Source organism: Pinus tabuliformis, chromosome 9 (genome assembly GCF_031772625.1).
Source record: "Pinus tabuliformis cultivar Carrire ecotype Pingquan chromosome 9, CPIR1, whole genome shotgun sequence".
In the NCBI taxonomy this organism is placed as follows: domain Eukaryota; kingdom Viridiplantae; phylum Streptophyta; class Pinopsida; order Pinales; family Pinaceae; genus Pinus; species Pinus tabuliformis.
Genome location: NC_142307.1, coordinates 722,401,348 through 722,545,526, shown reverse-complemented (window position 1 = coordinate 722,545,526; position 144,179 = coordinate 722,401,348). Strand labels below are relative to the sequence as shown.

Here is a 144,179-nt window from a genome sequence, read left to right as displayed (position 1 = left end):
TTTCAAAATATGCCAGACCAATATGGAGATGCTAGCCTGATCTAGGAAGACATGCTTTTGCGTGATCCTGTGAAATTCAAAAATAGAAGATAGCATTTGATCAACTTAAAAATTGAAGTGAACTTGTAGTTTCTGAATTATATTAAAAGACACCTACATAATGTTTGAAAGCTCGTTGCAGCAAATTATATAAGCTCTAACCAACAATCTAATCACATTCTACACAAATTTTGAAGTTTCCAACTACAGATTCCATGTGAACTACCTAAAATGCAAATATTACGAGGACACTCCAAGAAGTTTAACAAGGGAGTGACTGTCGTAGCAGTAGTCCCTGCCGAGGCATGGCAGATGGCACACATGCAAGAGCTGCTATGGGACACGATTTAACATTAACATGAAACTTGGGCCTAAATTTCTTTTGCTTACTTTAATATGAATTAATATCGAAGACTGTATATAACACATCTTTCTAGAAATTGATAAAAAGAAACGCAGTGTACTATAGTTCTTGACTCCTTACGATGCAAGTTACGGTTGTTTCAACTAAGAAAATTGGTTTTGATGGCTTGATTTGTCTGAGTTCTGATCTCCATTTTAATGACATCTTATCGTAGCTTCCATTAACCATTAATGGAGGCTTTCTATTCATTTTAGGTTGAGTTATTAAAAAATACCAGACATGCCTTTTAAAATAGTAGCCTAAACTTGTACATTATCGAGCTAAACCTACTTACTCTCTATCTTTATCTTTGACTGCCCAACCACACTGCTCAGCTTATATAGCATTGCTGTCTCTTTTTCATTAATTGAAATGCCACACTCATTCTCAGATTCAACAATAGTTCCGACATGAGAAGTTCCAGAAGAAATTTAGTTATCCGACTTTTCTGCACTTCTTGAAGGATTTCTAACATAAGTTTACAGGGGCATCATTTGTAGAGGTACAACTAGAGGTTCATGTAGATGGTTTTTATGGCACTAGCCCTCTCATGAACCACCAGTATAGAGGTAACGTCCAGAGCACTATTAAATGCACTGTTATATATATAAGTTTTATTTTGGGAATTTATTTGTATATATAAATATATTATTTTGGGTGCCTATGAATAACATTTTAATTATTTACATATTATAATTGTTTTTTTCGGGGATTTGAATATATATTTGGTTAAGTTATTAAAAACAGAGATAATCAATCTGATGTTGAAGAGTGTAAACATAACATATAGTTTCCCTGAATTCCATACCATTCATCTTTCTATTTCGTCGACAGTTGGAAAGTTGCATGCAACTCGTCGTGCAGGCATGGCAGGGGGAATGTTTTAGGCATGTCAACCTGTTTAATTGCTTGCACCAGAGATCAGGACAGTAAAACAGTTAGGCGACGTACTAGAATGATGCAAGAACTTGGAAAAATCCACCAGAGGCTTGGGAAGGCTCAGAGTAAGTGGGCGTAGCCTTGTTCTAAAACCGTCCATAAGGATTAAGGCCTTCATGATATCTACTCGATTACAGTAACCCTCTGCAACTTATTGGAAAATATTGAAATTGGTCGGTTCTGAGTTAAATATGTTTATGCAAGAGGAATAGAGACATAGAGAGCCTAGTGCAGATGGGTTCTGATATGCCGAGATGGGAGACACAGAGGGTATGGTGTAGATGGGTTCTAGTATGCCCCGATGGTAGAAAACACAAAAATGGATGCTCATATGCCCATCAATGGACTTTCTTAATACACAGGGTGCTATAGTTGATGTGAATCCTATTGCGTAAAGTAAATTTATTTGCCATAAACTATAAGAGAGGCTCAAGGAGTTTCAATTTCTTGTTGATTCTGAAGTCGTTGCGTGCTTTTGAAACAAGGGCTTCATAGTCAATTGGGATCCTGTGATGGCACCACTCGCAGATGAAGCTAGAGCTGTCGCGAAAGAGTGATCAATATATCAGAATCAAATGTCTTGATTTTTTAGAAGACTTTGAAGAAAATTCAGACAGTGAATCTTACACGACTCTTTTGCTAAGAAATCCTCCATACTCATTCTCCAGAGCTTGTGGCGAGTCCCAGTTGAACAGTGTAATAAAAGGCTCTATACCTGCATCAAAACTCAGATCGATGTATAAAGTAGGAGACATATGTGATGGGAAGAATCAACACAGGAAAGCCAGTGCGGTTTTTTGTATGTGATTTTATGCCAGGTAAAGGTATTATAAGCATAATTCCCTTTCAAATAGCATTCATAATTTCCTTTCAAATAGAATTCTTTTGCATCTACTTAATCAATATGCTACAAGAACAACATAATGGCTTGCCTGCACAACATACTTTCCCTGACTATGCGTGTGTTTGCCAGTGTGTGGTTCACAATTTCTAGCATCTTGTTCTACATGTGCATCAGGGAGTTTCAATTTCTTGTCGATTCTCAGGATGTTGCATTGGAGCTATCGAGAAAGAGTAAGCATACACCATACAAGCTTGAGAGAAACATTTTAATGAACTATTAACTATATTTTTGCAATTATTTTGGTTAAAGCAGAGTAGAATCTAACTTACTGTTGATGTTGGCCCAACAATGGAAGTGCATCAGGCAGTTTCAATTTCTTGTTGATTCTCACGCCGTTGGATGCTTCTGAAACAAGGGCCTCATACTCAAACAGGATCCTAGAGGTGGAGCTATCGAGAAAGAGTAAGCATACGCTGTCAAGAAAGAGTAAGCATACACCATACAAGCTTGACAAAAACGTTTTAATGAACTATTAACTGTATTTTTGCAATTATTTTGGTTAAAATAGATTAGAATCTAACTTAATTTGCTTCAAGTTTCATTTTATGGCTACAACCAGCTTCACAAAGGGAGATCAGTACTTAGCTCTGCAATTTGGCCACAATCTGGCCACAAAAAAGTAGTATTGTGTCCAGCATGAAGGAGGTGATGACATGTAGCATGCCACAAGGCTATGGACTACATGTGATATGGAATATGTAGTACAAGTTAGCATTATATTAACATTTGTGTAAATCCATACTTTATTCCCATGCGCTCTACCACGAGCCATCCAGACTTTGGTTAAAACCTTTTTTCGAATCTGCATATTCAACAACCCGGCATCCAGACTTTGGTTAAAACCTTTTTTCGGATTTGCATATTCAACAACCTGGCAATAAGACCTCCAATATAAAACTTTGGATAAAAGAAAAAAAACATCAAAGCTCGAAAATAAAAGTTTGGATAAAAGCGAAAAACATCAGTTAAATGCTCTGGTCAACTCGAATTAATAGGGAGTCAACGCCGATGTGAACGTTGTAGTCCCTATTATGCCGGAGGCAAGGACAAATAAAGGAACCCTTACTCCAATTTTGAAGTAGTTATCGAAAACAAAATATTCTTTGAACAAACTGAATAAATGAACCCATCCTCTTATTCCAAAATAGCTAATCTAAAACAAAATAGCTTTACATGTTTTCTACCAATAGAAGCATACAAATCAGCAGTAGCTAAGGTGTCAAAATGAATTATTTTGAAGCGAAATTATAAACATGGAGATACTTTTCCTAAATTCTTATGTATGATGAATTTTTATTGTGATAGCCAAACAAGCAGAAAGGAAAGTAGCCAATAACAACATACACTTACACTTCCATTTGTTATAGATAATGTTCTCGCCTTTATTATGTATTTAATATTTAAACATTGGTACACTAGATCTCTCTGGTAAGAGCCATAGTGAACCAAAAAAAGAAGAAGATGTGAGCTCTATAACCTTGAATAAGCCCCTAAAATTTCCCATGTTCCTAGTATATGATGAAAATTTATGGCAATAGAAATACAAGCATTGGAAAGGTAGCCAATAACAAAATACCATTACACTTCCATCTGTGACAGATAATGTTCTCACCTTTATACTGTATACTGTAGTTATAATGTTTAAACATTGCTCCACTAGAAATCTCACTAGTAAGAGCCATAATGAATAACAAAAGTGAAATTTATAACATTGAATAAGTAGAACACGGTCCAAAAATTAACAATGCTGATGGCCATAAGTTATAAATAATACACAAGCAAAACCTTATGTTCCCAACCAATTGCAAAGGTCCCAGCTCTATTGGTGTCCCAAGTTTTTTTGACCCTTTGTAATTCAACCATATTACAAAGTCTGTTTTCTGTCAACAAAGCAGTCCGCAATAGTGATTCTGGTTCTTCCATTCTGCAGTGATATACTGCGATCTATATGGGTTCTTCCATTCTTCTACGAGATCTATATGGGTTCTTGCTATGTAATGTTTGTCTAACCTTGTCTATCTCCTGATCATCTTCCATCTCGAAAACAAATACGTACTCCAAGTGCTGAAATGCAGTTCAGCGAGGGCGATCTACTGCCATGAGATCAACGCAAAAGCCTGCTGCATTGTTCTCACCTTGAAGAACTCCCGAAATCTAACATTTCCTCTCTGACTGTTCGAAACTGCCGGTGGTTTCTGGAAGCCCATACAATCAGTGCTTGGCGATTCTTTGGATGAAAAAACATGAGATGTTAATATAGAAAAAGGAGCCATTACTCAGAAGTCGACGGAATACTGCCATGAAGGCAATCTATTGCCGCAAGGGTGAACTGTTGGGCGATCTACACATCCTTCAATTCCACAACTGATATTACTCTCAACTACGATCTACTACTACGAGGGTGATCTACTGTACTGTTGCGAGGGTTATCCTTTTCAAGGTTATTTTTCCCATCTATCTCTTGCCACGAGGATGATCTGCTAGGTTGGGCGATCTACTGCCATGAGATCTATAAGAGGAAGCGTTGCTGTTGGGCGATCTACAGTTAGATCCGGGGCTTTGTATTAGATTTGACTACTTGAGCATAATGGTGATTTGAACCATTGCAAGCATGAAAATCTTCGGTGAAGTCTTCCACCCTTGATGCTTGGCGTTGATATTATTATTGGCACTGTTCTCACCATGATATCCTAAGCTCTCTGCGTGGCGATCTAGACTTCATTAAATGACAAAGGGACAACATTGTAAGAAACTCTTTGACTCTGATTCCACATGGCTTCTAGTTTCATGAAGATAGTTGTTGGCTCAGCTCTATCCAACTCTTGGGGGCAAGCTCTTGCCCATATCGTCATCGAAGCCCCAACTCCCATTATCCAGGTGGTCCAAGCCTCACTCGATGAGGCTTTAAAGTTTTCTCAAAATGCCCTAATCTTCTTGTTCAATGGTCTTTTACCATGGAGAGCATCTCAGAGGCATGGAAGCCTATCATTTCTGATGAGATTAATATCTACCCCTATGCTAGGGGTTTCTTTATAGTCGATTTTGAAAACCCTGAAAGTAGACAATGTATTCTAGATTTCGGCCCTTGGTTTTGGAAAAACTAAGGCCTATTCATGAAGCTATGGAACCCATCATTCGATCCCTCAGCAACAATCATAACCTCAGCACCAGTGTGGGTGAGATTTCCAAACCTACCCTTGCATCTCTAGAATTTCTCCTACCCTTGCATCTCTAGAATTGCTCCTTGCTAAAAGCCATTGGAAATGCAATTGGGAAATTTTACTGCAGGTGTCTAGGAATATGCCAAAACCACCTATGCACACATCTGTGTGGCACCAGATTCCCAGCTAAAATAAACCTAACAAGTAAAGACTATGTGTGGAACAAGAAACTAGATTATGAAACTGTCCTCTTTAGATGTCGATCTTGCTTTGAGACAGACCATCTAGCCAAAAATTCCCCAAAAACCTCCAAGAAAAATTATGCTAGAAAGAATCGCCACAAATCTACATGGTGGGAAGGAGCACAAAAATAACATTACACTGTCATCAAGGAAGAACACTCTCCAAAACATTCTGAATCATAGGAAATCGGGCAAGCAAGAAACAACTCTCAAGACAAGCATAGGGAAAGCCCCACCCAACAACAAAAAAGGTGAATTTGACAACCCCTCAAGCATCAACATTTATGAGGATTCGAATATTGTACAAAATAAATCTTCATTTAACAGCAAAGAAGATCTCTAAACCAAACGTCTTCTTCGAATATCTTCAAAAGGAGGAACACAATAGATCGCGAAACTAAGACACCAATGTCCCAAGAACGAGAAGAGATGAAGGAGATGCAAGATAAAGGAAGGAAGTTGAAAGACCGTAGAGAAAAAAAAAAGCTACAACGCCAATCTCACCAAGAATGACGAAAAGCCAAACAATTAAGAACTAAGAAAATTATAGGTCTGATAGACCAATTTGGTCTTAGTGGATGTTAACCACCACCACCACCAATTTATTGACAAAACCAGCCCTCATTGGAGTCCATCCTTAACCATGTAATTTATTGACAAAACCAGCCCTCATTGGAGTCCATCCTTAACCATGTTAAACGTGAACCTTTGACAACTGCAGCGGAATAGTTGAGATAACCGGACCGTAATTCTGCAAGAAGGTAATGTGGCATTAGTATATGCATTACGAACTAAAGGGCAGAAAATGTAAGCTTTAGATGGCCAACTTGCAAGTATCCCAATTTTGTTTAATTCCAGAACAATGAAGACACTGTAAGAATTGTAGACCTTGTAAGCATTCATATTTGGGCACCGATTATGACCAAGCGATGTACCTGCACATTATCGTTGAACAGAGACAGTGGATTCAGATTTCTGGGGACTGCAAAATATTCTTTTTCCGGTAGATGAACAAGGAAAAGCTTCTTGCATTCCTGCAGGAAAGGTGATTCAACAAATTTGGCATGAACGCTGTAAAGTGCAAGGCAGTAGTGAAGGAGATAATAATTCACTTGAAACGTTTCCTTACCTTTGGTTTTCTAATGTGCGGTGGACAATAAGGATACATCACTGTCTCAAAATTAGGTTTCCACCATACACCAACACACGGTCCAATCTGTCATGAAAATAATTCGTTCTTGACTTGTCCTCTCTAGATAAGGAAGAGGTAGAAAAATTGCTGATATGAATGAAATAATAAACAAAACCACCACCCATGCATAGTGCAAATGGTGCATAGAAATGATTCCATCACTAAACAAAAAAAAGGTCAAGAGTAACTGAAAAAAAGGAAAGACCATAAATAATTTCAAGAATTATTTCAACCTCACATAATAAACATATAATTACTACACAACAACCATACACATTTTCCTCTCTAATACAGCTGATTTCCCACAGCCGAGACCAGCCCCCGGCTCCCCAAATATATAAATAAATAAACAAACCTCCAGGAAAAGCAGAAGGTCTCTGACATTTGTGGATAACGTCCCTATTAAATCAAAGGTCTCTCACATGTGTGGATAACGTCCCTATTAAATCAGTAAGTTTAGACTAGTATACTTAACTCAAGAAGATTTGAAGGATACAATGGTAGATGAGCCATTGTTTGGTTCGACTTAGAAAGAACATATTGCTAGGTTTAACATCTCCAACTTATAGCAAGACTATTCTTATAATACCTATGTCCATATAAAACTCTATTGCAATATTTATAGGCATTGCTTTTACATTTTATTCATACCAGGTATTTGATAATGTTGCACGAGCATCCAAATTTATCATGCGATAAACATAGAAGTCACCCATGTTTCGTTCGACTTAGGAAGAACGTATTACTAAGTTTTCATGTTCAATGCATGGAAAAAATAAATCACCTGCTCATAAATTGCATTCGAAGGAAAATGTAAGCATCCTTCGGAAATGAGAAACCTAAACTGCACCACGTAAGAAACTGGCACAAACTTTGTAAGTTCATATCATACCTGCCACTCTTGTTGAAGAGTACTTGAATCTACAGAAAGTTTGCTCGACAGTTTGCGCTTCAAGCCTTCAATTTCTGAAGAATTCCGAACAGACCATCTCAACTCAATGATGAGATGAAAAAATTCAAAACTTAGATTTTAGAGTTTGTTTAGAAACGGAAAGCATGTTTGGTTCACAATTTCATTTCAATTACTTATTCCAAAAACAATAAGTCCGTTAGCTAAGGCTCCTACCATTTTCACCAGGCTTTAAGCGTCCTGCAGGAAGCTTATAGAAGGTTCCTATTTTCAGTAATAGTATATAGGAAGCTTATAGAAGGTGCCTGCTTTCCTTAAAATCAGAATAAATCACAAGTAGTAAAATCCGTACAGACAAAACCTCATAAATATTGGCATCACCTAATTTCATATGGTCGATTGATTCCATTACAAAATCTGGACCATATAGTTAGTGATAAGATTGATGCTAATTACGTGCAATCAAGACACAGAAATGATCACTTACCCAAGACCACTTCTATGAAGGACACAATTTTGTTTCATCTATTTAGAGTATAAGTCTCACATCTAATATTGACATTTTTACTGGAGGGTCCATAGTGTAGAAAGATGAAAGCTATAAGAAAAAAATCCCATCACGAACTCAGTTTTCTAAAATTTTGGTGTTTGAAATCTATTTACAAAAATCTCACCCGTGTTCTTTCTTTTAAATCAGTATGCATCCTTATTTGATAACAATAAGACCCAACCAAACCCAAACCTAAACCTAAACCTAAACTTGCTGATAGTGAAGATGGACCAAAACGCTATTCTTATGCTTTCAATGGCCTTTCAATAAACATTAAAAAGGGAGCAAAAAATTGTTGAGATTTTCTGTTTTAGTCAAATAGTCAAAAATCTCTGAAGGATAACAACAATAGGGATTCAGTTCCTAGATTAGCTCCAGGTTGTTGGGAGGGAGTTAATGCCTCCTATATTTGATGTGAGGGAGTTATGAGGCTGTTAGATTCTCTATGCTATATAACAGGCAGTCATTCGGATGATTTGCTAAGAGAGTGTAAGGATTTCTTGATGTAATCTCCAAATTTGATTAATATATTCCTGATGCCTATGTTTGGTGGACGTAGCCCAGATTGGTTGGGTAAACCACGTTAAATACTGTGTCATATGTGCTTGATATTCTCCTGTGTTAATTCTGTGTTTATTTATGTTGGTCGCTGTGCACCTGATCCAACAAAAATCACGTAAAGCACGAGAGAGCACCTCTTCGACATCCCAAAGCTGAATGATAAATTAAAAAGAAACAAGAATAATAAACCGGGACAACTTTTATAACGTAGAAAGAGGGATGACTCAGCTAGTTATTCTACGTCAACGATGCCAATGCTAATCCAATTCAACTGCAATTACAAAACAACGAAAAAAATATGCAAGGATTTAATAATGGACAACATTAACAACTAACCACAAGGATAGCTTCCACGCTTGTCCGCATGCCTTCTTTCATATAACTGGAGAAAAAGCCAACAAGTCAATTATTATTGTGAGAACAAAATCGATCAAATATAATATGTTTTAACAAGTAAAACGGTTCGTGCTTCTTGTCTGTTTGTCAATCCAAGAACCGCCCGAACATTATGTTATTCAACAATTCAATGTGATAATACAAATCCCTGAGTTACAAGGTTACTGTTTTAACTTTTACTAGAAGTCTATAGTGGCAGTTGCTAATGAATAATGCAGTTTGAACATAACCAGAATTACAAATCACTAATGTCAGTAGGGGTGACTTCGAATTATATTGATTGAATATCGATGTAAATATCTTGTTTTTCCGGGTCAACTAACCAAAAGGTAACTTGGCATCAACAAGTGTTATGATTACTCAATGTTTAGTAAATAAAACATAATAAAGAGAAATTACAAAAAAAATATAAAACACTATATAAACTACGAGATCTTTAAACTAGAAGGAAATAAAATACAATGATGTCCAAATTGCAAAATAAGAGCCAGTGTGACTACAAATTACATTGCCTGCAACATGTCAGGAAAATGCCTGCTGATCACAAATATTAAAGAAAAAGAAAAGGCAAATGACGGAGGTGGCTCTGCAACAAATCGGACAGAACCATCCATGGCCCAGCGTGTGAAGGTTGTGTTGTAGTAAATACCTACGGTGTCGGAGGAATGGAGCAATGAGTGAGAAGGCAGACATCCTAATAAGTATTAGTAATAAAAATAATAATAACCAATCATTAATGAAGAGACATCTGAATGAAAATAGTGTCTTTTTGCGAGAAGGCACATGACAAAAAGGCACATGCTTAGATATTTATTTCGCACCTCATTGCAATTCTATTATCTTCTATAATCTTTCATATATTTCAGTCAATATAATATTGTAATCTAGATAGATTCTTTAATGTTTTTTTCCAAGAAAGAAAAAACAACTTTCTACTGATATAAAAAGATGTTTACATAATCATGAATATAGCATATGTGCTTGAATAACTTTGAAAATACATGTGACTTACCTTAAAATACAGGGCACACATGTCATTCAAAGAAAACACATATGGATAACCAGATATAGCTAACCACTTAGTAAACTAACAATGGTGAAAGTACTTTAACTTATCTGAATTGGATCATTATATTGTTTGTCATCCATCTCGATGCATTTGGAGGGAAAAAGTGGATGAATCAGCTCACGGGACTGTTTTTACTGGTAGGACCCAGTTTGCCAAAACGAGGCCTGAATCATTCCAGGAGCATTTTGAGGCATCAAACAACATTCTTTGGGTAAAGATTTTCTACCAAAGTGCGGAACCTTTTCATGCTATTCAACACACAAATATCTTTCCAATGGCACAAGAATCGTGTCAATCAGAGTCCGTATGCAAAAAAATATGCCACTGAGAAGTTGACCTTCATGTTTCCACACCTATATGCCAAGAGGATGTCATGTTAGCTACCATTATTCATGGAAAAGGGGCTAGCTATGTGTTTGTGATATAAAATACCCTAGAAGTGTCTATATTGTGATTCTAGTTAAGAGTTGATGTAGTCAAACGTAACCACTAGTAGGCTATTGGGTTGTGTTATAACCGGGCCACTTGGAGGAAGAGGCATTTATTCTTTTGAGAGTATTTTCTATAGTTGAGAAAAGTTAGCTAAGAGAGATAGGAGGTAGAGCACACAGAGAGGATTTGTGGACTCTAGCAGCCCACGGGCCACAAACATTACTTCTTTATATTTGCAGCCATATTTCTAGATATAGAAAGAGAGCGAAGCGACCTCACCTTTCTATTGAATTTTCTCCCGAAAGGGTTTCCTAGTGATCATATCTTCTGTATTATGGGTGTGTGATATTATTTTTTCATTTTCTACTTTTCTTCTTGATTTACTTTTAAATGTATGCGCTCATTACAATTAATTTTATAGATCTAGAAATTAAATAGAATTGTAATGGTGTAGAATCTCATATTTTTAATATAATATTATCAGATCTATTGTTATGAATTGTCGAGTAGAATATCCACGACAGTTTACAGATCACTAACCAATAAGTTGACATGCTGGAAGATACTCTAACCAACTATAAAAAAAAAAAAAAACTCTAGAAGATATGATGACCAACAAAAACATATAATCACTCAAAGATGCTCTAGTTGGCAGTCAAATCTTGGAGATGCTTTGATAAACTCATAAAAAAACCAAGCACACAAGCCTACATAAAACAACCCTTAGATACCACAAACAGGGCATCTGTCGAAAGCCCAAAAAAAGCATCACAACATTACAAAATGGGTAAAAACCATAGCATATAAACTTAAGAAAATCGCATAAGGCCACCAACAGAACAACCATGGAAGCATAGCCCAAAGTGGATCTGATAACCAAAATGGCCATGAAGCCACATCAATAAAAACCAATGACCCCTCTGAAGCCAGTGAAAAACACACACTGATGACAAGAGAGACCGACAAGAAGGGAGAAAAAGGGCCACAAGATGCATAGAAACCATGACATCCTTCATGTTGATGAACCCGAACACCAACAACCTCCATCATGTTCACTAACACCTAAAACCTCACATGGTAGCCCATTCTATGTGGAATTTCTCCCAACAGCAAGGATGAGATATTTTGATTGCCATTGGTGTCAATTCGCTTAAACAAAATCTCTAATGCCCTTGTGTCATGCAGAGTTCCCTCTATTGAAGAGGTGTCTGGTTTACTCCTCAATATAGAATTGTTTTTGTTGTTATCATTTCTTGTTTCGCTTCTTCGTATAGACACTTCTTTTACCAAGTGGCTAATTTTTTACATAGGCATCATTTTCCTTCTTCATGTTTGGGCTCCTCATCGGCGACCACAATGGACCTTTCAACCTCTGAAACCATAGCCTTGACCAAAACTACATCCGAATCAACCTCCCTTATCTGTTGTGCATTTGGAAGCACCTCCTTGTGCCGCCATTTTGATAAATATGTCAAACCATAGAATCCTTTGACCCTCATAGGAAACTCTCCCACTTCACCCAACATCTTAATTACTTTAAGCCCAAATTTCCTAAATTTTTGCATCAATGAAAACATGATATATTTTAGCTGGGAATTTACTTGGTTTAACAACAATAGCTGCACTTGCTCCTTTATGGATTCTTTAATGTGATACCATCTATTATTAATATTTGTGATATGAACTAGATTGATCCTTTTCATTTGGTATAAAATTTATCCTAATCCAACTTTTGGTAGCATAAATTTTCAGGGTTTCTATGATTTAGGTGTTTAACCTTACATTGGCTTTTGGCCATCTAAGTTTAAATTTTCATTAATAGAAATTATATGAGGAATTATTTGTGTTTCCCAATATTAAAAAAAATTATTTGAAAAACAAATAAAGTGAACCTAGTGAACTACTAATGCAAAAAAATTAAATAGATCCATTGCCAAAAAACAATAGTGAAATTAAATATTCATATTTGGAGGCAATAAAATCATAAAGGGAAATGTTTCAAGTTGCCTCATCCAGCTGCCAATTATTTTTTCGTCTCTCAGTTGGAAAGTACTTTTTCTATCTTTTGTGGAGTTAGAATCAAAAAACAAACCACCTAAAAATAGATACCTATAGTTTCTAATTATCAAATCTTAAGTTGACACAAAAATTAAATTGTGATGGTAGTTCAAGGTGGAAAAGGGTTGCATCTACAAGGAAAATACCATTGATCAACTTGCACCTAATAGGGGAAATATTAGAAATCAAGTTTCAAGATTCAGAGTCAATCAAAATTCAATTAGCATTTGGAAATTCCAACATAGAAACTGGTCTTGTCAAATCAACCAAAAACACTTCAAATAAAAAATAATGGGAATGTTCAAAATTCAAACGTAGTAGTTGTTTATTTCCCAATATTGATATTTTCTCAAGAATATCTACATCAAGGCTCATAGTGAAATAGTTTTATGTTGAATATGATAAAACTAATTTCATAAAATTATCCAGACTTGTGATTGAAGGAGGGGGGAATGTTAAACTGAAAGTCCATAGACAATCACCAAATATAAGCTTGCATAGATATGAGTTGTAAACCTTATTTATTATCAGGTTTTTTCATCATCCACTGATGCATTGTTAGTGACATAAAGATATAAAATTGTTCAATTGATGTACTATCAATTTAGATCCTAAGATCAATACAATGTAAGATGATATAAAGCCCTTTGCTTCATTTTCTTGCCTTGTCTTGCTCATATTAATTCTTAACAACATGCCTAAGGTTCAAACCTAAGTATATCTTCTATGTTTTCATTTTGTTACTATCATGGTGGTCCTTGGAAGGTGATGTGACTTATTTCCATAACACAACACTTATTGGTGTTAAGAAATCAAAGGTATTTCTAAATATGGTTTGATAAATTTTAATTTAATAATTGCTTGTGAGATTTGTTTGTGTTTAATTATTTTTCTATATCTTCTTCATCAAGCTATTATCAAAACCATAACGTGTATGAAGATCACAAAAAAAGGATCAAAATTTATAGGCCCAAAGCTCCTCCAAGGGGAAAACTCAAAAAAATTATTCTCTTCTTATACAATCAATTAAAAGTGAGACATTTAAGACCCAAAGACTAAGATCAAGACCTCCTCATGGAGCAAGTCAACCCTCCCAAAAAACCCTTCATAAAATGAGTCAAAGCTCTCAATATCAATAGCTTCAAATGAGCCCAGCTTCAAAAATTTCATCCTTTTAGCTTCACAAAATTTTTGGCCCTACAACTTCAGATGATTTCCGCCCAATAACTTATACATATGACATGGAATCTCACATATGTGACGAAAATATGCCAAAAATAATAAAAATTACTCTTCTCACTTTCCTTTCTCTTATTCTCCTTGAACTCTAAATTCCATTTTACCTCTCTTTCTTAGAGGTCTAACTTTTTATTGTGTGTCCAAATGAGGTCAAACTCTCTTCTTTATATAGCCTTCCATGTCGTTGAATTATGCCTCCTTTAAGCCAACTTCACTTTGGTAGGGCTCACTTGGTCTTGGGTTGAAATAGAATTTTCTAGACTTAAAAATAATATTTCTTTTGATTACAAAGTTCCCTAAAGGTATCTTGACTCATGAAAAAATTCCTTCATTCAAGATATTTGACTCAAGAGAGCCTATAAGCACGAATAACATGTTTATCTAGAATAATAATAATAACAATAATAATAATTTTTGTTTCTCTTTTCTTTTCTTTCTCATAGAATTTACATTGATAAAATTACAAATACAATTTTCAAATCTGAACCTATTTACATTTTTCTAAAACTCCCTCTTAACTAGCAAGGTATTCATAATTCCACAACAAGGTACATGAATTCTCAAATTGAAAATTTCTCATAAGAAGAGTTGGATTGATAACCCATATCCTTAAGAATAAATACCATAACTAGCATTGTCAAATATAAACATAGAGCACAATGTGGGGAGGCACAAACATATGGACACCTCAACCTCTCAATGAACATACCCCATTCATATGTTCACAAGGTATGTCCTTTTTAGACTATTCTAATATTATGATTCCCAAAATCCTTAAAGAATCATAGTCCTCTTTCACTACTCTTCTGTTCAACACCCTATGTGGTGCCAATTTCACCCCAATTAGATCTTGTCTCATTTTGTTAACTTTTCCCCGTGCCTCCCCTGAGATAAAAATTGCTCCTTAGAATCATCACATTTGCTTGATTCTTTATCCCAGGAGCTTAATATGCAAAGATTTTCCCTCTTGTTTCAAATTAACAGTTGATACATGGCACTAGGACAAACATGCTCAATAGGTAAGTAGCTCATTCCTCCCCCCCCCCCCCCCCCCATAAGTTGTATCTATTATATTTTTTCTCATCTGATGGATCTCATTCCCATTGAGTAGGAAGGAGCAAGGTCAAAACGAGAAATTGAAAAAGGGTTTCGCCCTCACCCATGCAACCCTTTTTCTATTTTGTCTCGCCTAGTTCAAGTCCGTAAGATACAAAATATAAATTAACACAATTTATTAGAACAAACCTAAGTAGGGTTAATAGCTAAGAAATGTTAAAGAAATGCCACAATATAAATATGCATATGAAACACTTTATTATGATTTTAATTCTATAAGTCACATATAAATTCAAAATACAGATAATTAAAAGATTAAATATCACTAACTATTTTATGTGACTAAACATAATTGAGATATTATTACTATTACTAAGAAATCCTAAAAATATAATGTCCATTAAAAGGGCAAAACGGATATATTAGTAAGATTTAAAATTTTATGTTTTGATGATTAAGGGAGTTGACTTCTTAAATAGATATGCATATATCTTTGTGAAATACATATTAGAAAGATAATTTTACAAATGTTACCACACGTAAATTATGACGTAAAGCATGAAAGTTGAGAAAGGAAATTTAAAACTTTTGATGAAACAAATGCTGATGAAATATTAGGGTAATCTATGAAAATCATTAATTACTAAACAACATATGCTCTATACTTTATTTTCCAAATATAGACCTTATAACATTGCATCAAAATTATTTATGCAAAACCTTATATGTCAAAATTATTTTCATGTTACGTTAGAAATACACCGGACCATTCAAGTCAGCCTCAAACAACTGTTAATTCGACCTCTTTGAAGGGTCATGTCCTCACATAAGAAGAATGTGTGTGTGTGTGTGCATGTTTGAGTGTTTAGCACAAACATTAAGGGTGCTTAATCATTATTATTTTTCTTAGATCATCATCCTATTATCCAAGCACATCTCATCAAAGCCTCTCTTCTTTAACTTCTTTAGCAACAACAAATCCAACCTCAACACTTCTCAACACAACCAAGTATTTGATTGCAAATTCCTGAATCAAGAACATCCATTTGTATTGTTTTATCCACTCTTCAATCTACTTCTATATTCAAGGTGTTTACTATAGTTTCCACATTATGACCTCCTTCTTAACTGGGGAAGGACACACCTTTATCTAGGCTTATTATCTACTAGGAGACATCTCTATCAACAACTAAGTCACACAAGATTTTTCTTTCACATCGTCATATCATCATTGAACTACAACCTTCAGAACATCATTTGTTTTATTCTTATACCAAGATCCCTATAACTCCCTATTTTCATCATGTACAACATTATCATCAAGTCATCATCAAGTATGAATTAGACAAACATCTTCACCATATTGAAGACCATATACCTACATTCCTTCATAATAAGTACAACCAAGCACAAATATATTTATATAAGAGAATAAAGTCATCTATAGGGTTAAAATTTCATTATAATTGAAGCCTCTAAGGTTATGACAAATAATTGAACTTTAGATATCCAAACCCTAAACTTAATCAGCAATCATTTAGGGTTTTAGTTTTAGTCCTTAGATTCTTACAAAATTTTTCTAGGGTTTTGTTACAAAACCCAAGATAATTTCAATGAGACTCAAATCCTCCTATATCAGTAACTAAGTGGAGTTAGCAATGGAAAAACCATTTTACCTATAGGGTCTTCATATGATGCCCTAGAATTTCATCTAAAACTCTACTATGGCTTTTTTCATAGACCCTAGATACATACATCAAGACTTCAACAACATTGACCAAGATATGGTTTCAATCTTATAGAAGCACATACACCCAGGGTTTCATTCATAGGATCTTATTTTAACTATTAAAAAAGGGGTTTTATTCATAAACCCTAAAATCTAGGGTTTCACCATATACCCTAAACATTGACAAGAATACGTAGAAGAATATGGTTTTACCATAACATTACCAAAATCATAAACATCAAGAGAGTAGGATATCAATATGTGTTTTAGATTTTATCAACAAACCCTAAATAGACTAGGGTTTCATCATTGTTGTCAGCATATCATAGGCATCAAAAGGTTAGAATTTTATAGTGAACCCTAAATGTTAGGGTTTTACAAAAATGAACAAAAATGATGTGACAAGGGTAGATTCAACATCGAAATTAATCAACCTAACAAAGATATTTATCATTCAAATCCCTATACTCAATGGAGTTAGTAATACAAATTAAGTTAGAAATTGAATTTACCTTATAAAGAAGAAGATTAGCTACAAATCTTGTGGTCTTAAGCATAACTAGAATTCCTCCTTTTACACACCTAGCATGATTTCCTAAGTATTCACCTTGAAGTGTCCCTGTGAATATATTTGCAATCTTTCATATTTGGAAGCTTAGTCGTTATAGAATATACCTGCAAAATTTTCTTGACAAGCACCTCAAAAGTAAGCAAGAACAAGGATATAATCTATTGTTTCCAATCAAGTTTAGAAGATGAATTCATAAGATTTTGAATATAGAAGCTAGAAATTAGTTAATTCCATTCTTATTCAAGGATTGACGTATATCTCTAATTTTTTACACACTCTAGATATTTGCGAGATGAGTGAATGAGCATAAGTCTTTCATATGTGCTATCTGGGGACGTATATCTCTAATATTTTGCACACTCTAGACATTTTCTAGATGAGTGAATGAGCATAAGTCTTTCATATGTGCTATCTAGGGTTTATAAATATTAGTCATTACCAATCATTAATGAGGACTTGTTAATCTTAGGAACAAACAATAAACTAACCTTAAGACATCAAATTATTAACCAATGAACAAGCTATACATACCTCGAAGCTTACATACCTTTTGTATTTGATGATTGAAGGATCAACATACCTTAAATCTTCTGGCCTTTTCTTACAATTTGACTACATATTGTTAGATGGCTTTAAAACCAAATGATAACTATCAATACTTACTTGAGTTAGATGGGGAATTTAGGTTTGATGCTCTCTCTTGATTATAGTTAGGATGAGTTTGCTACATGTTTTCAAATACACTTCATATTGACTTCTTTCTTGAAGACATCCTCCAAAGAGACTTAAAATAGAAATGATTTAATTTCTCTTGATTAATGCATTACCAAACTACTCATATAGCTTTTCGAAATAAGATCAATATGAATTTATTGACAATGTCTGTCTTTTTCTAGAATGTTAGCTATGTTGGTGACTAAACTTCCTTTTATGTGACTATTGATGCCCATACCTTTTACATATATGTGCATAGATTCTTGACCTTTCTCAATTGAAGTTTCAATACCTTTTCCCAAGTAACTGTAGCTTCAAATTTTTGCCTTCTAGTTAGGATAATAAGGTTTTCAATAAATTCAGTCTTGACTTAGTCAACAAGTAAACTTTATGTAGGCTTGAGAAGGCTTCATCTAGTTCATGATTAGACACTTTACTTGTTGAATTGATTATCTGCTATGATGATCAGATTTGAGATTTTTTTCGTATCTCTGAGATAATACAAAGTCCATATTTTCATGTTCATTTCATATCTTAATATTTATTCCCAAAATTTTGTTCTTTATTTCAAAGGACTCGACTTTGGTGAGTCTAGCAGTCTAGTCATTTAAATTCCTAGATGAGGCAATTTGGTTCTTCAGTCATTAAGTCAGGATTTGTAGCCCTAATTGGAGAGGTATGTGCCCAAAAAAGTGTATCTTGTAATTTGTTCCTCCTAATCAACTCGTACTTTAAAAGCAAGCTAGAAACCCTCATCTTTTGCACATAAAAAAGGTCTTTAGTTTCCTTATTCACTGACATTAGCTCTGATACCATGTTGAGAAGTCCATTAGGGAAACATTAGGGAAATTTTATTTTGATTTCTCTTTCATAAAATTTGCTTGTAATATTATATCTATATCATTTTGATTATATTAGTGTTTTTTATTATCAAATAAATACCAAAAACATGAAGAACACAAAATAGGACACAAGATGTAGGAACTCAGCTAGGGACCCCTATGAATGGGAATACCCATTAAAACTCTTCCACTAGTAGATTCAAGTAAAATTGAGACAAACAAGACCATATGTATTTTGCATCCACCAAGTGAACCTCCATGTAGCCTAGTCAACAATCTATCCTTCAATTTTCTTCACAAGGCAACAAAGGTTTTTTTTCCTAAATAAGTCGACAAGAATACTGGTATGATCTGTACTTATCAAGCTTAATATGTACCTTCGACCTTTTAGTTTCATTATTCCATTTGCATTCGAGAAAAAATTTAAACTTCAATAACCTATCCTTCATTCAATGTGATAATTATTTCATAAATATGACAAAATAATACTATTTAGACACCTTCACACAACTTCTTTCTTGATGTACGAATTCCAGATCAATGATATTCATTGCTCAATAGATCAAATAGAACTAGTGTATATATATATTATTCTTGTGTGAGGATGTGGCCTTTCAAATAGGTCCACTTAATATTTGTTTGAGTCCAACATGAAAGATGTGGAGTTTGGCATGATGGAGGAGCATAGGAAATAGAAACAACTTTCTTTTCCCAAGAAGATTCTAATACATTTTCAGTTTTTGACTCAAGATAGAAACCTAGAAGCCTTCAATGGAGGCAAGAACTATTGACCAATAAACCAAGCATGAAACACATGCCTTAATAAGTCTATTATCTTTTAAAATAAAAATTTATTTTTCTTTCTTTTTCCGAATACAATTATGAAGACCGACACTAGTTACATTCTTCAACATAATGCCAACACATTTCAATTGGGTTGGAGATTAAAAGATATATTTAGAGAAACATTTATTTAGAAAGCAGTCGGATGTTGCGCCCAAAAATTGTGCAATCCCCTTGGGCACTCAACACAATTTACAATCAAGAATGCGCATATTTCAAAGCAGTTGAGAACTGGCATGCATGGACAGTCCAATTGACCAGTTCTACATGGGACCAAGGAAACATGACTTACATGAACGAATGACATGATATTCCTGGAAAAGCAAGAGGCAACATGCAAAAGGAATCCCATGATTCATGGAGATATTTTTAGCAGACGGGGGTTAAATGCAATGTTTCTTTAGAAGTTTCCCTCCAAGTGTCATTTCTTCCTAGATTTGTGGCATGCCCATCTTGAGACAAAACTTAGTTATTCCATGCATCAGATTTCATTCATTCACATCGATCTTGGAGCTCTAACATCCCACAACACATCGAAGACTCTTCAACACATCCGGATCAACTATTCATGGGTAAGTGGCCTTAACTTTTCTTTTTCATCATTTCTGTCGCTTTTTGTGTATTCTCTTGTTTGAGTGTTGTTTGATTGATTTATTTGAATGCCTGTTGTCATTTACATATGTTCTAGCATGTCCTAGCTCTATTTCAATTTACATTGCTATCTCACTTTTTTCACATGCATGAAACTATTTTTCATGGATGTTTGCCCAACCGGCAAACTGCCTCACCCACATGCATGTTGATCTATTTGCTCAATCCTCCATTCATGATTTGCATGCACTATTTATCACTACTGCTATCACTTCATGTTTCCATACATTTCATTGAATTACTTGCTTTCATTTTCTCGTCGATGAGTTGGGCCAATCTTGGCCTGGTCTCTACCTTCACCAAGGCTACATTGCACAATCTAGATAAGGAAGACTAACAACTTTGTGCAAATATGTCCCTAGGCCAGTAGTTTTTCCCAACTGGAATCATGCATTTTACAATCCCATCATCCAACTACCCAACTGGATTGCACATTTTTCAGTTTCAACATTTAGTTAGTCTACCAGTAGCCTGGAGTGTGCCTTATGCAATCTTGGCAGTGGGTCTCCCGACCTTCCGGCCGAAATTACGCAACCTTCATGATCATTCACCCAAGGTATGTTGCAAGTCATTACTCATGTTCATTTTGGTTTTCAACTGATAAATTTCTTGCTATGAGTGTTTCCATGTCTCCAGGTCTCACAGGTGTTCATCTGCCTCTCAACAGTAAACATACAATGGTTTCCAAGAGAGTAGAGTAGAAGACATTGTTCAGAGCATGCTTGAGGATGTAGTCGATCAAGTGTCCATGAGCTTACTTACTCATGAAGACATCAAGTTTTTCATCATCCGGGACATCAAGAAGCACCATCATAGTGAGCAACATCATGAAAAGCAATTGAAGAGAACATATTGAATTTAGCGAATGCAAGAGGAAGGTTGTTGACAACATAGAGGCACAGAAAAGTTGCAAGATTAAGCAGATCCACTGATAATGAAAGAAACTTTGGAGACTCGGGCTATGAAGTGATGACGTGACATTAAGATCGCAGGAAGGTAGAAGATGGAACAAAGAAGGAGTTGCATGTGCTGAAGAAGCAACTTAGGAAGAACATGAAGCTGCACAGATAATCCAATGAATTGCAGTATGAACAGGAACAACAATTGGCACAAAATGCACTTACGGATGAAACTACATCAATACAAGTTAAGGATCCATCCCACCAGCTGAAATAGAGTAAACATGGTGAATATTTTTGTTGATCGCATGCAAAGGATCCAACAACATGCATTTCGTTGAGGACACACATGCAATCCCACCGATTCAACACACTCACCAAGGTGGAGAGAAGAAGCAAGTCCAATTGGGGCTGAACATGTACTTCAACAAGTTGATGTGCATGATCACCAGTACACACTTGGAGATCAACATAGGAACTATGCATCAATGTGTTATCGGTTCAGCTGTACCCAAGAAGACCATGCGCATGTCAGTAGATGAGTGGGATGAAGGGTTCGAACCAATGCCCAGTTGCAACGGAGGAAAGAGTTCGCTTCAGCAAGATGTCAACATGAAATACATGAACACCATCATGGATGACCAAGTTTGGCATCAACTCACCAGCTTCACCATCACAAGCATGCCAAAGAGTTGGTCTCACCAAAGCAAACCAAGTGCCAGTGGTGTCTTGCAAGGCTTGCTCAAGCCATGTCGTCTCACATGAGAACATGTTCATTGTAATGTTGAGTCATGTCAAGCGTAAGTGGAGTGTCAATAGTTGAATGTAATAGTCATAGAGTAGGTGAAGAGTCATGAGGGTAGTTGAACCGTCACAAAAGGGAATGTCAAGGGTCACCCCACCCTTTGCTACAAATAGTCCATCATAACTCATTGTATAGTCTTTTGGTCAACTAAGCTTCTACTACGACTATCTTGAAGAAGGATTGGACAGTATTGTAACGCGCCTTGGCTTCTCCATTGCCCAGAGCTAGTACATCTCTTTGTACGAGAAGGAAGATGTGGTTGTAACGTTCTACTAATAGGGCTAGTAGGTTTACATGGTGTATTGTATGATTATGACTTACACTTCTTTAAATAATGAAAGCCAACACATTTTTATGAATATGTTGTCATTGTAAATGGGCTACTCCGGTTTCCTTAATGATATATCTTATTTAACTTATGCACTTGTATATGAATGGATTCACATGCAATTATATGAATCTCGTTGCTAATGTGTTTCATATGTTGTTAATGTTGTCACTATCCATGTTGACTTCTCTATCGGACACCTGACAAACGTTTCTCTGAAACTTATTATATCAACTGTCACACTCATGTCAGGCTGATCTGTGAGTGTCATTCCTATTATCTTACATTGTATGTTTAGACTATCACATTCGTGTCGATTGTTATGCCCGAACCTATGCATGTCCTTTGTGTTGTGTGTTCCTAGCCAAGCTAGCACTGATCCCCTTCAACCTGGAACTCACTTTCACCTTCCTCCCCTTTTAAAGTGTCAGAACTTCTCATACTCATTCCTTGACTCACTGCATCAGTCACACCCTTGCTACTGACATAGTTATCTTACTTGCCTCTATGTGACATCGCAGCTAAGGCATTACCTTATGACCCACTACTGGGAGCTTTACACCAAATAGTCTGAGGTCTAATTGGGAGTTCTTACCCAGTAGATACCCTTGTCATGTTGGCAGGTCCAACACCATCAACGTTTCTAGTGCTACAAGGAGGGCCTGAGGACAAGCAGTGTCCTCTCATCCAGTTTTCAACCTTTGCATATACTTCATGGAATCTTGCATTCTTCTTCCCCTGAGGTGTTTTTCGAATTGTGAAGATATATCCATCTCAGGGTTGCTTTTCAATCTCTTGCCCACTCACATGCATGATGGTGAAGGCGAAGTGGCCTAGGTTGAGTAGTTACATAACTTCCTTTCCATGATTTATGAGGAAGATGAGTTTACTAACGAACAAGCTGGTCTATTGCATGCATTCACACTTCGTGAATCGACATTTCATTAGGTGCTCAAACTATCGGCTGACACCGTGCAATCACGTAAGCACTTCTATGATCTTATTGAAGACACATTCCATTATTTTGATCCAGACCATCTTGAGCAGAAACTATTATAGCAACCAAGGGCCCCACATGAATTCATTATTGATTTCTGGCAGCGTTTCCGTAACTTACAGTTTCAAAATCCGAAGAGCTTGATGAAGTTTGCTTATTATCTCTGGGACTAGTTCGAGGAATGTCTTCAGAAATTTTCCCGTCCCAAGAGAAAGCTTGATGTCAAGCCTCACTCAACCTTCTTCCTTGATGGAACTGTACAATCCTATGTGGGAGTAAGCATTGTCTCAATGGATTTTTTGCCTCCCTTTCATTCAACACTTCCACCATCGGTCCATGATGATGACAATCATGTTCCCACATATGTTCATTCTTCACATCCTCCCGACACCACTCCACTTAATTTTCATGAGTTGATTGTGAGTCCTTTGAGTTCCCATATGCATTCTTTTCTTCGACCTTCGTCTTTGCACTCAGGTGCTCCTCTGGATGATGTTGTCTTTTGTTCGTCCATTCCAGACTCTTCACTTGTTGTGAATGAGGAACAACCCACTAATGGAGTTGGTGTTGCACAACCAACATGCACTATCATTCATGAAGAGTATGAGTGGGAGCTTGAACATCAACACTCGACGAAGGATGCCTCCCTTCTGTCCGAGCCCCCTCTGTTCCTTCCTAGCTTCTTTGGTGAACTTACCATCAATGATTTTGTATGTGTGTCTTCATCTACAGATGCACCCATTGTTTATCGCTCGTACGACTCATTGGATGCTAGTCCATCATTCGACAACGAAGAGGATAAGTTATTCTTTGAAGATCCACTTGATCCTTCATTTGTATTTTCTGGAAACATAGATGATGATTTCAGTTGCTTTTCATCTACCCTTATGTTTGATTCATCTGATCATGTGAATGCTAAAGAATTCATCGATTTTTCTGATCATGGCAATCGTTATCCATTTGCTTCCGTTTTTTATCACGATCATGAATCAGTTGTATTTGATCTTTCGAAGCTGTCATCTTATGATGATCTAACCAATGATGAAGTTGAGACACCCAAGACTGTCGAGGCACTTTAGCACGAGCTGATGGTTATGTCAAGTCCTCACTTTCTTATATTTAGTCTCACTTTCAATCACGAAACTATTCAAACACCCAAGGCTCCTCTGCACTCATCTGTATGCATTGATGATCCACATGATTTGGAGTTAGCAATGATCATACATGTATTAAAGATGTGGAGGCATTATCTTCTTGAAAGGAGGTTTGTACTGATGAGTGATCACATTCTATTGAGGTACTTCTTTGACCTACCGAATCTAAACGCAAGGAAGGCTAGATGGTTTTCCATGATGAGTGAGTTTGAATTTCTTGATGATATGCATCAAAGATAAAAGAGAACAAGGTGGAAAATCCTCTCAGCAGGCGGATACAGGTGAATCACTTAGCAACTGTGAGATCCTATGGGATAGACTTACAAGATAGGATCTTGCATGCAGGCCAGGAGGATGTCAGGTATATGGAGCTTATGCATAGGTTGTAGCAGAGTACAAGTACAAATACATGTGGTGATACAGGTACAAGTAGCAGTACAAGTACATGTAGTAGTACAGGTACACGTAGTATTACAAGTACAACTACAACTATAGGTGCAGAAGATGTGTATTGTTGTCTTACAGTTGATGGATTGGTTAGATGAATAGATAGGATATATGTGCGAGATAGCAGTGAGCTCACGAAGGTCATGTTGAGAGAGTTCCACTCAAAACCATATTTAGGTAATCTAGGTTATCAAAGGACATTGACTGCAGTAAATAAGTTTTATTATTGGCCAAATCTCAAGAAGGATTTAGCAGCGTTTGTGGCTAGGTGTTTTGATTATCAGCATGTAAAGGCAAAGTGTAAGCATACAGGTGGTCTCCTACAGTTGATTGTGATTCGAGAGTGGAAATGGGAGGTCATTTCCATGGACTTCATCACATGTTTATCGAGGACAATGATACAACATGATTCTGTCATGGTAGTGGTGGACATGTTGACAAAGGTTGCACACTTCAATCCAGTGAAGTCTACCTTCTTAGCTAGTGATGTGGCATACATATTCATTAGAGATGTGTTCAAATTTCATGGTGTTCCAAAGAATATTATGTTAGATGCAATGTTCACTTCCAAGTTTTTGAAGGATTTGTTCATAGGTTTGGGCATAGAGTTGGCATTCAATATAGCTTATCATTCATAGATAGATTGACAGATGGAGAGGGTCAACAAGATAGTGGAGGAGAGGTTGAGGATGTACGTGATGCATCAATAGTGAAAGTGGGAAGATTATCTCTGAATGGTAGACTTCGCTTACAATAATGGCTTTCAGGAATATTTGAGGATGAGTCCATTTGAGGCATTATATGGGCAGAGTTGCAATACTCCCATGAGTTGGAGTGTTGATGTTAATAGGGTGTTCATTTCACCAGAAATGTTGGCAGACATGGAACATGAAATTTAGGTTATAGAAAAGAATCTAAATGCCACACAAGATATATAGAAGAGATATCCATATCAATAGAGGTTTTTAAGGGAGTTCCAGGTTGGGAAAAATCTTTACTTGTGCATCAAAACAAAGAAGAGATATTTATAGATTGGAGCATGTGCCAAGATGGCTCCACATTTTTTTGACCCTTCAGTATCATTGAGAGGATTGGGCCAGTAGCCTATCAACATGTACTTCCTTCGACAATGAAATTCCATGATGTTTTCCATGTATCATTTCTTAAGAAGTATGTTAAAGATGTTGATGAGGTGATTGATTGGTTTGTATTGCAGGTGGAACTAGATGGAGAACTCTAGCCGGAGCCTCAGTGTATATTGTAGAAAAAGGTGCTCATGCTCGGGGACCGAGAAATCGAGCAAATTAAATTGCAAGGGAAGCACTTTGGGCTTGATGAAGCTACATGGGAGATGGAGACTTAGATGTGGGCTATGTATCCTTCCTTGTTTGTCAATTGAGTCAAAGCAGATATGGTATGGTGTTTTGGTACATGGTTGATGATGTTTTGGTATATTTAGATATATATGGATGTAAATACCTCCATGAGTTATGTTATAAAGCTCCAAGAAAGGGTATGGGTTTCATTTCGTTATGATGTTATGCTTGTTATGTTGTCATGTTGGTTTTCTTTTTAACAGAGTGATCATTGTAAATACTGCATTGAGTTATGTTATAAAGCTCCATGGGAAGTATGTTTGTTTTTCAAGGGTTTTTCTGAGGTATAAGTGTGGTTGAACACCAAGGATGGTTCCCCCTAAGGTGGGAGGATTTTTTAACAATCCTAGTGAAAATTCCATGTAATAAAGGTTAATAAAGGAAAAAAAAATAACCACAATTGATGGGACACTAATTCCAAATTGAATGTTGGGAAAGACATCCTACTGTAGGTGCTCATCAATTTATTATGGCTAAGTAAATTGGTAGAGGCAATAACTAAGGCTTTGGAAAGGCAAAACGGATTTTTTAGCAAATTTATTTATGAAAATAATGGAAATTAGGAGAAAATGGACGTGAAAGGTCATAGGTTTCATGCGAGGAGGAATTTGAAGGAAAATAAAAAAGATTGAAGAAAATAGAGGCCTAATTGATAAAAAGGCTTTTGAGGAATAGTTGGTAACCAATTTTTCAGTTCAGTTTTGGAGTTCTCTCATTACTCTCTCTCTCTTCCCCACTCTTTGACACTTATAGTTTTCTTGGAGCATTTTGGCATTAGACTAAGAAAGGGAAAGAAGGCAAGAGGAAGCAGAGATCAAGCATAGAAGCATAGGATCAAGCAACTACAACATGATTATTTGTAGGTATCGATTTGCATGCGTTTTTTCCTTACTATAGTTGGAATGTATGGTATTGCGTGTGGTTATTTTGTTGTTATGGCATGGATTTTTCCAGGTGTAATAGTGTTTTAAGCCTAGCTTGCCATTTCCTGTTAGCCATAGTGTAATGGGGTTCTCATGTTTTGGTTGAGTTGGATTTTCAAATGGATTAGAAGTTGAGTGAGGTGGATATTTGAATGATAGAGAACATGTCCTAGTCGTCCCTAAATTGGACTATGTATCATGGTAAAACCATTGGCTTAGTGACCCTTGAACAAGATTGTGTCTTGTAGTAAAACTAGGATTGTGTTTCCTTGGTGGGCCTAGGTATCCTTTCCAGTGAATGGCAGGATATGTAGTAAATCAAAGAGAAGGTGTTCTCTTTTTTGGGCCTAGAAATACAAGATTGGGGATATGCAGTAAATCCTAGTGAGTGGGTCTCAGTTTAAGGCCTAGTGATCTAGGTTTCGACTGTAGTAAAGCTTGAGAGACTAGGAGATAGGAAAATTCCTCATAATGTAGGTGGATAAATCTAGTGGCATCCATGCCTGTTTGGCCTAGTGATCGGGTGAATATCATGGCAAATCTTGTTATGACATGTTTATTGTCTTGGCCTAGTCATCTGAAATTGATTACAGTGCCCAGTTTAGCATCAGTATGCCCTGGTTGGTTCTTTTGGTTTGAGTCCCACATTCATGCTTGGAATATGGCATGAGAGTGAACGACTGAAGAGATATTTGGCTTAACCATTCTATGGTTGGATGGGACTTGGTAGTCCCATCTCGGGTTTGGATTTTGCATCATTAATGAAATGTTATTTCTTCTTGTATTTCAATGAGTATTATATTGGTTTATATGTTGATCATATGGTTGTGATTTCATTGGTATTTCTTCTACTATTTTGTTTTTTATGTATGTGCTTTATGATAGTGGCTATGCATGGCTCTCATCATGTTTTTACTTGTAAATGAATGGGAAATGTATTTATGACCTAATAGATGATAATGCAACCAATGATATGAGGGAACAATGGTTCCTAGTGTTTCTCAAATAAGTATGAGATCTCTATGATTAAATATGTTGTTTACACCTGTAGATTACACATTTGTGATAATTTTGATGAAATTCCTATTACGGCAAGTAGGGTTTCGACTAAGGTCTTGTTAAAATATTTACATTTTCATCATTGTTTCCATATCACTTTGCTATTCTGGAGATGTCAATCCATTCTCGGCTGTGACTTAGGCTTTGGGCCTGAAAAAGTGGCTTAAATTCCAAGGACACTAGCACATAATTGGAGAAAATTTTCCCTGGATGCTAGCAGGACTATATCATGAGAGCGTCTAGAGCCTTCTGGATGCTAGCATGCCTATACTATGAGAGCATCTAGAGATCAAGTGATCAAAAACTTCAGTGGAACTCAGGGGCTAGCTGCTTAAAGTGTTCGGATGGTTCTCAAGGGTCTTGTAGCTCATGTGGAAGGTCTTTTTGTTGTGTTTCTGGTGATTCATTTTCCTGAAAGGTCACATAGGAGGTTGAATCTAATCATAGTATCCTATTGTCGCATGTTTACATTGGTTAGCTGGTTACTTGGGTAGATGTGGGAGGAAGAAGTTACAGACAGGTGGTGTTTCTATTAAGCAATGTTCAACACACAAAATGGTTGTATATCGACAGAATTGGATTAATAGATATCATAAGGGTTTCTTTTTAACAACCGGTGGGCAATGTTGCCAGATCATTTAAATTCGAGGACAATTTTATATGTCAGAATAGTTCCATCCAAATGGCTCATCTGGTGGTAAAAATAAGTTCATTGTTATATAAAAATATAGGCAAGTGGGTTTTAAACCTGCCACCCATTAGAGAACAAACAAACTATTTAAATCATGCCAATCATTATGCCATCGGGGTGGGCCTTGTAAATAATGTCGAACCTATGATATTATAAAGGAATGCCTTATATTCAACCAATGACACGTAGAGGCCGAAGGAGCATGAAATGTAAAAGGAATGAAAAGTTGACAAAACAACGAAACCCAATGTTGAGGGAACCTTGAACACGAAACCTTCACAGTCGTGTTCCAAAGGTAGAATATGTTGTGAGAATACTCCATTTTCATTATGTGAGGAATCTAAACTATTGCCTCATGTGAACGAATTTGCACTCATTTCAACTAGAATTCTGTAAGGATTGTAATGGTGCAGTATTATTTTTGCATCTAAGCAACAAATTTTAGGGGTCATGGTAGAAACCTTCCTTTTCCATTAATTGTTCATCACAAAGTTCAAGACAAAAATGCACCTTTTAGAAGTGGGTCATGTTTACAGTCAAAATTTCTAGGAGGAGGAGATGGATCTATTGGTGATGTGATTACAGTGATTTAAGTTATCAAATTTCAAGTCACTCCAAGGAATAGAGATATAATGATGTATTTTTTCATGCACTTCCGTTTCTTTTTTCATGCACTTCTGTTTCTTTTTTAATGCAACAGGGACAAGAGTTGCATTTATAAAATTCCAAAGGTACAAGATCGAGAGAGAGTTGAATTCTTATCTTGTTGAGAGGGAGTGTTGAAAATAGCAACAAGAAATATTAAAAATAGCTTCTAGAAATTCCAATTTTGATTTTTCCTTGAATTATATTGAGAATTAAGTTGTAATTCTATTTTCATAGTAACTTGTAATATTTAATTAATTTAAATTAACTTAATTGAATTTGGAAATTTGAGTTGGAATTCTATCTAGAGTCATGTAGAGTGATACAAAAATTTTAGGGGCCCAGGTTCAGTTATTATTGAGTTGTAATTATTTAATTCAATTTAACTAAGTTAAATTCAGTTAAATTAGTTCTAATTGTTGGAGGAAGTAGTGACTAATCAAGTGAATTAAATTGTAATTAATTCAAATGCAGTGATCAACAAAATAACTAATAAATCACTAAAAATAACTCACAGATTTCAGTTTAGAGGAAGACCCAATTGAGATTAGAGTTCAGGGACAGTCTACTATCAATTGTATATTTTTTCGAGTTGTACAGATGGTGCATGAAATCAGAAGAAAGCCTAAAATAGATCTTTCCTTAAATAGAGAAATTTCCTTTAAAACGAGGAATGAAGGCACACATTTAATCATTGTTTTGGTGAGCACAAGTTGGTTAGACCAAGTAATCAGGAGCACAAGTTTGTGCATGGAGATTGTGTCCTCAAGGCAAGTAGGGGCTTAGAAGGCTAGTGAATTGGCTAAGTGTTGGAAAAACTCAACATAGGAAGTAGAGAGATAGATTGTACTTGCACAGGAATTGTTTGGGTTGAAAAAACATTTTATTTTCTTTTCATATATTCTGGTTAATGAAATAGAGATAGTCAAGGTTTTTAACACTCGCTTTCCCCATAGAAATATTGTGTTATGTGCGATTGATATTCTTCCTTCTCTTATTATTTTTATCATCGATCAATTTTGGTTTCCGCAGAAGAGTAGAGTAGATTATTTTCTTATGTTTTAGCATATCACGTAAGCTATTGAATCTATAGCTAAAAATCTTCACTAATGTCATGATAAATGACAACTTCCTATTGAAGTTTGTTTGTGGGTGTTGGTAACCTTGTGGGTAAAGGTTAACTGCTGGTGAAGGATATCGTAGATGATATGGATCAAATAAGCCACTAGTATTTACATTCCATCGGGGTAAGAGGAGTTTGAAAAGTAGGATAGCCCATACTAGGTGGCGCAGTTGTAGGAAAAAATTGATAAGGTTGGAAAGGTTTAATTTGGATTTACTAACCTTGGTAAGATGTTTATGGTATGGTTGTTGTTTAGCCAACATAGATTTATGCTATACCTTGTAAAGGTTGTCCAAATTCAATTTGCATCATTGCTAGATTGGGCTACTAGTTTGTACTTGTGGGATATCTTGAACAAGTTGGCCAACGTGTACATGTTGTATAGTCTGACCAAGTGGGTTAAGTAAGGTTTGTAATACACCCTGGACACATTGGGTTGAAATTATTTGAAAAGTCACTTTCGCTATTTGACTAATTTGTATTTGAGATATAGCTTGAATAGGTTGAATTGTTTGAAATGTAGATTGGACAAGCTGACAAGTAGGAACTTGAGGCATAGCCTAGATAGGTTGAGAGGTTGGCACTTAAGTTAGGACATAACTAGGTTGACTAGACACAAGAACGTTAGAATTCCAAGGAGTGGTATTGATTCCTAGAAATAGAGTGAGAGTAGGAAGAGGACTTGTGACAGGAATAACACCAACTTATAACATATAATCAACTGGTGGGGAAATTCCATCAACATATTTCCCCCCAACTCAAGGATAAGGATTGAAAGTAGACTACTAGCCCCCAATAATAGGGTATCTAATATAAGGTGGGGTGGCTTGTTTTGGGCGTCCTAATACAATAAGAAACACACCATAATATTGATCCAAAGTATTTTAGGGTGAAATGGGTAGAATAGGTTGTGGGGTGATCAGTAAAGATAAAAGAGATGGTATTCCAAATGATGAAGGTAAAGGAGAATTCCAAGGACTAGTAGACACAATAGAAAAGGTTCCTAACATCATCTAGTATCTAGGTGGCACTGATGGACCACTATATAGGTGACTTTCTAGTGAATTGATAAACATTGAAATCACTGCAACTTCAGTAGATTCACTCATAATGGAAGATATAGGCTGGGTGATTGTCATTGATTCTGTCACAGCTAGAATTCGAATGCATTGATGAGTTTGTCAAGGGGAGTTAATAAATAAATTAAATCAAAGAGTTTTATGTAAAGGAGCATGTATTTGAGTATCAGGGTTAACCAAAATAAAATATTGATAGAGAGGGATTACTATAATGTGAACATGAGTTTGAGGTCGAGAAGGCTATTCCTCAATAATTTCATCTATACTTATGTTGACGGTGTTGGACACACCAAAATGTCAGGAATTCTCCCCAATAAGAAGTCCCAACTAGACCTTAGACCATTTGGTGTAGGATTCCCAATAGTGTGTCATACAATATCACCTTGACAACAATTTCATGCAAAGGCAAGTAAGATGTCCCGGTTGGTAACAAGGGTGTGACATATGCAGCAAGTCAAGGAAGGTGCATGAGTGGTTCTAACACATGGAGGGTGAGGTGAGTGCACCCCTTGGAAACCTATGAAATAATGGAGTTAAGAAGGGAACACACGAGAAAAGATACATCACAACATGCAAGCAAAGTAATATAGCAATCCAAAGTGATGTTTAAGCCAACTTCACATTTTAGTAAGATTCATACATACATATACAAACAATAGCTACACATGCATGCATAAGCAAACAAATACATATATCATTTAGAGTAAACAAGATAGCTGAAATACAATATGACATATGCATGAAATGTGTTGGCTCTATTATGTTAGGAAGTGTAAGTTCCAGTCATACAATACAACCATTGTTACACAGCAATTTGTCACTGTCTCCCTGTCAGTCACCCTATTGTGTCAGGAGTTCACAATAATCAAGTTCATGCCTTCTGAACTGGCCAAAAACCCACTTTTCCAAAGTTTTCCTCATCAGCGCATCTGTTTCTAAAATATCCGCGATGACTGGTGCTTCATAACAGACCACGCGCGCTGCCAGCGCGGAAGCACACGAATTTTCCGCGCTGATCGAATTTCATGACCAGCGCAGCCTCTGTTTGTACTCACCCGCGCTGACATGGCTCTTTCCATTATGTCTTTGCGATGTCAGCGCGCCAGACCAGTTATGCACCCGCGCTGATCCAGTTTTGGCGAATTTGTTCCAACAGCCAGCCTTCCAGATAACTCCAGACTTGGTTGTTGGCCTTGTGAGTATCGACTCCCTTCTAGGGCATGTCTGTTCGACCCTTTGCAACTGCTTCCCTTGAAGATAAGCTCATCCTTCCACCCTTTTAGGAGGCTCCTTCTCCTATATAAACTTCCACCATTACCATGAGCAGCTAGTTTGGAATAGCTTCGATTGTGCAGAGCTTATAGTGCTCAGATTGCTGCTACTATAGGTAGTTGGTGTGATAAGTGTGGAAGTGCTTGATAGCTTAGGGAAGGTTTTTTTGTGTTGCTTGTGTGAGAGAGAGAGTTTCTTGTCTTGGGAGAATCGTTTCCAAAGGTGAATGCTTGAGACACTTGCTGACAGGCCCCTCCTGAGAAGGATACCGACGTCAGAACATTTGGTTGTACTCTTCTCTGCTTGATTAATAATAGATGACTGCTATTATTGTTCCATTCTCATTTGTCTATGCAATGGTTAAATGTGAATTACATCCTTTCTGACTGATGTATGGTTGCTTTTATTAGATTTCACGCTTGTGTTTGTTTTCTCTTCGTGTGTGCAGGTGTCTATTCGCGGAGATCGCGGAGGATCGTGACCAGCCAGAGCGAAGGAGTGAAGGTGGCATCTCTTCATCAAACAACAGCGATGGAATCAAAGTAGGTGCTCTTTGCCTCTTGTTTAATTGCAATTAGGAACTTGCATAGTAGCATTGACTGATTATTGCTAGACCCGTTCTGGGCTAGTAGGGATCGCCTCTATCCGTAGAGGGGATTTACCTCTCCAACAATTTGGCGACTCCGCTGGGGATCAGCCTTTTGTCTCTTGTGTCCATTCTTGTGTTTGAATTTGATTGCTCTCTCTTTTCAAGATTTGGGGTTTGATTCTCTGCTTGTAGACTTCCTGGGTCCATCTGGGAAGTGTCTTAATTGGTTAAAGGATTTCTACCTTTGGTTTGGGAGTTTTTGCTTTGATTCTACTCGTTTTTTACCCTCAGCGCGGTTTAATTCAAAACAGACGCGCTGACGTCGCATACCTGCTTCTCTGTTTTCCCTGTCATCGCTCCTGTACGACTAACAGTCGCGCTGACCTCGTTTTTGAGACAGCGCGCTTAGTCCATGTTCTTCCGCGCTGACAGCGCAAAGTTGCTACAGGCCTTCTCTTGTCAGCGCCGAGTTGCTCAAGGCCACCCGCGCTGATCCTGTAGAATTCATTTTTGTCCAAATTAGCCTCCTGAACCTATTGCTTGGACTTTCCCCTATTCTCTCCACTTGGTCTATGACTTGTTTTTCATTGCCTGAACTCTGAAGTGCTTGTTTGCGAAGTCTTGTTCCATAGGGTTTTGTTTTTGCTCAGTTTTCGGTTTTGCAAATACCTTCCTCTTTGCTTTCGCTGCTTGGTTTGTATTTCGGCCATCACGTTTACAGTTGCTGGATTGTGTTGAATCTCTAATTTACTGGTTGGGACTCTTATCCTCCGGGTGTTTGCTTTTCTCCATTGATTTCGCACTTTAGCCCTAGGGCATCTAGTGGCCGTGTGTGTGTCAAGCCTTCCGTAGGGATCTTGTTCTCTTGTTTGACCAGCCAACTTCAGATTTGTTTTTTACACTTGTTCAGTGATTGTTGAAGTGTTTTTGGTTGTGTTTCCGAGCGGTTTTTGCTGCTTCCTTGCTTGAATTCTTGTTTGTCTTGCCGAGCTTAGATCACATAGCTCGTGCGGAACTTGGTTTTTCCTTTTGATTTGGAAATCCTTGTTGGATGTTTTGGGAACTTTGTGTGCTTTCATTAAGTGATTTGCTTGGTGTTCCTGTTCCTCAAAATTCATTTGGATGCTTTGTGCCATTGAAAGAAAATCAAACCAGTAGCTTTGCTTTCGAGAATTGAAAAGGAAAAGAACATTTCGTTGATTCGCATTTTCAAAAAGAAAAGTTTCCTTTCCTTGCTTTTAGCTGCATTAGGCTGTTTGATTGCTCGTGTTCGTTTTGTTTGATAAAAAATTCTTTACCTTCTCATAGCTAGAATTCATCGAACAAAATGGTATTCTTTGGCATGTAGTTTGCATCTAGGTAATTGTGAGAGAACACACGATAGGACCTGAAATCGAGACTTAATTCAAGATCAAACATAAAATGAACTGAATTAATCTAAAAATGCATTGGAACTAAATGCAAATATCTAGAGGTCTAGGCTAGAGACGTGTTCCGGCGTCTTTAAACATAGTCACTATTGTTTCACATTATGGTTGGGTGATTCCTCCTTCTGTGACTCGATAGTGGTCTAACACGGACTGTGCTCCCACGTACCGTCGCGTATATAGGGAGACCCCACTAGGCTCTTATCCTTGATCCATAGGAAGCCGAGTCTGCCGCCTTGCGAACCGTAACGCACCGAACACAGCATTCGGGAAGATTGACTGCAGTACGTAAAGTCCTTGGTTCTCATATGATTGCCAAGGTGTATAAGCGGTTTTAAGGATTGCTTGGTAAACCTTTGGCCTAGAAGTCTCCAGAGTAGTCACTTTTGATCCTTTTCGGACTCCCTAAATGAAAAGGTGCCTGTGAGCGTCTTGTCACTTCGTGCTCATTAAACATTCGAAGGAGATTGGAGTCATCTTTTCGTCCTTTTCTCGACTCTTGAAACATGAAAAGGTCAAGTTTGGTTCCTGTGTCTTAAAAATTTATTCAGCCAGGATAACATCACCTGGTTAGATCTCATGTGCGTTAGCTTGAGTAGGTTTCGTTTTCGTTTGCTATGGCAACTTTTCCGGGATTCACTAACCCAGGTTCCCCCTCTGATGGGAATCCAGGTCAATTCCCTCCTCTTGGGAATGTTGGTGCTCCATATATGGCGACATTGTCCCTACCAGGGTTAACTGTCAGGTTGCCTGTGTGATTGTTTTCAACTTCTTTGGTCCCTACCGTATCGGCTGTTAGTCCATCAGTCACTCCACCTGAACAACGTCATGTTGATCCTAAGGTGGATCTCTCCCCTTCGATGCCTACTTCTACGTCTTCCTCTTGTACTTCGCCTGGTGAAACTCTCGATGCGGGTAACCAGGTGGCTAAGAAGAAGAAGAAGAAGACCAAGAAGAAGAAGTCCCCTAAGGGAGAGCTTACACACACAATCCCCCCCTCAAGTCCAGCTATCCACTCCAGTATACCTGACGTCGGGTCACCTTCTGCTCCTCCGCGGAAGGTTAAGTTTCCTTGCCGATTATGCAAGGAAGACCATCTGCTTCGTGATTGCCCTGGCATTCCCAGGGTATTAGAAGTTTGGTCTCACGATCCGACCCACCCTTCATCGTCCACTAACGATCTTGGCGATGCTACCTCATCAATTGGGAATGGTAAAGACAAAGGGAAACTTCGAGTCCCTTGTAGACTTTGTGAAGGCAATCATCCCCTTCACCTTTGTCCACTCATGGATAAAGCCTCTGCTGTGTTGGCAAGTCTTGCTGCTCCTCCGAATCCATTTCCCGCTGGTTATCAACGTCTTTCTGCGACTGCAGATCGCGTCCCTGCTGACCAAGAGATTGCTTCAGATTCTTCTCTTGTCCAGCCCCCTCTTCCCGAACCCGGCTGTTCCCAGCCTCTCCCAGACCAGTCATCGGTCGGACAGAGTGTTGACTCGAGTTCGCCGCTCACTCACTCTATTCCGGAAGAGCAAAATTCCCATGTTCTTCTCGTCTCCTCAGATTCTCCTGAGCTTGATAATGGTTCTCCTATTGCAACCTCTCCGGAGAATTCAGATTCTGTTCTTCCCGAGCAGGGGGGCAACCATATGGTTCCCCCACCAAGTAGTTCGGTCATCTCCTTTGATTGGAGTCGTTTGACTGCCCCTCCCCTCCCATCCCATGTGCCTTTCTGGGTCACCGCCTATGCCTGCAATAAGGCGCTGCCCGGCGCTGTGTTAGACGAAGGAGCATCGGTTAGTCTTATGCCCGTTACTACTTGGCAAGCTTTGGGTTCCCCATCGCTTGTACCTATCGCACCGCATCTCACCGCGTTTGACGGAGGAACGAGTCAGCCATTAGGGATCCTTCCAAAGTTTCCTATTACTTTGGGGGGCAAGACTGTCTATATAGACATCTCAGTTACCCAAGGTTCTTTAGACTTCAATCTTCTCCTTGGTCGTGATTATGTGTATGCCATGGGGACCCTTGTTTCTTCACTTTTCCGTGTGGTTTTTTTTCCACACGATGGAAGAATCGTGACGTTCGATCAATTATCGTTCGTTCGTCCACAAGCCCCTCCGACGCACTCGTCCTTCCCTCCTGGCTTTCATCCACAAGTTGCATCTGCCTCGCCGCAAATCAACTACGTGGCCACCTACCCCGTGCCCGTACCCAGTGATGACACCATCGTGCATAGTGTCCTGGGGGCATTAGATCCTGATTTCCAAGATGTTGCCTTTCCCTCCGGGTTGGCACTCTTGGGAACCTCCGCTTCCCATTCATTATGATGAAGCCTGCATGGAGCACAGTTCCCTGCCCTGTGTCAAGCTCGCTAAAAAATGAAACAAGGCATCTCGAGGATAGTTTTGCTAATGTCTCAACCTCGTTAAAACAATGAAACAACTTTGTATCCGGAGCATAGTTCCTTGTCTTGTGTCAAGCTCGTTAAAATCATGAAATAAGGGTTATGAGGATAGTTCTTTTACTGTGTCAACCTCATTAAAAAATGAAACAACCCCCTTTCCAAATCGAGTCTTTTGATTAAGATCTCGTAAGATACAAGTCGAGTCTTTCCTAGATCTCAAGAGTGAACCTTCATTCCATCCACTTTGTTGAATGCAATGAAGCTTGGGGGGTATGTACCTCGATTTGCATTATTCTGCTAGGGGCATGCGAACTTATAACAAGCATAGTTTCTCGTTTCAAGCTTGTGTAAACATGAAACCGAATCCAAGCAAAGTTCTCCACGGTCCAAGCTTGTGTAAAAATGAACCCATACCCGATTTACATCTCGTGATTGCCATTTTTATCCGCTGAATTCTGCTAGATGAGCCTTGGTTGTTTCATTCCATTGCTACCATCTCTTTGGCTGATCATATGCTCTCACTTGGTTGTTTTTCCTTTCCTAGGAACCGCAGCGATGAGTGGTTTTATTAGCCAGCCTCTTGACCATTACATGTTTTGAGCAGTTCCACCATTTCCGAAACCAGTTGCTACCTTTTATACCACTCGTTCCTCTAGGACGAGTCAACTTTAAGCTCTTTTCTCACTCGTAAAATGTGAAAAGATTGTCGAGTATTTTTCCCTTTTTGACTCGTTAAAGAGAATAAAAATGGAGGTCTGCTTTCAGCTCTTTTCCGACCGTTTAAAGATGAAAAGATTTCCGAGTTTCCCCTTAACTCATTAAAAGGAATGAGAGGCGGTCGCCTTTAAAGCTCTTTTTTTCGACCGTTTAAACTAAAAAGATTGCCGGGTTTTTGTCGTTTCGAACTCGTTATTGGCTCCAAAACGACGTGCTTCTGACCGCTTTTTTACTTTTTCGGGTCGAAGTCACTATTTACGAAAAGTACTCCTCGATCATTTTGGTCGGGCGGTTCTTTTGAGTATTGTTTTATACTTTTTCGGGCTCGAGAGACACAACTTTACGAAAAAGGACCCCCCTGGAGTTTTCTTTTCTACTGTCTTTTCAGACTCTCTAAACAGGAAAAGACGCCGAGTTCTTCCTTTGTCAGACTCGTTAAAACTTAAATGACATCGGGTATCGTCACAATGACACTTTTTCAAGCATATGCTACCCCCGTCAAGCTTGTCATCCAAAAATAATTGGGGTACCTGCCAGAAATGGTGGGGAAAATGGAACTGTAATCATAGTCGTGTCGGCAGTCTGTCGCTCTTGAACATGGCACTCCTCTGCTTCGTGTCTGGGTGGGACCATCTCATCTTGTTTTTCACTGGCCTCCGTGGGTTTGGGTTATCCTATTTTACCTCTCATCTGCTCATTGCCTTGTCACCATGACCCCTGCTCATTTGATGTCAAATACTGCCAAGTCCGCTATCGTGCCGCCGATATGTTCAAGAGAAGTTGACCTCTGCAGAGTTACAACCTACCCTTGACGCCTCACATACTTCTGATTCATCACACTAATCTTCCTTTGTCTCGTGTCGATGATGTGGGAAACATTATGGCCCACCTTCGATCAAGGTTACCTCCTGTCGACTTCAGCTCATTATCTAGGACGGTGACTTAGAGACCCCTTCCAGGTGCCTTAGAGCTTGCATGCCTCAATGGCAGGTTCTTCGTGTTCGACGCGAGGTTTTCATAATTGGCCTCCGATCGAATGATTCCGTGGGTGTTCGAAGCCAGCTCATTGATTCGCATGCCGTGGATTGTACCTATAGTACCTTGAGGACCATTGTCATTATTGGTGGCCCCTCTCGCGTCTGTTAACAGTTTTCATCATTGACTGGTAATCAGACGATGTTCATGCATGTTCGACTTCAACTCATGTATTCACGTGCTTGAACTTGTACTTTGCTCGGATTGGGATGGAGCGCAAGACCCTGGTTCTAGTCTGTTGTGAGCCAGGCTGCGATTTTTGTGGATTGATATTACATGACTCATTGATGGATGGCTGCGACCATACCTTGTTATCATCACGGTCTCTTCAGCTGGGTGGCTACGTCCATACCACAGACCTTTCTTCATATGTCTTTTGGATGGCTGCGCCCATGCCTAGACTACATGTAATCAAGCTATCATTTGTACATACGTGCAGGTCCTTCCTGGTGGTGTTCCAGTTCGGCAGTTTTGTAAAGCATTTCACCCCTCCCACTCTCTCGGGCTTCATGCTTTAGGGGGCATCTGTTACACAGTAATTTGTCACTGTCTCCCTGTCAGTCACCCTATTATGTCAGGAGTTCACAATAATCAAGTTCATGCCTTCTGAACTGGCCAAAAACCCACTTTTCCAAAGTTTTCCTCATCAGCGCGTCTGTTTCTAAAATATCCGCGATGACTGGCGCTTCATAACAGACCACACGCGCTGCCAGCGCGGAAGCACACGACTTTTCCGCGCTGATCGAATTTCATGACCAGCGCAGCCTCTGTTTGTACTCACCCGCGCTGACATGGCTCTTTCCATTATGTCTTTGCGACGTCAGTGCGCTAGACCAGTTATGCACCCGCGCTGATCCAATTTTGGCGAATTTGTTCCAACAGCCAGCCTTCCAGATAACTCCAGACTTGGTTGTTGGCCTTGTGAGTATCGACTCCCTTCTATGGCATGTTTGTTCGACCCTTTGCAACTGCTTCCCTTGAAGATAAGTTCATCCTTCCACCCTTTTAGGAGGCTCCTTCTCCTATATAAACTTCCACCATTACCATGAGCAGCTAGTTTGGAATAGCTTGGATTGTGCAGAGCTTATAGTGCTCAGATTGCTGCTACTATAGGTAGTTGGTGTGATAAGTGTGGAAGTGCTTGATAGCTTAGGGAAGGTTGTTTTGTGTTGTTTGTGTGAGAGAGAGAGTTTCTTGTCTTGGGAGAATCGTTTCCAAAGGTGAATGCTTGAGACACTTGCTGACTAGCCCCTCCTGAGAAGGATACCGACGTCAAAACATTTGGTTGTACTCTTCTCTGCTTGATTAATAATAGATGACTGCTATTATTGTTCCATTCTCATTTGTCTATGCAATGGTTAAATGTGAATTACATCCTTTCTGACTGATGTATGGTTGCTTTTATTAGATTTCACGCTTGTGTTTGTTTTCTCTTTGTGTGTGCAGGTGTCTATTTGCGGAGATTGCGGAGGATCGTGACCAGCCAGAGCGAAGGAGTGAAGGTGGCATCTCTTCATCAAACAACAGCGCTGGAATCCAAGTAGGTGCTCTTTGCCTCTTGTTTAATTACAATTAGGAACTTGGATAGTAGCATTGACTGATTGTTGCTAGACCCATTCTGGGCTAGTAGGGATCGCCTCTATCCGTAGAGGGGATTTACCTCTCCAACAACCATGACCAACCACTAGTTCCAACAGTGGAACGTTAGAGTAACTTCCGCCTGCTTGTCCATAGAGATATAGTAGCTTTGTACAATTGAGAAGCCAAGGCTCGTTACAATACTCTCCAAGCTTTCTCTAACATACTCCTATTGGAAGCTTGGCTAACCAAAAGTCTCTACAATGAGTTATGAGGGATTATATATATCAAAGGTTGGGGTGGCCCTTGACATTCCCCCTTGTCAAAGTTCATATACCCTCATCACTCTTCATCTAGGATTTAACTGTTACATCCAACTATCAACACTTGAGCTTCCACTTGACAAGGCATTACATACAATTTGCAGATGTACCCATCTGAGAAAAAATAGGCTTGAGGAAACCATGAAAGACATCACTATGAATCAGACAACTGTGGGAAGACTAGCTCTTCAATATCCTCATGGTGGTTGATAATAGCGAATTGATGCCAAGATCGTTAGTCCGTGATGGTGTCTGTGTACTCTTAGGTGATACCTTTCTGGAAATGAACTATTTCCTCCATAACATCTGGGTACACAGATCGAGCTCCTCTGTCCAACTCGTCCGATAACGTTCACGTCATTTTCTTGATTGCAGCAGGACCATCGACATACTGATGCATGGTTTCTACACTAATCACCAGGTCTGGGGTGGTGTCTATACAAAATAACTCATCAAAGTACAAGTCAAGCTCAAGTCAAACGTGTGCCTTTGTCTTTGCTTAGGTGAGTTTCCTAATAGATGGGATCATGTGTCTTCATAGAACAACATCCATACTCCTAAATACTTGTGCATGGGAAGCCTATAGACTAGTGATGAGCTATGGGAGGTCTTCATAGTTCTAGATCTAACTCTGGATACGTGCCTTCACCTCGATCACTCTAGGCTTCATCATGTTGGTATAGTGTAATGGGGCTCCCTTGTATCTCATTTTCCATGTTTGCATGTAGTCAATAGCAGCTTGGACATTTGAAAAGATATGTGCTCTCCTAGCACATCATTGCTGCCAAACATTGAGATAGAAAACTTCCTTATGCATGGTGCCAAACATGGAATACAATGCCCGCATGACTACTTCAAGGGAAAATACTTCATCCAATATTGCATTCTTTAACTCTAGTTGGGTGGATGTTGTAACAAGTTCTCCTCCTTGCTTGGTTGTTTGTATCTCCTTATCCATTCACTCGTTCTCAGCTATCAAGAAGCGAACACTAGAGCTAGTGGCTTTGACATATGTTCTAGTAGCATCGGCCAATGTTGTTGCATGCTTGCACACGTCAAATATGATCACTCGTTGCTCAAACTATGCGGGAGATGTGTGATCATCCGGAGTACACACTCTATGGGATTTCACAACTCTATGCTATGAGTTGTTGAATGAGATGTTTTTTTTTTTTTTTTGGAAAAATCATAATTTTATTCGTAAGGAAAAATTACAATTTGTAGATGCTGAAGAGCATATGCATATGACTTGTTCCTATTTTCACAGGAAGCAAGACATACATGAACAAAAAATAAAAAAATACAAATATTGTTCTTTTCTGCCTTTCATTTTTTTCACCTTTCGCCAACCTCCAGTGTTGGGAGTGGCCGTTACAATGGAAAGCTAATTTTCACTTGCATGAGTGGGAGTGTCTTTTTCAGAATTAGATCCTTCTGATCCATGAGTTCGTTTAATTCTTGTTATTTCCATTCCTGTTAGTTGATATGTCTGGTGCTGCATAGGGTTGTTGGGGACTTCCTCCTCCTTTTGTGTGCTATTCTGGTCCTTTTGATCCTTCATTTCTACTTTGTATGTTGATGACTTTGTTTTTTCTACTTCTTCCTCCAAGGAGGTTGTATATTTCCATCTTTTGGTTGTTTCTATTACTTCTTGTTCCATTTGGGAGTTTTTTTTAATTTAGGACAGGCACTGTGGAGGTGTCATGTTTATAGACATCCACGGCATCAGAAGGATATATTTTCGTAGTCTAGTGGTTGTGTCCACTATTTATTATCGATCTTTAGGAATTTTCCCAATACATTCCCTATGGTGATTAATACATTGTGATGCCAGAAGTGTAATGGGAGGTTGTGCAACCTGACCCATACTAGCATCTTTTATACCACCATTGTGTTGGCATCAAATTCTGGAAACCAAAGGGTCATAAATAGTTCTGCATTGCCCCATAACCATGGTCCCTTATTGAGGATATGTTCCCTTTCTTGTACTGTTATGAATCTGAATATGAAAAAGCCTTTGGGGCATAAGTGTATTTCACAGTCTCGTGACCAGGCATCATAAACCCTTTGGTGCAAGACATCAAATTTAGGCCAAAACCCATTAAATATGCATATAATTGGTTTGGTATAAAGATCTTTTTACAGGTCTTTTACCCCAGGCATTGCGATGGCAATAATAGGATTTTCAGATATTTCTTCTACAATGTAGGGCCCTAGAAACTTAGGTAGTGTTGCAGATTTGGTTTGTGCCTTTTCCTTACCTTTGACTGCTTCCTTGAATGATCCTGTGCATTTTCCTTACCTTTGACTACTTCCTTGAATGATCCTATGCTTTTTGAGCTGGTTCCAACACATCCACCCCTGAGACACAGGTTAATTATGATGGTCGAGTCTATGGTGATGCCATAATCCTGGAGTGTGAGGTTGTCCTGTAAATTGTGACCTGAGGTGGTTCTGTATTTTGTTTCTTAGCTCCTGAATCTTCCTCCTTTTCTAGATCCTCCAGCAAATAGTCTTGCCTTCCAGTGTTTTAATGAAGATTTGAATCAGATCCTCCACATTTGAGTGTGGGTCTATCTAAGGAGGGGCTCAATCTATTGCCCATGTGTCTAGATCTAATAGATTTAAGCATATCGATGCTCTGTCTACTTCTGTCTTTGTCAGATCCTATTCTTGATGTGGCAGTAGGTCTGTATAAGGCACGTCTAGATAGGTGCCCCATACCTTCCTTTGCATTGTCATGATCGTCGTAGAGGGTTCACCTTTTCCTCTTATCACGAGGTCTGCTAGCTGGTGGTAGACAGGGGAGATTGGTCTATAGATGGCTAGATATGGCCAGTGTATGAACTAATCTGCCTTCAGGCTTCCCACTCCATTTTTCCTTTGGCTTGATATGTAGGGTGCATCGCTAATCCGATGGGGGGAAGTCCTCCATGACCATTGTAGAGGTCTTTCTACCACTAGGTTTACATACACTATTTTCTGGTTTCGGCAAGTGATTGCCTGCTTTCCTGCAAGGTTGTACACAACTACCCATACGCCCTTGATGCCTAGGTCAGTAGATTGGAAATCATCCTCAGCTGATGCTATTGGAAAATACGTAACCACAGATATCAAACCCTATGTTTTCCATGATGTAGTCTTGTCCTGATAGAGAGGGTCGATTAACTCCTCTAGCCCTCTACCATTCTTAGTCTTTTTTGCAGGCTTAGGGTTGTCCTTCAACAGTTTCCAAAGGGAGGCCCAGATGTGTGATCCCTTGTAATCCACTAAGCTCAACGTGACTGAGTCTATGCCAAAACCTAGGATGCATTGTGTTGTGGTAGCCAAGTCTTCCAAATTGTCGGCGGCTAGTTGCGTTTTTGAGGACTAGTAAAACCTAGCTTTGAGCTTCTCTACAAGAGTGAGTAGCTAATCATGGAGCTTGCAAAGGACAATTTGTCTATCAAATTGCAGGCAGCCAATGTCCCTCAACTGTGGTCTCTCCAACACAAGGGCCCTAAGATTCTCCGGCAAGTCAAGGTCAAAAAGAATTGAGGAAGCTTCAACCTCTACTATGGATAAGAATTCTGGAGCTATGACTTTTCCATCTGGATGGCACGCTTCAATCCTTCACTCAAGATTTGGTAGCACATTTCAGATATGCGATCCACTCCAACACCAAAATGTCTCCATCCTCTATTTGAAGAAAGGAACTCATGTGCACCTTTTCTCCTCTCGGCGAATGAGATGTTGTGCATCTATCCTTCTGGATTGTCTCCAAGGATCTTAGTGTCTCCTTGGTTTCTTAGGACTTGCTCCGCTTCCAAATCAAGTGAAGTTGGTAAGTCGACCTCCTGGTGGTAATGCATGAGGTCGATGTATTGCTCTAACTCCTCTTGCTCCATATCCATATCCATATGCTCAAGTGTTTGTTCAATCTCTTGAGCAAAGTCCCGCTCCTACGATTGCTCACCCTATTTGCTTGGTGCAATTTGTTCAGATGAGTTGACTACCTGTACGGGTGAAGTTTCATCTATCAGTACATGTTTCATCCCCTATTGTATATGTTCCTACTGCGCTTCCTTCTCCTGTCTGCACATCTCCTTTTCCTTTCGGAGTTACTCCTTCAACTCATGCAACTCCTTCTCTGTTTTGTCCATTCTCCATTTTTCTCTCTGCCTTTGCACATTCCTCTTGTCACATTGTTGTCTCTTCACCTCTATTGTGAAATCTTCTTTCTGCACAAGTGGGTCCGCTCTGAAATTGAAGCTTTGTTCTACCTCTGCGTTATCGACAATCTTCCTCTTACATTTTTCATGCACCGGTATGTTTACCTCTGCTGCTGTTGGTGCTCTCTTGGATGCTACATCACACTGCATCACTAACCATTCCATAATGATGTCAATCGGTTCATTGGGCTTGGAGAAGTTGTAACAGTATCTCCATGGGTCTTCCTCCGCTTAATGACATGCCTCATGGATCCATTGGAACTGTGCTCTTGCACAGTGATCTTTTACAAAATAATGCGGGTCATATGAATTGTAGCTTCGGGCATCAAAAGGATATTTCCTGATCTCCTCTACTTCGACATCCACATTCTTGAAATTTTGTATCTCGTATAACTTGATCCACAATAGAAGAGTGGGCCAGGGTGCATTCTTCTTCCAGTGTAGCTTGGTTGACAGTCTTGCCGAGATGTGGTATGATACTTCTTCCATGACGAGCTTGTCAATGGAAAACTTTGGCAAAAAATGTGGAGGCTTCTTCGTGTTGTACATCTGTATGAATATGTTGAATGGTGAGGCATACCAATCGACAATATCAATCAGTTTAACCATTTCTTCCTTCGACATACAAGGTGGATCCTTCTCAAGTATCATCTTGAACACCAAGGTGACAAATGATCTGATAGTTGTGTGATAACTCCTCTGAAGCTGTATTCAGACAACATTATGCAATAAGTATCCACAGAGGTTTCCACCAATTTCCATGACCACTTCAAGCCCGAGAACTCCTGACGTGCAAAGATTGCATCCAAGATGTAAGTGGACATGTAGATTTTTGATTGTTGACCTTTGGGTGGCTAGCAAGCTCTTGCTACCTATTTCTTCATCCTGTGAGCCAACATGTCATACCAGTTGCATGATTTTCCTTCATTGGCCAGTTGGTCCAATGTGATCACCCAACTCTGTGGGAAGGTTTCCTTGGTCTCTTGGCCATACAAGAAATATGCAAAGATGACCAATTATTGATACTCCTTCCACAGTATCTTTCTCTTGTAAACCTGGAAGGGTGTCATCCTAAATTTGGCCAGCTCCTTTACCTAGTTCTTCAAGATATCCCTGGAGTTGGCATTACTACTGAGTATGCTGGAGGGTGTCTCCATGGTGATCACTAAATTTTACATATGGTACATCTGTTCATAATCCTCTGATATGAAGGTAGAAATATCCATCCCACTTACACTGCTTAATGTCCATCATCTCGAGATCAGTGTGCAAGATGATCCAATGTATCATGTCCACACATGGGAACGTGGGCCACCTGCATGCAATTTTGTACAAGCAAAACTTGTGAATGTTTGCATAAACTTAGCAGTCTTCAAGGTATTCCCCAAATGTTCCTGCAAATGCATCATTGACCTATTTCCATTTCAACTTGATTTCCTTGTCTACAATCAACTTGGTTTCTTCATAGATCGGAAAACTTGTAGAAACTCGCTCAACTACTGCTCGAGTTTCACTTCCATCGGTGTCCTTTGATCCTTCTCTCTTGGAGGCCATTGATCTTGAACTACTAAGAGGTGGATAAATACCTACTAGATCTGGAGACATGGCGACATGCATGGCAAGAAATATGTCATCTAAAAGCAAAAGCAAACTTGACGAACGACATGCAACATTCAGAGGGATTGACTTGCAAGGATTGCGCAATTTTTTGTGTGAGGCTGGGAGGCGCAAAAGGAAGAACATACTACTGGGAGGCTGGTTGGCTACTGGAATTGTACAATTCAAAATCTAGACTAGCCTTCTGGGTGCTAGGATTGCATAATGCGCAATTTCAATTGGTTAGGGTTGCTGGCCCAGTGGCTGCATTGTACAATTTTTTGGGCTAGCAGTCACTACCTCTGAGAATTACGCAATGTAAGACTGGAGGACATTCACTGGGCATAAATGCACATTTTCTAGGAGGAAGGCAGAGCTTTCCCTCTTAGGATTGTATAATACTGCCTTGGTGAGGTAGAGTCTAGGCCAAGGCTGCCGAGACCCGTCGATGGGAAACTAAATGAAAATGAAGAAGTGAATGCATGGAGATACTAACTATAAGTAGGAGTGAATGATCATTCATTCAAATAGTGAATGAAATATTCAGAAAATGGAACAACATGCATGTGTGTGAAGCGAGTCATCAAATCAACAACTGTTTGTGCAAAATTGTGTTATGCATGCGGCAACAGTGAGATGGTAACAAAAACTGAAGCGATGCTAGCACAAGCTAATATGCATGCAAATGAAAACAAGCATTCATAGAAATCAAGCATATGACACTCACACAAGCAAAAACATAATAAGCAACAAAAATGTTGCAAAAGACAAGTTAAGCAGACTTACCTAGAAATAGCTGAGATGGATGTGCTGAAGACTCCTAGATGTGTTGTGTGATGTCATAGCTCCAAGATCAATGTGAAGAAGTAAGCTCTAAAGAATCAAATAAATAAGCTTGATGCTCATGACGCACATGCCACAAATCTAAGAAAAAATGACACTTGGAGGAAAGTTTCTAAAAAAATCTTTGCATGTAACTTCTAGCTACTAAAAATAGCTCCCTAAAATCTAGGCATTGTTTTTTCATGTTATTTTTTCTATTTCGGGAAAAAGAAGCCCATGCATGCAAGTCAAGTTTTCTCGGTCCTGGGTGGAACCGGTCAACCCGAGGGCACATGTAAGAGCCTGCTTGCCGGAGGGAGAAATTTGTGTAGTTTTGGGAGGGAGTTGGGCTGGTTGCCCAGAGGAATTGCGCAATTTCTAGGAGGATTAACTGACTGCTGCCCAAGATCATGCAATTTCCAGGTTGAGCTATCCTACTAGGCTAGATTGTGTAGTTTTCACTAGGAAGGTTGACTGACAAGATTATGTAGTTTCTAAGCCTAGCAGGCTGCCAGTCAAGATTATGCAATTTCTGGAGGGAAGACAAAACTACACAATTTCTTGAGGGAGATGCTCAACATGCAGCTATACCAAGTCTAGAGAAATAGCCTGTGAGGGGAGTAAAATATGTTATCGTACACAGGATGGCAATCTACTAGAAAACCACTGAAGGTCATGTACTTGACAATGCAAGACATGTTGATGGGCATGGTTGGTAGGGAGGCTCCAAAACGAAGCTAAGGAAAAATTTTGGAGGGTGGTTGTAGATGTTACAAAAACTTAATAAACCAAGTGGAAGTTTTTCCTCTTCAACACTCGCAGATAAAGGTTGTGGATAAGAGAAAGGAAGAGTGTATGAATAAGTTCTTGAAGTGATTATTTGGATAACTTTTGGTTCCTCAGGTTGAATTACCTCTGGTTGCAATTTTTTCGATTCTACAATTTTAGGTTCTATAACTTTAGGGTATGATGTCTCATCAATTTCTAGTTGAGAAGTTTCAACTGTCGCAAACTCTCTAGTTTCCAAAGATGTAACTTTGGGTTCAATACCAATAGGAAGTGATGATTCTGGTTGATTAATTTTGGATGTAGATTGTTTTTCTTATGTTTAAGACATCGGGTTGTTGCCTCGGTAGGTAATGGATGAAATATTTTCATCCTACACAAACCATGAGGGTGTTGTTCTGCTGTTAATTAATTAATTTTGAATACAAAAAACACAAATAAAAATAAAAAGGGGCAACTACACACATAAGGATTACCAATTCACTCTGAATTGCAATATATAGTTAAGTATGTGTAAACAATCTCATTGAATGTTGTGTCCAGTGTATCATAGTTACAAAGGCATCCGACTTAGTTACTTATGGTATGTTTGCAACCCAGTGGGGACTTCCAAAATATACCCTAAGGTACTTGAAGTGTATTCTACAGTAGTGTTGTATAGTGTGTAACCATACAATGGGGGCATTCCTATATACTCGTTGTACGTGGAAATCCAACCATCCCTTGGATGTAACACTAACAAGTAAATATTGTTCCTACATTTTGAGACATTGGAACACATCTTCTAGCCTAGAGGTCGAATAAATGTGTCTTTAATGTTGCTAATTCCCCTTAGAATATTTGATAAAATTTAATGTAGATATTCGTTAAGGTTTCAATTTTAAGGATCAAAATTAATTCACTTGAACTCCTAAAGTGAAGCTAGCACGAGAAGAAACACTTTTCATTCAATGAAGATCTAACTAAAGAAGGGAAGGATTTTCAAACACTAATGTGGTCATTCCTATATACTCGTTGTACGTGGAAATCCAACCATCCCTTGGATGTAACACTAAAAAGTAAATATTGTTCCTACATTTTGAGACGTTGGAACACATCTTCTAGCATAGAGGTTGAATAAATGTGTCTTTAATGTTGCTAATGCCCCTTAGAATATTTGATAAAATTTAATGTAGATCTTGGTACAGGTTTCAATTTTAAGGATCAAAATTAATTCACTTGAACTCCTAAAGTGAAGCTAGCACGAGAAGAAACCCTTTTCATTCAATGAAGATCTAACTAAAGAAGGGAAGGATTTTCAAACACTAATGTGGAAAAAAATAACTTCTAAACAAGATCTCCAAAACTACTATTCTAATTAAAAAATTCAAAGCCATAATGCATGAGAAAATGAAAATTTTCTTTCCTTTCAATTTTCAAAGAAAATAAAAATGAAAGTATGTTAAGGTTATTGAATAAAAAATAATTCAACTAGAATACTACTGTAATATGAAAATTTCTTTCAACAAATTAATAACCAAGTCTAACAATTAAAAATCCTAATTGACAAGAGGAAAAAAAAAAAAAACCTCATAAATAAGGAAATCACACTCAACTTCCAACAAGTTGTTGTCTTTACAGAGGCCTTGGAAATACCATAGATTTAGGAAGACATTGTAAACAAAACATAATTCAAAGCAAGGTAGGGAAAATGCAATTTTTTTGCACTTACAGGATCATCTCATGTAGTGTATGGAAACCAGTGTGATGCATCACACTTACAGAATTGGGAAAATTCATAGGGATGCTCTATCACAAAATAAAAAGTGTGATGGAGTTAATTTTTCTCAAAATACGCAAATCAAACCCTAACCAAGATAAAAATCAGGTTTCCCTAGGTCTAATGAAAGTCCGAACAAGAAAAATAAAGTCGATTTTAGAGGTCCGAAAATGTTAGGCAAATAAAACCACTAAATAACATCATATTCCCTAACAGAGTCACGAAGTTTTTTTATGGATAAGTTCCTTTTGTGGAAAAAGGTAATCTCCCGAGACCTAATGTCTTAATGTAGAAACAATAGAGACAAAAATATAATTCTTTCCTTAAAGATGTTTGAAATATGGCAAGAAAACCTACTTGGAATCCAATATAAGCTTACTCCTTCTCCTGGCTTGCTAGCTCCATCTCCAACTCTAATTTCTATAAGTAGAACTTGAAAATAATCCAAAATGAGCTAGAACCAAAACATACAAATCACATATACAAACAACTATGAACAAGAATCCAATGATTCATGTTCTACATATGCATAAATGAGACATCAGTATAGGAGAAACAAAGCACTTCTATATTAATAAAAGTAAGAAATTACTACAACCCTTGTAGGCCTTGACATTGTGAATCTCTCCTACCTATCTTATCCTTATTTTTCCACAATGGTAAGCCTTCAATCACACCTCAATCACAAGGATGGATTATCGACCTCTAGGCACAAATGAGCAGTATAATCGATAATTTGGAGTCTCCAAAAGGTAACCCAGACTTTATGGGAGGCAATGAATTTATAGGGAAAATGAGGTGGTTTTGGATTTACCATTCTGGGGATTAGATCCACATAAGGGTGAGGAAATTTCTAGGAGAAAAGAGATAAGACCTTAATATTGGGAGTTTGATATATGATCATATAGTAAATGGTTAAAATCACTTCCGAATTTTCTAGGGAGAGAAACTTCAAATTTTTCATTTTTATTTTTACTCATTTCCAGTTATCATTGCACTTTTTTGGAAAGAAACATGTGCTTCCTAGCACAGCTTCTATGTGTGCAACCTATGTCATCGTAGTTTGTCTTAAAAGTAGGTGAAATGATCCACAAAATTATGGTTTTTAGCCAATCTAATTGAGGATTTTGTAACTTTTGAAAAGTGAATGCTTTGGATTTGTAGCGGTTGATTGTAGAGTGTAAATGGATAATGATATATCCGTGTTCAAGGTCATTTGCTTGGATGTGACAGAATGATGTGTAACAACCATAACTAAAACATTGAGTAGCGGCTTAACTTTGTATTTGTTAGATCCTCCTTTTAGATTTTCCACAACTTGTGCTTCTTTTTTATATGATTCATGGCAAGAACAATCATAGGATTTGTGTCATTTTTTCTTATTTTATGCTTGAAAAATGCTTACTTTTATGATGTATTTTGTTTTTCTTTCGTCATTTCATATGCAAAGAGAACCCCATACAACTCATCGATTGCTATTTTCTATAGATCCTTCATTTCATTAATGGTGAAGAACATGTAATCAAATCTTTAGGGTCATGATGTTAGCACTTTTTTCACAATCATCGGTTCTTCGACTTTCTTACAAAGTAGAACAATCACAAGATTTGTGTCATTTTTCCTTATTTTATGTTTTCAAAAATGCTTACTTTTATGATGTATTTTGTCTTTCTTTTCTGGTTTCATATGCAAAGAGAATCCCATACAACTCATCCATTGTTAGTTTCTCTATATCCTTCATTTCGTAAGAGGTGGAGAACATGTAATCAAATATTTAGGGGCATGACCTTAGCACTTTTTTCACAATCTTCCTCTTTCTCACAAAGTGCATTGATAATGTTAAAAATTTCATCCACGGAGAAAATAGGTTGTAACATTTTCTTTTTGTTTCGTTTTCAAACTATTCTACTATCTTCTATGAGTTTGGAGCTTCACCTTCTTCGCATTACTGTTTCCTTCATAAAAACTTTAAAGTTTTTCGTAGATTTATTTTTCAAATTCATTTATTTTCCTAGATTGTATAACAAGTCACAACTAATTTCCAAATATCGAACACACGAGTCATTATCTAATTTTGCATATTGTCCTCCATAATGCATCGTTTTTTCCAAAAAATATTGGGTTCTTTTTTGGGAGAAGCCTTCTTCACTAACTATGGATGATCCCACAATCTACATTCCAAAAGTTAGACTAGTTTTAAAGGAACCAACAAACTCAAAGTGTGGGTGAATCAATATGAGACAATTTTTCTTATTCAAACATTTATGAAACATAATAAAATAATTACATATATGATATCTATAAGTTGAAGAACATGGAATACAAGATTTTTGTAGAATCATTTTCAGGAGACAACCACAAAATTTCTTTTCATAATCCTTTGTAGGAACCAAACTATTCTTAAAAAATGTGTAGGAACCAACCTAATAGAGACATCAATCCCTAATGTTTTAAATATTTGTAGGAACTAGCCTACTAGAGGCATCAATCCCCATCACTGCAAATATCCATATGTAACAACCTAATTGAGACACAAAACCCCACTGCTACAAATATTCATAGGAACCAACCTACTTAACTAAGTCTTCCTCTACTTCTGCCTTCACCAGGTCTACTCATTTTTTCTACCTTCACTTGGTCCACTGATTTCTTCCAGCTCCACCAAGTTTTGTTTTCCCAATCTTGTTCTTTTTGGCATCTTCCCAAGAGCATACTTGTAGAACATCCCATGTATCCAAAATTTTAAATATGATTCAGAATTTTTTATTGAAGGTACTTATATATGTCTTCTCATATCTTTGAAAATTTCACATTCTAGTTCCTAAAAAAGAAGTTCCAACAAAAATTCCAAGCTGACCTGCTAGAAATCAATAGTGAGATCATTCAAAAAAGTTAACTTCTATAAGGCATATCTCTTATATAATGGAACGAAGTATTTTTTTTTTTTTACCTTAGGCATTCCAATATGTCTCCATATGCATCTAAAAGTTCCAGAGAAGCTAAGCTATACCAGAAATTCTAAACTAACTTGGTTGATGTTGATTTTATGACTTCAAAAACTGTAACATCCACAAGGAGTGTTTATGAAATTATAGCGCACAAAAATTTGAAAAGTTTCCCATATGTACCTATATATATTTCCTTAGTGTCCTTAATATTTCATGATATGAAATATTTCAACAAATATGTTATTGTGAAAATATGAATCTAATATATTTTCATTCAATTGTGGTTGATTGTGATCATGAATTGAGATCCATTGTAATGCCTTATTTATTCTGGACCCAAATGTTGGATATATATTATGAGATTTTTCTCCCATATGATATAATAAAAAGATATATTATATGGAACATTGTTTTTTTTTTTATGATTTATGAATGGATGTGTTTGTGTGTATATGCCCACATTAAAAATTTTGAGATTATATGTTAAGCTTTGTGTAATGTGTATTTTTATCCTTTTTTCAAAGGTTAATGGTTGTAATGAATGTTTTAATTGGATGTAAATTATATTTTCACCATCTAAACCCTAAAAATCATAAATATTTCTTGGTACACCTTGGGTGAGCCTTTCTTCCCTTTCAGAAGATTAAATATTACCACAATATGCTAGACTACAATATGGCCTTTGTTGGCAGCATACGACATAATGAATTATTGTTCATATGTACTTAGAATTTATACTTATACATTGTGACAATTGGAGTTGTATCAAAGTTTAGGAATCATGTGTTCCTAGGAATTAATTATTGCGAGACAAGGAAATGCTAACAATACAACTCCCATCCCAACACCCCATCACCCAACCCAAATCACATTGCAGACAAATTTGAAATTATTTCTACTCATTTAACAACTGGTCACTTCATATTATACTCATAGATCATAAACGCTTGCTCCGAAGGAACTCCTTGGATTCTCCCTAAGCGATCCATGGGTGCTCCATAATAGTAATGTTAAATTTTAAATATTTATCTTTCATTTTTATTTTTTATTTCAATTTTTAGCATTACCATTAATTATTTCTAGATGTTTGAGAATAGTTCCAACCACATCAAAATTCACATGGACAAAGTAGAATTCACATGGACAAAGTAGAATTTCATATCCCATTCAAAATTTAGTGGAATTCATAAGTTTACACCTTTTAAGATTGATGGGATAATTTGGAGGATGGATTATAATCTAGAGGATAATTTGGAGGATGGAGTATTGGCTTTAGAGAAATTTGATAATGCCAATCTAGAGGAGGATAATTTGTGGGATGGAGTATTGGTTTTAGAATAATTAGAAAATTCCCTTATGGATGTCGTTGTTCATAGCTAGTTTTCTACAAAGACTAGGTGTCAAGCATGCAGATGAGCTTCAAAAGTATCTTTAGGTACTTCCTTAATTTATTAAGTGATTTTATGATTCTTTCCTAACCTAGGAAAAACACATTGATTGATTATATAATTAATGTTGGCTATTCCACTAATGTTTTTTAATGAAAGGTAAATTAATTTACTTTAGTGAGTTTAGTCTAAGTGAGTTAGGATTTAATCCGAAGGAAATTTTGGAGATATATGGTTAAAGATCTATCTCAATGAGAAATTATAAAATGTCTAAGGCATAGGTGGGAGACACATTCTAAGGCATAGGTGGGAGACACATCAAATGTTCTGGATGAAAATTGTCTCAAGGGAGTTAGAGACTTAAAGAACCAATAGAAGACAAATTTGTACAAAAATGATGTTTTGGGAGAAGGATTAGAAGGAGTTAGGTTAGTGGAGAGATTGAGAATTTTAAAGGATGATACCTATGAATAAAGTTGCAATTTTCAGCTAGGCTTGCATATGGGTAGAAGGATAAATTATTTCCTGAAGTGCACAAGGGGTCATAAATTGCAAGGAAGACAAGGCCTATTCAAAGGTGAAGAATCAAATATTTCCCAAGCCTAAGAATTTCTATTGGGCCAAATTCTTAAGGAGGCCAAAGTTTCGGGTTGGAAAACCAAAGTTATAGTTAGCTATATTTATTTGTGTATTTTATGAGGGTAATGTTCCCTATTAAGGGAACACTAATTTTCCTAAGCAATAAAAAAGTTAAGGAGAATTTTGAGGTTCAATTCCTATTATGTTTTCTGAGTGATTTTCTATTTTAATATATATTCCAAATTGTTTAATTTAAATATTGGTGTATTTTTATTTCAACTATTTTGAGAAAAATAATATATTGAGTGAATGCAATTTTCTTGGTATAAAATAAGTTATTGAAAATATTGAATAAAATCGGGTATTGGAAAACAATGGACAATAAAAAACATGTTGAGATGCCACCCAACCACCACCATGGTCCCCATGTCCAAGAATCTAGCTACAACACTAGGACTACTAATATCTTGAACCTAGCACAAGACAATTTATTAACATAAATGCACAACTCGGTTCTTAACATAATTATTCAATAGAAGAAAAATTACAAACAATTTCAACGCCATAAATAAAATCAATTATTTATAAAATCAGAATTGACTTGGGCTCTCCTCTTGAGATAATCTCCCAACTCAGATTTTACAACTACTACATATCCTAGATTTGATCCACTTGATCAAGCCCTAGATTTTTTCTTCATCTTCTTTGTTGATATGGATCTCCTATGCTACACTTTTGCACCTTCCTTGTAGCTAGCTGACACACTAGAATGGAAGACCTTCTCCACTCACCCCTAAGATGCTTCTCTCAATGTCATGTTTTGTATAGCGTGTCATGTTAGTCTCCTTAGCATTGCTTTTATAACTTCTCATTGAGCTAAATCCCTATCCCTAATCTTCAAAGTAATTGATTGTCTAAATTAGATATAGCCTCTCTAGAAATCAACAATCAAAATTAAAATATAATTACTAGCCATAAATACTCTAAAGTAATGCATTCATATTTTAAATTATTCAGAATACCATAGCCTCTCTAGAGATCAACAATCAAAATTAAAACATAATTACTAGTAATAGATACTCTAATGTAATACATTCATATTTTAAATTATTCAGAATACCATGGTATACATAGTACAAACCAAGTTTCAAGATATGCTAGACTAATATGGAGATGCGAGCCTGATCCAGGAAAACATGCTTTTACGTGATCGTGGGAAGTTCAAAAATAGAAGATAGCATTTGATCAACTTAAAAATCAAAGTCAACTTGCAGTTTTTGAATTATATTAAAAGACACCTGCATGATGTTTGAAAGCTCGTACAGCTATAAAATCGTTGCAGCAAATGCTATAAGCTCCGACCAACAATCTAATCGCATGCTACACAAATTTGAAGTGTCCAACTGCGGATTCCATGTGAACTGCCTAAAATGCAAATATTACGAGGAGGCTTCAACGAACTGAATAAATGAACCCATCCACTTATTCCGAAATAGTTAATCTAAAACAAAATAGCTTTACATGTTTTCTACCAACAGAAGCATACAATTCAACAGTAGCTAAAGTGTCAAAATGCATTATTTTGAAGCCAAATTATAAACATGGAGATACTTTGCCTAAATTCTTATGTATGATGAATTTTTATTGCGAGAGCTAAACAAGCGGAAAGGAAAGTAGCCAATAACAACATACCATTACAGTTCCATTTGTTACAGATAACGTTCTCCCCTTTATTATGTACTTAATATTTAAACATTGGTCCACTAGATGTCTTTGGTAAGGGCCATAGTGAACCAAAAAAAAGAAGATGCAAGCTTTATAACCATGAATAAGCCCCTGAAATTTCCCATGTTCCTAGTATATGATGAAAATTTATGGCAATAGCGAAACAAGCATTGGGAAGGTAGCCAATAGCAAAATACCATTACACTTCCATCTGTGACTAATAATGTCTTCACCTTTATACTGTATACTGTAGTTATAATGTTTAAACATTGCTCCACTAGAAATCTCACTAGTAAGAGCCATAATGAATAACAAAGGTGAAATTTATAACATTGAATAAGCAGACCACAGTCCAAAAATTAACAATGCTGATGGCCATAAGTTATAAATAATACGCAGGCAAAACCTTATGTTCCCAACCAATTCCAAAAGTCCCGGCTCTATTGGTGTCCCAAATTTTTTTGACCCTTTGTATTTCAACCATATTACAAAGTCTGTTTTCCGTCAACAAAGCAGTCCTCAATAATTTATTGACAGAACCTCATTGGAGTTCATCCTTAACCATGTTAAACGTGAACCTTGACAACTGCAGCGGAATAGTTGAGATAACCGGACCGTAATTCTGCAAGAAGGTACTGTAGCATTAGTATATGTATTACGAACTAAAAAGGCAGAAAATGTAAGCTTTACATGGCCAACTTGCAAGTATCCAAATTTTGTTTAATTCCAGAACAATGAACACACTGTAAGAATTGTAGACCTTGTAAGCCTTCATATTTGGGCACCGATTATGACCAAGCGATATACCTGCACATTATCGTAGAGCAGAAACAGTGGAACAGCGACCAGATTCAGATTTCTGGGGACTGCAAAATATTCTTTTTCGGGTAGATGAACAAGGAAAAGCTTCTTGCATTCCTGCAGGAAAGGTGATTCAACAAATTTGGCATGAACGCTGTAAAATGCGAGGCAGTAGTGAAGGAGATAACAATTCACTTGAAACATTTCCTTACCTTTGGTTTTGTAATGTGCGGGGGACAATAAGGATACATCACTGTCTCAAAATTAGGTCTCCACCATACACCAACACACGGTCCAATCTGTCATGAAAATAATTCGTTCTTGACTTGTCCTTTCTAGATAAGGAAGAGGTAGAAAAATTGCTGATATGAATGAAATAATAAACAAAACCACCACCCATGCATAGTGCAAATGGTGCATAGAAATGATTCCATCACTAAACAAAAAAAAGGTCAAGAGTAACTGAAAAAAAGGAAAGACAATAAATAAATTCAAAAATTATTTCAACGTCACATAGTAAACATATAATTACTACACAACAATAATACACATTTTCCACTCTAATACAGCTGATTTTCCACAGCCCAGACCAGCCCCCGGCTCCCCAAATATATAAATAAATAAACAAACCTCCAGGAGAAGCACAAGGTCTCTCACATTTGTGGATAACGTCCCTATTAAATCAGTAAGTTTAGACTAACCATTTGAAGGATACAATGGTAGATGAACCATTGTTTGGTTCGACTTAGAAAGAACATATTGCTAAGTTTAACATCTCCAACTTATAGCAAGACTATTCTTATAAGACCTATGTCCATATAAAACTCTATTGCAATATTTATAGGCGTTGCTTTTATAATTTATTCATACCATGTATTTGATAATGTTGCACAAGCATGCAAATTTCGTTCGAGGTGGGAAGAACGTATTACTAAGTTTTCATGTTTAATCCATGGAAAAAATAAATCACCTGCTCATAAATTGCAGTCGGAGGAAAATGTAAGCATCCTTCGCAAATGAGAAACATAAACTGCACCACGTAAGAAACTGGCACAAACTTTGTAAGTTCATATCATACCTGCCACTCTTGTTGAAGAGTACTTGTATCTACAGAAAGTTTGCTCGACAGTTTGCGCTTCAAGCCTTCAATTTCTGAAGAATTCCGAACAGACCATGTCAACTCTATGATGAGATGAAAAAATTCAAAACTTAAATTTTATAGTTTGTTTAGAAACGGAAAGCAAAGTTTGCTTCACAATTTCATTTCAATTACTTATTCCAAAAACAATAAGTCCCTTAGCTAAGGTTCTTACCATTTTCACCAGGCTTTAAGCGTCCTCCAGGAAGCTTATAGAAGGTTCCTATTTTCAGTAATAGTATATGCGGATGGTTGTGCTGATGTACCTGCTTTCCTTAAAATTAGAATAAATCACGACTAGTAAAATCCGTACAGACAAAACCTCATAAATATTGGCATCACCTAATTTCATATGGTCGATTGATTCCATTACAAAATCTGGACCATATAGTTAGTGATAAGATTGATGCTAATTACGTGCAATCAAGACACAGACATGATCACTTACCCTAGACCACTTCTATGAAACCACTTCTATGAAAGGCACAATTTTGTTTCATCTATTTAGAGTATAAGTCTCACATCTGACTTTTTTCCTGGAGGGTGCATAGTGTAGAAAGATACAAGCTAGAAGGAAAAAAATCGCATCACCAACTCAGTTTTCTAAAATTTTGGTGTTTTGAAATCCATTTGCAAAAATCTCACCTGTGTTCTTTCTTTTAAATCAGTATGCATCCTTATTTGATAACAATAAGACCCACCCAAACCTAAACCTAAACCTGCCACACCTTGATACAGGGTTGCGACATGTTGCTGATGGACCAAAACGCTATTCTTCTGCTTTCAATGGCCTTTCAATAAACATTAAAAAGGGAGCAGAAAATCACATAAAGCACCAGAGAGCACCACTGCGACATCCCAAAGGTGAATGATAAACATTAAAAAGGAACCAGAATAATAAACCTGGACAACTTTTATAATGTAGAAAGAGGGATCACTCAACTAGTTATTCTACGTCAACGATGCCAATGCTAATACAATTCAACTGCAATTACAAAACAACGAAAAAAATATGGAAGGATATAATAGTGGACAACATTAACAACTAACCACAAGGATAGCTTCCACGCTTGTCCGCATGCCTTCTTTCATATAACTGGAGAAAAAGCCAACAAGTCAATTGTTATTGTGAGAACAAAATCGATAAAATATAATTTGTTTTTACAAGTAAAACGGTTCGTGTTTCTTGTTTGTTTGTTAATCCAAGAACCGCCCGAGCATTATGTTATGAAAGGTTACTGTTTTAACTTTTACTAGAAGTCTATAGTGGCAGTTACTAATGAATAATCCAGTTTGAACACAACAAGTATTAGAAATTACTAATGTAGAAGGGATGACTTCGAATTATATTGAATTGAATATCGATGTAAATGTCTTATTTTTCCTGCTCAACTAACCAAAAGGTAACTTGGCATCAAGAAGTCTTACGATTACTCAATGTTTAGTAAATAAAACGTAATAAAGAGAAATTACAAAAAAGCATAAAACACTATAAAAACTACGACCACGACATCTTTAAACTAGAAGGAATAAAGTACAATGATGTCCAAATTGCAAAATAAGAGCCACTGTGACTACAAATTACATTGCCTGCAATATGTCAGTAAAATACCTGCTGATCACAAATATTAAAGAAAAAGAAAAAGCAAATGACTGAGGTGGCTCTGCAACAACTCGGACAGAACCATCCATGGCCCAGCCTCTGAAGGCTGTGCTGCAGTAAATAGCTACGGTCTCGGAGGAATGGAGCAATGAGTGAGAAGGAAGGCATCCTAGTAAGTATTAGTAAAAAATAATAATAATAATTAATTATTAATGAAGAGACATCTAACAAAAAGACACATGGTTAGGTATTTATTTGGCACCTCATTGTAATTCTATTATCTTCTATAATCTTTCATATATTTCAGTCAATATAATATTGTAATCTAGATAGATTCTTTAATGTTTTTTTTTTTTTCAAGAAAGAAAAAACAACTTTCTACTACTAGAAAATGATGTTTACATAATTATGGATATAGCATATGTGCCTAAATAACTTTGAAAATAAATATGACTTACCTCAAGATATGGGCACACATGCCACTCAAAGAAAGCACATACGGACAACTAGATATAACTCAAACAATGGGCAACCACTCAGTAAACTAACAACGGTAGAAAGTACTCTAACTTATCTGAATTAGATCATTATATTGTTTTTCATCCATCTTGATGCATCTGTTTTTATTGGCAGGACTCAGTTTGGCAAAACTAGGCCTGAAACCTTCAGGGAGCATTTTGAGGCACCAAACGACATTCTTTGGGGGTAAATATTTGTTTCCAAAGTGCGGAATATTTTCATGTTATTCAACAAACATAAATCTTTCCAATGGTGCAAGAATTGTGTCAATCGGAGTCTGTATGCAAAAATTATGTCACTAAGAAGTTGACCTTCCTGTTTCCACACCTATAGGCTGGGAGGATGTCACATCAACTACCATTATTCATGGAAAATGGGCTAGTTATGTGTTTATGATGTGAAATACCCTAGAAGTGTTTATATTGTAACTCTAGTTAAGAGTTGATGTAGTCAAACTTAACCACTAGTAGGCTATCGGGCTGTGTTATAACCGGGCCACTTGGAGGAAGAGGCATTCCATTCTTTCAAGAGTATTTTCTATAGTTGAGAAAATTTAGCTAAGAGAGATAGGAGGTGGAGCACACAGAGAGAATCTATGGACTCTAGCAGCCCACAGGCCACAAACATTACTTCTTTGTATCTGCAGTCATATTTCCAGACATAGAAAGAGAGTGAAGCGGGCTGACCTTCCTGCTGGGTTTTCTCCCGAAAGGGTTTCCTAGAGAGCATATATTTCTTATTATGGGTGTGTGATATTATTTTTTTGTTCTCTACTTTTCTTCTTGATTTATTTTTAAATGCATGCACTCATTACAATTAATTTTACGTATCTAGAAATTAAATAAAACTGTAATAGTGTAGAATCTCATATTTTTAATATAATATTATCAGATCCGTTGTGGCAAACTATCGAGTAGAATATCCACGACAGTTTAAAGATCACTAACCAATAAGTTGACACACTCGAAGATAATCTAACCAACTATAAAAGAAACTCTAGAAGATAAGATGATCAAGAAAAACATATAATCACTCAAAGATGCTCTGATTGGCAGGAAAAGCTTGGAGATGCTCTAACAAACTCATAAAACAACCCCTATATACCACAAACAAGGCATCTATTAGAAGTCCAAAAAAAAGCATCACAACATTACAAAATGGGTAAAAACCCTAGTATGTAAACTTAAGAAAATGGCATAAGGCCACCAATAGAACAACCATTTAACCATAGCCCATAGTGGATCTGATAACCAAAATGGCCATGAAGCCCCATCAATAAAAACCAATGACTCCTCTGAAGCTAGTGAAAACCATGCATTGATGACAAGAGAGACCAACAAGGAGGGAGAAATAGGGCCACAAGACACATAGAAACCATGACATCCTTCATGTTGATGAACCTGAACACCAAAAACCTCCATCATGTTCCCTAACACCTACGACCTACATCGTAGCCCAGTCAATGTTGAATTTCTCCCAACACCAAGGATGAGATATTTTGATTTCCATTGGTGTCAATTCGCTTAAACGCAATCTCTAATGCCCTCGAGTCATGCAGAGCTCCCACTATTGAAGAGGTGTCTGGTCTACTCCTCCTCAATATAGAATTGTTGTTGTTGTTATCATTTCCTATTTCACCTCTGCCTATAGACCCTTCTTTTGCCAGGTGGCTAATTTTTTACATAAGCACCCTTTTCCTTCTTCATGTTTGGGCTCCTCATCGGTGACCACAATGGACCTTGCAACTTCTGACACCATAGCATCAACCAAAACGAAATTCGAATCAACCTCCCTTATTTGTTGTGCATTTGGAAGCACCTCCTTGTGTCTCCATTTTGATAAATATGTCAAACCATAGAAGCCTTTGACCCTCAAAGGAAACCCTCCCACTTCACCCAACATCTTAATTACTTTAAGCCGAAATTCCCTAAATTTTTTGCATCAATGAAAACATGATATATTTTAGTTGGGAATTTACTTGGTTTAACAACACTAGCCTCACTTGCTCCTTTATGAATTCTTTAATGTGATACCATCTATTTTTAATATTTATGATATGAACTAGATTGATCCTTTTCGTTTTGTCTAAAAGTTATCCTAATCCAACTTTTGGTAGCATAAATTTTTAGGGTTTCCATGATTTAGGTATTTAACCTTACATTGGCTTTTGGCCATCTAAGTTCAAATTTTCATTAATAGAAATTCTATGGGGAATTATACTTTATGTTTCCCAATATTATCAAAATTATTTGAAAACCAAATAAAATGAACCTAGTGAACTACTAGGGAAAAAAAATTAAATAGATCCATTGCAAAAAAACAGTAGTGAAATTAAATATTCATATTTGAAGGCAATAAAATCATAAAGGGAAATGTTTCAAGTTGCCACATCCAACTGCCAATTATCTTTTCATCTCTCAATTGGCAGTTACTTTTTCTATCTTTTGTGGAGTTAGAATCAACAAACAAACCACCTACAAATAGAAACCCATAGTTTCTAATTACCAAATCTTAAGTTGACAAAAAAAATGAATTGTGATGGTAGTTCAAGGTGGAAAAGGGTTGCATCTACAAGGAAAATACCATACATCAACTTGCACCTATTAGGGGAAACATTAGAAATCGAGCTTGAAGATTCAAATTCAATCAAAATTCAATTAGCATTTGGAAATTCCAACATAGAAACTAGTCTTGTCAAATCAATCAAAAACACTTCCAATAAAAAATAATGGGAATGTTCAAAATTAAAACATAGTAGTCATTTATTCCTCGATATTGAGATTTTCTCAAGGATATCTTCATCAAGGCTCATAGTTAAATAGTTTTATGTTGAATATGACAAAATTTATTTCATAAAGTTATCTAGATTTTTGATTAAACGAGGGGGGAATGTTAAACTAAAAGTCCCTAGACAATCACCAAATATAAGCCCGCATAGATATGAGTTGTAAACCTTATTTTTTATCAGGTTTTTTCATCATCCACTGATGCATTTTTAGTGACATATAGATATAAAATTGTTCAGTTGATGTACTGTCAATTTAGATCCTAAGATCAATACAACGTAAGATGATATAAAGCCCTTTTCATCATTTTCTTGCCTTGTCTTGCTCATGTTAATTATTAACAACATGCCTGAGGTTCAAACCTAAGTATAGCTTCTATTGTTTCATTGTGTTAATATCATGGTGGTCCTTGGAAGGGGATGTGACTTATTACCATAACACAACAATTATTGGTGTTGATAAATCAAAGGTATTTCTAAATAGGGTTTGATTACTTTTAACATAATAATTGCTTGTGAGATTTGTTTGTGTTTAATTATTATTTTTTATCTTCTTCATCAAGCTATTTCCAAAACCATAATGTGTATAAAGATCACAAAAAAAAGGATCAAAAGATATAGTCTCAAAGCTCCTCCAAGGGGAAAACTCATAGAAATTATTCTCCCCTTATACAATCAATTAAAAGTGACACATTCAAGACCCAAAGACTAAGATCAAGACCTCCTCAAGGAGTAAGTCAACCCTCCCAAAAAACCATTCGTAAAATAAGTCAAAGTTCTCAATATCAATAGCTTCAAATCAGCCCAACTTAAAAAAATTTCATCCTTGTAGCTTCAAAAAAAAATTGGCCCTACAACTTCAGAAGATTTCGGCCCAACAACTTATAAATATGACATAGAATCTCGCACATGTGACAAAAATATGTCAAAAGAGTAAGCATTCCTCTTCTCACTTTCCTTGCTCTTATTGTCCTTGAAGTCCAAATTTCATTTTACCTCTCTTTCTTAGAGGTTGAACTTTTGATTGTGTTTCCAAATGAGGTCAAACTCTCTTCTTTATATAGATTTCCATGTGGTCGAATTAGGCCTCCTTTAGGCCAACTTCACTTTGGTAGGGCTCACTTGGTCTTGGCGTGAAATAGGATTTTCTAGACTTAAAAAGAATATTTATTTTGATTACAAAATTCCCTAAAGAGATTTTGACTCATGGAAAAAATTCCTTCACTCAAGATAAAGATACTTGACTCAAGAGAGCCTATAAGCATGATCACATGTTTATCTATAATAATAATAATAATAATAATAATAATAATAATAATAATTTTTGTTTTTCTCTTTTCTTTTCTTTTTCATAGAATTTACATTGATAAAGTTACAAATATAATTGTCAAGTCTGAACCTATTTACATTTTTCTAAAACTCCCTCTTAACTAAAGAGGTATTCAGAATTCCACAACAAGGTACATGAATTCTCAAATTGAAAATTTCTCATAAGAAGAGTTGGATTGAGAACCCATATCTTTAAGAATAAATACCATAACTAGCATTGTCAAATAGCAACATAGAGCAAAATTTGGGGAGGCACACACATATGGACACCTCAAAGTCTCAACGAACATACCCCATTCATATGTTCACAAGATATGTCCTTTTCAGACTGTTCTAATCTTAAATTCCCAAAATCCTTAAAGAATCATAGTCCTCTTTGACTTCTCTTCTCTTCAACACCCTATGTTGGTGCCAATTTCACCCCAATTAGATGTTGTCTAGTTTTGTTAGCTTTTCCCTGTGCCTCCCTTACCATATGACTCCCTCTTATATTTTTGAGATAAAAATTACTCCTTATAATCTTCACATTTGTTTGATTCTTTATCCCAGGACCTTAATATGCAAATATTTTCCCTCTTGTTTCAAATTAACGGTTGATATATAACATCAGGATGAACATGCTCAATAGGTAAATAGCTCATTCTACCCCCATAAGTTGTATCTATTATATTTTTTCTCATATGATGGCTCTCATTCCCATTGGGTACAAAGGAGTAACGGTGTTAACATGCCCCCCTCTGCCTGATGAGGTTTGACTGTTTATCATTCACATAATCAGTGGTTTATAAGAGCATCTGGCACAAACATGTGACAAACTTAACCCACTTGTTAGGCCCGATGGATGGGATGCTACGTCGATATTAGAGAATATATATTCTTATTTGATTGAAATTGTGACGAGTGTCCTATCTATATTTATCAAGGTATTTATAAATTAAATACACCTATCCACAAGCTTTCAATCTCATTTTCTAACTAGTTTCCCTGTTGGTCGTTCTACACCTTTTTCTCCACAGCAATCGTCACCTTTGTGTCAAGATTGAAAACCCAACATAACCCTTTGTTCCCTATACTACTAGGTTAGTACATTCTTACTGTTGGTCTCCCCACCTTCAATTCTTGAGTAGGATTAGCTTTTCAATATTAAGTATGTCAAAAAGAACTTACGAAAGGGGTTTTTATCATGAGTCAGTAGGTGTGAGAGGCACCCAAGTCTGTCCCACCAATGTTTTTAACTTAAGGAAAAAAAATTCATTTCTCTTTTGGAAATCCCCCAGATGATGATGCTCTTATTCAATCTAGGGTTTAGGTTGCCTCCCTACCTCCCATTCATTTTAACCCTATTCAAAAAATTAGGCTACCTTTATGCACCCTCACCCAAGCAACCCTTTTTTAGTTTTGTCTCGCTTAGTTCGAGTCCCTAAGATACAAAAGTTAAATTAACACAATGTATTAGAACAAACCTATGTAGGGTTAATAGCTAAGAAGAATTAAGGAAATGCCACACTATAAATATGCATATGAATCACTTTATTATGTTTTTAATTCTATGTGTCACATATAAATTCAAATTAGAAATAATTAAAAGATTAAATGTCACTAACTATTTTATGTGACTAAACACAATTGAGATATTATTACTATTACTAATAAATCCTAAAAATATAATGTCCATTAAAAGGGGGAAAAATATATATTAATAATATTTAAAATTTTGTGTTTTGATGATTAAGGGAGTTGACTTCTTAAATATATATGCATATATCTGTGTGAAATACATATTAGAAACACAATTTTACAAACGTTACCACACGTAAATTATGACATAAATCATGAAAGTTGAGAAAGGAAATTTAAAACTTTTGACGAAACAAATGCACAGGAAATATTAGGGTAATCTATGAAAATCATTAATTACTAAACAACATACGCTCTATATTTTATTTTCCAAATATAGACTTTATAACGGTGCATCAAAATTATTTATGCCAAGCTTTATATGTCAAAATTATTTTTATGTTGTGTTAGAAGTACGCTAGACCTTTCAAGTCGGCCTCAAACAACTACCAAGTCGACCCTTTTGAAGGGTCACAACCTCACATAAGAAGATCGCGCGCGTGTGTGTGTGTAGCACAAACCTTAAGGGTCCTTAATCATTATTATTTTTCTTATATCATCATCCTATTATCCAAACACATCTCATCGGAACCTCTCTTCTTTAACATCTTTAGCAACACCAAATCCAACCTCAACACTTCTCAACACAACCAAGTATTTGATTGCAACTTACTGAATCAAGAACATCCATTTGTATTTTTCTATCCACTCTTCAATCCCGTTCTATATTCAAGGTATTTACTATAGTTTTGAAATTATGCCCTCCTTCTTAACTGCGGAATGTTACACTTTTATCTAGGATTATTATCTTCTATGGGACAAGTCTATCAGCAACTGAGTCACACAGGATTTTTATTTCACATCATCATATCATCATAGAACTACAACCTTCAGAACACCATTTATTTTATTCTTATACCAAGATCCTTATAACTCCCTATTTTCATCATGTACAACATTATCATCAAGTCATCATCAAGTATGAATTAGATAAACATTTTCACCATATTTAAGACCATATACCTACAATTCCTTCATAACAAGTATAACCAAGCACAAATATATTTATATAATAGAATAAAGTCATCTATAGGGTTAAAATGTAATTATAATGGAAGCATCTAAGGTTATCACAAATAATTGAACTTTAGATATCCAAACCCTAAACTTAGTCAACAATCATTTAGGGTTTCACTTTCAGTCCTTAGATTCTTACAAAAAAATTCTAGGGATTTGTTACAAAACCCAAGATCATTTCAATGAGACTCAAATCCTCATATATCAATAGCTAAGTGAAGTTAGAAATGGAAAAACCATTTTAGATATAGGGTCTTCATATTATGCCCTAGACTTTCATATCAAACTCTATTATGGTTTTTTCATAAACCCTAGATACATATATCAAGAATTCAACAATTTTGACCAAGATATGGTTTCAATCTTACAAAAGCACATAAACCTAGGGTTTCATTCATAGCATCTTACTTTAACTATTAAAATGGAGGTTTTATTCATAAAACCCTAAAATATAGGGTTTCATCATATACCCTAAACATCAATAACAATATGTAGAAGAATAGGTTTTTACCAAAACATTACCAAAATCATTAACATCAAGAGAGTAGGATATCAACATGTGTTTTATATTTTATCAACAAACCCTCAATAGAATAGGGTTTCATCATTGTTGTCAGCATATCATAAGAATCAAAAGGTTAGGATTTTAGAGTGAACCCTAAATGTTAGGGTTTTACAAAAATGAACAAAAATGATGTGAACAGGGTAGATTCAATATAGAAATTAATCACCCTAACAATGATATGTATGATTCAAATCCCTAGACTTAAGGGAGTTAGAAATAAAAATAAAATTAGAAATTGAATTTACCTTATAAATAAGAAGATTAGCTACAAATCTTGTGGTCTTAAGCATAACTAGAATTCCTCCTTTTACAAACCTAGCATGATTTCCTAAGTATTCCCCTTGAAGCGTCCCAGTGAATATAGTTGAAATATTTTATATTTGGAATCTTAGTCGTTATAGAATATACCTGCAAAATTTTACTGACAAGCACATCAAAAGTAAGCAAAAACAAGGATATAATCTATTGTTTCCAATGAAGTTTAGAAGATGAATTCATAAGATTTTGAATCCAGAAACTAGACATTCATTAATTCCATTCTTTTTTAAGGATTGACTGTTGTTTGATTGATTTATTTGAATTTCTATTGTCGTTTACATATATTCTAGCTTGTCCTAGATCTTTTTCAATTTCCATTGCTATCTCACTGTTGTCGCTCTCATGAAACTATTTTTCATGGACATTCGCCCAATCAGTGAACTGCCTCACCCACATTCATGTTGATCTATTTGCTCAATCCTCCATTCATGATTTGCATGCATTGTTTATCACTTTTGCTATCACTTAGTGTTTCTATACATTTCATCGAATTACTTGCTTTTAGTTCCCCGTCGGTGAGTTCGGCAAATCTTGGCCTAGTCTCTACCTTCACCAAGGTTACATTACATAATCTAGATAACGAAGACTAAAAAATTTGCACAAATCTATCCCTAGGCCTGTAGTCTTTCCCAGCTGGAATCATGCATTTTACAATCGCAATAGCCAACTGACCAACTAGATTGCACATTTTGAAGTTCCAATTGATAGTTAGTCTCCCAGCAACTAGTAGTGTGCCTTGTGCAGTCTTGGTGGTCGATCTCCTAACCTCCTAAGCAAAATTACGCAACCTTCGTGATCATTCACCCAAGGTATGTTGCAAGTAATTTCTCATGTTGATTTTGGTTTTCGAATGACAGATTGCTTGCTATGAGTGTTTCCATGTCCCCGGGTATCATAGGTGTTCATTTGCCTCTCAACAATAAACATACAATGGTTTCCAAGAGAGCAGAGTAGAAGACATTGTTCAAAGCATGCTTGGGGATGTAGTCAATCAAGAGTCCATGAGCTTACCTACTCATGAAGACATCAATTTGTTCGTGGACCAAGACATCAAGAAGCAATGTCATAGTGAGCAGCATGATGAAGAACAATTGAATGCAACATAATGAATGTAACAAATGCAAGAGGAAGGTTGTTGACAACATAGAGGCGAAGAAAAGTTGCAATATTAAGCAGATCCACTGATAATGAAAGAAAATTTGGAGATTCAGGTTGTGAAGTGATGACATGACATGAAGATCGTGTGAAGGTAGAAGATGGAACAGAGAAGGAGTTGCATGTGATAAAGAAGCAACTCAAGAAGAAAATGAAGTTGCATAGATAGTCTAATGAATTGCAGTAGGAACATGAACAACAGTTGGTGCAAAATGCACTCACGGACGAAATTGTGGCAGTACAAGTTAAGGATCCATCCCAGAAGATGACATAGAGAAAACATGGTGAACAATGTTGTTGATCGCATGCAAAGGATCCAACAACATGCATGTCATTGAGTGCACGCATGCAATCCCACCCACTCAACACACTCACCAAGGCGAAGAGAAGAAGCAAGTCCAACTGGTGCTAGAAATGTACTTCAAAAAGTTGATGCGCATGATCACCAGTACACACTTGGAGATCATCACGAGCATTATACATTAGTATATTTTTGGTTTAGCTGTACCAGAGAAGACCATGCATGTGTTAGTAGACAAGTTGGATTAAGGGGATGAACCAATGCACCGGTTGCAACGGAGGCAAGAGTTCGCTTCAACAATATGTCACGATGACATACATGCACACCATCACAAACAACCAAGCTTGGCATCAACTCACCAGCTTCACCATCACAGGCATGTCAAATTGTTGGTCTCACCAAAGTAGACCAAGTGTTAGTGATGTCTTGCAAGGCTTGCTTAAGCCATGTCATCTCACATGAGAACATGTGCATTGTAATGTTGAGTCATGTCAAGTGTAAGTGGAGTGTCAACAATTGAATGTAACAGTCATAGAGTAAGTGAAGAGTCATGAGGGTAGTTGAACTGTCACAAAGCAGAAAGTCAAGGGTAACCCCAACCTTTGCTATAAATAGTCTGTCATAACTCATTGTATAGGCTTTTGGTCAGCTAAGATTCTACTACAACTATCTTCAAGAAGGCTTGGACAATATTGTAATGTGCCTTAGCCTCTCCATTGCCCAAAGCTAGTACATCTCTTTGTAGGAAGAGGCAGATGTGGTTGTAAGGTTCTACTAATAAGGCTCGTAGGTTTACATGGTGTATTGTATGATTGTGACTTACACTTCTTTATATAATGAAAGCCAACACATTTTCATGAATATGTTGTTATTGTAGTTGGAATGCTCCGGTTTCCTTAATGATATATCATATTTAGCTTATGTACTTGTATATGAAATAATACACATGTAATTATATGAATCTTGTTGTTAGCATGCTTCATATGTTATTAATGTTGTCACTATATGTGTCAACTTCTTTGTCAAACGCCAGACAAACCTTTCTCTGAACCTTGTTATATCAACCATCACACTTGTCTTATACTAATCTGTGAGTGTCGTTCGTGTTATCTTACCTTGTATGTTTGGAATGTCACATCTGTGTCGACTGCTATGTCGGAACCTATGCATGCCTTTGTGTTCTGTGTTCCTAGCCGAGTTGCCAGCGATCCCTTTCAACCTAGAACTCACATTCACCTTTATCTCCCTTTGAAGTGTCGAAACCTCTCATACTCATTCCATGACTCACTACATCAGTCACACACTTGCTACTGACAGAGTTATCTTAATTGCCTCTGTGTGACATCGTGGTCAAGGCATTACCTTATGACCCACTGCTGGGACCCCTACACCAAATAGTTTGAGGTCTAATTGGGACTTCTTACCAAGTAGGTCCCCTTGACATGTTGGTGGGTCTAGCACCGTCAACATTTCTGGTGCTAGAAGGAGGGCCTGATGACAAGTAGTGTCCTCTCATATAGTTTTGAACCTTTGCATATTTCATGGAATCTTGCATTCTTCTTCCCCGGAGGGGTTTTTTGAATTGTGAAGATATATCCATCTTGGAGAAGCCTTTCAATCTGTTTTCCACTCACACATATGATGGTGAAGGAAAAGTGGCCTGGCCTGAGCACTTACATAACTTTATTTCCATGATTTATGAGGAAGCTGACTTTACTGACAAACAGGCTAGTCTGTTGCTTGCATTCACACTTCGCGAATCTGCATTTCATTGAGTGCTCAGCCTATTAGCTAACACCGTGCACTCATGTAAGCACTTCTATGATATTATTGAGCACACATTCAATCATTTTGATCCAAACCATCTTGACTAGAAACTGTTACAATAACAGAGGGCCCCACCTAAATCCGTTATTGATTTTTGTCAGCGCTTTCGTGACTTACAGTTTGAAGCTCCGAAGAGCTTGATGATGTTCACTTATCTCTAGGACCATTTCGAGGACTGTCTTCAGAAATTTTCCTGTCCCAAGAGAAAGCTTGATGTCAAGCCTCGCTCAACCTTCTTCCTTGATGGAACTATACAATCCCATGTGGGAGCAAGCACTATCTCAATGGATTGTCCGCCTTCCTTTCATTCAACATTTCCACCATTTCCCTGTGATGATGATGATCATGTTTACACATTCGTTCATTCTTCACACCCTCCCAACATCGCTTGACTTAATTTTCACACCGAGTTGGTTGTGAGTCCTTTGAGTTCCCATATGTATTCTTTACCTTGACCTCCATCTTTTCACCCAGGTGTCCCTTCGAATGATGTTGTCTTGTGTTCATCCATTCCATACTCTTCACTTGTTGTGAACGAGGAACAACCCACTAACATCACTCGATGAAGGATGCCTCCATTCTGTTCGAGCCCCCTCCGTTCCTTCCTAGCTTCTTTGGTGAACCTACCATCCATGATTTTTTATGTGTGTCTTCATCTATAGATTCACCCAGTGTTGATCACTCGCAAGACTCACTAGATGGTAGTCCACCATTCGACAATGAAGAGGATAAGTTATTCAGTAAAGATCCACTTGATCCTTCATTTGTATTTTTTGGAAACATGGAGGATGAGTTCATTCGCTTTTCATCTACCCGTCTGCTTGATTCATATGATCATGTGGATGTCGAAGAATTCATTGATTTTTCTGATCATGGCAGTTGTGATCCACTTGCTTCCATTTTTTTATCACGATCATGAATCTATCACAGTTGATATTTTGAAGTCGTCGATTTATGATGATCTATTGGATGATGAAGTTGAGACAACCAAGACTGTCGAGGCACTTCAGCCCGAGCTGATGGTTATGTTAGGTCCTCACTCTCTTGGAGTTAGTCTAACTTCTGATCATGAAACTATTCAATCACCCAAGGCTCCTCCACACTCATCTCTATGCATTGATGATCAACCTCCCAGGAAAATCACACTTCCTCCACTCGAACTTTATGATCCCATTGCTCTTATATTGGAGTCTTACATTGCAAGCACTCATGCATGACACAAGTTATCTTTATTTCTTTCATTTGCTTGCATGTCTCAGTCAAGGTTTTTCTCATGCTTCAAATTTTCATGTAGTGACACACATCACCATGATAATTCCACAGATTGTCTATCATGCACCTACACACACTTATGTCCTGGCGGCACTTTGATCCCAATTGGATCCTAGAACACTCTATAAGTTTTCATGAACTCTTTAGAAAATCATGCCAAAGTTTCAAAGTCTTATAAAGATCAAGCTTATCAGAGATATCCTCGTAACAGTTGCAATTTCTGATCAATGCGGAGCAACAAGGACTGTCAGTCAAGCACATAGATCGTCATCCCATGGTAACATGCATGATCACAAATTTGCAAAACCAAAGGCCATTTTGAGAAACGAGTGTAGTTCTTGATATGCAATTAGTTACAAGTTGCTAATCACATATCAAAGGGGAAAACCCTGAAAGAAGGAAAGGCCACAACGACCCGGACCTGAAAAATCATAAAATGTAACGGATATCGTTCTCATTTCGTCAGAAGCGAGGTCACACAAAAACCAGCAGAATATGGGAAGGGTTTCAAGCGATAAGCAGTTTCAACCAAGTCCTGCCCGATGCCACACAATGGTTGCCACATTTCCACTAGAAGAGAGAGAAAACCACTCACATCGGATGAGTAAACATCATGTCACTTATCCACCCGATATGAATGATGACCATAGGATTTGGAGGCTCCAGATCAATGACAGAGACGCGTTCTGATGAATGACTAGATTTGATGAGGTTAACAGGCAGATTTGTATAGGATTTGAAGTCTGATATGGATGATGCGATGGCAGAAGATCATCTCTTGCAGGCATTCTTGGAGTTAACGATAAAAACGGTCGTTTAGAGTGTGTCCAAGAGAACTGACACTCATCTGTTACGAAATAGGTGGCCACCTCCCCGTGAGGCATTATACAATGACTGATGACACATGACAGAGGGATTCAAATAGATAGAGACAGGGGAATCGGAAAGTCAAGAAGCATAAATCAACAATCAAGAAGAAAATTGGCTTTAAAGCCATGAACTGACAAAGAGAGAAGAAAGTAAGTTAACAAGCATAAAGCTAAGAGTAGAGAGCAACGAGAAGAAGTCGAGCTGACTGACAGAAGCAAAGGCAGCATTAAGCCAGAGTTAAGATAGAGCCAGAGAGAGCCAGAGAGTCTGTGTACTCTAGAGAAGGCTTGAGAGGTTGAAGCGAACTCCTCGGTATATGCCTATCATATATTGAGTCTCATATTGGAATCATACTATTGTGACCAATAGAGGTTAAAATTCAGTAAGGAGAGTCTGTGTACTCCAGAGACTTGGGGGACCCAAGTACAGTCTTGCTAATTTATATATGTTGAGTGCGACTCAGATTGAGCTCACTGTTGTAAAAACTCTACTTGAAAACATAATGGAGAGGATACCACTGAAGGCTGGACTGGGAGATGTAGCCTAAGAGTATTGGGTAAACTCCTTATTAAACTTGTTGTGTTTATACGTTTGCATGTTGTGTTTCCTTTAACTACTTTAGTGTCTGTGTATTTCGTAATCTTATCGATCTGTTTCCTAAAATAACATAGAAACATCGATGCACATGAGTTTGTAATACATTATTAATTGTCTTAATCGATTTCAGATCAAGTGGTATCAAAGCTCTAGGTTGCTAAGCTTAGACAAGCTTGTGTTGGATTTTGTTGTTGGGTGCTAACTAGGACAAAGCTCAAATTAGGAGAAGGAGAATTGGTTGAAGCTAACCCAGAAATTGGAAGAGCCTTTCCTAGGAGGAAAATGGCAGAAGAAAGTCCCTTAGAATCAGACTCCCAGTTCATGGATAGTTTCATGACCATGAGAGCCATGGTAGAAGAAATGTATAGAGAATTTAAGAAAGGTAGAGATAAAGATTCATCAAACTCCAAAAAAGATAAAGGAGCAGAGGAATCTCTCCTCCATGACCTTTCTAAAGGCAGAGGGAAAGAAGAAAAGCTTCCCACACCTCCTAATAGCCTTGAAAATAAAAAGAAAACATCTTTGATTAAATTAGATGTTAAATTTGATTTGTCGATATACGATGGAGAGTTGAATATAGAGAAGCTGGATAATTGGATTAGATGAATTGATGTATATTGCAAGGTCTAGAGCATTGATTCAGACAAAAGTAAGATTCAGCGAGCCAGCCTACACCTTGGAGGCATTGCATTGGTATGGTGGGAAGGCAAGACACAAGCTGACATGAAGAAGCATGGTAAAATCCTTTCTGTCTGGAGTGAATTTGTTTCTACAATTAAAAAACAGTTCTATCCACTAGCTTATATGCAACAAGCCATGATGAGTTGGCAAACTCTTCGCCAATTAAAAGGGCAAAGTTTACAAGGCTACACCCAAGAATTTAGAAAAGGAGCTATCATTCTAGGAATTTTGTTAGACTCACCTGAAACACTACTAAAGTATATAGGTGGTCTACAAAGCTATTTAAAGCACACCATTCTCATGTTTAATCCCACTAGCATAGATGAGGTATATGTTCAAGCTACACATCTAGAGGCTAGAGGTAAGAATGTGAACCCAGAAGTTGGGGGATCATAAAAACCCACTGCAAGCAAGAACAAGGAAAGGAGAAAGCATAAATGGAAAGAGAGAAATGTTGTACAAAAGACCAAACCTTCATGCACTCACTGTAAGAAGGATGGGCATGATGATGAACACTACTAGATTCTGCATTTAGAGCTGAGACCCAAGAAGTTCGATGAAAAAAATAAGAAGACTGTTGCAGCTATTCAAAAATATTTGGGGTCAAACTCAGGGGATGAAACACCAATCACAGCCATAGGTATAAAAGGTAAAAATTCTGAAGCATCTAATAGTAATTCTGCTCAATCTAATAATAAGGAAGAAAATGAGAGGAAAAGACATGAGTTCTTTCATATTAGAGTTATTTCCAAGCATCAAAATATTGATACTTTGTTTGATAGTGGCTCACAAGTAAACTTAATTTTTGAAGAAATTGTAAAGAAGTTGGTATTACTAACGACACCTCACAAGAAGCCATATCCATTAGGTTGGTTATGTGATAAAGCAAAGCTACAAGTCATTAGACAATGTAAACTTAGGTTTTATTTTTGGTCAACATTTTTAGATGAGGTTGAGTTAGATATAGTTCCTTTGGATATATGTGAAATTGTTTTAGGAATTCCTTACTTGTACGATAGAAAAGCCATTTTCTATAGAGCCGAAAACAAGTATCAACTCATTAAAGATGGAATCAAATATATTTTAAGAGCTCATAAACTCAAGAATAACTACTCTCATAAGCTCAGGGCAGATGAAAAGAATTTTAAATTCATGTAAACAATTTTTATTGATGGTTGTAAAGGAAAAGAAACCTGATAAAACTAATGTATTTGAGGGTTGTAATGCTAAACAACGAGCTAATTTAGAAATAGTTGTTTCCGAATATGATATATTATTTCAAGAACCTAAAAGTCTGCCACCCAAAAAGGAAATAGTACATGATATTAATTTGCAGCAAGACGCTCCATTGCCTAACATCGGAATGTAAAAGTTGTCCGCTTTAAAGAATGCAGAAATCAGGAAGAAGGTACATGAGTCGCTCAATAAAGGGTTCATAAGACCTAGCACATCGCCATATGGGTCTCCAATTTTCTTGGTGAGAAAGAAAGATGGCTCATGGAGAATGTGCATTGATTACCGAGCACTGAATAAGATAATGATTAAAAATCGTCATCCCCTTGTTCGCATAGATGATATATTAGATTAGTTGAAAGAAGTTGTTTACTTTTCCAAGTTGGACTTGCGTAGTGGCTATCATCAGGTCATAATTACAAAGAGAGATGCATGGAAAACTGCTTTCAAAACAAAGTAGGGATTGTATGAGTGGTTAGTTATGCCTTTTGGCTTAACTAATGTTCCTACTACTTTCAGGAGAGTAATGAATGATGTACTCGGGCCTTTTATTGATGATTTTGTCATTGTATATTTAGATGGAATTCTTATATTTAGTAAAACATGGGAAGAACATTTGAAGCATGTAAAGAAGACCCTAGATGTTTTGAAAAGAGAAAATATCTGTGTTAAGCTATCAAAATATAAATTTGGCAAAACATCTTTGAATTATTTGGGTCATATTATGGGGGGTGTTGAATTGAAGATAGATCCCTCTAAGGTTGTAGTCATTGTAAACAGGCCCAAATCCAAATCTGCTACAGAAGTTAGAAGCTTCCTAGGAGCAGAACAGTATTGGAGAAAGTTTAATGCTAACTTTTCCTTTATTGCAACTCCCTTACATGCTTTAATAGGATTGAACAAGGTGTTTCAGTGGGGAGGCAAACAACAGAAAGCCTTTGACACCTTAAAAGAAAATATTAGTACAACACCAGTACTAGCACTGCCTGATCTTCAAAGACCCTTTGAGATTGAAACAGATGCCAGTGACTATGCCATGGGAGCAGTGTTGATGTAGCATAGTAAACCCATATGTTATCATTCTGAGACATTTAATTCTGTAGTATTTAATTATCCCACATATGATAAAGAATTGTATGCATTAGTACAGAGTGTGAAAAGGTGGAAAAATTATTTAATGGGAAAAGAGACAGTTATACATACTAATCATCAACTACTTCAATATTTACACTCACAAACTAAGTTGTAGCAATCAAGACACTATAGGTGGATGGGTTTTTTACAACAGCTTCATCTTGTCATCAAATATAAAAAGGCATACACAATGAAGCTGCAGATATGTTGTCCAAACCAATCATAAATGCATCTACTATACTTAAGCATAATTTAGTATGCATGAAAGCTACATTGAATAGTATGCTCAAGATATAGATTTTACAGATGTATATGCAACTTTAAGTCATGGAAAACAAGTAGAAGAATTGGATTATCATGTTAAGGACCATCTCTTGTATCGTTTTGGAAAGCTATGCATCCCTCAAACTGAAAGAGTAAGGATAATTCGAGAAGCACACACTTCTCTAATATTAGGTCACCTTGGTGTAAGTAAAACAGTTGCACAGCTGCAAAGATTTTGTTATTAGCCAAAAATGAATGAAATTGTTTCTAGATATGTAATAGGGTGTACCATGTGTGCTAAAAGCAAGCCCAGCAATAGAAAACTAGGCTTGTACACTCCACTACCAGTTCCTTCTCATCCTTGGGAAAGTGTTTCCATGGACTTTGTTGGGGGACTACCTAAATCTAGAAAAATTCATGACTATTTATATGTTATTGTGGATAGGTTCAGAAAAATGTGTATTTTAATACCCTGTAACAAATAGATTACAGATGAACAAACAACAAAATTGTTCTTTCAGCATGTATGGGTTCATTTTGGATTACCCACTGCCATTATATCTGATCAAGATTCCCGATTTGTGGGGAAAGTTTGGTTAATTCTATGGGAATTGATGGACACCGGACTGAAGAATAGCACAACCTTTCATCCACAAATAGATGGCCAAACAGAAGTGGTAAATAGGACAGTGATCCAGTCACTTAGAGACTATTGCAGCAAGCATCCCAAGCTTTGGGATGAACATTAATGTTATGTGCGACATGCTTACAACCATGCTAAACATTCTTCTGCACAGAGATCTCCTTTCCAGACCTATTTTGGTTTCACAGCAAGGTCTCCCTTGGATTTTGTCTTTGTAAAGACATAACGCATGATGGATAGAGTGATGTGGACAAGGAAACCAAGTTCATTGAACAAATCCAAAAGATTCACCAAGTAGTATAGGAACAACTAGAAAAGAGCCAAGCCAAGTATAAGGCAAGGCATGATAAACATCGGATTGAGCATAGTTTCCAAGTTGGTGATCAAGTCTGGTTTTATACCAGCAAAGACAGAATGTAAGTTGAAGGTAAGATGCTGAAGCCAATAAGCTATGGACCTTTCAAGATACTTGAGAAAATTGGTGAGAATGCTTTTTGCCTTGAATTGCCAGCTTACATGCACATCTATTCGTTAGTTAATGCAGAAAGCTTGAGACTATTTGAACCTTCATTAATTGAAGATCGCAAAGAGAAAATCCAATTTCCTTCTATTGATGATCTGTTTCTTGAATATCTCAATGAATTGCAGGAAGATATAGTTCCAGACAAGAAGGTGAGAACTATGTGTAGAGGGGATGTTGAGTACCTCAGGATTGGACTCAAAGGTTCAAAACCAAGCAGTGTGAAATGGATAGAAATTATGTAAGCGAGGAATATATACCCTCACTTGATTGATGCTTAAAAACAAACTTTTGGTGGTCCAAAATATTTTTCAGAGGGAAGGCCGTGATCCAAATTGGATCCTAGAACATTCTCTAAGTTTTCATGAAATCTTTAAAAAATCATGCCGAAGTTTCAAAGTCTTATCAAGATCAAGCTTATCAGAGATATCCTCGTAATAGTTGCAATTTGTGATCAACGTATAGAAATAAGGACCATTGTTCAAGCATGTAGACCGTCAGCCCTTGGTAAGGTGCGCTATCGCAAATTAGCAAAACTAGAGGCCATTTTGGGAAATGGGGGTAGTTTCTGATATGTGATTAGCGACACAAGTCGTTAATCGCATATTGTAGGGTAAACCCCTCAAAGAAGGAAAAGCCGCAAGCACCGGGACCCGAAATATCATAAAATGTAATGGATATTGTTCTGATTCTGTTAGAAGTGGGGTCCCATAAAAACTGGCAGAATATCGGAAAGGCTTCGAGCAGTAAGCGGTTTCAACCGAGTCCCACCCGATGCCACAGAATGGTTGCCATGCGTCCAATGGAAGAGAGAGAAAACTGCTCACATCAGAATGGTAAACATCATGTTACTTATCTGCCTGATATGAATGATGACCGTTGGATTTGGAGGCTCCAAATCAATGACAGAGACGTGTTTCGATGGATTAATAGATTTGACAAGGTTAACAAGAAGATTTATATAGGATTTGAAGTCCGATATGGATGATGCATTGGAAAAATATCATGTTTCGCGGGTATTCTTGGAGTTAACGGTAAAAATGGTCATTTTGAGTATATCCAAGAGAACTGACACTCAACCACTACGAAATAGGTGGCCACCTCCCTGTGAGGCATTATACAGTGACTGATGATGCAAGACAGAGGATTCAAATGAACAAAGTTAGGGGAACCGAAAAGCCAGGAAGTGGAAACGAACAGTCAAGAATCAAATTGGATTTAAAGCCACAAATTGACAGAGAGAGAAGCAAGCAAGTTAAGAAGCAAAAAGCTAAGAGCAGAGAGTAAAGAGAAGAAGCTGAGCTGACCTATAGAAGCAAAGGAAGCATTGAGCCAGAGTTAAGACAGAGCCAAAGAGAGTCAAAGAGTTTGTGTACTCCAAAGAAGGCTTGAGAGGTTCAAGCCAACTCCTCGTTATATGCCTATCATGTATTGAGTCTCAGATTGGACTCATACTATTGTGACCAATAGAGGTCAAAATTCAGTAAGGAGAGTCAGTGTACTCTAGAGACTTGGGGGATCCAAGTACAATCTTGTTGATTTATATCTGTTGAGTGAGACTCAGATTGAGCTCACTGTTGTAAAAAATCTTCTTAAAAATATAATAGAGAGGCCACCATTGAAGGTTGGACCAGGAGACATAGCCCAGGAGTATTGGGTGAACTCCTTACTAAACTTGTTGTGTTTATACATTTGGCTATTGTGTTTTCTTTAACTGCTTTAGCGTTTGTGTATTTTTCAATCCTATCGATCCGTTGCATAAAATAACATAGACACACCCATGCACATGAGTCTGTAATACCTTAGTAATAGTCTTAGATCAATTTTAGATCACACTTTGGAACACAAAGTATGGTTGTCTTCACTGTCATATCTTTCTTGTATGTTGGTCCACACAATTGGGTTACTTGCAAACCAAGCCTTCACTCACATGGGTCTACCAATGCATCAGTGGCTACATAGGAAGTATCACTTCACGTGATCAAGCCCATAAACCATTAGTGTAGGAGTAGGAGTAGAGTTTTCTTGCATGCTTGTTTTCTTACATGCTTTGATTGCTTGATTTTTTGCTTGTCTATTTTTTTACTTGTTTCGCTTTCATTTTCACTTCTACTCTTGCTTTGCTTTGTTGTTTGTTTCGTTAATTTGTAGGTTAGTTTGCATGAAACCATCTATGACTCATGAAACGAGCTAGGTAAAGTACAAGAGAGATTTTACAACTATGATTACTTGGTTATCTATAATCTTGCCTCTATATGATAAACCTGTTACTCGTAAGTCCATGATACATTGAAGGAAAATATGTACTGTTCAAAGTGAACCTTGGTGAAAAGAAAATGCTTGCTCACTAACTAGTGTCACCTTCTCGAGTCAATTTTTTTCGGTTAACCCTTGTCATCTCAGTCAAGTAGAGTAAGGGGAGGGGGAAAACCTTAACAAGCACATCAAAGATACAATAAACTACTTCTCTACTAGAACAACCTCCTCTTCACTCAATAAGTCAGGATCCCTCTTCCACGTCTGAAATGAATAAGTGCTATGCATAGTGAAAATGAAAAATGAAAAAAAAAAAAAAAATTGAAAATTGAAAATGAAAAATGAATAAGTCAAAAAAGAGAAAGACTTCCTATGCAGGCAGGTGATGCAGGTAACTCTGTCGGGGTACTGACCAGGTTTGCTAGTGGTGAAGCCATTCTTTTGTTCCTATGTGACTTCACTGGGTATTGTCCAGGATTGTTGGCAGTGGAGCAATACCAGAGATAAAACTAAGACTCTGATTACTATACTACTTGTGAAACTATATACCCTTAACCCCAAATGAAGAAACTTTGTTGCCTTGGCTTAGAATGTGTGTCAATCGACCAAGGGCTTGGTAGATGCTACATCTTACAATCAAGTTAGTGTGAAACCAAGATGAACTAAGAACTGAACAATACCTCCAAAGGTGTTAGACTTGCTTTTCACGAACAAGGTCTATACAGAGAGATGGAGTTCTACCAGTGTGTCGCCAAGTGTTGTAGTAGCTACAAACACCCTCCAAAATTTTACCTTAGCCTATTTTGGAGCCTCCCTACCAACCTTACATAGTAGATCACCTTGCTTCATCAAGTCCTCAAGTTTCAGTGTCTTTCTTGCTCAAAGGCAACCTATCGATCACAGTTTGACGTCTTCCCTTCATAGGCTACTCACCCGGACTTGGTCCAACTGCAAGTTGAGCAGCTTCCCAATGAAATTTGTGCATTTCTGAGGGAAAACAGTCTTTTCTTCTAGGAATTGCGCAATTCCCTATGACAACATACCGGGCTCCAGAATTGTGTAATCTTGCTAGCCAACCCTCCCAGCATTTGCGCAAATTTGGGCAGTAGTCAGCTATTGGGCCCATAATTTGTGTAACCCCCGTGGGCAGTCAGCCTAGCTTATAGTCATTAATGTGCATTTTTCCAAGCAGTTGAGCATTGGCATGCATGGACAATCTATTGACAAGTTCCACCCCATCGGGGCTTCACTCAATGAACCTATGACATATCACCTGTGTTCTTGGAATGTTAAAAAATACCCCTAATTTGGCTACATATTGGAAAATACCTCTAAAATTCACATTATTTAACCCTCTACCAATATGAACCCAATACAGCTCCCCAATTTTAAAAATCCCTACTTTCACTAGATATTGTAAGTATCCATTTTTTCATGAACATTTTTTATACCCCTTTATATTTTTCATTAACCTTGAACTCCATTTTTTATACTTACCAATATAAAAACCCATTACCTCCTATATATCCCCCAAAATATTAAGTCAAATTCTCCTCAATATATATCCCCCAATATGAACCCATGTGGTATGGTATTGCTCTGCCAGTGAATCACTCATGTTTCACCTGGGACCGAGGAAACTAGAATTGCATGCATGCATGACTTGATCTTCCCAGAATAGCAAGAGGGAACATGAAAAAGGAATCCAATAATTTAGGGAGCTATTTTTAGCAGTCAGGGGTTACATGCAAAGTTGTTTTAGAAGTTTCCCTCGTAGTGTCGCTTCTTCCTAGATTTTTGGCATGCCCGTCTTGAGACCAAACTTAGTTATTCAACGATTCAAAGCTCATTCATTCACATCGATCTTGGAGCTCTGACATCCCATAGCACATTTAGGACTCTTTGACACATCCAACTAGGTTATTCATGGGTAAGTGGCCTGAACTTGTATTTTTCAACATTTTTGTCACTTTTTGTGTATTTGCCTGTGTGAGTGTTGTTTTCCTTATTTATTTGAACACCAGTTGTCATTTACATATATTCTAGCTTGTCCTAGCTCTATTTCAATTTCCGTTGCTATCTCACTGTTGTCACATGCATGAAACTGTTTTTCACGGACATTCACCGAACCAAGGAACTACCTCACCCACGTGCATGTCGATCTATTTTCTCAATCCTCCGTTCATGATTTTCATGCACTTTTTATCACTTCTGCTATCACTTAGTGTCTCCATGCATTTCATCAACTTACTTGCTTTTAGTTGCCCATCGGCGAGTTGGGCCAAGCTTGGCCTGGTCTCTGCCTCAACCAAGGCTGCATTGCACAATCTGGACAAGGAAGGCTCACATTTTGTAGTTCCAACGTCAATTAGTCTCTGAGCAGCTTGAAATGTGCCTTATACAGTCTTGGTAGTTGGTCCCTCGACCTCTCGACCAAAATTTCTCAACCTTCATGAACATTCACCCAAAGTATGTTGCAAGTCAGTTCTCATGTTCATTTTTTTTCAACTGACAGATTCCTTGCTATGAGTGTTTCCATGTCTCTAGGTATCACAGGTGTTCATCTACCTCTAAGCAGTATAGGTACAATGGTTTCCAAGAGAGTAGAGATGAAGATATCATTCAAAGCACGCATGGGGATGCAGTCGATTAAGTGTCTATGGACTTACCTACTCACGAAGACATCAAGTAATTCGTGGACCAGGAAATCAAGCAACAACATGAAAAAATACTGAAGGAAACATACCGAATGCAACAAACACAATGAATGCAAGAGGAAGGTTCTTGAAAACAGAGGCAGAGCAAAGTTGCAAGATCAAGTAGATCCACCGATAATGAAAACAACTTTGGAGACTCAAGCTATGAAGTGACGACATGATCTAGGTGGATATTGGTGGCCACCCACCAATTCCACTTGGACCCCAACCATTGTTTCTTTAATTTTTTCAGTTTCCTTAATTGTAGCATGGTTTACTATTTTTAGCAGTTTTTCAGGTCCTAAACTATTGGAGCCTTTTTGAGGCTCTAAACGACATGTTTTTGGCAATCTACACAACAATTTTCTAGCTAAATTTGCCCTTTTCATTATAGTCCTTGGAGAGATCTTTCCAATTGGTTTCATGCACGTCAAACATAGATAATATGACCAAGTCGTCACCTAGGGAAGTTGGTTGTCCAACTAACCCCAAAAGGGCCCATAAACTCCTGGTGTTAAATCTCCTCGTGTTAGGGTTTTGGTTGTTTAGGGTTTTTTCTTATTTTTCAATAATAATAAGGCCCTTGAGCCTCACTGTAATGCAATTTAGAGGCATGTAGCTACCACATCTCTTCTCAGAGATAAGCTACCATCTCCCAAGCTAGTCTTATTTCCATTCTATTTGTAAGCATATTTTAGTATTTGGTATTAATGAAATGAAGTGTTATTTCTACTGCATCTTTGTATTTATGGTTATATTTGTAATTTTTTACATTCCTGTTTATATCTGGATCAATGGAATTAGAGCAGTATCCTCTTTATCTATTTTTTATTTGCATGTCCTCGACGAGGTCTAGATATAAGGAGTTAGGGCTTGAACTGGTCGTACCTTTGCAAGACCAGCCTCGCGAATCTCGACGACCTCCCATGGTGGATGAAAAGAAAGACAAGGGGGTAGGAGATCCTATCAAATCTTTCTCGACAAATCCCTCGAGTGATAAAGGAATGTGATGATGGAAAACTTTGCCCAGATCCTTCACGGTCTACCGAATGGCGACGCATCTAGTTTTGGAAACTACTTTGGAAGCACCACACACTTTAAGGTACAAGTTAACTTTGACATTCCCATATTTTAGGGTCAGATAGATGCAAATGATGTAGATAAATGGTTAAATCTGCTAGAAGGATACCTTTCCATTCATGATTTTTCAAACCGAGAAAGGATTTCTTTTGCACTTCTCAAAGCAGACCCCCACGTCAAGGACTGGTGGGAAACCTACTGTGAGTAGAAGGATGAAAGTACGAACTCACTATTTTCAGTCGCACCCACTTGGAACTCGTTCCAAGATGCCATCAAGGAGCAATACTACCCTGTCAAGAGCTATGGGGATAAATACATAAAGTGGACAATGCTGCGATAGGGAAGGGACCAAGATGTGCAGAATTTTACCAATGTTTTTCATACACTTTGCATAAAGTTGGGTATCAGGGATTCTGAGAAGCATTTGATTCTCAACTACCGCGGCTGCCTATATAGTTACATCTAGGATGAGATGGACTTCTTGGACATCTCCTCGCTCGGCACGACATACCGACATGTTGTCAAGATCGAGAAAAATTTTAAACAAAAGAAGCGATACTTTGGATTTGTGAATTTGAAGCGAGGGAAAGGTGTCCCCAAACCATAGAAAAAGGACAAAGCCAAGGCAGGGCTCCCCAAGCCAACCCGCCAAAGCTGCAAGCAAGGAACAAAATCGTGAAACCGAAGAAGGAAACGGGAAAGTGGTGTGAGTTCCATAAGATCTCCACTCACAACGCAAGTGAGTATCAAGCCAAGTAGTCACTGGTGGCTGAGATAAAGGCTTCGAAATCAGATGCATGTTCTGACTCTGAGTTAGAACCTGACAAGGGGAATGATAAAGGGAAGTAGATTATTGATGCGGAACCCAACGTCATCATTGCCACCATGAAGATCTAGAAGCGGGAACCGAAAGATCCATTGGAGGAGGAGCGCCTCTTCCACTCCCTGATTTGGGTAAAGGGTTCCTTGCTACAGTTCATTATCGATAGCGGGAGCCAAAAGAACATCATTTTGGTATAGGTCATGAAGCAGCTGGGCTTACCAACCACAAAACATCCACAACTATAGACCATCAGGTGGCTTCAACAAGGATGGGATCTTCGTGTGAGCCAGCTGTTTTGCCTTCCATACAACATCAAGCCCTTCCTAGATGAGGTATTATGTGACGTTTCTCCCCTTCATATTTGTGATGTATTATTAGGCCAACCATACTTATGGAAAGGACATGTTGTGTATGAGTCAAGGCCTCATGTTGTTATTGTTATTTTAGGAAATAAGTTGTACTATATACCAGAGGTAGCACCGCCTAAGACCATATCTTTGGTTATTAGAAAAAAATGTAGTAAGCTCATTTCGAAAATCGGGAAATTTGTTTTCCTGATGATATGCCATCAGGTAAAGAAGAAGATGGTAGCCACGACCTTTAGAGAGGGCCCCTCCGCAAGAGAACAATAGATGGACAAGGCCATGGAGGAGTACGAGGACATCTTAACCTACCCTGCAGGGTGCCTCTGTATTTTTAGGTCAATCACTCCATTGATCTAACCCTAGTTGCACTGCTACCCAACGGACCAATCTATCAACGCTTCGTTCTAGAGAATGACGAAATCTAGAGGAAAATTTAGGAGCTGTTGTAGAAAGGTCACATCTGTTTGAGTTCATCACCCTGTGGGAGCTTGATCGTGTTGGTACAGAAGAAGAATGGGACTTGGAGACTCTGTATTGGCTATCAGGCATTGAACAAGATCATTGTCTAGAATAGGTACCCGACCCCATGGATTGATGACCTTCTAGACCAACTGAAGGGGAAAAAATATTTCAGCAATATTGACTTGAAATCAAGATATCAATAGGTACTAATCGAACCCTCCTATGTGTGGAAGGTTGCCTTCAAAGCCAGGGAGGGAATTTTCAAATGGTTGGTTATGCCTTTCGGGTTGACGAATGCTCCTGTAACCTTCATGAGGCTGATGGATGATATCTTGCAGCCATTCACAAAATCATTTGTACTGGTATACATGGATGACATCCTAATCTTCAGCCAGAGTTAGGAAGTGCACCTCCACCACATCTGACACGTTCTCCAAACACTACGACAACACAAGCTATGTGTCAATTTGGAGAAATGCACTTTTGTCATGACCCAGGTTCAATATTTGGGATAAGTTATTGATGAATGGGGGGTGCATGTGGATCCAACCAAGATCCAATTCATTTGGGATTGGCCAGCTTCAACCACTCTAATAGATCTCTCCATCTTCCTTCTTCTTGCTAATTTCTATCTCAAGTTCATGTTGGGATTCTCTCATATCACTTGGCCTTTGAGTCAAGTCACCAAGGGAGAAGCGAAAGCAAAAATATTTCAGTCTGAATTTCAATAGAAGGCATTCACAAAGTTGAAACATGGCATCTCCTCTACACCAATTCTCACATTACCAGACTTGAAACAACCATTTGATATCGAGACATATGCCTCTGACTATGATATTAGGGCAGTCCTTACTCAAAAGGGTAATCGAGTGGCATATCACTGTGATACACTTACAGACATAGTCCGCAAGTATCCCACTTATGACAAAGAGATGTATTCCATTATGTAGGCCTGCCATGAATGGAAGCATTACATTTTGGGGAAGGAAACGGTCATCCACACAGACCATAAGCCCCTGCAGTTCATACAAATGCAAGATTGCAGAATGATCATCGTCAGAAGTGGTTGACATACTTGCAACAGTTCCATCTGAATATCAAGTATAAGAAGTGTAGCACCAATAATGTTTCATATTGCCTCAGCTGACAACCAATCATGGCGTTAACCACCGTGCTCAACTCTTGTGGGCATGAGACTTATGATTGGCCACTTCTCTACCAAAGTAACCCAAAATTCAACCACACATACCAGACGCTCTTGGCGGGTCAGCAAGTTTGAGATTTTCACCTCCAGGATGCCCTATTATGCTACCTTGGACACCTTTGTGTTCCTTCAAGAAAGCATGCTAAGATGATTTGGGAAGCATACTACAGTTGGGCCACTAGGCATTTCGGAGTCAAGAAGATAGTGGAATTACTACAAAAGTATTTCTATTGGTCGAATCTTTGACAAGATGTCGTGAAGTACAATAGATCCTGCAGTCCCTGTGCCATTGCCAAACTGACCATCAAGAAGCAAGGTATCTATACTCTGGTACCTACCCCTAGTCGACCTTGTGAATCCATCTCCATGGATTACATGTCGATCCTTCCTTCTACTAAGCATGGAAATGGCTATGTTTTTGTAGTCATCGATAGATTCTCGAAGATGGCCATTATGGTTGCCTTCAAGAAGAATATCACAGTGGAAGCCTCTGTTAAACTCTTCTTTAAATGAGTTTGGGTACACTTTGGGATCCCATAGTCTATCATCTTAAATAGGGATAGTAGGTTCCTCAGTAGATTTTGGTCCAGTCTCTAGTCGATGCTGGACACCAAGCTCACTAAGTCCATAGCTTTTGACCCCCAAACTGATGGCTAGACAAAGGTCATCAATGGGATGATCGTACAAATCCTATGCATGTACAACTCAAAGCATCCATACCGATGGGATGAGAGCCTCCCCTATGTCCATCACAACTATAACTAGGTTCTCCACAGCTAGATTGGACACAACCCTTTTTAGGTAGGTCTGGGATTCCAATGACTATGTCCCATTGATATGGCCATGCCATTTGCAGCTACTCAAGAAGATTCAGCTCATGTATAGTCCAAAACCGATAAGGAAAGAAAATTCAATGAGCACATCCAACATATCCATGAGAAGGTCCATGACATTCTCGATAAATCAAATTCCAAGTACAAGCAGCGACATGATCAACATCAGGTGCCACACAAGTTTTAGGTGGGTGACAAAGTCTACTTGTGTTTGCAAAAGGAACACCTTAATGGAGCCTACTGGAAACTCAAACCATTCTGATATGATCCTTACACCATTACCAAGGTCATGAGAGACAATTCATCTATGCTCAGCATTCCCCCATTCCTTGGCCTGCACCCAGTGTTCAATGTGGACCACCTTCGACCATTCTTCCCACCATTTCTAGACACATCAGACATTGAACAACTAACACCTATAGAGTTAAATCCAGATTGCGTGGAACAAGCCACAACTTATTGGATCGTGCCCATGCAGATCAAGCACACTTTCCGGCAGAAGATCCAACGATATCAAGGTGTCAAAGCAGGCCAACTCCTTCACCAAGGCAAGTGGCTCACCGAGGACCAAGTTCAACAAAAGATTCCTCATCTCATGGAGGAATTCAATGTAATGGGGACAGTTTCTTCCAAAGGGGGGAGGAATGATCTAGGTGGATATTGGTGGCCACTTGCAAATCCCACCTGGACCCCCACCATTGTTTCTTTCAGTTTTTTTAGTTTCCTTAATTGTAGCACATTTTACTACTTTTAGAATCTTTTCAGGTCCTAAGCTTCCAGAGTCGTTTCGATGCCCTAAACAATGTTTCCCTCCAATTCCACTTGTACCCACACCATTGTTTCTTTCAAATTTTCAGTTTCCTTAATTGTAGCACAATTTACTATTTTTAGTAGTTTTTCGGTTCCTAAACTTTCAAAGTCATTTTGAGGCCCTAAACAACTTTTTTTTGCAATTTACCACTGACGATTTTCTACATAAAATCATCTTCTCCATTGTAGTCCTTGGAGAGATCATTCAAATTGGGTATCATGCGCATCAAATGAAGATAATATGACCAAGTTGCGACCCCGGGAAGTTGGTTGTCCAACTAACCCCAATGGGGCCATAAACTCTTGGTGTTACATCTCCTTAGGTAAGGGTTTTGGTTGTTTAATGTTTTCTCTCATTGTTCAATAATAATAAGGCCCTTGAGCCTCATTGTAATGCAATTCAAAGGCATGTACACACCACATCTCTTCTCTGAGATAAGGCACGATCACCCAAGCTAGACTTATTTCCATTTTGTTTGTAAGAATATTTAAGTATTTGATATTAATGGAATGAAGTGTTATGTCTACTGCATCTTTGTACTTATGGTTATATATGTAATTTTTTGTGTTCCTGTTTAAATCCAAATCATGGTGTGACATGAAGATCATGCGAAGGTAGACGATGGAACAAAGAAGGAGTTGCATGTGCTGAAGCAACAACTCAGGAAGAAAATGAAACTACATAGATAGTAAAATGAATTGCAACAGGAACAGGAACAACAATGGGTGGAACATGAAATCATGGATCAAACTACGCCAGTACAAGTTAAGGATCCATCCCCACAATTGACATAGAGTAAACATGGTGAGTAGTGTTGTTGATCACTTGCAAAGGATCCAACAACATGCATGTCATTGAATGCGCGCATGCAATCTAACCCATTCAACACACTCACCAAGGAGAAGACAAGAAGAAAGTATAATTGGTCTTAACATGTACTTCATCAAGTTGATGTATATGATCACCAGCACACACTTAGAGATCAGCATGGGCAATGTGCATCAGTGTGTTGTCGGTTCAACCGTACCCACGAAGACCATGCACATGTTAGCAAATAATTTTGATGAAGGGACCAAACCAATGCACTGATTGCAATGAAGGCTTTGGTTCAACAAGATGTCACCATGAGGTAGATGCACACCATCATGAATGACCAAGCTTGGCATTAGCTCACCAGCTTCACCATCACAAGCATGTCAAAGAGTGGCTCTCACCACAATAGAGTGAGCGTCAGTGATGTCTCGCAAGGCTTGCTCAAGCCATATCGTCTCACATGAGCACCTGTTCATTGTAATGTTGAGTCATGTCTAGTGTAAGTCGAGTGTCAACAGTTGAATGTAATAGTCATAGAGTAGGTGAAGAGTCATGAGGGTAGTTGAACTATCACAAAGGGGAATCTAAAGGGTCACCCCACCCTTTGCTATAAATAGTCCCGTAGGCTTTTGGTCAACGAATCTTCTACTAAGACTATCTTGAAGAAGGCTTGGATAGTATCGTAACGCGCCTTGGCTTCTCCATTGCACAAAGCTAGTACATCTCTTTAGAGGAGTAGGTGGATGTGGCTATAACGTTCTACAAGGCATTGGTGGTTAGTTGTGTAAGTGTTGGCATTGATGTCAAACAAGGCTCAACATGATGATTGAGTGTCCAAAAGGAAGTGCATGGTAGCTGCGAGCTTCATGTCTTGGTGGTTTTGATTCAAGTTATGAAGAGACTCTGGAGCCCTCTCTGAGATAGAAAATTGGATTGAGGACTAATTACAACCCCTCTGTTGGATAGTGCTCAAAAAAATCTTTCCAATCATATCTGGAAGTCCTAGAATGGACTTCTGGAAAAGAACATTAGAGCTAGTTGAATTTTTGCCTCTCCAAACCAAAAAGCAAAGGAAAACCTTGTGAAATTCCAAGTTTGAGTTGGTGTCCTTCTGACACGTCTCCAATCGATGATTGGAGGTCCTGTCATATCACATATTGGTGATTGAAGGTTCCAAGGTGAAATGCATAGTAGAAGAAATTGGCCGATTAGTGATTACCGATATCGCAATATCAGAGGTCTTGGCATATTACATATCAGAAATTAAAGTTCCAAGGTGCAGTGCACAATGGAAGAAATTCATCGATTAGTGGTTATTGATATTGCAATATCAGAAGTCTTATGTGATGTCAAAAATTTCGTATTCGATGATAAACAACATGGATTATTGGTGATTGGTGTTCGGAACTTTCAAAAGTGACAAGCATTGGGATGTTGCAATTTGTGAACATCGATTGAGTTAAACGATCAGGATTGAGTTTTCTTTATTAAAATCGCCAAGGAGGCCAAAAAGGAATTTATAATGGAATTATTTGAAGAACTAAGGAAGGCAAGTCCTCTTTCTCTCTCCTCTAGGCAAGACACATGGAGGAATCCGATTGGAAATGATAAGGATAGATGACAGTCCTAGATGAGCTCCAAAGTGGACATATGGCACGATCTGATTGGTTCCGATAAGGCCAAGTGGTTGTTGATGACATCATGATGTGGCAGTATAGAATGACACATGGAAGGTGTTTTCGATTGTTTTGGATGAACTAATAGGCCATATCTGAGGCACACATGTCACCAATCACAAAATTCCATGTGGCAGGTGATGATGTCACATTGGCGATAAACGATCAGAGGTTTGCGACGGTTTTCACATTATCCACACTTGGAAATCATCGATTAGAGGGCTTTGATATGATGGATAGCACACAATCACAAAGTGTTAAGGAAACAATGGCTAGCGCTTAATAGAGGGCCCTACTGATGATCGATGTTCGAGGATTTGTGGTTGCTGAAATATGGGAAATAAGTGAAAATCCCCAATAAATGGGCTCTGATAGTGTCAGTGCTTGGTTGTGGAAAAAACAAAAAATCAAAGGAGGAGGGCATAACAAAGGAAATATAGACCTCGACGAGGGTCTAAAATTCTTAGAGCCTTAAGGCTAAGCCCTCAGTCACTACCCTCTATCCTATCGTGGAAGTTTTATGAGTGATAAATCAAAAGGTGCTAGACATAGTCGGAGCTAGGAAATCAATTCTTTCTTAGTGCTACACCACTACACAATACTATGTTGGAAAATATTTGATATGATGGTACATTGAGCCATTAAAGATGTATGAATTAGTAGTTGTGGTGTTGAATACGGAGCAATAGAGTTTATGGTCGAAGACCTTTGGTTTACACATTGCAAATGTAAAATAAGAACAATGAAACCATGAGCATGTACAACTAGATCTCTATGAGCCATAAATATGCACAAGGAGTGTTTATGAAATGTGTAAGGGGATTGAAATTAAATACACAACATGGAGATTCATGTAGTGAGACAAAGAAGTGATCAATGCCCATCCTCATGACTTAATATAGTGACAAAACTAGAGAAACTATGAAACAACAAAAGAATGGACTACCATGCTAGGGGTACATGGTTCGGAAGTGTTTATGGTGACATTAGATACATTGAGTCAAGTACAACACTGGAGAAAAACTTAGAACCTCCGTTAAGCAGAGAGGGAATAGTGAGGATATGTGTGAGAGAGAAAATCAGTGAGTGTGTGCATTTAAGCAGTGTTTTGCAAGCATAGTGCTGAGGAGTAGATAGTGGAGAGCTCTGGATAGTGATGGAAGAGCACAAAGGAATTTTTCTATGAGAAAAATGAGGAGATATACTATAAGTGAGCACAGAGAGTAGAGTATAGAAGTTGAATTTGCAGACAACCATTAGTTGGTATTTTACTTGTAAAATTGTATGCCTCTATTTTCAGTTTGAAAATTGTATGGAATAGTAGAACAATGGCCGTGGTAGGTTGGTTCCTACATACTTAAGAGGTAGGCACCTCTTGGAAAGTTGGTTCTTTCTAAAGAAAGGGGGTCTGTGCCTCCAGTGAGTGGGTTATCACAAACAAACAAATGTAATTAAGTTGGTGCTTAATTTATGTCTACAAATTTATTGAGTCACTATTTCATGAATGAATCCTCTCACATTTGAAAGAACATAAGGAGGAACTATAAGTATAGTAAGAGAAGAAAATTACCATTTTTTTGAATTATTGACTCATCCCCCCTCTTAGCAATTCCTTATTCCAATAATTGGTATCAGAGCCAAGTTCCTTCAGCAACAGTTTAAAGACTGGAAGGTAGATCCATAATGAATTATGAATAGGAAAGAGTCAAGAAGTTTATTGACGCAGGGTACCGGTCTTTAATGGGGCTACCTATGATTTTTGGAAAGTATAAATGGAGGCATATCTTATGTCCCTGGGGGTAGATGTTTGTACCTCGGTACTAGTAAACTACAATGTCCTTGAGATTATCCCCAATGATGCAGATGGCAAGAAATTGTTACTAAGAAATGGTAAATCTAAGCATGCCATTCTTGTTGGTCTTAGACAATCAGAACTTTTGAAAGTTATACATTGTAGATTTTCTTATGAAATGTTGGAAAATATTAACCAGTGTCATGAAGGAGATGACAAAGTCAAGCAAGCAAAAATTCAGACTTTCATAATGAGGTTTGAGAGCTTGAAGGTAAGTAATGAAAGCATAGTAGAATACTTCATCAAAGTTGATGAAGTGGGTAATATGATTAGAGGACTTGATGAAGAAGTAAAGGAAGAGATGATCGTTCAGAAAGTATTGAGGTCTCTACCCATGAGATTTAATGCCAAAATATCAATTTTTGAGGATGTTTCTAAGATCTCAAATGGATAAGCTACATGTTACTCTCACAACCTAGGAGATGACAGCAGGAATGGAGAAATCTAAATTGAAGGAAGAGACATTCAGAGTATCTAGTAATGGAAAGGAGCACAAAGGTCATCAAGACTTATCCAATAACGAATCTGATTAGGAGGTGGCTCAACAACCAAAAAACTGAAGCGTGGCTCAAGAAAATATAAAGGGAGTTTCCCTTTAAGTGTTTTGACTGTGGAAGAGTTGGACATTTCTCTTCCAAATTCCATTACAAAGAAGAGGTTGAAAGAGAAGAAGACCTGAAATTTAGAAATATTTCATACATATCAGAAGAAGAAACCCTACAAGAAGAAGGGCTTTTATTCCAAAGAGGATAACTCAACACCAAAATTAGATTGTGAAGACTCATCAGAAAATGAGACATATAAGTATCTTCTTATGGAACTCAAAAAAAAACACTAAGAAATAGGGTATTATGGACTCTAAAGAGGAGGAAGAGGAAGGAGTGGTATACATTGAAGGGGAACTCATCAGTTCCCTTCATGAGTTGAAGAAAGAAAGGAAGAATAATAAGCAGCTGAAGGAAAAGTCTAGTTTGCAGAAGAAGGAACGTATAACTATGATAATGAGGAGTTCACCTATCAGAAAGAAAATCTTAAAGAAGATATCAAGAGAAAGGATATTCTAGCCATTCTGCTGAAGGAGAAGAAGGAAATCATGAGATTCTAGAAGACGAGAACAAGCAGTTGAAACAAGGGTTTCTCATGTTAAAAAAGGAAACGACCTCAAAAGTATGCAAAGATGATTGTTTGTCTTTGAAAGTTGCGTTGGAGGACACCAAAAGAAAGGAAGAGGTGCTTCAAGTTATGATTGAAGAATGGGAAGAAAATTGTCAGTGTCTTGAAGTAGAGGTTATATCCCTTAGAACTCATTTTCAGGAAGAAAATACTGAAAATGGTCTAAATGAGAAATTTGTTGAAGGGACAAGAAGACTAAATCATATCCTTAATTGTCAAAGGCTCTCAGGAATCAGAACTATAGTGGGATACTCTAAGAAACAAGAATATTCTATTGGGAAGAAGAAGATAAAATCAGGTTTGCAGGAGCTAAAGAACAACAAAGTCTTTGGAAAAAGTATCATGAAAGAGTTCATGAAGACAAGAGATCAAATAGACAAAGAGGAGATTGTAAATGGAAAATGAACCAATTATTCAATTGACCAAGGTATTTTCTTGCTCAATCTCATAATTCTTTTAACAATAGGCATACCTATTATAGTTATGGTCACTGTTATAAGTGTCATATCTTTGTACACAAATCTATTGATTATAGAAGATTCAAGGTAGAAAGAGATGAAAATCTCAGATATAATACACACAAACTCCTAAGTCTCATGATTCATCACTTAGGAATCATAATGTCTTCTCTCCCCTACTATGTGAAGTCGAATGCTTCAAGTATAATAATTTTGGGCACAAGTCCCTTGAGTGTAGAAGCAAGTTTGAATACTTGTCTAAGTATCAAAATGATGGACACAAGCATATCCAAAAGGATAAAGGAAGCTAGGAACCAAAGACCAAAAATAGCATGCCATGTTCACTCGCCTTATCGGCTCATAATAAAGAGAACAAATGGTATGCGAATAGTGGTTGTTCCAAACATATGACTGGGTACAAAAGCAATTTTTTGTCATTGAAAGAAAAATACAGAGGAGTCAATGTCACTTTTGGAAACAACTCTCTTGCACGAATCAAGGGAAAAGGAGTGGTTAGTCTTGATCAAAAGACAAAAGATTAAAATGTGTTCTATGTCGAAAGTTTCAATCACAATATGCTCAGTGTTGGCTAGATTTGTGACAATAGCTATGATGTGACCTTTCGATTTGAATACTTTGATTTCCTAATTTGAGCTAGAAGGGAATAATGCCAACTCTTTTTGTTGGATACTTGGAATCATCACCAACCTCAACCTATACTCCTAAGAATTTGTTCTTCAAACTTGAAAATAATTTCTAGGTTGATGTAATATGTTGGGATGCCCCATTTCCCACATACCACATGTCCCTTGGAATTATGCTAGCAGAAAGGCAAGATGTCATCGAGAATCCTTCTCAAACTTTGTAATAAACCCAATCATCTGATTTTTTATAAATACCACTACTTCATTTTTTGTTAATTTTGTTTGCCCTTCTCTAAACACTGTGATGTATAATGATTATGCTTACAATAAACAAAACACTATATTTTGATCAAGTCCTTTCCTGAATCCTCACTCTTTTCCTTACCCTGATTGGGTCCTTTAATTCTACCCTTATTTGACTAATAAATTAGAGCTAGGTTCTAGTTAACACCCTTCTTGTTTTTATTTGACTCCATCTCAGTCTCCTTATACAAACTATCATCCCAAATCCTATCAAGTCAAAACATTTTTCCAAAGGGAAAATACCTATAAAATGTTCCCATGAAGGTAAAAAGCCATTGGGTTCCATTTTCAATAAATATGCATCTACAACCTTCTTACAAATGATTGCAAAATGATTAAGAATTTGTTGATCTTCACAAGGCAATTGGTGATTGTGTCTAGCCTAATAAATTACATGGATATGTGTTTTTCACATGATCTTATCTTCACTTATGTTATTATTGAAAAAACTAAGGAATCAAACCTCTTGATTTTAGTATTCTTCTCAAATACGAGGGGTCAAATGGTGTGTCATGACATCCAATATCATTAGCTTAGCCATGACATAATTTTTGTTGTTAGTTTCCAAGTCTTATATATTTGTGGACAAATTTGCAACATTCTTGAAAATATATTTGATATCATTAACCTTTACTAAGAGTGAAACCCTTACCTCCTATAATAATAAATTGAAGGCACCATTAAATCTATCCTCAAATTGCCCTCTCTAATATCTATTGCACAAACTCCTAAATTAGAAAATAATTAAAACTTCAGAATTCTCTTATTGTTGGTCCTCCTTCCCTACAATATAATGAGGACTTTAAATTATTGAGAATCTCAATCAAATATCAAGCTCTCATAATATGCAAAAATTTCAAGCCCTAGGTAATTATGTCCTTATGATCTCAATCGAACCACTAGATCATTGAATTTAATTAATCTTGAAAACAAATTCTACATCATAGCATCAACCACACAATAGATAAAAATTAAATAGTGGAAAAATTAAAATTAATTTCACACATATGCTATGGAAGAACTATATAGCTACCATATATCCATATTGCATGGATTTGTATAGTACTCTATATGTACATTTTATGATACTATGCACTTCTTGGAAAAATATATTTCTTAACTACTTGCACACATTGTGTTCTTTCGATCACTCAGTGTACTCAACTACTCATGTAAGGTAAAGACATTTTCCATGCCTTTTCATAACACTTTTAGAAAAGAATCTATTTTTAATATTTCTGTTAGTCTCAGTCATGCATGGGATTTCACAAAATACAATTAATTTTCTAAAGAAGGAATTATTTTTCTCAAATATCTCTACCTACTTCTCACATATTCACAATGAACACATGTGAAAGGTTTTGTTTGAGGTATAATTCTCAACTTCCTTTTGGTACAAAGTTGTTTATGGGACGGGGTTTCTAAGTAAGAGGCTGGTCTTGATGAAAATACTAATGGGAAAAATTACATAATCTCCTCTTTGATAAATGAATCAAGAATAAAACACTGTAAGAGATGCATAAATTCAAATTAAGAAATAAGAAACCAAAGTCAATATGTTAAGATGTACAAGATACAGGCCTTTAATGAATCACTGATTAAGGAGGTTCCTAAATTGAAGCAAGAAAATATTGACAAAGGAAAGTAGGAAAGGATTCATTATGGGAAGAACTAAAAATTAAAAAGAAATGGTAAAATCAAAAGGTTTCATAAGCATAATGGATAAATTATAAATGATGTTAAAATTATGAAAAAGCATCTACAAAAGTTTTAATTAAAGAATAGGGATAGAGATACTAACAAAACAATTGAAGGGAATGCTAGCGAAATACTTGTAGAGGAAATTGACAAGTTGAAGAAATCGAAAATATCATTGAGATAAAATTAGAAATGAAATCCAAAATTAAGAAAATACATAAGGATTTGACAAATGGCATTGCTTTTTAACTTCAAAAAAGAGAAAAAAATACAAAATTCTGTAAGGTTAGTAGAAAATAATTCAAGTTGATATCATGTTGAAAATTTGAAAATAAAATATAATGGGATTATTTCAAAGGTAGGTAGTACTTAATACCAAGTGAAAAGGATAGACAATTTCATGCCTCTAAAAATAATATGGATGACATGGACGTGAAAAATGAAAAAAAAAAAAAAACCATCATGAGTGAAACTATATCAACACCCTTATTACCAAGAAATTTTTCAAGGAAGACAAAAAAATTGACATCAACATGATCAAGGAAGAAGATGGAATAGTCAACAATATTCATAGAAAACATGACAAAACCATTATACAAAAAATTAATATGAATGAATAGCTATTACGATAATTTGGAGAAGCCATAACAATTACATGTGGAATGGAAGGAAAGAAAACCATGCAACAACTAGTGATCAAGTATTAACATTGAAAAGAATTGAATTTGAAAGGATGGATCACCATTCATGGGAGCATGCAAACATGAATTTATGGAAATCATATTACCTAGTTTCATTACATGTAAATTCCTTTACTACAAAAATTTGCAAAGAAATATTTTCGAAAGAAGATACTATTATATGACCCCAAGAGAGGCATATATTGGGGGCTAAAGAATACACAATATGTCCCCAATGAAATCAGATATGTGGTTAAATGTATATGTAATGGGGTAAATATATGTACTAGTGATTGATCGAATGACAGGTGACATGTGTAATGAGTGAATAGACATATATAGAGGTCATGTAGGTGCTATTAAGGGTAGATATGATTTGGATATATGAATGCATTGAGCGAGTTGCGGGAGGTTCTCCTATTATTTAAAAAGTTATTATATAACTTATTTATCATGTTATTTTGAAGTTGTGCTCCATGCTCACATTTAGTGCACATTGTGTATGTTATGGCTTATTATTATATTTGAAGCATTTGGTATTATTTGGTATTCTTTGTACAGATCCACTATGGATTATAAATATATGTGAAAAGCACACGAGAAATATTTTAAAGTACAAAAGGAATAGGCAAAACTTAATTAAATTCCTGCTCCCCCAATCATTGAGATCTCACTCTCACTATGTCTTGTGCTTGAGGTGTGATTTATCCCTTCGCATACCCTTCTTTTTATAAGTTTGAGCTATTGATCATATCCATAATGATAATATCCAATGTGATTAATGGTTGAGATTATATTTCAACATCACTTTATATCAACAATTGAGCTTCACCCAATTCACTAATGCAAATAACCTTCAAATTTCATTAAATTAACTCACTCCTTCATATAAAATTTAATTAGTTTAATTATTAAAATAATTACTAAGTTTAAGGGTTAGTAAGGTGACTTCTGCATGCCTAACCACTTAGGTGTATACAAATGTACCTTCTTCACCTATTAACATCAATAATGTCATCCCTCCTTTAACCATTTCAATGGGATCGGGAAAACCACAACAAGAACTGAATCGCATCAGATGCCTTAAAACTCCAACCCACTGGCACACTTCTATTAGGATTTCAGAAAATTTCATAATTTACAATCTCACAAATTTATTCCAAGACCTTTACACTAATGAATCAGAGTCTACATGCTAGTAGAGAGTCTCAATGGAACACATCCCTAATTCTATTCAACTAGCTATTGGATTAAGACTACTAAGAATATGAACCATGACTTTTTCTTGAGTTACTTTTAGGTTATATGAGTTGCTTTGGCACTCCCAAAATTTGCTACTACTTGATCGTACTTTGAGTCCAAAGAACTACCATGTCTTGGTCATTCATGAACATTATATGAGCATGCCCTCGAAGTGATGGAAGGGAATGTCGAATAGAATATTATGTGTTGAAATTTTTTCCCTTTCTTTTTGTGCTCTTTTTAAAGTTTAATCTTTATGCTTGTGTATGAAGAATAATTTTAGCATTGTATGCACATAATTCACTTAGAGATTTAATTCAAAATGATACACTGAATGTGTTAAAATGAATTTAATAGCCTAGCTACGAAGGTGACAATGTGCTCAAGAATCTTTCTTAACGAAAACCAAACCGCTCACTGTTATATGTGACATAGGACACAATGGCTCTCGAGACTCTATTTATGTAAAACTAACATTTCTTCTGCTAATGTCAATGGAAAGTGCACTTCCTTCGATCTAACCTTGGAGAATATTCATTCATATGTACTTCCATACACACACAACAACAACAATATTTTCGATACCCATTCATTTATATATGTCATAGCTACAAAATAGAGATAGAATCCCTATTGAACTATTATGAATATTCTTATTACCTATCAAGTATCATAAAGGTTTCTTGTGGGTTGGTTTTAAGACCACCTGTACATGTTGAGGTATCCACAATCCCGAGACTCTCAATGTACTTGAATTGACATATTTGGTTAACCATAGAGCCAACTTCACATCCTCCATGGAAATGCCAAATTATGTTCAATGTTGGAACATCTTAGAGAATTAAATGTTTCTACAATACTACATGTGCACTTAGTGAGACAAAGGGTTAAAGACAACCCATGCATTCGTAAGTTGGCTATATTACTAGTTCTACACCATACAAGTAGTGGGTATCCTAAAGACCTCTCAAAATTACATCGTCCTTGAGCAACTTTGTAAATGACAACTTGCTTTCAACATTTCAACATACACCCATAGTGGGACAAAAGGTTTAAGACAACTTACACATTTCTAAGTTATCTATCTCTTGAGTTCTACACCATACAAATAGAGGATATCCTAAAGGCCTCTCAAGATTACATCTTATCTTTGAGCAACTTTGTCAATGGCTACCTAAATCTCAATATTATTTCTTTCACTCTCTGTCTAACCTTCCACTAAAAGGGAAAGCATGCTGGCCTCTCACATAGTATTTTGATGTATGTTCCACAAGTTCTCGTTGACTCCGATGATTAAGATTCAAAAATTAATTTTGGTTAATCTGAACAATAAAAGTAAGCAGTTTTTTTTCATCACATTTTTTTTGAAATTTCCAATTTGAAAACCACAACAGCCATGGCAGCCAAAATATGAAGATATTTATCTTCAGGGACATGGTGATATATTTTTAAAGAAAATAGACAGCATGATTCGCACGGAGTAGTAGCCGTATTATCATGATTGGCACGGAGTAGTAGCCTCCTCCAGTGACATGTATCTGCGAAACGATTTAAAGGCCTCCTCCAGTGACATGTATCTACGAAAAAATTTTAATGCCTCCTCGAGTTTCCTGTAGCTGCGAAATCCTTTTGTGAACAAAGCTTCAAATAAAGATACCTATAAACAATTGAACCTGGGACTGTGATAAAAATTGAAGACCTGTTCCACTAACCTGTAGCTGCGGAAAAAATTAAAGGATCCCACAGCTAAGCTCTCCATAACCCCTCATCGCAAAAGTGGCGCCTCAGAGACTTGAAGTGGAGACCACTGGTGTGTTAAGTTGTACCAATGTTTTATAATAATTATAATTTAAGGTGTCTATATTTTTTTTAAATCAAACCCATCAATAATCATTGGCCTATAGTAAATCATATTTAGTGGGGATTCCGCCTGCTCATACAAAGGTGGGGCCATTATTTAAAAAAATTCGACTGATTCTTTTTATCTGGTCGATATTTAATATCTGAAATCGATAGATAAAATATTAATCATTTCGAGATGGACCACTGAAAAAATCATGGCAAACCAATTTGAATTCAAAGCAATTAGAATATAATTAAAAGAACGGTTGTTGCGTGCAGTTTGGGTAAATATCTGTTGGGGGAAGACTTCGGGTGCACAACGCCTTCCAATATCTTCAACACTTATGTTTCATCATTGACCTGTTCGGCCTTCGCCATTCACTATTTTAAATTTAATTCAATATATAAGAGCCGGCACTGGTGGCTATAAAAAAGGTACATGAATAGAATGTGCAAACGGAATTTCATATACATCAACATAATAAAACAACAAAGTATAACAACCTGTAAAAAAAATAAAACCGTAAACACTACTCTAGGCCAGTTAGGGTTCACGAGGGCTAATCAGGAGGATATAATTTTTCTGGTTTGGTAACCGTGCGTGGGAATAACGGATCAATGCCCAGAAAAAAGCGTTTAGATTATGTTAAAACCAACTATCGAGGTAATCATGATCACTTTTCACTTTTAGTCAAAACAGGAGAATCGGCATTGAAGCATTTACTTACTTGACCTTCATTCTAGCAAGCCTGTCTGGAACAGAGGTGTCTTTCTCCATATTGGGATCTTTGGACCCCAATCTGTAGTTCTCCACAGGGTAGGTAGTTAAAACTGGTCCCGACATCTTCTCTTGCCGATGTTTTATACGTTAGTGAGCTTTCTTATTTCTTCCTTCTATTTCCGCAATGGGCTGGCTATTTACCACTGCGATTGGACAGCGGCTCTCTGTGGAAACTTCAGGAAAACCGCCAACGAAACCTACACCCAAAATCTTTTCATATTAGTTTTGGGCCGTAACACAATCGATTTAAAATGAAAAGATATAGGTGGAGTTCGCTGCCTATAAACATGGGAGGTTCCGTCAGGTGAACTAAAATCGAACGCTTGCAAGGGATTCAAACATGTATTATTAGAAATATAATTCAAAATTGGTAGACTCTGATTCACCTAAATACGCGCTTGCAAGGGGTTCAAACCTGCCTATAACTCACAATGACTAGATTGGACATATGATTTATCTACCTTGGTGGGATTCGTAGTTTATAATTTATTAAATATGGATGTTCCATTAATTTTTTTTATATAGAAATCTTACCCTTAAAAGATATCAAAAGGTTATTATTTTAATATTTGTAGGTGTTTTAATTTAATAAGTTTTAATGGTTTAGCCCAGTTAATTAGTAATCATTTTGATAATAAAGTGCTATATTGTAATTGGTGATCATCTTGATAATAAGTGTTATATTCCAATTGGTGATCATCTTGATAATAAAATGTTATATTTCAATTGGTGATCTTCTTGATAATAAAGTGTGTGCTATATTCCTTGTGATTTGAGGTTCAAACCTCCTATCAATATTAAATAAGAATAAAGGTGTTTCATGATTAATACTATGAATTTCACAACTACTAGTTTCATTTGACATTTAAAGATTAAATCATTTTGAGTTCATTGGCTCTTATCATTTAGTCGTACAGTGAACCCTTCCATAATATTAAATCCCTCATATAACAAAAGCCTATATCATCCTACTATCATATTGGTATATCCAAAATTATAAAAACTTAAAAAAAAATTGTGGGCAACATGCCTTATTGAATCCTAGCTTGAATTCATGTATTATGGACATTATTGATTTGATCATTGACATCTCATTCATCATTCTTCCTTGATCTATTCATCCCTCTCACTCTATCTTAATGTAAATACATTGTCATCATCTGTAAGAGATATTTTGTTTTTGCCTTCATGATCCAGGTGGATATTGGTGGCCACCCGCCAAATCCGCATGGATCCATGCTGCTCTCAGTTTTCCCAAAAAACGTTGTTTATGGCCTCAAAACGGCTCCGAAAGTTCACGACTCGAAAAACTGCTAAAAATAGTAAATTGTCCTACAATTAATGAAACTGAAAAGTTGAAAGAAACAATGGTGGGGGTCCAAGTGGACTTGGCGGGTGGCCACAATATCCACCTAGATCATTCCTTCCCCCTTAGGAAGCAATGGTCCCCATTGCGTTGAGTTCCTCCATGAGATGAGAAAACTTCGGTTGAACTTGGTCTCTGGTGAGCCACTTGCCCTCTGGTGAGCCACTTACACTCGTGAAGGAGTTGGCCTTCTTTGACAACTCGATATAGTTGGATATTCTACTGGCGATTTTGTTTGATCTGTGTGTCTATTATCTAATCAGTTGTAGCTTGTTCCACATAATCTAAATTTAACTCTGTGGGTGTGAGTTGTTCTGCAATGTTAGATGTGTTTAGTAATGGTGGAAAGTATGGCCGAAGGCGGTCCACATTGAACATTGGGTGTAGGCTAAGGAATCGGGGAGTGCTGAGCTCAAATGCATTGTCTCCCACGGTGTTGGTAATGGTGTAAGGACCATATAAGAGTTCTCTGAGTTTTCGATAGGCTCTCATAAGGCATTCCTTTTTCAAATGTAACTAAACTTTGTCACCCGCCTGAAATTTCTATGGCACCCAATGTTGATCATGTCACTGCTTGTACTTGGCATTTGATTTCTCTAGAATGTCATAGACCTATTGGTGAATATGTTGGATCTACTCATTGAAGTTGTTTGCCTTATCTGTTTCGGACTAGACATGAGTCGAATCTGCATGAGTAGCTGCAAATGACATGGCCACATCAATGGGACATAGTGGCTATAATCCCAAGCCCACCTGAAAAGGGTTGTGGCCAGCCGAGGTATGGAGAGCCCGATTGTAGCTGTGCTGAACATAGGGGAGGTTCTCATCTCATGTGCGTGGCTGCTTGGAGTTGTACATGCGCAAAATGCATATGATCATCTTGTTGACAACCTTTGTCTAGCCATTGGTTTGAGGATGGAAGGTCGTGGACTTAGTGAGTTTGGTGTCCAACATCGACCAAAGACTGGACCAAAATGTACTGCATAACCTATTGTCCCGATCCGAGATGATACACTGTGGGTTTCCAAAGTGTACCCACACTCATTCAAAGAAGAGTTTAGCAGTGGCTTCTACCATAATATTCTTCTTGCGGGCTGCCATAATGGCCATCTAAAAGGACCTGTCAACGACCACAAAAACACAGTCGTTTCCATGCTTAGTGGAAGGAATGCCTCACATGTAATCCATGGAGATGGCTTCCCAAGGTCCACTAGGGATAGGTAGCGGGGTATAGAGGTCTTGCTTCTTGATGGTTGGTTTGGCAATGGTACAGGAAGTGCATGATATGATGTACTTCCTGACATCCTATCAAAGATTCGACCAATAGAAATACTTCTCCAGTACTGCCACTGTTTTTTCGACCCCAAAATGTCCAGCAGCTTGACTGTAGTGTTCTTCCCAAATCATTTTGTCACGCTTGCTTGAAGGAATAAAAAGGTGACCTATGTTGCATAATAGGGCATCCTAGAGGTGAAAATCTGGAACAAGCTGACCCTCCAAGAGTGTCTAGTATGTGTGGCCAAATTCTGGGTCGCTTTTATAGAGAAGTGGTCAATCAGAAGTCTTGTGCCCGCAACTGTTGAGCATGGTGGTTAACACCATGATTGGTGGTTGACTAAAGCAATCTGCAACATTATTGGCGTTGCCCTTCTTCTGCTCGATATTTAAATGGAACTGTTGCAGGTATGTGGACCACTTTTGATGGAAATCATTATACAATTTCCCTTGGGTCTGTATGAACTACAGGGGTTGGTGGTTTATGTGGATGACTGCTTCCTTCCCCAAAATGTAATGCTCCCATTGTTAGTAGGCCTACACAATTGAATACATCTCTTTGTCATAAGTTGGATACTTCCGGACTCTGTCTGAAAGTGTTGCACTGTGATATGCCAGTGGATGCCTGTGTTGAGTAAGGACTGCCCCAATAGCATAGTTAGTGGCATCTATCTCGACCTCAAATGGTTGTTGCAAGTCTGGTAATGTGAGCACTGGTGCCGAGAAAAGGGGATCTTTCAACTTTGTAAATGTCTTCTGTTGAGATTTAGAGCAAAAGAATTTTTCTTTCGCTCCTCCCTTGGTGACTTGACTCAAGGGCTAAGTGATATGAGAAAATCCCAACACGAACCTGCAGTAGAAGTTGCCAAGTCCTAGAAAGCTGCAGAGATCTATTAGAGTGGTTGCAGATGGCCAATCCCAAATGACTTGGATCTTGGTGGGATCCACATCCACCCCCTATTCATAAAAAATGTATCCCAAATACTGAACCTGGGTCATGCCAAAAGTGAATTTCTCCAAATTGGCACATAACTTTTGTTGTTGTAGTGTTTGGAGAACCTGTCGGATGTGGTGGAGGTGCTCTTCCGGACTCTGGATGAAGATCAGGATGTCATCCAAGTATACCACTACAAATGAGTTAGTGAATTGCCGCAAGATGTCATCCGTTGGCCTCATGAAGGTTGCAAGAGCATTTGTTAATCCGGAAGGCATAACCAACCATTCAAAAAGGCCCTCCTTGGCTTTGAAGGTAGTCTTCCGCACATCAGAGTGTTCGATTGGTACTTGGTGATATCATAACTTCAAACCGATCTTGCTGAAATATTTTTCCCCCTTCAATTGGTCCAGGATGTCATCAATCCATGGGATCGGGTACCTAATATGGACAGTGATCCTTTTCAACACCCGATAGTCAATACATAGTCAATACATAGTCTCCAAGTCCCATCATTCTCCTGTACCAAAACAATCAGGCTACCACAGAGTGATGAACTCAGACGGATGTGACCTTTCTGTAGAAGCTCCTGAATCTGCCTCTTGATTTCATCATTCTCTAGAATGGAGCATCGATATATTGATCCATTATGTAGTAGTGCACCTTGGGTTAGATCGATGGTGTGCTTGACCTAACAATGCAGCGGAACCCCTGTGGGGAAGGTGAAGATGTCCTCATACTCCTCCATGGCCTTGTCCATCTATAGTTGTCGTGTGGAGGGGCCCTGTCTAGAGGTAGTGGCCACCGTCTTCTTCTTTCCTTAAGGGTGTATCATCAAGTAAACAAATTTCCTAGTTTTGGAAATGAGCTTACTGCATTGTTTTGTAGTAACCAAGGAGATGGCGGTAGGTGATGCTACCTCTGATATCCTGTACAACCTATTTCCCAAAGTAACAATAACAACACGGGGCCTTGATTCATACACAACATGTCGCTTCCACAAGTATGGTTTCCTCATAATACATCACAAACTTCAAGGGGAGCAAAGCCACACAATACCTCATCCATGAAGGGCTTGATGTTGTATCGAAGGTGATAATGCTAGCTCACGTGAAGATCCCATCCTTGGTATAGCCATCAGATGGTGTACAGTTGTGGATGTGTTGTAACCGGCAAGGCCAACAACTTGATGACCTCTACTGAAATGAGGTTCTTTTGGCTCCCGTTGTTGACAATGAACTATAGTGGGGAGCCCTTTACTCACATCTAGGAGTGGAAGAGATGCTCCTCCTACTCCGAATCTTTAGGTTCCTCCTTCTGGATCAGTGGTATCAGAGCAGTTTTCTTTTTCTCTATTTTTCTTTCCATGTCTCCAACGATGTCAGGATATAAGGGGTTAGGGCTTGAACTGGTCGAACCTTTACAAGACCGACCTCACAAATCTTGATGGCCTCCCATGGCGGATGAAAGAAAGACGAGGGGGTAGGAGATCCTATTAAAGTATTGCTTGAATAAGCCCTCGAGAGACAAAGTAATGTGATGATGGACAGCTTTGCCCAGATCCTTCAGCGACTACCCAAGGGCGATGCATTGGCTTACAACAACTACTCTGGAAGTGCCACACCATTTAAGGTACAAGTTAATTTTGAAATCCCGATATTCGAGGGTCAGATAGATGTAGATGTCATCGATAAATGGTTAAATCTACTAGAGGGTTATTTTTTTGTTCATGATTTTTTTTAGTCGAGAAAATATTATTTTCACTCTTCTCAAAGCAACCCCCTGCGTCAAGGACTGGTGGGAAAGCCACTGCGAGTAGAATGACGAAAGTATAGGCTCACTATTTTCAGTCACACCCACTTGTAATTCATTCCGAGATGCCACCAAGGAGAAGTACTACCCTGTGGGAAGCTATGAAGATAAATAGATAAAGTGGACCACACTGCAGTAGGGAAGGGACCAAGATGTGCTAGAGTTTACCAATATTTTCCATACCCTTCACACAAAGTTGGGTAACAAGGATTCGGAGTAGCATTTGGCACTCAAATATTGTGGCTGCCTACACAAGTACATCCACAAAGAAATAGAATTCCTGAACATCTCCTCGCTTGGCATGGAATACCGATATTCCGTCAAGGTCGAGCAAAAGTTTAAATAGAAGAATTGAAACCTTAGATCTACGATTCCAAAGCAAGTGGCTCACCAGAGACCAACTTGAGTAGAAGTTTCCTCATCTCATGGAGGAACTCAATGCAATGGGCACCATTGCTTCCTAAGGGGGGATGAATTATCCAAGTGGATATTGGTGGCCACCCACCAAGTCCACTTGCACCCCCACCATTGTTTCTTTCAACTTTTCAGTTTCCTTAATTGTAGCACAGTTTACTAGTTTTAGCAGTTTTTAAGTCCTGAACTTGAGGAGCCATTTTGAGGCTCTAAGCGACGTTTTTTTGGGAAAACTAGGATCTATCCAAAATTGTAGTTCTCATATAGCTCTTTCTAATGAGATCTTGTGTGCATCAAACAGAGATCAAATGCCAAATTTACGACCCCAGGAAGTTGATGTACAATATTACGCAAACGGGGCCCACAATTTGGAGTTTCATCTTCTAGGGTTAGGTTTTTGGATGTTTACGGTTTTCCATTGTTTCTCAACAATAAATAGGACTTCAAGCCTCAGTGTAAGATAGTTCAAAGGCATGTAGCCGCCACATCTCTTCTCAGAGATGAGCTATCATTTCCCTAGCTGGTTTATCTCCATTTCTATTTGTAAGCATATTTCAGTATGTCAAAAAAAAATGTAAGAAGGGAGGTATAACTAAGCGCATTCCGCACTATCACTGCCACTTTCTAACTATCATTTTAAACTTGTTCAAAATATGAAGGTTGACTTTTTGAGTTCAAGAAACCTATTTATTGGAGCATATTCACTGCATGCAAGCCAAAAAGGTGACTAGGATTAGGACAATGCACCAATTGGAAGAATCCGGAACTTAGTGGGCTTACCTTTCATGTAGACTTATGAAAGAAGATCACTAGTAACCTTCCATGGAAGTTGGAATCTATGGAAGATGTTTTCTTAAAGCCATTAGATCCTTGGTTTGGTCCTTGATTCAAAGGAAACAAATCCAACCTGAATGTTTTTTTTAAATATAATACACATCCTTCACTTGCACCTTCCCTCCTTGAAGCAAATAAAGTGTAGAAATTTCACCTGTAGAACAAACCGATATATGTAATGTCCTAAAGCATAATATTTGTTCTTCTTCTACAAAACATTAAGCGGAAGCATAATCGAAATCATTAGCAACATCAAGTAGAAACATGCATAACAAATCAAGATGATTAATCACATATAAAACAAGATATATCCAAGGGAAAGCACCAGCATAAAACCCCAACCATGTATTATCAATCAAGTGGAAATCATCTTCACAATACAAAAAGAATTAGTTGTCAAGCTATTCAGTTCTCAATGAACTATGAAGATATGAAGATATGTCTCATGAACCACCCAAGCCCTCTTTATATAGGCTTTCCTTGTGGTCCTTACGTAGTTTTCTTAGGAAATAATAGCAAAATCATATGCTATTAATTCCAACAAACCAAAAAATAGCCAATGCTCCAACTACGTATTCCTTGAGAACACTAGTTTCTCAAACATGCAAAAACTACTTACTAGAAATAGTTAAGCATCTGATAGTACACTGTCTCACATCTGATCTCAACTGTGTCTCTAACATAACTGACATACAACAGTTATCCATGAGTGAAACCTCAATTATCTAAAATAATAGTTGTCACATGCATGCAAGCATTAAAAAACTATATTTTCTTATTTTAACAACTTGTTAAAGTAATCTAATTGGACTTGACTAGATAAAACTACGTCAACTGATTCTCTCAGTATAGAACTCATCCTTAATTCCTCAATCAGTGGAGAAAATCAAGGACACATTCCCCAATTAGTGGAGAAATAATTGCATGTTTTCACAAAGACTTCAAGTTTGCTTTTCCTTAACTAATTAACTCATGGAGAATTAATTAATTAATATTTCCAACTGCTATTAAGACCAAAATTAATTTTACTTCCTATAGATAGACTAGGGACTGCTATAAATAGGAAGGGACCCAGAAATTTTATTTTTAGAACTTTCTATTTTTAGCAGTTTCACCTCTCACCCAATGTGGCCAATGACCACACTGGCCAAACTGCTATTTTGAGACATGCTATTTTTAACACATTCTAAATTTATAATTTCTTGTTGCATATTTTTCAACACTCCTTCTCAAAAAGAAAGGTTTTCTCTCGAACCCGATCCTGTAACTCTAGAATGTTCTACATGCAACACATCTACCCGGTCCACTTTCTCCAACAACACTTGGAACAAAAACACTCCCAACTGACCACTCTGTTGGGCCAGGAACATACTCTAATGCTGAAGCTCTACCTGCTGCTGACAAGTGCTCCCTCTCTAACATCTATGCTACTGCAACATCTCCATGCATCTTGCACCATTGCACACCACTCTGTGCCACCTAGCACTGTGCAAAACACTTGTGCCTCTCGCATTGCTACAGCCTGCTAGCTATGCACTGTCCTAGGATTTACTGCACTGTCGCTATCTCCGCCGCTCCATCTACATCTGTCTCTAGCCAATTAGTCAGTTCCTGCTACTCCACATCAGGCCTCCTGTAGCAAGGTCTCATCCAAGAGGTTGGGTACCACAAGGATCCTACCCCTCCTCCTTAGGACGATCACTCTATATCACCCCACCTCCTACCTGGAGGTATGGCTGCATGTGATTCCTTAGCCCACCTGGCTCGAAGTTTCCCCCTACTGGATGTCTCTGCATGAGCATATGTCTCTACTCGATCTCCACTCAGCTTCCCCTATTGTGGCTACTCCACAACCTCCTGAGGCTACTGCACCAATCGTGTCTCCTCCACAATTGTCTGAGACTTCTTCTGTCTCTACATGTTGAGAGGTAATATACCCTCCCCCAACCACCAAGTCTCCATCAGTTGCCTTGATGCTCAAGGCTTTGCATGCATCTTGAACCTCAATACCATATAGGTTCTTGAACCATGAACCAATCTGCTTCACTGATCTAGTGATGATGTGTGTAAGGAAAACCTTTCCCTTACTGAAGACTGCATCATAGCCTCCAGTATCGCGATTGACACCAAGTTTCTCTTCGTCCTTGATACATTCTTGATATCGGTCAATGTAATGCGAGATCCATGCTCCCTCTGAAAAATAACTGTGCCTACACATGAGACACTATACCTCTCATCATTACCCATCACTATGAGTATCTAAAGATCTTTCTCCTCCAAAGTAATGAAAAAACTCTTGTCATTGGTCATGTGGAGAGAAGCTCCACTGCCAAGAAACCAACCACTTCCCACCATGGATGAAACCATGCATGCGAGGAGTGTGAAATCCAACTCAAATTGTGAAGAAAGTGCCTTACCTTTAATTCCTTCGCTGAATCCCTTCTTGGATTTCGTTCGTGGACAATTTGCACCATAATGGCCCACCTCTTAACAACGAAAGCATCACACTTTCAATTTGTCAACCTTCTTCCCATCATTGGAAGAACTGGATTTGTAAAGACAAACATTCTCCTTCCCCTCCTTTTCCTTACTCACTAAGGCACACTTCTCCTCATCATGCATGGATGAAGAACTGTCTCTGGTGCTCTGTCTGATCTCCTCCTTCATCAAATTCGACCATAGTTGTTCGTAATCCGGCAATTTCTCCCTTCCATTCATAGATTCCTCGTAGCTATGCTAGCTCTTAGAAAGGCCAAGGAGTGCTAGACTCACCATATCCTCATCCGATGTCACGACCCCTACACTTGCAAGTTCATCCCTCCAAGTGATGAGCTTGGTCAGATACATAGAGTTCGTCTCATCCCTTTCACACTTGATCTTTTGAAGTTTTTCCTTCAGTGCCAACTTCCTCCAATCACTACTATTCTGATATAAATCTTTCAATGTTTTCCACATTGCAAACGGAGACTCCTTCCCATGGAGGCTTGAGACAATGTCAACACGCACTCCCTCCAAGAGAATTCTCCTAGCTCTAGCCACACACTTCATCCATTCCACCTGCTCAGCCTTGTCAGTAGGCTTAGGAATTTCTTGATCAATGAAATCCTCAAGGCCATTATCTTCCAAAACTACTTCCATGCGATCCTTCCAAGCTATATAGTTTGAGTTGCCATCAAGGGCATACTCAAGCCTCAAACCATAGAATGCCATCAATGAAATAGATGTGATAAGAACTTGAGATCTATATCCCGAATAATAAACTTCGAATTTCTTCTGCTAGTATATTATTCTTGCTTGATCACCTATGCTCTGATACCATGTATAATTTTGTATAATTTTTCTACAAATCAACTAGCTCTGATACCATGTAGAAATTTCACTTGTGGAACAAATATGTGTTCTACTTCTACAAAACATTAAGCGGAAGCATAATCGAAATCATGAGAAACATCACGTAGCAACATGCATAACTAATCAAGAGAGTTAATCACACATAACACAAGAAATATCTAGGGGACAGCACCAACATAAAACCCCAACCATGTATTATCAATCAAGTGGAAATCCTCTTTACAATACAAAAAGAATTAGCTCTCAAGCTATTTAGTTCTCAATGAACTATGAAGATATGAAGATATGTCTCATGAACCACCCAAGCCCTGTTTATATCGGCTTTCCCTATGGTCCTTACATAGTTTTCTTAAGAAATAATAGCAAAAGCATATGCTATTAATTACAACATACCAAAAATAACCAATGGTCCAACTACGTATTCCTTGAGAACACTAGTTCCTCAACCATGCAAAAACTACTTACTAGAAATAGTTAAGCATTTGATAGTACACTGTCCCACATCTGATCTCAATTGGGTCTCTGATAGAACTGACATGCAACAGTTATCCATGAGTGAATCCTCAGTTATCTAAAATAGTAGTTGTCACATGCATGCAAGCATTAACAAACTATGTTTTATTATTTTAAAAACTTGTTAACATAGTCTAACTGGACTTGACTAGATAGAACTAAGTCAACTGATTCTCTCATTATAGAACTCATCCTTCATTCCTCAATCAGTGGAACAAATGAAGGACACATTCCCCAATTAGTGAAGAAATAATTGCATGTTCTCACAAAGACTTCAAGTTTGCTTTTCCTTAACTAATCAACTCATGGAAAATTAATTAATTAATATTTCCAACTGTTGTTAAGACCAAAATTAATTTTACTTCCTATAGATAGACTAGGGACTGCTATAAATAGGAAGGGACCCAAAAATGCTATTTTTAGAACTTTCTATTTTTAGAAGTTTCACCTCTCACCCAATGTGGCCAATGACCTCACTGGCCAAACTGCTATTTTTAGACATGTTATTTTTAGACATGCTATTTTTAGCACATTCTAAATTTAGCATTTCTTGTTGCACATTTTTCGAAAATCCACTTTAACAAGAAAGGATTTCTCTCGAACCCGATCCTATAGCTCTAGAATGTTCTGCATGCTGCACATCTACCCCGTCCACTTGCTCCAACAACACTTGGAACAAAAACACTCCCAACTGACCACTCTATTGGGCTAGGAACATACTCTAATGCTGAAGCTCTACCTGCTGCTGACAAGTGCTCCCTCTCTGACATATGTGCTACTGCAACATCTCCATGCATCTCAGACCATTACAAACCTCTCTGTGCCACCTAAAATTGTGCAAAACACTTGTGCCTCTTGCATTGTTCCGGCCTGCAAGCTATGCGTTGTGCTAGGATTCCCTGCACTGTTGCTCTCCCTGCCACTCCAACCGCATCTGTCTCTACCCAATTAGTCAGTTCCCGCTACTCCACATCGGGGCTCCTATAGCAAGTTCTAATCCAAGAGGTTCGGTACCTCAAGGATCCTACCCCTCCTCCTTGGGACGATGACTCTATATCACCCCACCTCCTACCTGGAGGTATGGCTACTTGTGATCCCTCAGCCCACCTAGCTCGAAATTTCCCCCTACTGGAGGTCTCTGCATGAGTAGATGTCTCTACTCAATCTCCACTTAGCTTCCCTTATTATGGCTAATCCACAACCTCCTGAAGCTACTGCACCAATCATGGCTCCTCCACAATTGTTTGAGACTTCTTCTGGCTCTTCATGTTGAAAGGTAATATACCCTCCCTCTCAACCGCCAAGTCTCCATCAGTTGCCTTGCTTCTCAAGGAATTGCATGCATCTTGAACCTCAAAAGAATACAAGTTCTTGACCCGTGAACCAATCTGCTTCACCTGTGTAGTGATGATTTGTCCAAGGAAAACCTTTCCCTTACTGAAGACTACTTCATAGCCTCTGTCTTCCAGTATCCTGATTGACACCAAGTTTCTCTTCAGTCCTGGTACATACTTGACATCGATCAAGATAATGCGAGATCCATGCTCCCTATGAAAAATAATTGTGCCTACACCTGAGAAACTGTACTTCTCATCATTACCCATCGCTATGAGTATCTGGAGATCTTTCTCATCCAAAGTAATGAACAAACTCTTGTCGCCGGTCATGTGGAAAGAAGCCCCAATGTCAAGAAACCAACCACTTCCCACCATGGATGAAACCATGCATGCGAAGAGTGTGAAATCCAACTGAAGTTGTGAAGCAAGTGCCTCACCTTTAGATCCTTCCCCAAATCCCTTCCTGGATTTCTTCCATGAACAATTTGTAGCATAATGGCCCACCTCTTGACAACAAAAGCATTGTACTTTCGATTTGTCAACCTTCTTCCTATCATTGGAAGAACTGGATTCAAAAAGAGAAACCTTCTCCTTCCGCTTCTTCACCTTACTCACTAAGGCACACTTCTCCTCATCATGCATGGATGAAGAACTGTCTCTCAAGCTCTTTCTGATCTCCTCCTGCATCAAATCTGACCATAGTCGTTCCAAATCTCGCAGTTTCTCCCTTCCATTCACAGAGTCCTGGTAGCTATGCTAGCTCTTAGGAAGGCCAAGGAGTGCTATACTCACCATATCCTCATCCGATGTCACAACCCCTACACTTGCAAGCTCATACCTGCATGTGATGAGCTAGGTCAGATACATAGAAATTGTCTCATCCCTTTCACACTTGATCTTTCGAAGTTTGACCTTCTGTGCCAGCTTCCTCTGATCAGTGTTATTTTGATATAAATCTTTCAATGTTTTCCACATTGCAGATGGAGACTCCTTCCCATGGAGGCTTGAGACAATTCCATGTTGCACTCCCTCCAAGAGAATTCTCCTAGCTCTAGCCAAACACTTCCTCCATTCCACATACTCAGTCTTCTTAGTAGGCTTAGGAATTTCTTGATCAATGAAATCCTTAAGGCCATTATCTTCTAAAATTGCCTCCATACGATCCTTCCAAGCTATATAGTTTTAGTTGCCATCGAGGGCATACTCTAGCCTCAAACCATAGAATGCCATTGATGAAATAGATGTGATAAGAACATGAGATCTATATCCCAAATAATAAACTTCGAATTTCTCCTGCTAGTATATTGTTCTTACTTGATCACATGTGGTCTGATACCATGTAGAATTTTGTAGAATTTTTCTACAAATCAGCTAGCTCTGATACCATGTAGAAATTTCACTTGTAGAACAAACCGATATATGCAATGTCCTAAAGCATAATACTTGTTCTACTTCTACAAAAAATTAAGTGGAAGCATAATTGAAATCATGAGCAATGTCAAGCAGAAACATGCATAGCTAATCAAGAGAATTAATCACACATAACAAAAGAAATATCCAGGGGAAGCAACAGCATAAAACCCCAACCATGTATTATCAATCAAGTGGAAATCCTCTTCATAATAAAAAAAGAATTAGCTCTCAAGCTATTGAGTTCTCAATGAACTATGAAGATATGAAGATATGTCTCATGAACCACCAAAGCCCTATTTATATAGGCTTTCCCTATGGTCCTTACGTAGTTTTCTTAGGAAATAATAGAAAAATCATATGGTATTAATTCCAACATGCCAAAAACAACCAATGGTCCAACTATGTATTCCTTGAGAACACTAGTTCCTCAACCATGCAAAAGATACTTACTAGAAATAGTTAAGCATCTAATAGTACACTGTCCCACATCTGATCTCAACTGGGTCTCTCAAAAAAACTGACATGCAACAATTATCCATGAGTGAATCCTCAGTTATCTAAAATGATAGTTGTCACATGCATGCAAGCATTAACAAACTATATTTTATTATTTTAACAACTTGTTAAAATAATCTAACTGGACTTGACTAGATAGAACTAATTCAACTGATTCTCTCATTAAAAAACTCATCCTTAATTCCTCAATTAGTGGAGCAAATCAGGGACACCTTCCCCAATTAGTGGAGAAATAATTGCATGTTCTCACAAAGACTTCAAGTTTGCTTTTCCTTAACAAATTAACTCATGGATAATTAATTAATTAATATTTCCAACTGTTGTTAAGACCAAAATTAATTTTACTTCCTATAGATAGACTAGGGACTCCTATAAATAGGAAGGGACCCAAAAATGTTATTTTTAGAACTTTCTACTTTTAGCAATTTCCCCTCTCACCCAATGTGCCAGTGACCTCACTAGCCAAACTGCTATTTTTATACATGCTATTTTTAGGACATTCTAGATTTAGCATTTCTTGTTGCACATTTTTCAACACTCCCTCTCAACAAGAAAGGTTTTCTCTCGAATCCAATCCTATAACTCAGGAATTTTCTTCATGAAACACATCTACCCAGTCCACTTGCTCCATCACCACAAGGAACAGAAACACTCCCAACTCACCACTCTGTTGGGCTAGGAACATACTCTGATGCTAAAGCTCTACTTGATGCTAACAAGTGCTCCATCTCTGACATCTACGCTACTGCAACATCTCCATGCATCTCGCACCATTTCACACCTCTCTGTGTCACCTAGCACTATGCAAAACACGTGTGCCTCTCGCATTGTTGTAGCTTTCTAGCTATGTGTTGTCCTAGGATTCCCTGCATTGTTTCTCTCTTTACCGCTCCATCCGCATCTGTCTCTACCCAATTAGTCAGTTCCTGCTACTCCACATCGGGGCTCCTGTGGCAAGGTCTCATCCAAGAGGTCGAGTACCACAAGGATCCTACCCCTCCTTGGGATGATCACTCTATATCGCCCCACCTCCTACCTGGAGGTATTGCTGCATGTGATCTATCAGCCCACCTGGATCAAAGTTTCCCCCTACTGGAGGTCTCTGCATGAGTAGATGTCTCTGCTCGATCACCACTCAGCTTCCCCTGTTGTCACTGCTCGACAACCTCCTGAAGCTGCTACACCAATCATGGCTCCTCCACAATCATCTGAGACTTCTTCTGGCTCTGCATGTTGAGAGGTAATATACCCTCCCTCTCAACCACCAAGTCTCCATCAGTTTCCTTGCTACTCGAGGATTTGCATGCATCTTGAATGTCAAGAGCATACAGTTTCTTGACCCATGAACCAATCTGCTTCACCTGTCTAGTGATGATGTGTATAAGGAAAAACTTTCCCTTACTAAAGACTACATCATAGCCTCTGTCTTCCAGTATCGCAATTGACACCAAGTTTCTCTTTAGTCCCGGTACATACTTGACATCAGTCAAGGTAATGAAAGATCCATGCTCCCTTTGAAAAACAACTGTGCGTACATTTGAGACATTATATTTCTCATCATTAGCCATCGCTATGAGTATCTAGATATCTTTCTCCTCCAAAGTACTAAACAAAATATTTTCGCCGGTCATGTGGAAAGAAGCTCCATTTTCAAGAAACCAACCACATCCCACCATGGATGAAACCATGCATGTGAAGAGTGTGAAATCCAACTCAAATTGTTAAGCAAGTGCCTCACCTTTAGATCCTTCCCCGGATCCCTTCTTGGATTTCCTTCGTGACCAATTTGCAGCATTTGGCCCCCCCTTGATAATGAAAGCATCACACTTTCGATTTGTCAACCTTCTTCCCATCATTGGAAGAACTAGATTCGGAAAGAGAAACCTTCTCCTTCCCCTTATTCACCTTACTCACTAAGGAAAAATTCTCCTCATCATGCATGGATGAAGAATTGTCTCTGGTGCTCCGTCTAATCTCCTCTTGCATCAAATCCGACCATAGTCGTTCCCAATCTGGTAGTTTCTCCCTTCCATTCATAGAGTCCTGGTAGCTATGCTAGCTCTTAGGAAGGCCAAGGAGTGCTAGACTCACCATATCCAAATCTGATGTCATGATCCCTACACTTACAAGCTCATCCCTGCATGTGATGAGCTTGGTCAGATACATAGAGATCATCTCATCCCTTTCACACTTGATCTTTCAAATTTTTTCCTTCAATGCCAGCTTCCTCTAATCACTGCTATTCTGATATAAATCTTTCAATGTTTTCCACATTGCAAATGGAGACTCCTTCCCACGGAGGCTTGAGACGATGTCATCTCACACTCCCTCCAAGAGAATTCTCCTTGCTCTAGCCAGACAATTCCTCCATTCCACCTACTCAGTCTTGTCAGTAGGCTTAGGAATTTCTTAATCAATGAAATCCTTAAGGCCATTATCTTCCAAAACTGCCTCCATGCGATCCTTCCAAGCTATATAGTTTGAGCTGCCATTAAGGGCTTACTCAAGCCTCAAACCATAGAATGCCATCGATGAAATAGATGTGATAAGAAGTTGAGATCTATATCCCAAATAATAAACTTAGAATTTCTACTCCTAGTATATTGTTCTTTCTTGATCACCTGTGCTATGATGCCATGTAGAATTTCTCTACAAGTCAGCTAGCTCTGATACCATGTAGAAATTTCACCTATAGAATAGACCGATATATGCAATGTCCTAAAGCATAATACTTGTTCTACTTGTTAGCCTTCTATCGCAATAGGTGTTCATATTTCATGATTGACAGTTGAAAGTGCCAAATATGTCATCTTTTCATGCTGCAAGTTTCCATATTTCCAGAAAGAGGCCAAAGAAGAGGCCATGAAAGTGTGCCAGTCTGAATGCCACTGTTGTATTCCAAATTTTGATGAGTTAATCCATTTTGATGAGTTTTTCAGTTAAGGGAAGTCCAAACAGCTTAATCTTGGCTTCCCTAGGTTTCAATTTCTTGTTATAGAATATAGAGAATGAACATCTGTCCAAACAACTTAATCTTGGCAGATTTGTAGATAGGTAGAGAAACAAGGGTGCTCAATAGCTTAATCTGAGCCCCTGGATGATATAAGGGTACGTTTAGATAGGAGGGTAGTCAAAAGAAAAAAGGATAATCAGGGTCTGCAAGTCCAAGTGCACCCATGCAAAAAGAAGAAAAAATGCTAGGTAAGTAGGTTGGGTAAGTAGTTTTGTGGTTGCAGAATCAAGCTATGTGATCCATTTCATGTTTTTTTAATCTTATATCTATTTAGATCACAAGTATAAGGCAATTTCCCTTTGGAGGAGCTCAAGCGAGGCATGTCTAATTCCCCTTTCTTCTAAATCTCCAAATCACTCACTAACATCCCCTTGAGGACCTTGGGATCTGCCCAACCAGTCCTGTTATCACTTCATTTTTGTAAAATACCAAGCCAAGCTTTGACTTTCTTCAGTGAAAAGAAGCCACATTTCTTGTGTAAAAATCATGTCTCCACAGTCCATTCACTTCCTATGTCTAAGTTTCAACTCACAAAACTTAGCCTCTCCCCTACACTTCACCTCACAAATTCATATTAACTCCTAACTCTACTATCTAGCTCCCTAGATCATTTCTTTATCCCGTATTATACAAAACTATATAAAAATCCCAAAAATATTACATATCCCACCCTATAGCTTTGTACATACAGTTCTGGGATATAATAGTCCACCTGGGACTATTATGAACCCATCCGTGTCATAACTCTGGGATTGGTCTAAACCTCTGGTTAGGCAAATAACCGATATCTACCCCTTCACCCTTAAAACCTTATATTTCTACCCTTCCGCAGTCATTTCCCCAAAGTTAATGTTTAAATGTTTTATGAAACATTAAATTATCATTTCCCCCCGCTTAAAACTAACCCATAAAACCCACATTTCCAAAGTTTTGGACCTCCCCGTCACGCATTTTTTATTAAATAATACGGGCGGGTCCCGTCCCTAACCTCCCGCTACCTCACCTACCCGCCAGCCGTCCAATGGCCAGCGCCCGAGATCAACGGTGGGCAGCTATTACTACGCCCGATCCACCGGAGATTAACGTCCGGGGGATGGGCGGTGTCCCTGTCGTACCCTCGCCACGTGTCAGCCTCCCGGTGTGTTTGGAGGCCCCTCCCCCAATACCACCTACGTGGAAAAGCGGTGCGGGAGAAAACCGGATACCGCCTCCACCGAAGGACGACAGTGCCACTTCTTGTTGACATCATCAACCTGGGTCGGCCTCCTGCCACCGTGTCCTGTGCCACGTCACTGCCACATCACTGCCACCATGTCACCGCCACGTCACCCTGTCGTACTGCTGACATCATCCTGCCACGTCACCACTGTACTGGGGCCCACCGCTGACGTCATCACCAAAAAGGGCGCGAAGCGCGAAATCTACAACAAGGGATGCCCGGAATGAAAAATCGAGGCAGTTTTTGATGCGCAATTAGCGCTTTGCTAAATCATGCATCGCTAAGAAAAATAGGCTAAAATGGAAGCCCTCTCATGGCTTGGCTACCAGCAGGTCCGAAATTCGCAAAATGACAGGAATTTCTTCACGCAGGATTCAGAAAAGGGGCAAAAACAGTTCTTAAGGCAACAGAGGGCCGAACAGCAGCCATAAAATGTCGATGGGATAGTTTAAAGCATTCAGAAGACAATAAGGAGCCCAGGTTCAGTGAAAGTGTATCAGAGGAAGCGGCGAAGACTATCAGTTAGTGTTTTTGGTGGAAATCCGTATTTCCAAAGTAGGTAAACATTAAGAGGCCCCCATCAAAGTCAATAAAGCAGTATTGGGCCATCAAAGCTCACCAGATCAAAGTTAATGCATAAGGCCACCTAAGGGCAGCGCTGCAGAAATCAAAGCACAGTTATGGCCAAATGCCAGCACAGAGCTCTAAGGACATCATAGTTACTCATTTTTGAGGCAGTTGCCCCCGATGCAGCATTAGATAGATATTTTGGCATTTATTTCAAGCATGTGTTAGGTTAAAGACACTTATTGCATCAGATCTGTCTCAGATCTGAATCTTGTAGATATTTTGCTTATAAAACCACCCTAATTTACTGTTTAGAGGGTTGGTTGGTTGATTCGCTCCACTACAGACTCGCTCTGTATACTTGATGTTTTCTTTAATCAAAGACTGTTAAAAAACTTGGAGGATGGACTCTCTGATGTGTTATTACTGTTTTGAAGAATGAATATGGAATTATTGTGCTACAACATGACTCAATAAGTGTTTTCTACCTCTGTTTTCCATTGATATATGCTCATATCATACATATGTCACCATCTAAAATAGCAGGAAAAATGAATAGCTTAGACATTATTTAACTACACTCTATGCTCAATTTCTGTTGTTTCTTTATGTTTTCCTCTGAATTGGTAATGAGTATGAATTCCCTTTGGCTCATATTTCCCCGATTCACCCATGTTTGATAGTTATCTAGGGATTCTTTACTACTCCTAGATAGAGCTCATTCACCTTCCCTTTGTTAAGCTGAAAGAGAGATTCTTAATTGCCTCTAATTCCTTAACCTTCAATCCATCTCCATTTAGCTTGAAAGTTGTTTCATGTGTAACTATCTTGCTCCATTTTCCTCTTATGGCCAAGAAAATGCACCAGCGGTCCTACTCCTTGACTCCATGCCCAATGGTTTGAAACACTCATATTATACCTACCTCTCTACTTAGAAGCATCATCCTTCCCACCAAAACTTAAACAAAACCCCTTGAACTCAATAACTAGCCTAAAATCATCATCAACAAAGCTAAATCATAAAGAGAGAGCCCTCTTTGATTGCAGGTGGGCTACAACCTACAGTCCAAAGATTGGTCAGTGGTTACCTCAGCCGTACTCCCTTGGGAGTCAAAGGGAACAACCCGAGTGATAACGTAATGGTGACTCCGCTGGGGAACAATGAATTTTCTAATTGTTGTATATTCCTTAAAACTACAGATGAAGCCTGAATGTCAGGAAGGGAGCCTTTGAAACTATTCTTGCTTTGCATTTACAGGAGTAAATAAAAGTTGCTTCAGTCAATCTTCATGCTAGTTTTAAGTTGTAGATAGCTATTCCAAAAATTGATCACTTCCTTGCTAATTCTAAAAACATTCACAGAAAATACCAAAACAAGTTCAGAATCTGGCTCCCAAAAGGAACTCATGTTATACAAGGTCAAATCCAGACCCACATCCCTGAGCTATTTTTGAAAATACCAATTTAATCCCAAGGAACCTCAGGAAGCTAGAGCGAAGAGAAGGTTTTGCTGATTCTAGTCCTGAAACAGTCCAGCCAAGCTGTGTTCCAACCCTTGTCAAAGTTTTATTTCGTTCAACCCCTACTTCCCCTAGTTCATCATCCACCTCTCAAAGCACTCCTTCCACACCTCCATTCACTGCACATACTCCCATTACCACTATTATTACCGTTGTTCCAGTCATTCCATTTATCCCTGATGTTCCACTTATCCCTGTGAATATGGAAAATAGATATGCTCCATTATAGTTGCCTGCTAATCCAGGGGCTATGCCTAAGGATTACCAAACTAAAATCACATACTTTGATGGTACTGGTTCTTACACAGCCCTTCAGCATACCAAGAAAATGCAAGATTATTTTGAGAACTACGAGATAGATGATGATAGTGTGAGAATGAAGATTTTTGTCCAAAGTTTAACAGGAGATGTAAGGCCCTGGTTTAGAAGCCTTGCTGCAAATTCCATAGCTAACCCAGAGGCCTTTTACCAAACATTTCTTAACAGATGGGAGAAAGAGAAAGATCCCTTGCATGGACACCATCAAAAGAGGCCCTCAAGAGTCTATCTTAGACTATTGTGTGAGATTTAATAATGTTTATAATGCAATACCATAGAACTTAAGACCTCCACCTAATCTTGCTTTGTATAAATTCCCTGATGGTTTTGATACTAACATGGCTTATCAGTTAAGGGAAAGAGCCCCTCAAAGCCTAGGAGACATGCAAGATGTTGTTGTTAGCGTAGAGGCAAATTTGATTGCCAAAAGAAACAGAGCTAGAATTGAGAGAAGAACCACCTTTAAGGAAGAACCCACAACCTTAGACCAAAAGCTGGATGCTATTGTCAGTGGCATGCACAGGCTAGGAGATAGAGTGGAAAGCATTGAAAGGAAATCTACATGGGAAGGACAATAGCCCAATACCATAAGGAACCCAAATTTTAGGAAAACGCAGAACACAAATGCTGGTAGGTCTAGCCCAGACCATGATATAAGGCCTCCTTTCCAAGAGAACTACACAGAAGCATCCACATATAGTGAGTAGACAGAAGACACTCACATGAATTTGATGGATCTAAAGGGTGAGCAACAAATTTTCCTAACCCAAGAAGACCAAGATAACCATGAGATAAATAAATTTCGGACTATTTCAGGTGAGTCTTTTGATTTCAAGCAAGGTTATGATTCAACTGTTAATGAGGTCCACAAACAGTATAAGCTGAGGACAAGAACCATAGATGTGCCCGAAAAAGTTAAACCAAACAGCCTAAGAAGATCAAAGAAAAGGCTAGCCTCATAGAAACTGCTGATAAAACAGTCCCAAATCCAAAGGATGTCACCATAGAGGATGTCACAGACATGCAACCCTCTAATGATCAGCCTCTGCCACCTTCTTCCTCAAAATAATATTTGAACAACTCTCCTAAAAACCTTTCCAAATCAGAAATAGTTCAAGAAATCAATGAAGAACAAGAGAAAACCGCTGAAAGTGCAATTGAAAAGGGAAAATCTGCCAGTCATAATACTAAAACACAGTCAGAAAAACCTTTTGATTTAGAGGCAGAAATAGGTAAAATGAAGATATCCATCCCTTTATCTGAACTTGCCAAACACGATATCTATAGGCAGCAAATCAAAAGATCACTGCAAATGCCAGAAAATAGGGATGATGTGAATGTATTAGATGATCAACCTAAGCTCCTTTTCGGTCCTGAAGTCAATGGTAAATTAGAACATGGAGCTGTGTTACCATTCTATGTCAGTTTGCAACATTCATGATAAAGTATTGCATAATGCTATGTTTGAATCAGGTGCCTCACACAACCTTATGCCCAAAGCTGTAATGGAGAAGATAAACCTTGATGTTACAAGACCCTACAAAGACTTATTCTCCTTTGACTCATGTCAGGTCAAGTGTTTAGGCTTAATCAAAGACTTATGTGTCTCCTTAGTCCAATACCCAAACAAGACAATCCTCATGGATGTGGTGGTTGCTGACATTCCACCAAAGTATGGCATGCTATTGTCAAGATCTTGGGGAGAAAAAATCCAAGGATCTCTCCAACTAGAACTATCCTATGCCACTATATCTGTCTTTGGGCAACCAAAGAGACTATATAGAGAAACACTGATGAAGTATGTGGTAAGTAGTGAGGAAAAGCCCCAAAACTTCCCTATCTATTCAATCCATTCTGTCCTCCCACTAATGATAAGTCGTTGGCTTTAGAACTAGACACACATCAATGAAGATTCGGTTGCCCATACTGATGAAACTATCAAAACAATCAAGGAAACCAGCATACAAGAAGAACCTCCCCAAATAGAAATTCAAATCTTCCCACTGCAAGAATGACTGAAATTCTTAATACTAACCACAAGCAAGAAATCACATGGTATTTAGAGTTTGATGGCTCTGTTAGCAAGTTAGGAGCAGGGGCAGGTGTATGGATTCACAATACACACAACAATCATGCAGAAGGCCATGCCTACAGACTAAACCTCAAATGTACCAACAACATGGCAGAGTATGAGGCTCTCCTTTTAGGCCTTAGACTTCTCATAGCTCTAGGAGCTACAAAAGTATCCATTCTAGGTGATTCCGATTTAGTCATACAACAAATGAAAGGCAACTTTGTCACTAATGACAATAGAATGCGGGCCTATAGGACTGCTACCACTAATATACTCGATGCATTCACTGAATCCAAGCTTGCCAAGATTTCAAGAAATCATAACATTCATGCACACAGCCTAGCCACTTTTGCTAGTACATGCAAGCTACCCTTTAAGCCAAATCACCATTTCACTACTGAGATAAAACATAGGCCTGCTGTCCCAAATAATGTTAAAGATTGGCAAGTGTTTGAAAATGATGGCCTGATTAACAATTTCCTCACTCTTGAGCATGAGTTTTCAAATATTAACATTGACATGGATGCTATGAATGATGAACAACAACAAACAAATGAAAATCAGCAGACTGTAACAGCTGTAATAGCCAAACAAATGTTAAACCCAATTGTTTTTGACAATGCAAACATAGAAGAGCTAAAAGAGATGCATCTGGAGGAAATATCCAAAACAGAGGCCAAGATCGTTGATCTAAAAGATAACTTTCTCCCTGCTGGCCTCACTCCGTTAGAATATATGTTTGATGCAAATTATGTTCCCAAAAATCCAAAAATGCAACCCTTAAATGCTGCTATAGAAGAACACAACATTGGGACAGCAGAGAAGCCCAAAATGATCAAACTATCTCAATCTTTTCCACCCGATCAAAAGCCCAAATATGTTGATTTGTTTAAAGAATTCCAAGATGTATTTTCTTGGAGTTATGAGGACTTGAAGTCCTATGACACCTCAGTAATCCAACACACCATTCCCTTAAAACCAAATCAAAAGCCCTTCAAACAGAAACTAAGAAGAATCAATCCTGTGCTTCTCCCTTTGATTGAAAAGGAAGTGAAAAGAATGTTTGAAGCAGGTATCATAGCACCCATTAGATTTTCTTAATGGGTATCCAATCTTGTTCCCACAAGAAAGAAGACAGGTGAGATTAGGCTATGTGTAGATCTAAGAAATTTAAACCAAGTCTCCCTAAAGGACCACTACCCATTGCCAAAAATGGACCACATCCTACAAAGAGTAGTGGGGTCATCTAGAATCTCTTTGCTAGATGGCTTTTCAGGTTTTAGTCAAATACTGGTTCACCCAGATGACCAAGACAAGACAGCCTTTACCACATCGTGCGGAACATTTAAATATGTGAAGATGCCTTTTGGACTTAAAAACGCTGGTGCTACCTTTCAAAGGGCCATGGACATTGAATTTGCCAAGGAAATCCATGATTTCTTGGTTGTCTATCTTGATGACCTTACCCCTTTCTCCAAATCTGACCAAGAGCACCTCAAACACTTAAGGCAAATATTCATTACATGTAGGAAATATGGCATTTCCTTGAACCCCAAGAAGTCTCTCTTTGGCCTTGAAGAAGGTAAATTACTAGGCCATATCATCTCAAAAGATGGGATTAGAATTGATCCTGAAAGAATTCAAGCCATCCTTCAAATCCCATTTCCAAGAAACATAAAAGAGTTGCAAGCATTCCTTGGAAAGATGAATTTCCTAAGGAGATTTATCCCAAATCTAGCCAAGTTGATAAGACTGTTAAGAAACATGTTAAAAAAGGATGCTAAGGTAAAATGGTCTCTTCAAACCAAGCAAGCCTTTGAGAGTATCAAAACTGCCTTAACCCAAGCCCCTGTCCTCACAAGTCCACAATTTGACAAAGACTTTATTAATTTTTCTTTTGCATCTGAGCACACCATAGTTGTTGTCCTTTTGCAAAAGGATGATCAAGGAGCTGAAAAGCCAATTGCATTTTTCAGTCGAGCCTTAAGAGATGCCCCGTTGAAGTACCAAATCATGGAGAAGCAGGCCTATGCCCTTGTTAAATCAATCAAAGATTTCCGAGTTTACATTTTATATTCACATGTGATTGCCTATGTCCCAAATGCTATTGTAAAAGACATATTAACCCAAGAGGGGTTAGAAGGAAAAAGAGGAAAGTGGATTGCTAACATCCTTGAGTATGACATAGAAATAAAACAAACCAAGCTCATAAAGGGACAAGGTTTAGCCAAACTGATGTCTGAAACAAACTTTCAAGCCTTAGACATTAACCAACTGGACAATGAACAGGAGCTGGCGACTCCACAGATCAGTGAAACCTTTTTTCAATCCCCATGGTATGCTGATATATGCTTTGTTTTGTTAAACCTGTTTTCTCCCCCGAGATTGTCTAGAACCAAGAAAAGATTTTTAAAGATGAAAACTTCAAAGTTTTGTGTCATAGATGGTGCTTTATTTTGGAAAAATCATGAAGGCATACTGCTAAATTGTTTAACCATGAATGAAACTAACAATGTCATGAAAGAATCCCATGTAGGGGACTGTGGAGGACATCTATATTGGAAGTCCACTGCTGATAAAATTTTAAGGGCTGGTTTCTATTGGCCCTCTTTGTTTTCAGATGTAAAGAAGTTTTCTATCTCATGTCATAAATGCCAAATCTTTGAGGGCAAAAGAAAGCTGTTACCTTTGCCTCTTAAGCCCATCTCAATTGAGAAGCCCTTTCAACAATGGGGTCTTGACTTCATTGGAGAAATCCACCCCTCTTCCTCATGCCAGCATAAGTGGATTCTAACAACCACCGACTATTTCACTAAATGGATTGAAGCCATCCCATGTAGACAGGCCAATGACTCCATCATTATCCAATTCCTTGAGACCAACATCCTTTCTAGATTTGGCTACCCTGAGAAGATCATTACTAACAACGCCGCTGCCTTCAAATCGAAAAAGATGATCAATTTTTTCCATAAATTTCACATTACCTTGGGCCACTCCACAGCCTATTACCCTCAAGGTAATGTCTTGGCCGAATCATCCAACAAAAGCCTCATCAACATCATAAAGAAAGTGCTAGAAGAAAACAAGAAGAACTGACATAGAAAGCTCACAAATGCCCTATGGGCAGACAGACTTTCAACAAAGAAATCCATTGGGATGAGCCCTTATGAGCTGGTGTATGGCATGGAGGCCAGATTTCCATCTTCCTTGGGCATTCCTATCATCAAGTTGCTACAAGAGGTCCAAGCTGAACCAAATGATGTTCAATGAAGAATCAACCAAACCATTCATATTCAGCAAACAAGAGAGAAGGTCTATGGCAGAGCTCAAATTTTGCAAGAGAATCTCAAAAGGATGTTTGATAAGAGAGCTAAGGCTGAGGATTTCTGTGTTGGCAACAAAGTTCTAAGGTGGGACTCACGAAGAGAAGACAAGGGCAAACATGCAAAATTTGATTTTTTTATGGAAGGGTCCATTTGTTATCAGCGCTGTGCACGGCAATAACATATATTTCCTCAAATCTGTAGAGGGCGGCATAACTGAAGAAGGCCCTGTCAATGGTCGAATGCTAAAGCATTATTATGATCCCTGTTGTTGAACACAACTCAGTTGTATTATATTTGTACATAAATACTTGTATTTTCAGCACTTTATTTTTATAGCAGGTCGAATAATGGAACAACGCAGCAAAGTTCTTTAAAGGCAGAACCAAAGCAAGTCCTCCATTCAGATCTCTGTCATTGCATTAATCTCAGCAAAAGAGCAGGCAGTTTTTCAGTCAATAGTATTAAAAGAAAGGAGGATTTTCAGTTTACATCAGCACCCCTTTTTTCAAAAACAGAATCAAGGGAAGTGCTCCAGTTTTGTTCCCCTATGTTGTGTTTATTTCAAAGGCAGGTTCTCAGGCACAGGTGCATGTAATGATAGAGCACGCAGAAAAAAGCAGGCAGTGCTGCTATTGTATAAAAATTCAGTTCATGAGAATGTTGTGTTTAGGTTTCAAAATTTCAATCATTTGACAGCCAGCACAAGGGAGGTTTCAGTCTATAGCAACAATAGAAGATCAAGGCAGTCTGACCTGCTGTTCTTGGCTTTTCACAAGGAAAAGCCATCCCCAAGTGGAGCCACTGTTAGCCTCCTATTCCAATAGGTGTTCATATTTCATGATTGACAGTTGAAAGTGCCAAATATGTCATCTTTTCATGCTGCAAGGTTCCATATTTCCAGAAAAAGGCCAAAGAAGAGGCCATGAAAGTGCGCCAGTCTAAATGCCATTGATGTATTCCAAATTTTGATGAGTTAATCCATTTTGATGAGTTTTTCAGTTAAGGTAAGTCCAAACAGCTTAACCTTGGCTTCCCTAGGTTTCAATTTCTTGTTATAGAATATAGAGAATGAACATCTGTCCAAACAACTTAATATTGGCAGATTTGTAGATAGGTAGAGAAACAAGGGTGCTCAACAGCTTAATCTGAGCCCCTGGATGCTATAAGGGTATGTTTAGATAGGACGACAGTCAAAAGAAAAAAGGATAATCAGGGTCTGCAAGTCCAAGTGCACCCATGCAAAAAGAAGAAAAAATGCTAGGTAAGTAGGCTAGGTAAGTAGTTTTTTGGTTGTAGAATCAAGCTATGTGATCCATTTCATGTTTTTTTAATGTTATATCTATTCAGATCACAAGTATAAGGAAATTTCCCTTTGGAGGAGCTCAAGCGAGGCATGTCTAATTCCCATTTTTTCTAAATCTCCAAATCACTCACTAACATCCCCCTGAGGACCTTGGGATCTGCCAAACTAGTCCTGTTATCACTTCATTTTTGTAAAATACCAAGCCAAGCTTTGACTTTCTTTAGTGAAAAGAAGCCACATTTCTTGTGTAAAAATCATGTCTCCACAGTCCATTCACTTCCTATGTCTAAGTTTCAGCTCACAAAACTTAGCCTCTCCCCTACACTTCACCTCACAAATTCATATTAACTCCTAACTCTACTATCTAGCTCCCTAGATCATTTCCTTATCCCCTATTATACAAAAAACTATATAAAAATCCCAAAAATATTACATATCCCACCCTATAGCACTATAGATTTGTACATACAGTTATAGGATATAATAGTCCACCTGGGACTATTATGAACCCATCTGTGTCATAACTCTGGGATTGGTCTAAACCTCTGGTTAGGCAAATAACCGATATCTACCCCTTCACCCTTAAAACCTTATATTTCTACCCCTCCGCAGTCATTTTCCCAAAGTTAATGTTTAAATGTTTTATTAAACATTAAATTATCATTTTCCCCCGCTTAAAACTAACCCATAAAACCCACATTTCCAAAGTTGTGGATCCCCCCATTGCGCATTTTTGATTAAATAATATGGGCGGGCCTCGTCCCTAACCTCCCGCTACCTCACCTACCCCGCCAGCCTTCCGATGGCCAGTGCCCAAGATCAACGGTGGGTGGTTATTCCTGCGCCCCGATCCGCCGGAGGTTAACGTCCGGGGGATGGGCAGTTTCCCTGCCGTACCCCTGCCACGTGTCAGCCTCCCGGTGTGTTCGGAGGCCCCTCCCCCAATACCACCTACGCGAAAAAGCGGTGCGGGATAAAACTGGATACCGCCTCCACCGAATGACGATAGCACCACGTCTTCGTGATGTCATCAACCTGCGTAAGCCTCCTGCCACCGTGTCCTGTGCCACATCACTGCCATGTAGCTGCCACCGTGTCTACACCACGTCACCCTGTTGTACTGCTGACATCACCTTGCAACGTCACCACCGTACTGGGACCAACTGCTGACGTCATCACCAAAAAGGGCGTGAAGCGTGAAATCTGCAGCAAGGGATGCCCAGAATGAAAAACCGAGGCAGTTTTTGATGCGCGATTAGTGCTTAGCACTAAATCGCGCATCGTTAAGAAAAATAGGCCAAAATGAAAGCCCTCTCATGGCTCGGCTACCAGCAGGCCCGAAATTCGCAAAATGACAGGAATTTCTTCACGTAGGATTCAGAAAAGGGGAAAAAACAGTTCTTAAGGCAACAGAGGGCCGAACAACAACCATAAAATGTCGATGGGATAGTTTAAAGCATTCAGAAGACAATAAGGAGACCAGGTTCAGTGAAAGTGTATCAGAGGAAGCGATGAAGACTATCAGTTAGTGTTTTTGGTGGAAATCTGTATTTCCAAAGCAGGTAAGCATTAAGAGGCCCCCATCAAAGTCAATAAAGCATTATTGGGCCACCAAAGCTCATCGGATCAAAGTTAATGCATAAGGCCACCTAAGGGCAGCGTTGTAGAAATCAAAGCACAGTTATGGCCAAATGCCAACACAGAGCTCTAAGGACATCATAGTTACTCATTTTTGAGGCAGCTGCCCCCGGCGTAGCATTAGATAGATATTTTGGCATTTATTTCAAGCATATGTTAGGTTAAAGACACTTATTACATCATATCTGTCTCAGATCTGATTCTTGTAGATATTTTGCTTATAAAACCACCGTAATTTACTGTTTAGAGGGTTGGTTGGTTGATTCGCTCCATTAGAGACTCGCTCTGTATACTTGATGTTTTCTTTAATCAAAGACTGCTGAAAAGCTTGGAGGATGGACTGTGTGATGTGTTATTACTATTTTGAAGAATGAATATGGAATTATTGTGCTACAACATGACTCAATAAGTGTTTTCTACCTCTGTTTTCCATTGATATATGCTCATATCATACATATGTCACCATCGAAAATAGCAGGAAAAATGAATAGCTTAGACTTTGTTTAACTACACTCTATGCTCAATTTCTGCTGTTTCTTTATGTTTTCCTCTGAATTGGTAATGAATATGAATTCCCTTTGGCTCATATTTTCCCTGATTCACTCATGTTTGACAGTTATCTAGGGATTCTTTACTACTCCTAGATAGAGCTCATTCACCTTCCCTCTGCTAAGCTAAAAAGAGAGATTCTTAATTGCCTCTCATTCCTTAACCTTCAATCCATCTCCATTTAGCTTGAAAGTTGTTTCATGTGTAGCTATCTTGCTCCATTTTCCTCTTATGACCAAGAAAATGCACCAGCAGTCCTACTCCTTGACTCCATGCGCAATGGTTTAAAACACTCATATTATACCTACCTCTCTACTTAGAAGCATCATCCTTCCCAACAAAACTTAAACAAAACCCTTTGAACTCAGTAACTAGCTTAAAATCATCATGAACAAAGCTAAATCATAAAGAGAGAGCCCTCTCTGATTGCAGGTGGGCTACAACCTGCAATCCAAAGATTGGTCAGTGGTTACCTTGGCCGTATTCCCTTGGGAGTCAAAGGGAACAACCTGAGTGATAACACTACTTCTACAAAAAATTAAGCGGAAGCATAATAAAAATCATGAGCAACATCAAGTAGAAACATGCATAACTAATCAAGAGAATTAACCACACACAATAGAAGAAATATCCAGGGGACAACACCAGCATAAAACCCCAACCATGTATTATCAATCAAGTGGAAATCCTCTTCACAATACAAAAAGAATTAGCTCTCAAGCTATTCAATTCTCAATGAACTATGAAGATATGTCTCATGAACCACCCAAGCCCTATTTATATAGGCTTTCCCTATGGTCTTTATGTAGTTTTCTTAGGAAATAATAGAAAAATAATATGGTATTAATTTCAATATACCAAAAACAACCAATGGTCCAACTACTTACTCCTTGAGAACACTAGTTCCTCAAACATGCAAAAACTACTTACTAGAACTAGTTAAGCATCTGATAGTACACTGTCCCACATCTGATCTCAATTGAGTCTCTGACAAAACTGACATGCAACAGTTATCCATGAGTGAATCCTCATTTATCTAAAATAATTGTTGTCACATGGATGCAAGCATTAACAAACTATATTTTATTATTTTAAAAACTTGTTAAGATAATCTAACTAGACTTGACTAGATAGAACTAAGTCAACTGATTCTCTCATTATAGAACTCATCCTTAATTCCTCAATCAGTGGAGCAAATGAAGGACACATTCCCCAATTAGTGGAGAAATAATTGCATGTTCTGACAAAGACTTCAAGTTTTCTTTTCCTTAAATAATTAACTCATGGAGAATTAATTAATTAATATTTGCAACTACTGTTAAGACCAAAATTAATTTTACTTCCTATAGATAGACTAGGGACTGATATAAATAGAAAGGGACCCAAAATGCTATTTTTAGAACTTTCTATTTTTAGCAGTTTCACATCTCACCCAATGTGGCCAATGACCTCACTGGCCAAACTACTATTTTTAGACATGCTATTTTTAGCACATTCTAAATTTAGCATTTCTTGTTGCACATTTTTCAACAGAAAGAATGCCATTATTCTATCTGAGTGGCCTTTCATTGGAACATTTATACATCTTTGGCCTAGTCCAAAAGTTGTGGAAGGGTGGTTGGAAAAGAATTAGTCATCCAAGAAAAAAGGACAGTGAATACCTTTCACCTTCCATTTCAGTTTCTAGACTTTTATATTTCAAAACAAGTAAGAGAGAGGTATAATATTTATATGTGGCCCATACTTCATAGGTTCCAAAGGAATGTATCCCTTTCTATGGATGCCTAGTTTTTGAACCCAAAACTAGATATTTCAACAACACAAGTGTGGGTCAAATTACCTCATATTACATTGATTTTCGGGGAAAATTCCCCTTCAAGGAGTTTCAAAATAAATTTGGCCAATATTTAAACAAAGCATTGCCAAAAAGGAAATTATAATTTTATGTAACAATATGCATACCAGTGGATTTGGAAATGGGACTTCCATAACGTCCACAAATCAATTTCCATATTTAAGCACCAAAAATTGTAGTTTGTGTCATTTAATTTATCCTAAAATTTAACAAATGCATCAAAAGCATCTCATGATATTTTACATTCTATGATGCTTGGAATTTTTTCTTATTTGTGACACTTGGTACCTTTTTCATTATGGCACATTATTTTTGGCATTGCGAGATTTGAGCACTTTCTTGGATTAGGATGGATAGTATCATAGGCTTATTAAGTATTCTACAAACATTAAGTCACACTACAATAGGATCACCTATTCAAATTAGTAAAACTTAACCAAGTAATGTGGCTATATGTCTATACATAATGTGAAAAATGATTGGTCTACTTCAAAACTCAAAGTCGGTTATAATAGATGAACCAAGATATCTTTGGAATCATGATATAATTCAATTATTTGATCCAATTCCTTAATACTTCATAGGTTCTTATAAATTTATAATTATTGACAATGAATAAGAATAATTCAAGCAACAAAAAATTAAGGATGGCATGGACGAATTGAAATAAAAACTAAGTATACATTTGAGGGTACGGAAATTGGCATCATTATACATTGGTAAGAGTTGCGGTTCAAGAGTAATGAACATGGCTTGGGTTGTGAAAAGGATGAGTTTGAATTCCTTCATATTCTTATCTACTCCACACCTAAACATTCACGAAAACATGGTTTCCTAGTCATAATTTCTAGTTGCATGCAATTTATTTGAAGTTAAGAAGACACAACTTGACGATGGAGATGATGATATTTCCACTAGTGATGATAAGATGAATAATGATAATTTGGATGAAGTAAATGAATAATGGAAATATTATCATTGAGCTGACCATATTAAGTTGCATTTCTTTGAACTTAATCCCATGGTCGAGTGGAACCTGGTAGTCCCATCTCAGGTTTGGACTTTTCATCATTAATGAAAGGTTATTCATCCTTGTATTTCTATGAGAATTATATTGGTTTATATATGGATCATATGGCTATGATTTCATTGGTATTTATGTTGCTATTGTTTTGGTTATGTATGTGTTTTATGACAGTGGCTATGTATGGCTCTCAACATGTTTTTACCTGTAAATGAATGGCCTAATAGATGACCTAATAGATGATAATGCAACAAATGATATGAGGGAACAATAGTTATTAGGGATTCTCATATAAGTATGAGATCCCTATGCTTAAATCTCTCGTTTACACTTGTATATTACATATTTGTGATATGTTTGATGAAATTCCTATTATGGCTAGTAGGGGTCCGCATAAGGGCTTGTTCAACTATTTTATTTTTCATCATTATTTCACTATTACTTTACTATTCTCAAGATTTCATTCCATTTTTGGCGGTGACCTGGGTTCTCATCCTGAAAAAGTGGCTTAAATCCTGAGGACACTGGCATAGAACTAGACAAAATAGTCCCTCGGCACTGACATGCCTATGGCATGAGAGCATACAAAGCCTCGTAGACACTAGCAAGCTTATAGTATGAGAATGTCCATAGGTCAAGTGATCAAAAAAATCAGTGGGACCCAGGGGATAGCTTCCTGAAGTCTTGGGATGGTTCTCAGGGGTCCTCTAGTTGATGTTGAAGGTTTGTATGTTGTGTTTTCATTGATTCAATTTCCTTAAGGTCACATAGGAGGTTGAATCTAATCATAGTAGTCTCTTAGTCTCTCATTGCATGTTTACCCCCATTGTCCAGTTATGTGTACATGCCAGAGGAGGGTGTTACAGAGTGGTATTAGAACATGGTTCACTCCTTAGACTATATGGGTTGTGTTTGTTGTTCATGCATTCATTTCAGTTGCATGTGCATCTCTTATGCTTGCATTCCATGTGCTTGTTGTATTTCATGGTGTTGATCATGGTTGTAGTGATATCACCTTGTGGAAGTTGATGTTGCTGTTGTCGAATGCATCATCATGAGTGTATGACTGGTTACATGTTGTTATATGTCACTTAAATGTATGATTCTTATGTCATTGTTTACATTATTGTATGTTTGGTTACATGTATCATTCTTGTACATTTGGTTTCAGGTATGGTTCGTTTATGTTTGATTATATGTGTTTATGTATGTGTCTAGTTGATTACATATTTCTTATGGATGCTAATGTTTGCATGTGATATGTGTAGGTGATACGGTCATGTATTGATCAATGGACTCTAGCTGGAATGATGTTTATGTGTTGATGCACTTATTTGTTATATGTTTATATGATGTTACGTTTATGTTATACATGTGTCACACTGACTCGATGATCTTGCAGATGAGGTATTCTCCCCGAATTATGCTAAGGTATGTTTGCTTATCGTGACTTGGTTTAAATGACATAGTATACCTTTCAGGAAAGAGATAAAATGGCTAGAAAGACGGTAGATTATAATGATTCTCCCTATGAGTTAGATGAGAAGCGTGGTGTTGAACACTCTTATGATTTTGCAGAAAAAATGAGAATCTTGAAGGAATAAATAAGGGGTTGTAAGACAGACAATGACAAAATCATATAGGCACAAGAAAAACAAGTAGAGGTTAATGCTATACTTCTTTAGGTTTTTTCAAACTTGCAGCAACAAGGCTCACCTTATATCAAGCATGGATAGGAGGACATAACTAATGGGGCATATGGGAGTTGGTCTCATGGTGGTCATATTTCAGATAAAGATGAAACTATTAGAGATGGAAGGTTGTTGGATACTTGTAATAGGAGAGGTGATGAATATAAGTACTATTATAGTTCTAGTTCAGATAGACATCATGATCGTCATTGTTATCATCCTTATAGGAGGAGTGATAAGGGACACTTGGAAAATGAGAATAAGAAATCAAAGCCACGTACTTTTAATCGAGACTTGAATAATACAGAAGATGTAGAGGCTTGGATACTTGGGATGAACAAATTCTTTGAATTGCATGAGTACACAAAAAACCATAGTAGCTATTTTCACCTTGAAAGGTAAAGCAGACACTTGGTTGCAAGATGTGAAGCGAGTTAGAGACATCAGGACAGATGACTTGAGTTAGCACAAGTTCAAGAGGATTTTCAGGATGAAATACTTGTCAGAAAGGTAATACGACAGTAAGGCCAAAGAATTCTATGAGCTAAATATGGGATTGATGACAAATGAAGAGGAAACAACTAAGTTCTTGGAGCTATTGAGGTATGTACTGTATCTTAAATGTCAGAAGGCCAAGGTTCAACGATTTGTTAATGGGTTTCCATTATAATTTAGAGATCAGATTGCATATGATGAGCCTTAGTAACTTGAGGAAGTTATTGGGAAATCAAAACATTGTTATGAATGGTAAAGGCATAAGAATGAACCTTTGCAAGGATGGAAAGGGAAATGCAAAGGTAAAGTTAAAAGGCAGCTGAAAACCAAAAGGCCTCAACATGCATATGAGAAAGAAAATGTGGCACCACAAAAGAGTTTCAATGCACCGAGATAGGGACATGGGTGACAACACCAACATAGAAGTGAGGGTACTACTTAGTTGGAGTGTTTTACATGCGGTAAGGAGCACTTTAAGGGAGATTTTCCATAGAATCAGAGTGGCATGCCTCAAATATATAGTGCATAAGAGGTGCATATGGTTGAGGATGTTGGTCAGAGTTTCCTTGTATTTATGCAGCATTGGATAATAAATAGGCAAACCATTAAGAATCTATCATTGAGATGGATGGTAAGCATTTTTATCAAGTTATTTCTATTTTTATTGACCCTAGATATACTTGTAGCTATGTTAGTCCTAACTTGGTGGATAAGTGTGGTTTGAGTAAGGAATTTCATGTAGAATCTTGGTTAGTGTAGTTGCCTATAGCTACAAAGAAGTGCGTTCACTATTGGGTAGGAGCTTGTGAATTTGATTTGAATGGTATTCCTACCACAACACATTTTAATATATTACCATTCGGATCATACAGTATGTTGTTGGGCATGGATTAGTTGTATCTTCATAGAACTAAGGTAGATTTTTTTGACAAAGCCATCCAGTGGGTTGATGATAATGGGCAACCAAGATTTTTACAGGGAAAGAAGAAATCCACATCAGTTAGGATGGTGATAGCTATGTAGGAAAACAGTAGTCACAAGAAATGGTATAAGTTATTTAAAGGGCATTTCTAGCGATAAGGGTAAGAAAGTCTAGGATGGATTTGTTTTGAGCAGGTACCAAGTTGTACAACAAATAAAGGATGTATTTCTTGAGGACATATCAAATTTTCCATCTCACAGGGAGGTAGACGTTTATATTGAGTTAGTTCGAGGGGTATCTCTAGCATAAAAAAACCTTACATGATGATCACACTTGAGTTGGTTGATTTGAAGTTGTAGTTGAAGGAAATGTTGGACAAGGGATACATGAAACCAAGTGTGTAAGCTTGGGGCACACTGGTATTGTTTGTGATGAAGAAAGATGGAATGATAAGATTATGCATTAACTATAGTTAGTTGAATAAAGTGACCATTAAGAACATGTAACCATTACCAAGGATTAATGATTTGTTTGATCAGCTGAAGGGAGAAGCAGTGTTCTCTAAGATCGACTTGAGATCTAGATACCATCAAGTATGCATCAAAGAGGAGGACATTTACAAGACAACTTTCTAGACCAGGTATGGGCATTATGAGTTTGTTGTATTTCAATTCAATTTGACTAATGCTCCGGCTACATTTATGTTTTTGATGAATAGTGTGATGCATCCTTATATGGATAAGTTTTTTGTTATGTTCATTCATGATATATTGGTATATTCTAAAAATGAGGAAGAGCATGTCGAGAATTTAGCAGCAGTGATGAGGATGTTGAGAGAGAATTAGTTGTATGCTAAACTCAACAGCTATAGTTGCTTTTAGAATGATGTACACTGGTTGGGACATGTTTTCACCAAGGAAGGCATTATAGTAGATCCAGAAAAGATAAGGGCCATCATGAAGTGGCTAGCTCCCGTAAATGTAGATGAGGTGAGATCTTTCATGGGGCTAGAAGGCTATTACAAGAGGTTCATTAGGAACTTCTCATAGATCACTTATTCGACTACATCATTGCAAAGGAAAGGTAAGAAGTTCAAATGGACAAAGGAGTGTGAGGCTAGTTTTGAGAAGCTTAAGCGGTTGTTGACACATGAACGAGTGCTACAGATTGCATATCCATTAAATGAATTTGCGGTATACATAGATGTTTAGAAGAGAGGACTTGGTGGAACCATTAAGAAAGATGGGAAGGTGGTATTCTATGAGTCATGAAAACTATATGAGAACAAGAATAACTACCCAACACATGATTTGGAGTTAGAAACGATCATATATGCATTGAAGATGTGGAGGCACTATCTTCTTGGTAAGAGGTTTGTACTGATGAGTGATCACATTGGCCTGAGGTACTTCTTTGAACAACTGAATCTAAACACAAGGAAAGCTAGATGGTTTTCCATGATGAGTGAGTTCAAATTTCAAGATCATATGCATCAAAGATAAAGTGAACAAGGTGGAAAATCCTCTCAGTAGGTGGATACAGGCGAATCACTTAGCAACTCTAAGATCCTATGGGACAGACTTACAGGATAGGATCTTGTAGGCAGGTCAACAGGATGTTAGGTATATGGAGAGTATGCATAGGCTTTATTAGAGTACATGTACGAGTACATGTGGTGGTACAAGTACAGGTAGTATTATAGGTACATGTAGTAGTATAGGTACACGTAGTATTACAGGTACAAGTACAACTGCAGGTGCACAAGATGTGTATTATTGTCTTACAATTGATGGATTGGTTAGATGTAGAGACATGATATATGTGCCAAATAGCAGTGAGCTCAAAAAGGTGATGTTGAGAGAGTTCCACAAAAAACCATGTTCAGGTCATATAGGTTATCAGAAGACATTGACTGTAGTAAATAAGTCTTATTATTGGCCGAATATCAGGAATGATGTAGCATAGTTTGTGGTTAGGTGTTTCGATTGTTAGTGTGTAAAGGCAAAGTGTAAGCATCCAGGTGGACTCCTATAGCCGATTTCAATTCCAGAGTGGAAATGGGAGGTCATTTTGATGGACTTCATCACATGTTTACTGAGGAAAATGAGACAACACGATTATGTCATGGTAGTGGTGGACAACATGACAAAGGTTGCACACTTCATTCTAGCAAAGTCTACATTCTCAACTTGCCATGTGGCATAAGTATTCATTAGAGATGTGGTTAGATTTCATGGTGTTCCAAATAATATTGTGTCAGACACTAATGCAATGTTCACTTCCAAGTTTGGAAGGAGTTGTTCATAGGTTTGGGCATACAGTCGCCTTCAATATAGCTTATTATTCGTAGACAGATTGACAGATAGAGAGGCTCAATAGGATATTGGAGGAGAGGTTGAGGATGTATGTGATGCATCAATACTAAAAGTGGGAATAGTATCTCTCACTGGTAGAGTTCGCTTACAACAATGGATTTCAAGAATATTTGAGGATGAGTCCATTTGAGTCATTGTATGGGCATAGTTTCAATACTCCCATAAGTTAGAATGCTCCTGTTAATAGGGTGTTAATTGCACTAGAAATGTTGGCGGACATGGAACATGAAATGTAGGTTATAAATAAGAATCTACATGCAACAAAAGATATGCAGAAGAGCTATCTAGATCAACACGGGTTTTTAAGGGAGTTCCAAGTTGTCGAAAAGGTTTACTTGTGCACGAAACCAAAGAAGAGATCCTAACACATTGGATCATGTGCCAAGATAGCTCCACATATTTTGGGCCCTTTAGTATCATTAAGAGGATTCAACCAGTAGCCTATCAACATGCATTGCCTCTGACAGTGAAAGTCCATGATGTTTTCCATGTATCATTTCTTAAGAAGTATGTTAAAGATGTTGATGAGGTGATTGACTAGTTTGTATTGCAAAAGGAAATAGATGGAGAACTCTAGTCGAAGCCCTAGTGTATATTGCAGAAACGGTGCTCATGCTTCAGAACTAAGAAATCGAGCAAGTTAAATTACAGTGGAAGCATTTTGGGCCTGATGAAGCTACATGGGAGATGGAGGCTCAGATGCGGGCTATGTATCCTTCTTTGTTTGTCAATTGAGGTTGGTATATGTTTTGGTACATGGTTGACGACTTTTTGGTATATTTAGATGTATATGGATGTAAATACCTCCATGAGTTATGTTATAAAGCTCCAATAAAAGGTATGGGTGTCATTTCATTATGAGGTTATGTTGTCATGTTGGTTTTCTTTTTAACAGGGTGATCATTGTAAATACTACATCGAGCTATGTTATAAAGCTCCATGGGAGCTATGTTTGTTTTCCAAGGGTTTCGTTGAGCTATAAGTGTGGTTGAACATCGAGGATGGTGTCCCCTAAGGGGGAGGGTTTTTTAACAACCTTGGTGAAAATTCCATGTAGTAAAGGTTAATAAAGGAAAAAATAATAATCACTCTTTATGGGACAATTATTCCAAACTAAACGTTGGGAAAGACATCTTAGTGTAGGTGTTCATCAGTTTATTATGGCTAAGTAAATCGGCAAAGGCAATGACTAAGGATTTGGAAAGGAAAAATGGATTTTTTAACAAATCTATTGATGAAAATAATGGAAATTAGGAGAAAAGGGAGGTGAAAGGTCACAAGTTTCATGTGAGGAGGAATTTGAGGGAAAATAAAAAAGATTGAAGAAAATAGAGGCCTAATTTATAAAAAGGATTCTGAGGAATAGTTGGTAACCTTTTTTCAGCTCAGTTTTGGAGTTCTCTCATTATTCTCTCTCTCTCTCTCTCACTCTTGGACACTTAGAGTTTTCTTGGAGCATTTTGGAATTGGATTAAGAAAGGGAAGGAAGGCAAGGGGAAGAAAATATCAAGCATGGAAGCATAGGATCAAGCAGTTACAACATGATTCTTTGTAGGTATCGATTTGCATGTGTATTTTTCTTTCTATATTTGGAATGTATGGTACTGCATGTGGATATTTTTAAGGAATTTAGACTTCTGTGATCCATAACATTGTTAAGATAGTATTCGGCAAAATCACATAACCAATCTTTTGTCGACGCGTTTCGAACCAACCAATGTGGTTCATCGTCAGGACAAGTTGAAGAACTAATCCGGCTTAGCTCGATTAAATAGAGTGTGCAGAGACTCCAACAGCTAAAATGCTAACGGCTAATCTGACCTAATGAACCTGGTCAAACTACTCAAAAATTTTTAATTAATATTTCTAGAATTAAAATAGGTAAATAAAGGAGTTTATTTGTTAATTTAAGGATAATATTAATATTTAAATTATAATGGTCATTATATAATATATATTCAAATTATTTAATATTATTCAATTATTATTTAAATAAATTGATATATTAATAATATTATTTCGAATATTAAGAGAATCTATTAATATTTTAATTATAATGGTCATTATATATATTTTAAATGATTTATTATTATTTAATTATATTACTAAATAATTATTATGAATAATATATTTATTTAATAATAAAAAGATATATAATTGAATTCATTTGTTAGTTTAATATTATTTCAATTATCTACATGGTCATTATATAATATATATTAATTGATTTATTCTTATTCAATTGCTATCTAATTATTATGTAATAAATCCCTACTATTATTTATAATTTAGTTACATTGGGTAATTATGTAATAATTTCTTAATGGTCCATTGGTAAGTTAGTTCTTTATTATTTAAATATAATGGTCATTAAACTCATAATATATGCTTATTGAATAATCTATAACTACTAACTAACTAAACAAATTGTTAAAACATTATTCTTCCTAGAGTTTTGTTATCCTAGGTAAATGCCATAATTAAGGGTAAGGTCCAAGTTAATTCATAATAGTATAACCAATAATATTGGTAAAACAAAATTATTCCTTTAATGGTCAAATAATCCATATTAGTTCAATATTTTTTATTATTCAAAAATATTAGAGGTAACTAAGTCCTTCGGTAAATAAATTATTACTTATAGGGTTGAATGATTATTCCTAAGAATATAACTAAAATCACTGGTCAAATAATCGATATTTATTCAAATATTATTTATTCAAAAGTATTAAAGCCACTATGTTGTAAGGTCAATATTATTATAATTTATAAGGATTAAAAAAGGGGGGGTCGTTTTAGACATTAGTTAAAGGGAAACTCAAATAATCATAGAAATAATTATCAAGGTATAATTAATAAATTTATGAAAAAATAATAATAAATGCCTAATAGTATCATAAAAAGGTTAAGGTTAATACACTAATAAGCCCGAGACTGATTCCTAACTAATTAAAACTCCAAAATAATCGGACAAAACTGCTAAAAGAAAATAAAAGGAAGGGGAAGATAGAAACCTAAAACCAAAAGACAGGGGAATGAGGAGGCTAGGAAGATAAGGCTGGGACCCAGCAACTGCTAATCTTCCATCCATCATCCCTATTAAGATTTATTGGCCTTTTCTCGATCTCCAGGGCCTCTCTGAATTTTCGATGGTGAAACTGCGCAACTTTGGCAATGACTTGAGCCTCCTCTATACATACATGATGCATAGTCTTCCCAGCATGCTCAGCTAGGGCCGAGGACTTGGTCCTACCATGTCTAATTGATATATAATGACCATTATAATTAAAATATTAATAGATTCTCTTAATATTCGAAATAATATTATTAATATATCAATTTATTTAAATAATAATTGAATAATATTAAATAATTTGAATATATATTATATAATGACC

At 37.7% G+C, this 144,179-nt stretch overlaps 1 protein-coding gene and 1 pseudogene across 1 annotated transcript; both read right to left on the bottom strand.

Moving 5' to 3' along the window:
- Nucleotides 1–6,357: 6,357 nt before the first annotated feature.
- Nucleotides 6,358–9,911, bottom strand: LOC149150722 (pre-mRNA cleavage factor Im 25 kDa subunit 2-like; annotated as a pseudogene).
- Nucleotides 9,912–57,727: 47,816 nt separating this feature from the next.
- On the bottom strand, nt 57,728–103,190 carry LOC149150721 (pre-mRNA cleavage factor Im 25 kDa subunit 2-like). The gene is made up of 7 exons (XM_089442919.1): nt 103,075–103,190; nt 60,176–60,221; nt 59,301–59,391; nt 59,066–59,139; nt 58,200–58,286; nt 57,994–58,104; nt 57,728–57,808 (listed from the first exon to the last, which is right to left on the bottom strand). The coding sequence occupies exons 1-7, from the start codon at nt 103,188–103,190 to the stop codon at nt 57,728–57,730; spliced, it is 606 nt and encodes a 201-aa protein (XP_089299045.1).
- Between the last annotated feature and the right edge of the window lie 40,989 nt (nt 103,191–144,179).

Excerpts from the sequence above, each read along its gene's own strand:
- LOC149150721 (XM_089442919.1), bottom strand. The coding sequence starts at position 103,190 with ATGTCGGGACCAGTTTTAACTACCTACCCTGTGGAGAACTACAGATTG. Across the intron at positions 58,287-59,065 it reads CTCTTCAACAAGAGTGGCAG|ATTGGACCGTGTGTTGGTGT; the intron begins GTATGATATGAA and ends TTTTCATGACAG. Across the intron at positions 57,809-57,993 it reads TGCTCTACGATAATGTGCAG|AATTACGGTCCGGTTATCTC; the intron begins GTATATCGCTTG and ends ACCTTCTTGCAG.